The 144179-nt window shown below is 39.2% G+C and overlaps 2 protein-coding genes across 4 annotated transcripts; both read left to right on the top strand.

The window, feature by feature from the left end:
• Positions 1-219: 219 nt before the first annotated feature.
• On the top strand, positions 220-70865 carry ODAD2 (outer dynein arm docking complex subunit 2). 3 transcript variants are annotated; one of them, XM_062494130.1, is made up of 19 exons: positions 220-443; positions 1604-1761; positions 3132-3327; positions 3890-3996; positions 4440-4576; positions 5600-5713; positions 8515-8732; positions 10143-10277; positions 10472-10613; positions 21898-22044; positions 22321-22530; positions 22692-22916; positions 25136-25246; positions 25759-25913; positions 29263-29505; positions 37000-37114; positions 48160-48348; positions 48932-49153; positions 70752-70865. In XM_062494130.1, the coding sequence occupies exons 1-19, from the start codon at positions 220-222 to the stop codon at positions 70863-70865; spliced, it is 3162 nt and encodes a 1053-aa protein (XP_062350114.1). The 3 variants fall into 3 exon arrangements, with proteins under 3 accessions (XP_062350114.1, XP_062350123.1, XP_062350111.1); XM_062494139.1 differs by having other exon boundaries at positions 8515-8729; positions 10155-10277; XM_062494127.1 differs by having other exon boundaries at positions 8515-8728; positions 10139-10277.
• A 20353-nt stretch (positions 70866-91218) lies between these two features.
• MKX (mohawk homeobox) lies at positions 91219-137673 on the top strand. The gene is made up of 6 exons (XM_062494152.1): positions 91219-91400; positions 93355-93514; positions 101690-101843; positions 103080-103415; positions 137341-137374; positions 137487-137673. Exons 1-6 carry the CDS (start codon positions 91219-91221, stop codon positions 137671-137673), a joined length of 1053 nt encoding a protein of 350 aa, XP_062350136.1.
• Positions 137674-144179: the final 6506 nt, after the last annotated feature.

A 144179-nucleotide genomic window follows, 5' to 3' on the forward strand; every position in this document is an offset into this window, starting at 1 on the left:
CCTGATTTCCCCATTTCTTTAAAATTTGCGAGTTATCTTCATCAAGTCCCCCTTCCCCTCTTGAGGGATTTAAATTAATTAAAAGAATCGCATGTTCCTAGATAGGTTTGTTTCAAATCATGGCAGCCACAGGGTATTTAAGCTTTAGAGAGCTTGGTTTGGTCATTGTGTGACAGGGTCTCGTGTCCCAGGTGGGCTCCGGTGGCGCTGACCGAGACCATGGGAGTGACACTGGCGAGAGCGGCTCAGTGGACTGCTGCTGGCTCTGGAACTGGCACGCTTGAAATCACCCCTTTGAACAAATCCCTTTTAAATCAAATCATTAAGTTTGCAGAGGAGTTCAGCACTAAACATCCTCAGGAAGCAGCATACGTCTTCAGAGAGCCCCTTGAGTGGAAAACGCAGTTGGATTCTTCAGCATTTGGGGAGGGTTATGAGATCAAGTAAGTCTGAATTGCAGAATATTTTGAAATGCAGATGCTGAACTTTGAAGAAATATTGTCCTCATGTAGTAGAAACAAAACTTTAATGTATTTGGGAGGCTGAAACAGGTGGGTGTTTTGTTGATATATACTGAAAATTTTGAGCTAAAATTTGTAGAGTGTAAAAACTCGCTTTTTGAGAGTTTGAGGCAATTCTGTCCTGTTTGTTATGCAGACCTGTTTATCTATACAGCATGCCCTGACTATTCCCAAGAGTTTTACAGCATGTGTCTAACAGTGACTAGCTGTGTCATTTCTCTTGGTGGTATGAGTTCCTCCTGTTTGGTGCGTTGACCTTGGTTGGCTGCCAGGTGTCCAGTGAGATGCTCCCCCTCCTACACTGGATGGGGGAGAAAAATACAATGAAAGTCCATGGGTTGAGATTAGGACAGGGAGAGATCACTCCCTGTCCAGTTACTGTCATCAGCAAACAGGACTCGAGTCACAGAAGTTCATTTAATCTACTGCCAATCAAATGTCAGAGTAGGATAATGAGAAATAAGATAAATCTTAAAATCTTCTACCTTCCTCCCACACCTACCTCTTCCCAAGCTCAACTTCCATCCTGATTTTCTCTACTTCCTTTCCCCAAGTGGAACAAGGGGACAGGGAATGAAGGTTGAGGGCAGTTCATTACATGTTTTTCTCTGTCGTTTCTTCCTCCTCACACTCTTTTTCTCCATCATGGGATCCCTCCCACTGAACAGTCCTTTACAATCTTCTCTATGTGAGTGCTACCCAAAGGCTGAAGGTCTTCACAACCTGCTCCAGTTGTCCCTTCCATGGTGTGCAGTCCATCAGGAACAGGCTGCTCCAGTGTGAGTGTCCCTCAGGGTCCCAAGTCCTGCCAGCAAACCTGTTCCAGCATGGTCTCCTTTCTCTGTAGGTCCGTGGATCCTTCCAGGAGCCTGCTCCAGTGAGGGCTTCCCATGCAGTCACAGTCTCCCTTGGCCTGTCTACCTGCTGATGTGCTGTAAAAAAATTTGTTTACCTTGGAAGTTTTCTGAAACATTGTTTAAAGAAATTGTTAATCACACATTACCATGTAATGCTTGAATAACATTCAAGAGCCTTCTCAATTAAAGTTCTTGTTTTAAAAATATATAATTCCATTTTTCTAGTGAAGCAACTGTTCAGTCTGAAGCCAAAGATAAAGATGGCCAGCCATTGCTTATCCTCTCAGCATCAACTCTCAGAGTTCGCAGTTTTGACCAGCTGTCCCGTTTGCTACAAGTTGCTATGGGAAAAAAGTTAAAGGAAGCACAGGCATGCCTTGAAGGTTTCCTTTCTTTGTTTTTTCATCTCTTCTCTTTCTTAAGAATTATATGTCTTCTTCAGTTCATGTTTATGAAATGTCCAGGAAGGAAGGTATGCCTTCATTTTAAGTATATGACGTGTTAATTCATGAAGGTGGTGAAAAGTGCTGATCCCAGAACATAATGGAGTTGCTATTTTTTCTTTTATTTACACAGAAATTAATAAGCCAGAAATTTGGAATAAAGTTAAAATAAACTGTTGAAACTTATATACAAATTCATATATGCTGAGTAATATCCCAGCTATTGCAACAGACAATAGGCTTAAGTTTTGGAAGGAAAAAATAATGTTTTATTTGAGGTTAATAATAAGCTTACCTATGTATGTAGTTTAATACTTCTTTAAAGCCCTACATCCTTTAAAGATAGCCAAAGAAAAAATAGTATGCTTAATGATATTCTTACCTGTACAAGGTTCACTGTGAGCACTTCCAAATTCCTTCTAACAGTGGCTTAAAAATACAGGTGTGAGTACTTCCACTGTGCCATCTTCAAGTCCTAGATTTTCAAACTGACAAGGGTCTTGGTATGCTAAACTGGGTATCTTTCCCCTACCTGGAGGTAGAAGAAATCAGTGATATTCTTTGATAATACTAGTAGAAATTGCATCTGCCTTGGTAAAATATAAATGCTCATATTGGATCAAGTTTCAGAGCCATCTAATCATGGCTCCTCTCCCTGATCAACCGTGAATATTAGGAAAGAATAATATGGACAGTGTATTATGCAGAGCCATTCACAGATGCACAGGACTTCATTTGCAGGAACAGAGCAAAATGGTTTTGTAAAACACATTGATATGCAGTTATGTCACTGTTTACCAAGAAGAACAGCTGGCATAGCTGGGGAAGTAATGGGACCATTGGGAATGCTTCTAGAAAAGCTTAAAGATGTTCTTAACACTAAACCGTATTTCCAAAATGATCAATTTTCCATGAGTTAAGCTCATTGATTTCCTGCTTTGGAATTCAGCCAGATATATTTTTGGATAAGGGGGCTGTTGATAAAGGGAACTATTTAATATTCACCCCTTGGTTGAATGAATCTTAATCTTTGCTTTGAAAAGCAGTTTTTGAAAGAAACTTTTTGTTTGTTAAGAAAAAAACCTTTTCGTTCTTAATGTTTTCATAGTCTTAAGAGTGCATTTAAATTACTGTAGAGTGATATGAAAGAATACATCACACAGTAATGTATCATGAACAGCTGTGCACATTTTAAACTTTTTATTGTAAATTAATAACCTCAAAATCATTGATAATAGAAATAAAAGTTTGTCTTTCCTGATCAATTTAAACAAAGCAGCACATGACACAATTCTGTTTCATGTTTACAGCTAACAGAGATCCTGCAGTGAAAATTCTTGGCCCTGAATATGGGACTGTTGAAGGAGAAGACATGTCCATCTTGCATTTATTTGACAAAGTGAAAAAAGAATCTCATCTTGAAACAGAATTGAAAATGAAAATCATTCTTCTTCTTCATCAGCTGGATTTGCAAGTGCTCAATAGTTCTTTGAAACAGATTTCACAGTAAGTGCATTTCAAATAGAAGCTAAGCATCTCAGTCAGTGCATTTTTTTTTGTTTTATTGTTTAATCAGGTTGGTTTCAACCCACAACATGTGTTTTTGGTGTGACAAAAAACTTTCACTGTTCACTAAGTTAATGAAAAAAATGGGTTTTTTTTCTGAAGTTTTTTTCAATAGGTGTGGGTATGCAAGTGTTTACCCACAAGTGTGGGGGTTTTATTACATATGTTTTGCATTTTATTAGCAAGTAAGTAATAATAATGTTGTTGTACAAACAACAGTCACAGTTAAATATTTTCAAGGAACTATTTACTTCTTCAGGGAGCTGTGTTAAGTATTACATTGACTCTGTTTCATAATTACAAGGACTTTGCATTAGGTATGGAACTAAAATTTTCCTAACTTGTAGATACAATTAAGAAGGTGGAATATAACCCATTTTCATATTTTTTGTTGCTTCTATTAAGACAATGTAAAGGGAAAACATTGTGTAATATTCTCGTCAAATCCCTGAGTACATACTTTTGGTTGAATATATATTGGGCCATTTTCTATTGTTTGCAGAGATGGAAGACTAAATCCAGCTGCTGTAAATAATGAAGTGAATCTTCTTAAGAATTTATCTGGGCAAGGAGAAGATACTGTACTGGAATCACTGGAATATACATCAGGTACAAATCTGATCATATCTCACACTTACATATACCTTTATTAAAGTACTTGAATTCTGTGTGAATTTCAAGAATACATTTGAAGTGTTTATTTCTACCTTAAAGTTATAATGTAAAAAAAAAAAAAGTATTTTCCAATATACAGTGGCATTCCTCAACCTTTACATACAGAAATAATCTCCCAAGTATATTAATATTTTCAATTGAAGTAGAGGAAGAGAAATGAGTCCCTGATACTGAATAGCACTAAGCACAGTTGTAGGTCTTGGTTGGATTGGGCCATGGGTTACAGAGTTTTGGATGATTAATACTTAACAGTATGAATTCTTAAAAGAATTCATTGTTTTTGGAATTTGATTTGCATACATGTAATATTAATCAACAAGCATAACTATTAAAATGTTTTTAAACTGGATACCAACACTGATGCTAATTGATTGCAGATTACATGTTCTCTAATGGATGCCGAGCTCCTCCCTGGAGACAAGTGCATGGAGAAATTTGCTATTTAGCCATCAAACCACACGACACTGATCCTTTGTATATCACTTGCAGCACAGCAGGAGTGTTTTTAAATGGAGTAAGTAATAATAAAGGATACCATTGGGTAATGAATATTTTTATGGGCCAGAATCAAAACTTGGTCATGTTTAGGGTAGTTGTATTAGGGCTGTAAGACCTGCAGAGCTAATGATTTGGTACAGAAGGAAGAGCCGTAGTCATAAATGTATGGTAGTTTTCCTCATATGTTTGAAGTGCTTTTTCTGTGTCTTGTGTTAGGGGTGTATGCTACACTCTTTGCTAGCAGTGTTAGATAACAGTTCTTCACACTTTCCCTATTTAAAGGCACTGTGGGACTTGCCCCTCTAGTGACTCATTGCTCTTGATCTGAGGTGCACTATTATTATGTGGGGCTAGTAGAGCTTGCTTTGGTCTTTTTATAAATGATAAGCAGTTCCTTCTTCTTTCAGCAGCTGCTTTTTAGAAATTACTTCTCTCTTTTCTCCTTCTTTTAATTTTGGCTACCTTCTTCCTCTCAGATACATTTTGTTTAGACCCTTATATGTGTTAAGTGGTGACCAGAGCTCTTACATTCATTTTGAGGAGGGACTGGTGTCCATCAGGCATAACTTCATAAATTGATTTCCTAAGAGTTGAAAAATCCAGGGGAAGTTTGACTTGGCACATTTTTAATGGACGAAGTTCATGAAGCTCAGGAGCTGGGTCACGTTATTTTCTGTGCCTTTTAGACATCTGCCATACTGCACGGGAAGCTCATATTTACTTGATTTTTTGCCATAAGCCATACATTCTTTTCAGTGGAACTACATAGGGTACAATTAACTGATGGGTATTGTCTGCAAAATCCTGTGTAAGATCTTGATCATCTGTTGGAGTCCATGGAGATGATCCAAACATCTTTATGAAGCATATTTGAAGTTTGGTCAACTCTGCTGAGTGTGAGACTTCTTTATCTAATTATTACAGCATGACCTTGGTGCTCTTTTGCACTATTTTATGATGCACATTAAATTACCTGTGTAAAAAAGTGTAACTATTAAAGTATAACTATTAACAATTTAAAATATTTTCTTTTCTTAAGGGTCAGCTAAAGGGTAAAGATATTGACTATGAAAGAAAAAGTGATCTATATAAAGACATTGTCACATTTTTAAGGGAGAGATCACCTAGATTTGTAGAAAATATGGCTAAACAGGTATGCATTTATTGATATTTGGTGTACTTCTTTGTGCAAATGTGCATTGGTAAGAATTACATTGTAAACCTGGCTGAACATTCATATTTTTTTTATCAAAGATAAATATATGATTAAATGAAGAATTTTAAAGACTGGATTTCTTTTTAAAATTACTATTTATTTCAGTTTCTAAAAAATGTTTCTTTTGTAAATAGCAAGTAGTACACCATCTTATGTGTTGTTCTATCATACTTTTTGGTGGGGTTTGATCCAACATGTGAGGTCAGCTTCTAATTTTGCATGAAATATTTTGTCTGTCTTCTGGTCTTGTTCTTTATGGAGCAGTGGAAATGTTAAAGCAGGAAAATGTGGTATCTGTATGGAAAAGGTCAGCTTTTTATTACAATGTTTTTCTGTGATGAAAACCACTTAAATTTTTATTTTCATTTTTTGTAAACCAAACATAAATAATTGCCCAACTTTTTTATGAGAACTGCCTGATTTAAATATCAGAGCTGAGAGTTAAGTATCCAGCTTACATACTTTCTCTCGCTTCAGACACTGTAAAATGCAAGTGATTTGGCTTTTTTTAGAGTTCTATACTAGCTAGAATCACACAGTACCAATAAAATTTTAGTTGTTTCATTGTTCCTGATAGAACTGGGTTTTTTTTATGTTTCTAGTGTGGTTTTAACAGATAGCTTGGTGGTAGAATTCCTTACAAGCCAAAACCTGTCAAGAGTTTCATTGTGGTTATTTATATGCAGTTTTAATTATTGCAAGTAAGAAGTAACTAACAGCAAAATATCCTTATTGTTTAGTTCTGATTTCCTGGGATATAGGGCTGATATTTTTTTGACATAGATATTTGACAATTGTGAAAGAACAGAGCATTCCAAGTCATACACATAAATACAGTAGCTTATATTAACAGTACTGGAATTAGATTTGTGAGTTGTTCTGTTTGAAAAGGTATTAAGTTCAAAATGTTATTTATCTCATAGACAAGTATTTTTTTAATGTTATACCTACATATTGGTTTACACTTCATAAATAGGACAATATATGAATGTTTTTAGACATTGGTTTAATTTATTTTCAGTGATTAGGCTTCATTCAATTACCATGAAAGGTAAAATATGGTAACATTTCACCATTTTTTCAGATCTAATCCTAAATGTAAATATAGAATAATGTTACTATTGATAATAACTTGCCTTTATTTACTAGTTTTCTGCCCTTATGAATATATTGTAACTTTTAAAGTTACATTTAATAAGTTACATGTATTATAAAAGAGCAAATGAACAGAATTTTTCCTGTTTTCCTTCAATTTTCATGTAAATCATTATTCCCTGGCTGTGTAAATAGGTTTATGCAGAAGAGTATACATTATGCCTTTTAAATGGTTTAGGAATGTCATATAATCTTGCCTTTCTGAAGCACTGGTTCAGTAGATTCTGCTTCTTACAACTAGAATTTAAACAAGTTCATACTGTAGAGCTGCAGAGCCTTTGAACCTGAGGGAAAATCTCTGCTCTAGAACTATGAAATGCAGAGAAAAGCTATATTTCCAAGTTTGCCTAAATGAAGTAAAATATGAGTGAAAATAGTTTTGATTTGTTTTCTGAGGAGAGGAGGTATATTGCAACACATATATTGCAATACCAATTAACTTTTATATTATCTGCCTAGCCTTGTTTAAGCTAACACTCAGAATTGCTGTGTTTGCATATAGTGCTGTAGCAAACATACTTTTAAAAGTATGCTTAACTGATCAAGCTACAGCACCAATTCCCCTGTGATTTATCTAGATTATCATGTGCTAAATTGTCTTGTCTAGAGTACATTTTCAGAATGAGAGCCTTAGCATGAGTTGGTTTGGAATTAGACACTTGAGTTGGCAAGGCTTCAACAGCCGATTCTCATCAGGGACTGGTTGAAAACAGACCCTGCTGTGACAGTCTCCTTAAAACTGCTGTGAATCAGACACACAAAGGAATGCCTTCACCTATCTGCTACTGGCAGCTGCAATAACAATAATAATAATAATAATAAGTAACGATCGTATGTTGGCTTTCCTGTAAAAATTGAATGTGTTCCAATAGAGAATAAGAGTTGACAACAGTCCTTTCTGTTCTGTATATTATTGATCAGCCATGGTACTAGACACTGACAGCTGAAGGACTGGTAGGTGCCACTCAGCTCCATTTGTGTATGTGACTTGTTCAACAGTGTTTTGTCCTGAGAGATAGAAGATGAAAAAAATTAAAGGGAATGTGTTTATATTAATTCTAAACTATATCAAATTAAATTACTTGGAACTGAGGTCTAGCCGTTTATGAGTGCCTATTTTCAGTTTTATGTTCATTACTCTTTTTTTTGTGGGATTTTTTTGTAAATCCTTTGTGCAGGGAAGTAGTTTTTGTGTAAATGATCCATTGAAAACAGGATGGCTGACTTTGCAATTCTAAATCTTAAAATTAATTTGGACTTAGGTTCTATGAAAGTTCTTGTTTCACAGATTTTTGACGTATTAGAAATCAAACAACACCAAATATTCAGGAATGTTCTGGAAGTTTCAAGTTTATCAGCTTGATTTACTTAAAAAACTTCAATTTGCATATGATAACTGCTGCTTTCCAAATTAATGTTTTGTTCTTTTAAAGACAATATAATTTTGTGCTTAGAATTTAATTCTACCTTTAATGCCTACAGTTTTTAAGCACAGACTCCTAGAATTATGCTTATAACTTACTGTTTTGCTATTCATTATTCATATAGCAATGTGAGTGACAAACCGTGTCTCTTTTTATTAGGAATACAGATTTTTTAAAGAACCAGCACACAAGAAAAATTATCAGCATGTGGAAGGTGTTGAGATTTCTGGCCAATTGCAGAACTTTCATGATTTTACAGAAAACAGGAGAAAAGGAAAAGTATGTGGGAAAGGGAAAAGTTCTTCAGCGGGACCTCCTGGTGAGAGGTCAAAACCGTGTATGAAGTGGAAGAGCAGTGGGCTTTCTGCTCCCCAAAGATAAGTAGTTATCTTTAAAACTAAATTTGCCTATAGATCTCTCTAAACTGTGCTAATGATAGGCTTTCCATTATTGTCTTAGGTTAGGAGGAATAAAACAAAGCTTACTACATGTTAATTTCTAAAGAGAGAGATTGGACTACCAAAGAGAGTTCTCAAGTTTTTACTGTCATGGGACAACTTTGATGTTGTTAGGTCATTTCCACAGCAAGGCAGGGAAGGAACTTGCAATCATCTGCAGTACTGGTTATCCAGGACTGTGATATCATATTTTTGGTGTAAAATGCCTTTTAAAGCAAGACTGATTAGAAAACCTGATCGAAACCACACTTTTTGAGGGAGGTAAAAGAGGTCCAGGATAGAAAATTAGAATGACTCTTATTACTGCCACTTTGTAATGATTTTGTATTATATGAGCTACTTCTCTAAGTCTGCTTAGCAATGATATTCACCGATGAGATTATCTCAAAGTTTAAACACCCAAAATAGAGTATACATATATTGGATATTGTTGAATTTTTCTTCTGAGATCAGAACTCTCTTTTGAATTCATGTTTCCTGATTTTGTGTTAGTGGAGGAAGAAGAATATCTGCAGAAAAGCTTTTCAATGTCATCCTACAAAAAATAGTATCTTTCTCAAGTCTGCCAATTTAACAAGTTGCAAGAAGCATTTTAAGAGATTTTGGATGTAACCTATGGTTATCAGTTAAAAAGAAATTAGCTTTCCAGAACAAGAGCTAACTTTTTTCCACAGTAATTGTTAAAGTCTTGATGTCGTGAAATTGACTGCAATCATAAGTTACCTCTTTTTTTTTCTTCTGACTGTGATACAGTGACCAGCTCAGGCTCAAAAAGACATTTTGCTTTCACAACATTGTCATTTGGGGACAAAAAAAGCAGCAGAGATTGTGGTCAGTTAGAACTAGGAGCTCTTTTGGAATATGAGGAAAGTAATATATATTGTATTCAGCATGATTACAGCTGTGGAACCTCTCAGTGTGTGGAAGAACTAGGCAGACCAAAACTGCCTGGAAATAAGATGACTAGAGGAGAAGAAGAAAGATGCAGAAACTCATGTGTGGGAATGGTAAATAGGGTAAATGGTGTCTGTTCTAGGACAAAAATAAAGGGCATCAAATGAAAATGAGCCAGTGAGATCAGTTCAGAACAAAGGGAGAGATGTCTTCATACACCACATAGCTAAGCAGTCACATTCTTTGCCAGAACATAAATTCATTTGATCGTTTGAGTTCAAAAAGAAGCCAGAGACATTCATTGAACTCTTCATCCATCCAAAACTGTTAATGCATGGACAGTCAGGAATTCTCTGCATCACAGTATGCTGAAGAATATTCTGGAAAATCTAATTTCTGTGGTTTTTTTGGTTTTTTTATTTTTTTTTTTAATAAACTCAAATCCAGTATTGACAATGCTCCAAAAAAGGACTCTGAAGAAAAAGGAAAAAGTAGTACTGTACCTCTGACTACAAAAAAGAAAGCCAGTGGCAAATCTAAAACGGTTAAAATTCAGGAAGCTTCAAAATGGTATGGGTGACTTATTTTTTCCTCCCTCATTTTTTAATATTCCCTATCTGCAATAATTATCATTATACTTACCATTTGGTAATGTCAGTTGTATTTTTCTAGTTATTAGGCGGTGTTGTCATACCTGTTTGAAATATGCTTGTCCATATTACTGTTTATAATTACTTGAAATTAGTGATTCTGTTTATTTTTAGTAAAGCATCAAGCAGCCTTGAAGATGTTGGTGAAAGTTCCTCAGAGACTGATGAAGATGAACAGCCTGTACGTCGTCAGGAAGGAAACACTGATTTGTCAGCTGAATACTGGGGAATTCAGAAACTTGCAAAATATGTAAAAGTAAGCATTGATAAATTGTTTAAAATATAAAAAAGCTACATTTGAGGAGACCAGACCAGTTCGTTATCCTTTCCACTTTCATTATACTTTACTATACCCCTGCGGTGTAGCATTTTCAAATCCTGGAACTGTGGACTTTCCTATCACGCACTTTCTTTTTAATCTGCTATTTTTGGCTTATATAGCCCTTTAGATTAAACCATCTGTTCAGTGTTATTTAAAACGTAAGATGGCATAATCTCTTTATTAATTATTGGGTTTCTGTTTTGCTTTTTGTATGGAACTTTCCAAGAGATTTCTTTATGTGGATAATAACTTTCAAGAGTTTTTATTAAAACTGAATAGTTGCCTAAAGTCTTTCATCAACTGTGATTAATGCATGTCTGAAATAATTCTAACATGGTCTTGTGTCTGGATAGATGCTTTAGTGGACAAGAAAATGTATGATAAACAGGCATCTTCTAAAACAAACCAAAAAACATTTTTACACAGACTTGTTGAAAATCTTTTGGAACCTATAAATATAGATAGTTAGAATTCTGAATATGTCTGAAACAGATCAGAAACCAAACAGCCCTTTACTATTCTGGAAAACTCTAATTACGTTTTTCCCTCAGGAGAAGTTCCTTTACAAGTTTGTACTGGAATTTATGTTCTGTTAAGTTGCTAATAAAAGCACTGGCTTGTTTATTTTTTTGAGTGCAACTACAGAGTATGCACATCCGACAGATAAAATGATGGTGCTGGCTTTCAGTGCAGCAGAAAGAGCAGGTCATATGAGGAGCAGCTGAGGGAGCTGGGCTTGTTTAGCCCGGAGAAAAGGAGACCCGGGGGTGATCTTATCACTCCTTCCAACTGCTTGAAAGGAGGTTGTAGCCAGCTGGGGGTCAGCCTCTTCTCCAGAGTTGGGACAAGAGGACATGGCCTCAAGATATGCCAGGGGAGGTTCAGGCTGGACATCCAGAAGAATTTCTCACTGAAAGGAAGGTTAAGCATTGGAATGGGCTGCCCAGGGAAGTGGTGGAGTCACCATCCTTGGAAGTATTCAAGAAATGACTGGATGTGGCCCTTGGTACTGTGGTTTAGTTGACGTGGTGGTGCTTAGTCAAAGATTGGACTCGATGCTGAAGATCTTTTCCAACCTTTATGGTTGCAAGATTCTACAGTTAAATACTTGTGAGGAATAAGCAAAGTTTTGGCTCCTCACAATCCTTGTAACTATTGTGGAAGAGTATCTCAGTCTTTTAAAATGCCTTCAGAGTACTCACACTGCTTGTTTTCGGTTCATGTCTGTGGGGCCTTGCTAGTGGACCTGGCAAAGAGACACAGACAAACATGGATAATACAAGCCTGTCCACATTTATCTTTTCTAGGTTGGACCTCTGTATTTTTGTCATTTTTGGCTATGGTAAAATCATCCTTTGCAAATGTTACTTTGAGCATGTAACTTGCTCAGCTATTCCTAATGCTGAACACAGCACGTACATATTTTGCATTATAGAATTCTTCCTCCTTGTATGTAATTACAGTTCAAGAGGTTGTTTTCAAACCTTTCAGTTTGCTAATAGCTTGTTTCTGTCTGTATTATGAAGCAACTCTTTGTACTTTTCTGAGAGCTCAGAGAAACAACCATGTTACTTTTTAGTAAACACCCAAGGTCATCCTGGAGAAGATACTTGAAATTCATTACTGTTGATGAATTCCCACTAATCTTTTAATTGGCCCATTTATGTACCACCCTCTTTACTGACAAGGCTCTTCTGTCCTGGTTACTTAATTCTCAGACTCCCTTTCCTCTCTGGATCCTTCATGTAGTCATGTTTAGATTTTAGTACTGAACCTAAATCAGTATTGAAATTCAAATTTACATTTGCATAAAACTATTCTGAAAGAAGAGTGAGAATGACAAACCGGAAAGTATGTTTTTCATGCACCTCTGTTTTAGAAATTGACTATATTTTGTTCCAGCTGTGAACAAACAAAATTACATAATGGTTTAGAACTAGGAAATGACAGGGCAGCATTTTTAATCAGATAGTGAGTACCCACTAAGTTTACAATATAAAATTCAATAATACAAAAAAGTTTTGTTGTGAAAATTCAAATGTATACTACTTTATGTATTCATGCACACCTGAGTCTTCCAATCATTCTTTAAGTTAGATGTAAATTAAAATAAGTATTTGAAGATATACTTAAAATAGTTCTGTATTCATTCTTAGCTGCATAAAGCAAGAACTCCTTAGTGTGAGATAAAGCTGAAAAGAGATGCCTCAGTGCCATACCACAGACAGTGGTTGAAATGTTTTATTGATGGAGTGCTACTTTAGCTTGCACATGGTATTCATTTTAATTCAAGTACAAATACTGCATTTCTGGCCAGACTTGCGAGATTTTTTGGCATTGTTGTTGTTCATGTAGGCAAGTGTTCATGACACATGCAACATAAAAGAAAATAAATTTGTGATTGTGTTATTTAAGTATCTACAAGCATATTTATAATAAGCATGAATTTCAAAGGACTTGTGTTGTTTGCCCATCTGAAAAAATTAATAAAATTCCTTAAATAATAGTTGATTGAGATACCAAGAAAATACAGTAATTTGTAGATGCAATGATTCTTTGAATGTCTGCTTAATTCAATGTGAATTATCCTTCAGCAAGACTCTATAAAAAGATCCATTTGCAAACAAAAAGCTCCCATAAAACCTGAAGGATACCTAGTTTTTATATAATGTTAGATTGTCATTAAATGTTAAAAAGAGAGTTGTTGTTTGTATAAAGCAAACTTGAAAGATCTGTGAGTTGTGCCTGTAGGCTTTGTACTTGTATTCCTTTTCATGGAGAGAAAATTCCAGTGCTGGGGAAATTCCCTTGTGACTTTTTGCCCTTCTCCACTCCTTTTCCTTTCTGGGAAAGTGTGTCCCTGTTGGAATTGTTCCGCTGGGAAGCAGCTGCTTCTGTGGTCTGGCTCCTTGTCCTACCTTCCAGTTTCCCTGAGCTGAGAAGCCGGAGATGGAGCTTGTGTGTTCCTGCCATGCCTCCCCATTGACTTAATGAGCAGCAAAATGGATCAGTGAGCTTGGTGATGGCCTTGTGTTAGGCATCCTTTGGGGCCTGAGTAGATAAAATGGGAATGAGGTGCTCTGTTGATGTTTATAACAGTGAGACTCACCCAGCCTACTTCAGATTTGGCATTATTAAATTGGTACTTCTGAAGGATTGCATTTCTGGAGGAGGGACTACATTTTACATCTGAAAAATTGTAGTAGGATGAAGGAGTCATCTTTTTCAATTTTCCTTTTACTAGAAAAAGGGAACATCAGGTAGAAATGCAGAATCTTCGAGGCAGATCTGGGGCTGTTCACTGGGAAAAAAAGAAAAAAAAAAAGAAAAAATGTGGTGAGAGCTGGGCTTTGTGCTGCCCACAGTTGATCACTGACTATTGGCAGTTTTATGATAAGACTGAGATGTTGATAGGTGAATTGGGCTGGTGACTGTGCCAGGAATAATGCCAACATCCAGAATAAATATTTAATCCCTTCAGTCCTTGTGCTGTTTGAATTTGGTTCCCTGTAAGGGTGTGATTTAGATGTACACCTATGCCAGGATGAGGATGAATAGAGTTCTGAAGGACCATGTCAGTTTCAGAATTCATCCTTCAGCTTCTTCTGTGGAAAATCATTCCACTGGCTATATTTCAGAATTATGCTAGTGAAACCAGTCAAATCTCACACTTCATGTAATATATCCTTTAATTTCATATCTGCTTGGAATTACTCCAGTGCTAAAGACCTCATTCCCAGAACAGTGTTGTGTGTCTTTTCTACTTTGGAATTCTAGATGGGCAAATCTGCTGTCTTGCCCCAGCTGCTTGTGCCCTGTGCCAGGCCCAGGAGCTGGAGAAAGGCAGTGGCATGCACAGGAGCCAGGGAGGATGTTCCCTAAGTGTGGCCTTGAACAAATGTGTCCATGTGCAAATGAGAGTTGTGTGGTTTAGCAGCTGATGTGTACAGCAGCTCTAAGAACCAGTCATAAATTTATGGCACTTGTGAAGACATTGATGTGGCTTGTAGTTTTTTCTCAAAATTTACATTCAATAGAGGACAGACAGTATTTTTGAACTGCATAATGGAAAACTATAGCTTTCTTAAGTTATAATGGAATGGTATTGGAAACATTCCATATTATTAAGATTGCACTGGTGCTCATTATAAAAATTAAAATCAGTTTCATGAGCCATGTATTAAGAAACCAATTTCATTTTGGGATTAGCAGAAAAGTAATTCTATTTTATTCCAATGTGCAGGACCTCAGAAAAAGACATGAACATCCTACCCTAAGGAATGAAATGAGTCTTCAAATACAAATTATTTAAAGTGAAAAGTCTAAAATCTCTGTTGTTTATGGATGTTCCTGTAGTCTTGAAATCTGGCCCTATATGCATGATGGATACAAATGCTAGGATCTAATAGCAGGAGTAAAATTTCCTAATCTTGCTCCTGTCTTCCAGTATTAGCCAAGATTTTATTTTAAAATTCAGAAAAGAATGTGATTACTGGGGGTAAAAAGGAAATAAAAATATGTGAAAAATTCAATTTATCGTTAAGAGATGTATTTTCTAACAATCTAGATAGTGCTGATCATGAAACAGAAATATTTTTATGATAACTTCACTAGGTAGGAAATATTTGGCAAATGGTGAACTCTCAAATTATTATTATTATTATAATTGGCAACTTTGAAACACTGGAATAGCTCCCTCTTCAAAATACCATACAATCATTCTTCATCCCAAGAGACATATAAAATTCATAACAACCGGCTGAATTTTGACCATTAACACCAATACCATCTCTGATGAATTTCTGTGTAGTGAAGGTTTAATTAATGTTCACAGGGTCACACATTCCTTAGAATTTCATAGATGATGAGATGAAAGACAATCTAGAAACCAAGAAAAAATAAGTAAATGCAATTCATTAAAAAAGGGGAAATAAGAAATGGTAGATGAAAAGTAAAGGACTGAGGAAAAGAATGTAAAATACATTATTTTAACTCTCTTTCTGCAGGGTTGTATTCTATGATGAAAGCAGGTAATGAAATTAATGAGCTATAATTTTTACACCATAACTGTAATACCTCTAAAATAGTAGTAAATTGCCACAGTTGTCTCAATCTGACTTCAGATTTTATATTCATGAAGTAGATAATCAAATTGTTATGTTTCCTAAATAATTAGGATGTGATTGTGTCTGAAGGGTAGCAAGAGTTTTAAGCAGTGAGAACAATGTTCTGCATTGTTTTTAAGTGTTCCACATTGATCTAGGCTCAATTTAAGCACAGCTCACTCTACACACTGTTAATTCCAGAGGCACGCCTGTGCTTCAGCCATGTCTTCACCCATATTTGTTTTTCCTGTGCTCTCACTAAGTCTCATTTCTAAGTTTGTTTTATTTCTCCAGAGAACACCTGTCTCTTAGTTTTTCATAAACTATTGCTATAATTTTGTTTTCCTTGCAAGTTTTTTTTTTTTTTTGTGTAGTTTCAAATGACACTGCCTCTTCTGTCTGTTCAGTGCTTATAAAGCTTCACCAGTCTGCAGGCTCTCCAGCAGTCTGCAGAGGCAATGGTCCTTCCTAGTTCAACCTCATTAACTTTTCTTCTCAGATTCACATCCCTGGTTCCCTAAATTAGTTGGATACATAAAATTAAAATGGCTGTAATAGCATTAAGGCTTTTATCCTCTTTCTGAGCCAATTACTGGAAAAAATCAGAATTGCAGAGGCAGGTCTGACACTATCACACAAGGTCAGTAGCACATCTCTGTTAGGGACAGCAAATGTTTCATCTCCAAGTCTATTGTCAGGGTTTACAATGTTAAATTATTGTTAACAGTAGTGCTGTTTGTGTGGCATTTTTTCTTTGTTAAATTTAATCCTAGACTCTTTTCCCTTTCTCATTCAATCCTATTTGCTTCTAATTTCTACATGTTCTTTTTAAAACACATACATGCTTTATTTTCCTCAGATGAATTGTCCTTACCAAATTGTCCAGATGCATCTGGACAAGAAATAACACTCCTAAACTGAAAGTCTCACAGCGGAGTAGAAGATAAACTTGCACTGCTAAGATATTATATATTGTCTTGGCCAGGTTTTCTGTGGTTTTGGGGTCACCATTTCACTTCTTTCCAAGTTTGAGGTTTAAGAAGTTACTAGGAAAATATTCTATTGTTCCCAGTCCAAAGAAGTAAAAGTTCATATGTTTGCACATGAACTGTTAGACTCTTACCTCCTCTATAGCAGAATCCAATTTCTATGAATCAGAAAAGGAAAGCTAACAGGATTGGGTACATGCCTTGGAAGAGTTTTCAAGCGGGAATCAATGCTTGCCTAACAAAACCTCAGAAAATAATAGACAATCTTTTGTTTGAAAATTCATTTCTTTTCAATTTCAGAAAAAATATGGCAATTTAAACTCACTGTATCTGGGTCATGACATATATGTCACTTCTGCCACTGTGTAGGGTCAGGGTCAAGGTATTAATCTGCAGCTAAAACAGTGCAGCTTGTGTGCATTGTTGTAGTCCAGTGTGAATGTTTTGAAACGTTGTGATGCCTGTGATTTTCCACTGGCTTTACTTACATTAATCTGTATGGTTTACATACTGCCAGGCTGGAGCTAAAGAATGCCAGAAGATTCAGGAAGTGGGTCAGGGAATTATTCCATAACTCAGTTATACTTGTCTATAACTCATGTCTTAACAAGTTGCAGCTTGTATGTTTTATAAACTAAGATGAAAAATTGTTACTAGTATTTAAACCATGACAAAACTCTGAGTGTTTAGAGATTCACTAGTATAGAAAAATTGCCTTGCTGAAGCATATTATGTATTTTATACTGCAATACTCAGTCTTTCATTAAGCTATATCAAAATTTATTTAGAAGTTAAAGTATTTTCTAGCAGAAAATTACAAAATTTTCTCTGTGACATAAGAAAGTAAAGTTAAACAGAAAATAAAAGCGTCTCAAACCTTTAAGAATTCTGTTCACATTTCACTTTTTTTTTTGATTTCTTGTTTTGTAAAAATAACAGTGTTGCTTTGGGTTGGGATTCCAATTAAACAGTTTTTTTTCCTAGGAGGTTTTTTTTTTTGTTCTATTAATGATTTTTAATTTTAAAAATCTGGTATAACAATAATTTGACCTTTTTTGGGCTATCACATCATGCTGTTTTGTTTGTTCAGTATTTTAAAAAAATATATTGACTTGGTATGTTTGGTCTTAATTTTGTCAAGTGTATTGTAATTGCCATTCAGATTATATATACCCATAATCAAAACTGGGGTATTATACAGAAGAATGAAAAAACTGCCCACAAATGGCAATTTTTTTCCTGTTACTCAGGCAAAATAAATTTCAGCCATTGGTCTAAACATTAAAATCTTTGACATTGCCATCACTCATGTTCACTCTAAATCATAAACCAAATTAAATAAATTAAGAAAACACCCTTCAAATAGGTACTGTATTTATAGAGATACTTGTGAGCCAAAAACGGTATAACTTTAATTGTACTTAATTTTGCTTTCTCTTGGGAAACTGAAATGCACTGCAACTTGATTGTAATGTTTATGTGTTTTCATTGATATATTTTCATTTTGCTACAAATTGGGCAACACATTTGGAATAATATTCTTTATAACCCTGTTTATACTTTTATTACTTGTACTCTTATAAATGCCTTTAGTTTTCAGTTGAAAGGGCTGGCTCTAGAGTAAATTTTGTGTCTTTCTTTCCTAGCCTGCTGAACTGACATCATCAGTTCAAAAATGAAAGCTTTGTATTGATTAGGAATTATTTAATTGGAATTGGACATGTGCTATTGAAACTTAAGCCTGCATATTTCATTATCTATTATCTGTATCTATGATCATATTATCTATTATGCATTAATTTATGGGGAAGAAAATAAGTAAATATCAAAAACATTTATTGTTTAAGAAATTTCGTGGTAGTAAATAACAGAAAACAGGACAAGAGCACAATGTAGGAAGTCATTGACTCCATCTACTTGCCTCCAAAACAACACCACTTCTTTGTCTTCTGGACAAATACTTCTCTACCTTTTCTTTCCTGTCATGGAGATTTCATGACTACTTTAAGCAATGTATTCAAGAAATCAAATATTCTTACTATTAAAGTTGGTTTTGCTGAGTCTTTTTTTTTTTTAACCAAGCGTAGATCAGCCCTGCTGCTGTTAAACCCCATTATTTCTTGTCTGGACCTGGAGAACAGATGACTGGCATTGAAAGTGTTCTTTAAACTACCTTCCTATTGTCTTCTTCAGAATAAACAGTTCCAGTTCCTTCAAGTTTTCTATGAAGATCGTAATTTTGAGATACTTTGGCATCCTCTGGTATTTATCAACTTTCTCAGTACCTTTTTTGAAGTGGAATACCTAGAATGAATGTAGTACTTAAATTTGAGCACTTCCAAACCAAAGCAGGAGGATTTCTCGTATCTTACAGGTTACAAATCTGGTTATAAGTCTCTCTGTAAAGTTTGCTTTTTCTGTTTGGCAATGCTGTGATATTGGTAGATAGTATCAGTGTTGTGTTCTGTTGCTAACAGCAGATTTCTTCCTACAGTTCTGCAAGCTAATCATGGCATTGAACCATGCTGGTCCCTCAGCACCATAGAGCAGTCCATTGAGCTCATCTAGTATGAAAACATCTAAGTTGTCTAAGTACTTACTGACTAGTTATGTCCTTAGCATAGCCTGTGTGTTCACTAGGCTGTCAGAGACATTAAGTAACCATTAGCAAGATATAGTAAAGATGAATGCATTAAAAAGACCCCTTAATGCTTTTGCTTTCTTGGTTCCATTTGTTGAAAACTTGCCGTTGACTAACAGGGTTTTTCCTCTCAATTATTACAGAAGTCAAAGGGGTGGTTTGAACTTGTGTGTTCTTGGTAACTGTACTTTGGGTTGAGTCTGTATTTGCTTGTGTTTTTCTTTTATTTTCTTTCTTTTTTAATCTTGGCAGTAGTTTTGTATTTCTCAGTTGTTCTCACTTGTGAGCTTCAGTATTGTAACAGACGTTACACATTCAGTGTAAGAAGATGTTTTACTGATAGTGTAACAGTGATACTGGCTTATTTTCATGGATATATGTGTTATGCCAATATATAAGAAGAAAGGCACATTTTTAAATAAGTCTGTGTTTAATTTCAAACCTTAAAATTGACTGCTGATCTGCCAGTAGAGTCTATTTTGCTTCCAACATATCAGATTTCAAATGGTATAACAACATGATGCAGATTTTATGTCAGCTTAATGGAGAGGTAACTATTTCCATGCATGTTAAAATCTATGCTGTAACTACTACAAGACTTACTGTAATGATAACTTCAAGAAACAAAAAATAATTGTTGAAACCATCAGCAGTATTTCTTATTTTGTAGAACTGATGCTTCAGCACATATGAAAAATATTTTATTGCGGTTTTACATTAAAAACACTTAAAAGTGGTGTGTTCATTTTTGAAACTGAAAAAATAAAATGCATATATATATATTATATATGGTTGTAATTTTTATTCAGTATAAGCAAATTAAAAGTTGTTTATTTTTTAAAAACCTGGTCCATATTAAATATGCCAACCATTATACATGTAAGGTAAAGGAATTATGGATTACTATGTTATGTATAAATGCAGTTTCACTGTAGGAGATGCAGTTCTCAGGAGGAGAGACATCACTTTTCAGGTTAGCAATATCCTTCTAACAGTTATGTAAAATAATAAAATGACAAGTTTTCTTTTAAAACACCTGCTGCAAGTTTTTATGAGAAAAAGTGAAGTAAACATCAAAGTCTAATCTATGTTAAATGGCCACAAATTTCATAAAATGATAGCTGTTAGTTCTTCTGAGCTGCAGAATATTCTCTGTAGCAGTTCTGTAATCATATTGTAGGGATTTTTAAAAAAAATAATTTAGAGTTTTATATATGTGGATAAACTGATTTCTATAGGAAAATGTTTGAGAAATTGTCACATTATTTTATACTGTAGGACATGAAGTAGATGAAAATATGCTATTAAAGCAAGACACATTTCATTCTCCTGAAGTCAAGGTGATAAAGATGATTACTAAAGATAATTTTTAAAAATTGTGGGCATCTTCCTCTAGGACACTATGTTACACATGTTTAAAAACTACCTTTACATTAACCACTTTTGTGGGGAAATTCTGTGGTATCTGTTACAAGAAATTTAGGGAAAAATTATGAAGCACTGTGAATATATACTTCATTGATTAGCAGAAGTGTTTTGTCTGATGTAAACTACTGGTCTGAAACTTTATGAAGTAGTTCTCTCACATTCTTTTTGGATGTATTTCCTGACTTATGATTCTTTACTACATTTATAACTTGAAGAGCATGTTAAATTTGACTTCCTTTTGTACTGTATTCTTCTTACTGTTTCTGTTCACAGCTAAGAAATATGCTTCAAAAGTTCTGGTTTTGTTAGAACTACCTGTTTTATATTAGCAAATGCTACTCAGTTTTGTAATATTCTGTGTTTTATTATGATGTCCACAATTTAACAGAACACTTTCCTCTGAGAAGGGTTGACCAAAAATCCTTTACAGATTCAAAACTCTCATTTAAAAGAGGTGGGTTTGGGCAGCACAGTTCAGATCAGGATGGGAGCCAAAACTTTCCTGGAATGCAGGGGGTGGATGCTGTAGTTTGATTTAGTAGGTACTCTAAGTTGTAACTTCCATGTTAGTACCAGCTGGCAATGTTCACTCCAGCTTCTGTTGCAGCTACAGCTCAGCTCTCCTAATTTCCATGCAGATCAGTTCATCCCTGATTTTACTGACAGTTAACCTATAGTATAGGTTTAAAAGAATCCACTTGCATATGGTTTAACTTTCTGTGTTGTGTTCTTTGAGTTTTTTCCTTCCCTTAAGTCTAGTTGCAGGGACTGAAATAGAGCTTATAATTTAGAAAAAACATTCAATCTGGTATATTCACAGCAAGCCATGTTAGTCATTTTCCACCTGAGCTATTCACTCATTTGAATATTTGTGCCATTTACAGACCTTATCAGTAATTCCATTTCTTACTATGCTTGTGTTATTGAACACCATAGAATCAAAACAGTCTTAACATGTTTCTTCTTTAGTAGTAGTTTTATTAGCGTGACTAGAAGTGATTGAGTTTTATATTAAATGTGCTTTACTTCTTTGTTAATTATTTGCTTTATTTTAGGGAGGCGATCCAACAGCTACTGTAATTGCACTGTGTTCAATTAGAGATTTCAATCTGTCTCAAGAAACATGTCAGCTGGCCATCAAAGACACTGGATGTCTTGAAGTGTTAATTAATTTACTTGATACAGAAGAAATTAAATGTCAGGTAATGAGCTTTGTCAAATAGAGAAATTAATATGCCTTTTATATTAGAATATCTTTTCGAGTCTCAAAGTTAGAGTGTAAAGAAAATTGATTTCTCATTTCTGTGTATTCTTTTTTTCTTCAGATTTTTTAGAAAGACATCTGTGTCTTTGACTTTCAGTTTCCTTCTTTTCTGCTGATTAAATATAAAGAGAAAAAAATAACCCATCATTTAAAATAATATTATCGTTTTTGTATACCTAAATAATATTTAATTTCTATTGTTCCCATTATTTAGGCTGGTTCATTAAAAATCCTGAAGGAAATTAGTCAAAATGTATTGATCAGACATGCAATTGCAGATCTTGGAGGCTTGGAGATCATGGTGAAAATACTGGACTCTCCAGATACCAATCTAAAATGTTTGGCAGCTGAAACAATTGCCAATGTTGCTAGATTTAAACGAGCACGAAAGACAGTAAGGCAACATGGAGGAATCAAGAAATTGGTAAGCAAACGTCAAAATTTGTATCATGGTCATATGCATATTTTTGTTCAAAAAATACATCGTGTGTTGTAAATGTGATTAATTGTAGTGTGTACCTTAGTTAGAAAGCAGCATGGTACTGAAGTTTCCTGCAGATATTAAAAATTGGTATTTTTTTTTAGGTTGAGCTATTGGACTGTATTTCAGTGGGATCATCATACCAAGCCAAAGACACTGAAACAGCACGCTGTGGAGCTTTGGCACTGTGGAGCTGCAGCAAAAGCACCAAAAACAAGAAAGCAATCCGTAGAGCTGGTGGCATCCCATTACTAGCTAGATGGCTCAAATGTTCACACACAGACATCTTAATCCCAGTAGTGGGGACACTACAAGAATGTGCCTCAGAGGTGAGTAAACACGAATAGCTAAGTTATTTCTAAGCATTAAAGGAATTTGCCAGTAAAAGGAAAAATTGCATTTGACAGTCCCTTAAATCAGATCAGTTTTCCCATCAGGAAGTAGATGTTTTATGTAATCAAAGTGGTTTTGAGAAGGACACAACTTGAATTGAAGTAAAAGCCACATATTTTTTTTTATTTGAAAGGCTAGGAGTAATACATAAAAGAAAAAAAATGTAGAAAATAAAGCCTTAATGAGTTTATTTTTTTCATCATACTTTACAAATTTGGCAACCTAAGGTGCTGTGTTCTGGTTAATCAATGCATTTAAATTGTATAAAACTAACCTGCAGGTTTGGCCAAGAAGGCAGTGCATGCAGAGTGGTTTACAGTGTCCTTGTACATTGGATCTGATCCGTTGCAAATAGAAGAAAGGAATATATGTGATTTTTCTACAGATTTATGTGGCAAATTTTGCAACTTTGAGTATATTCAGTTTTTAAATTTGAATACAATTATTTTTTACCATGGCTATGTAAGGGATTACACTAGTGGGACAGTTCTGTTTAATATCTTTATGAATGACCTGGTTGAGGGGATAGAGGGCAACCTCAAGAGGCTCAGTGTTTGCAGACACACCAAGGGTGGGAGTGTCAATTTATTGGAGGGCAGGAAGGCTCTGCAGAGGGGTCTTCTGAACAGGCTGGTCCTGGGTGCCAAGGCCAGTGGTGCAAGGTTCAGCAAAGCCAAGTGCCAGGTCCTGCACTGGGTCATGGCAATCCCTGCAGTGCTACAGGCTGGGGAAGGAGAGGCTGGAAAACTGCATGGTAGAAAATGGCCTGGAGGGCTAAACATGAGCCAGCATGTGCCCAGGTAGACAAAAAGGCCAATGGCATCCTGGCCTGTGTCAGCAGTAGTGTGGCCAGCAGGACCAAGGCAGTGATCATCCCCCTGTGCTAGGTGCTGCACAAATCCTGTGTTCAGTTCTGGGTCCCTCAATTCAGGAAGAACATTGAGGTGCTGGAGTGTGTCCAGAGAAGGGCAGTGAAGTTGGGGAAGGGTCTGGAGCACAGGGTTGGTGAGAAGCAGCTGAAGGAGCTGGGGTGTTTAGCCTGGAGAGAAGGAGACTCAGAGGGGACCTGATCACTTGCTCCAGCTACCTGAAAGAAAAGTTGGAGCCAGGTGGGGTTGTTCTCTTCTCCCAGGTAACAAGCAATAGGATCAGAGGAAATTGCCTCAGGTTGAATCAGGGGAGGTTTAGATTGAATATTAGGAAAAATTTCTTCCCCAAAAACAGTTGTCAAGCACTGGAAGAGACTGCCCAGGGGAATGGTTGAGTCACCATCCCTGGAGTTAAAAGATGTGCAGATGTGGCACTTAGAGATGCAGTTTAGTGGTGGACTTGGCAGCGTTGGGTGTTGGTTGGACTCAATGATCTTAGAGGTATTTTCCAACCTAAATTATTCTATTTGTTTATGATTCTGTATCTTCATTTGAACTTGAGCTGTATTGCATTTCAGATAAAAAATATACATAATTTGTCTTGGTGCATTTGAGGCCCAGAAGACCTAATTTTTCAAGAGATTTTACATTATTAGACACCGTCTGTTAAAAATTAGCTTCTTGAATTGCACAAATTAATGCATGTTCCATGAGACACAAGGCTGGCGTGTTTTAGTTTCAGTAAGTATATATTGAGAAGGTGTCATTTTTGAGGGTTTCTTGTATGTCCTAACTTGGAAGGAACACTAAATGCATTTCTTACACAGATGTTTCCCCCACTTAAAAATGATCCCCTGTTAGAATGCCTGTAGGTTAAAATTTGGATGAAAATATCACTAAAAACGTTAATTCTAAGAACATGGTTTTCTAACCAGTGAAGGGGTACTTCTTGATCCCATTCTGAAGCATCTTTTGCTTTCTTGGGTCTGAGCAGGGAGTCTGGACACCTTTCAGAATATTCTATATTCTGTGTAAGCCAAGTGGCTAAGCCAAGATAGGCAGTGGAGTACCTTATTTTACCAGTGATTTGAAGAGCACTACAGAGAACGTCAGTATTTGCTTACCTCTGAGATCACCAGTAGCATTTTCAAGGCAATGATGACTGGTGCTTCCATAAAGTACAAGGCTTCTCAATATCGAACCCTATACTTTTAGCATTGTATTATTGTTGTGACCTATTGACTGTTAATATGCTGGATTTAAAAGATGCAGTTTATCTTTTTTAGCCAAGTTACAGACTTGCGATAAGGACAGAAGGCATGATTGAGAACCTAGTGAAAAATCTGAGCAGTGAGCACGAGGAGCTCCAGATGCATTGTGCAAGTGCCATATTTAAGGTAATTGTTACTATAATCAGTAGATCAAAACAGGATTAGTCCTTTGTTTTCATGTCACTGTCAGTTTTAAATTTTCTTAATTTCACTATTTCTCAAATAGAGAAAAATTACAGAAATGTTGTTAATATTTCAGCTGCATATTTAGTATTATTATTAGGTTCCTACTTGCTCTTCTTGTGTGCAAGCATTAAGTTGTGCAGGTAACCAGTGGAGAGAGGTGAGGCATACTGTGCAGAGAGCTGCTTTGTTTTTTTTATTTGTTTGCCCCTAAAGTGGACAGTGTGACAGTATGAGCACTGCTGCACATACAGGAACAGTTTACTGTCAAACTCTCTTAGTGAGTTGTTAGCATCTTCAGATACTTGAATACAATATTTATGTTTTCTTCTCTATTAGCTTTTGCTAGTTACAATATAGCACAGCTAGCTTTTGAAGACATAATGTTACACATTTTTACATAATATATATTTTTATTTATATGTATATATATATATATTTTTTTTTTTTTACAGTGTGCAGAAGATGAAGAAACACGTGACCTGGTTAGAAAACACGAAGGTCTACAACCACTATCTGATCTTCTTGGTAACAGTGAAAACAAACAACTCTTGGCAGCTGTGACAGGAGCAATCTGGAAATGTGCAATCAGTACAGAAAATGTGTTAAAGTAACAATTTAATTTTATAAGCATTTATTACATTATCATGTTTTGAATTTACAAGCCTCTATTGTTTTCAAAACTGCTGTGTCATGATTCTTCAAAATCAGTCTTTATAATCATTTGGGCTTTCAACTTAGGCTTTATAGCGCTTAAAAAATTGGCACCTAACCTCATCAGGGTAGAGTGGAGACAGTGTTAAATTCCTAGAATCTTAACAGTCAATGGAGACAAGTGGTGCCTCTGGCTATAGGACACTGAATCAGGAGGTGTACTAGCTCACACTTGACTCGTGGCCATATCTGATCTCCCCCCTCCTGTCTGTAACTTACAAGTCAGAATCACTGCTTTATGGTAGAAAGAGTACTTAGTACACTTGACTTTAATGTTTACAAGATAGACAGAGACCAAATTATCTCATTGTAGGTTAGATATCTAATGCATATTAAAAATATACAGGAGTCAAGGATAATTAGCCTAGATGCCTCTCTTCTTGAATACAGAAGGGACTCAGAAAAGTAGCTTAGTCTGGAGGCCCAGCTTCTAAATGAGTGGAATTAACTGATGAGAGTTCTACTGTGGGTGCCAGCAATCTTTCAGTATCAGGGTTCTGAGTAATTACCTGAAAACATGACAATAGGAGTTGTCACTCTTCACCTTCCATGGAGCAGCTTAATGATTGAGAACACTTTACCCTCTCATCTAAAAGAAATATAACAAATTTGTGCACCTTACCTAAAAAAAGGGAAGCTGGCTCCACTACATATGTGCTAGGTTTCCTGCTGGAACTATGCTGCTCTGTACGTAGAGCATGTAGAAAGGTTAGAAGGTGTACTAGTAAGAGGTAACATCTTCCTGCTGATCTAATTTAGTGTACCTTGCTGGATAAGCACATATGATAAATAAAGACTGGGTAAAAATTAGGACAATATCCAGGTTTTGCATTCTGACTTTTTACTGTCCTAAATAAATTCCCTACAGACCTATGGTCTTTACATCCTCTACTGCTGTCCTACTGCTTTTTTTGCACTCTCAATTGCACAGTAACCTAACTTTCCTTATGGATGTATCCTTCTTTTCTGAAGGGTTTGTGCAGAGGTATCCTGATTCTGGATCAGTCAGTGATGAGACAGACTGAATGGCTCTCTCTGTACTAGTAAATTAAAACAGGGCCAAACCTTTCAGGTTTCAGGCACTGTGTTAGGATTATCCATGCTGTTTAACTGCCAGCACAGTCCCTTACACAGTTTGCCAGCAAATGCTCTCCCAGACAATGCCCAGACACTCCTTAGGAACGGTGCAGGCAGCAGACTGTTCCCATTAGGCAGAATGGGTGAGGCCACCCTGCATTGTGAGGATAAGAGATTTTGGCCATATGGATGCTGTGTTGTGCTTCTTGTCCTCAGGGCTCGAGAATGAGCCCTAGCCTGTTTTATTTGTTAGTATAGCTGTAGCCAATAATTCTGTCCAACTGCAAACAGATTTTTGTTGGGCTACTCACGTATCTTTGGCAAGTGCTTGGTGCTCCACAAAGGTTACTAGCCCAGCACAGCTCCAGCTGAATTCATGTGTTATGTAGTGCTGAGTCTGAAGCAGTAAACCCTATCCAAACTCAAGATGGGAGGGCACTAAAGAAAAAGGAGTGAGGATAATATGAAAACACCTAAGTAGATCTGGAGGGATGAGCCTGAGTCTGGCATGAAGCTAGAACTAACAAACCCTGCTGGCTCCTGCAGGGGCACTTAATTATCTCTGAAGTGCTCCGGCGTATTTCCTGTAGCTGGAGTTCAGAGCTGAGATGTGCTGACTCAGCTGGGGCTGGTGCGGGTCCTGTGCCCGTTTAGCTGCGGGTGCAGCTGGCGTGGGAGCAGCCGTACTGCTGCTGGACACAAGGTGGCCCGAGCCAACAGCTCTGTCAGAGAGAGCAGCCTGCAGAGCCAGCTCACATCGCTCCATCTGTGAAGCACTAAATGCCAGCAAAAATCAGTTTTGTTCTGTTGGTTTGTTTTTTTTTTTTAATTATTTGCTTACTTTATTGCTCTTTTTTTCATGTTGATGTTTACTCTTGAGAAATAATTGTAGGGATACTTCCAAATTACAGTGAACAAAGAAAGGAAAATTTCTCTTTAGGCAAAAGTTTGGATGATGAAAAAAAATTTTCTCATTTCTCAGTTGCTTTAATTATTATGCTGATAACACATCTTGGAAAGATTAATTTTTATTGAAACATCTGCATAAAAATCTCAGAAATATGAATATTTTTTGTATAAATAAAAAGCTACATGGTCAACTGATTCCTGGAAAATACTTTTTATAGCTCAAGTAGACATTCAAGTAGACAGAAGCTAGGGCCTGGGTGGAAAGCACAAATGAGAACTCAGTCCTCTCAGAGAAAATGTCTCTGATAATTAGATTATATTAGGTTAGATCTAGCTTGGTATACCACATGGAACTGTCAAGGTGTATCAGAAAATGTATAAAAGGAAGATGCAATATTTGTTAAGAATCCCCCAAGTTTAAAAAAAAAAACAAAAATCCCACAAAAAAACCCAAAATAAAACAACACCAAAACGCCTTAAAAGATGATTCCAGCACCAAGGAAAAAATCCTCTTCTGAAAGATGACCTTTTGAGGTTTAGCACACATCTCTTTGTAAGATAGGACCTTGAAGATTTTAAAAACCAGACTTTTGATTCTCAGTATCAAAAGTTATATGAAGAATGAGGAAAGTATTAATAGAGCAGTCAAGTCAAATTTCTGTGAATTTATTTCTTAAATACAAGTTTGAATCTAACAAGTGTACTAGATGGAAATGTACTAGAACTGTGGTTCTGACCTCAGGAAAATGCAGTATATTTGGCCTGAGCTAAGTATAGAACTGAACAGGGTAAACTCTCTAAAGGTTCATATTTAGTGAAGAAAAAGGGAAATCCTTTGGTTCAGAGAGGTGGAGGTGGGTCTGGTACAATACTACTGTATCTATTGTTAACATAGCTGGGAAAAGTGCTGGAAGTAAGGACAGCACAGTAATTGCCAGTCTTCTGGTTTGTTTTCAGCTGTTTGTAGGAGTTGCATCCACATGTCAAGTTTAAAAAACCCCTCACACTACTCAGGAGGTTCTTAGGCAGCTAAATAGTAGAAATGTAGCTAGAAGGGTAGAATAAGGAATTAGGCTGTATGTCACAGTTAGAGTAAGTGATTGAAATGGTTTACCTGTATTGGGATTTCTTCAGCACGATGATTTATGTACAGAAATTAGAACTTGTACTTCGATTGTAATAATATTTTAATGATAAAATTAAGCTTATAATGGTAACATACTGGAAATAACAACTTTGAATTTATTGCTGTCATTTAGATTTCAGGAATATAAAACCGTAGAAACTTTGGTAACACTGCTTACTGATCAGCCTGAAGAGGTTCTTATAAATGTCATTGGAGCACTGGGAGAATGTTGCCAAGAGCAAGAAAATCGAGGCACTATCCGCAGATGTGGTGGAATCGCACCTATAGTGAAGTTACTGACTGCAACTAATCAGGCCCTGCTTGTGAATGTCAACAAAGCAGTGGGAGGTTGTGCAATGGAACCTGAAAATATGTTGTAAGTTATTAATACTCGTGGCATTTTAAATATTGAAAAACGGTTCTGTTATTCTGATGCAAATGCAGCCAAATCTAATCTGATGTAAGATATTTTTTACTTCTTGCTTTTACCAGAGCTCTGTGGGTTAGTTAAGTCCTACTGTAAACTTGCTATAGATAAAAAAATTATTAAGGAAATATATAGAAGGTAAAACTTTTGCATTTTGAGAAAAATCAAATAAACCTTTTGTAAATTGGTTTTTGTTAAAGTTGAAATTCAAAGTTAAAAAAACATTTTAAAGTGCTGCATGATAGGTCCATGTTTTGCCCTCTCTTTTTACTTCTGTTCGCATCATTAAAAATAACCTAAATTAGAGAAAGTTGTTCTAAAAGGAAACATACACATTTGCTGTCATTAAAATAAACTGTGTAGTAGAGTATTACTTGTATTGTATATCTCTTTTGTCCTCCATCATTCCTTTTGTGAACTCAGACAGTTTTTGGACCCTTTTCTCCCCTCATACACCTTTGCAAGATCAAAGAAAGAGGCAGTCTTTAGTTTTGTGATGTAGATATGTACAAATTAGGAAGATGGTTGAGTTTTATGATGAAACATTTCAGTTAAATGCTGAGGTTGGCATTTGCTGTGCTTACTGTTCTCTTACAAGGATATTTACTTCGAGATTCTCAGCATATTTCCCTCCTTATACATAAGGGAGGTCAGAAAGAGAGTTTTATTAAGCTCCTCCTGTTCTGATTTGCGTAATTCACTTGATATTCATATAGCAGTGCAGGGAATTCTTTTCCTGAATAAGGCTTTTGTTCTCATGCTTTGGCTGTCACCCAGTGGCAAAAGGCTGGATGGTACACAACTGTAAACATGGGTTGTGTGAGCAGTTAGCCATGCAGCATTAAAGTATGAATAAATGAAATAATTTTAATGACATTTCTCACTCAAAATCAGCCTTCAGCATAATATATTAACCTGAGAGAATTAGCATTGCAAATACTGAGAAACTTAAATGCCAATAAATATAAATTGATATTTATAAAACCTCAGACATACTCCAGTATTCAGAACTGTCACTTTAGAATCCAGTATAGACAGCTTCATACTGGAATGTGTTCAGTATAAGCATAAAAAAATACAAGGTGCTGCTAAAATTGTGATAGAACAAAGTCTGTCTTGTCTTCAAGAAGAAAGTACAGGTTTGGGGCAAAATTTATATTATAAAGTTTGTAAAGAGTGAACAGAGGAATCAAATGTGGAATTTGGTTCATGTAAAACATTCTCTGTTGAAGTTCTCAACTTTAGAAGTGTTTCTAAAAGTATTTCAAAACATTAGCAAGTAAACAAGATCTCAAATAAGTGTCAATATACTTCTTGCTAATACATAAACATTATACAAATATTGTTATTAGTATGACTGTGCCATGTACCTGATGTATTGTGCTAGCTATGCTTGTTGTAGTAGAAGAGATAATGCTGCTGTATTTTTCCCAAAGTATGATTCATTCAAGTGTGAATAAATTGGATAGTAATTCAGCAAAATGTTTAAACATAATGCTTAGTTAAAACATTGACAGCAGTGTAACTGCTCATATGTTTAAATTATTTCCTTGATTGAGTGATCTGCCTCTCACAAGGCACTTACAAGCAACTTCCCCCGACCCCACCCCTGACCCCCACCTCCCCCACTAAAAAAAAAAAAAAAAAAAAAAAAAAAAAAAAAAAAAAAAAAAAAGTATGTGCATTCATCTCCCTTCTCCTCCTCTCAGACCAGTAGAGTAGAAGTTGAAATTGTGTCTCCTCATCCTAAGTGCTCTACTTCTGGGGAAGAATACCAAAGACCAAAGACAAGAAGTAAACACACATACACAGTCTGTAGAATGACTCTTTCGTTTACAAAACTGGGGCCTAAAACAATAAATAGCCTTGTTAGAAGTTACTGTGGAGGTCAGTCTCTTTCTGTAAATATTTCCTGAAGTTCTTGACCAAGAAGACATATCTTAAAAAGGGTGTGGAAATGTGCCAGATTACCTTCTAGAAAGAAGCCAAGCACAGCCACTTGCAGCTCGTAAGCATTTACAGGTGATGAGAATTTTATATTGCATCAGGTTGATACTTAGGTGTTTATGGTCTTTCAGATTCATGTAGCTGGATCCCTATTACATTTCTTATCTCATAATAACTTATTTCTCAGAATGGTTTGACACGTTCTAGGTAATCAGTTTTTCTCTGCTGCCTATTCCTACCAAATTTGGCTGGCAGGTCTTGAGGCTTGGGGGGGTTTTGTCATGTGGTACAGACAGGCTCTGTTTACAGTGTAACTTTTTTAGTTTGGCACTATAGAAACTCTGAAAATTATGATGATTTTCCTGGATTCTTCTATCATTGATTTTCATATGTAGAAAAATTTAAGCCTTCATAAGAATTGAGAATTTTCAGATATATTCTTGCATTTCATTAGCTGGAAGTGTGTTTAACAAAGTGTGCCTTAGAGACTAAATATTCAGTTCAGCAGTTTTCTACTTTGGATGTGCTTATCCTTGCAGCAGTAGGTATGTGAAGAGTGAGCAAGAGTGGAACTCATATAATTTCTGTAATTGACTCGGATCTATAATGAAGAGGTTGTGATTAATGTAAGAAATAACACATCATTATGGACTAGAAAAAGCTGAGAATGTTCTATGAAGCAGGGCAGTTAAATTCTGAGGGAAATACTGTGTGATTATAAGAGACTAACAGATAGGCGTAGGTGAATCTACGTCTTCTATATGTCTGTTCTGTCTTTTATTTCTGCCATGTTTTCTGGTTGACACTGTGACTCTTACAGCTACTGAATGGAAGGTACACACACTAGTGTTACTTTTCTGCACCAATCCTTTACTTCAGGGCAACTTGAAGCAATTATGTGATTCTTGCTGACTCTGTTGAGCTATTTAAAATAAAGAAAACAGCAGCCAGCTTCTCTCACAGCCAAAAATAAGTTGACTTATCTAAAAAAACCCAACATAATTATGTGACTGACCTTCCTTACTCTTGTGTAGACAGCATGAAGCTGTTCTCCATACTTGGTACTGTACTACCACTGAGAGAGATCTTGCTGTATATTTTTTTATGTATAGTTATCTTTTTGAGGAACTTTTCATAAGTTATTAGCTTTCTTTAACTAAAAACAAAGGTTAGTGCATATCCTTTAACTGACACTAGATTTTCATTTACTCTTTCCATTTGAAAATCCATAGACTGCATCGCTGGCATTCGAAACCAAGGGCTTAGAATCTTATAAACTAAAATGTACAATTATTTTAGCCAAGCAGATGGAGTTTGAGTCATTGGTATATAATACTATTTATCAAAGCAGTCAGCAGCAACTAGTGAAAGTTTTAAGAAAAATGCTGAATTGTGGTTTAAAAAAAGATGAGATTACATTCTGACAGAATTAAACCCTATAATCTTACCGGTGAGCACAATACAGAGTCAGTATAACTTTGTTTATTTACATTTGTATTTGTGGTCTAAATTGGCAGGCAATTAAACTGAAGTTCTCAAAGTTCTGGTAAGTAACATGTTTGTAGAGAAAGATGATAGATATGACAAACAGATGTCTAGGCTGTATGTATGCATGTGTATTTAAGCAATTCATGTTGACATTTCTACTGGAAATGTTCAGTATTAAATTTTAACTTGAAAGAGAAGTACTATTTCAGATTAACAGCTTTTCTAATTTCAGATATATTTTAAAAAGTAAAGTAAATTTCTAGAATTGTAAGCTACATCTTGCTCATGATGTTCAATGATATAATGATAATGGGATTCTTAAATAATGTGAAAAGTCTTCATTTGGCAACTTTGGCCTGGGAACAGAGAAGAAAAGTAATTTTAAAAATTATCTCAAGTTGACCAATCTGCACTGATCAAATACCAATTCAATCTAACCTAAAAATTGCAATAATCTCTGAATGGGTTTAATTGCATTAAAGTTATTTCTCCATATATGACCATACATATGTTCTGTGTTGGAAGAAGGAACATATTTTGGTCCTACACCTTGAAGCTGCCTTTTGGTAGGAGTGATGATACCTAATAACATATCCCTTCACCTCTGCTCTAATCATGTCTGGCCAGCACAGGAGCACATGACAGGAGTGCCCCTTCAGCCAGTTCCAACAGCCATTGCAATTTCTTTTGGTTATTTCAAGGAGCAGAATACACCTATCTAAATTACATCAGTGATCAAACAAGATCAGTCTGTGACAGAGAGCTTTGAATTAGAAGAGGTGGCCCAGTTCTACTGTGAGATGCCTTGGCTATACTAAGGAATAGAGGCACAGCAGTTCAGAACCTGGGCTCTTGCTTTTGAACTCAATGTATTCATGCATTGCTGTGTATTTACAGTGAAGGACCAAGTGGCTTATAATAAAGATAACATTTCTACTTTGAGTGAGTTTCATGCCTGTTAAGAGTTTGACTATTACTAGTGCCCTGTACACTAAGTACATTACATACATACATACACTAGCAGATCAGCTGCTCTATAAAGCTGTTAAATATTTGAATATTAAAGTATTAAATATTAAGACTTTTATATCAGCTAAATATTGTATTATTTCAGTTTTTATGAGATTCCATTCAGCTTTCAAAGAAAATGCTTAGCACTTTTATTTTAAAACCTGTCTTTTAACAATCTCATGAGTGGTTGTTTGCTCCAGATTTCCGTAGTAGTTTAATGTTATCGACAGAATATCAGCAAATTATTATAAAATAAATTAGTTAAGGGTCTGTAGACATGGTAAATAATGTGCTAACTATGGATGAATACAGAATTGAATGCCAATAAAAGTAAATTTTATGTTATATTTGCTTGCATTTATTGTGGTGAGAAGCTTTATTACTTCATCCTGCTAATAATATACATTGTTGGAAGAAAATTAGATACAAAAACTATATTAAAAGCAAATAATAATGTTGTTTAACATTATGCCATGAAAGCTAAAACTTTCAAGATTACAGGTCTATTTTCCTCTCTTTTTTTTTTCCTGAAGAAAACTAAATGTGTATTTTTTGTCAGCTTCAAAAATGCATTTTTTACATAGGAAGGAAGTTAATGTCTAAGCACTTTTATAGAGGAAACATTTTTCAGGACCATTTATTTTAGTGTTCCCTTTGCTGTAAAGGCAAATTCACTCATTCAGAACCCATTTTCTTCATCTGCTGGATTGTATAGTGAAAACATAGGAAGATTAAAAAAATTGAACTATTCAGCAGTGCTTTCTAGATTAGCAAATGTATGTTCTCAGCAAGATGAAAATAAGGTTTGTTCTTGTATGGTGATTACACAATGATAATTCTCCCAGAGTGAGAATTTAAGAGCATCATTCCTGTACATAGAAGTCTTTTTATTTGTGTTAATCTAGTGTAACTGCAATTAATCAGTGATGAACAGTGTGATTTGGAGATGCTATTGTTTTGTTTCTACTGATTCCTAGTTGAATTTTATTCATGATGAATGGTCAGAGAACTATGCGTTCACATATTCTGAGCTGGCTTCCATTGATCTAAGACAACTGGTCTTTCCAGTCTTTAAGAAATGGGCAAAACTCTTCTTCAGAAAATTAATGATAGAGGGAGGCTAGTTTACCTTGAAACACTGTAGACCAGAAAACTGAAAAGAAAATGTAAGTAAACTTCAAATTGAAAAGGAAGCTTTAAGAAAAATGGAAAAGAAAGATAAATCATCTTAGAGGTTGTTTTTATTTTAGTGTAGTGGAAAAATCTGAGTTCAGTGTTTGGCTTCTATCTCTTGATTTTTATATACTTGTTGGAGCTGGGTCATTAATATTTAGTCCCTCTTGGGAGGAAGTACCTCATGTTGGTAAATGATCAGTACTCTGTTTGACTAGAGGAAAGATTCATGGGTTCTTTTTAATTAATTCCAATATAGGAAAAAATTCCTTGTACTTTCTGAAATTATGGGAGAGTAATGTTAAATTTGCTTAAAAGTGTTTGGGGTTTGGAGGGACTTAAAAGTTTGTTTTGAAGCTTTTACTTAAGTCATCACTACTGTATGAACATATATGTGTAATTGTACAGTTTGTGCTCCTACAGTTTTATTTTGTTGTGTTAAGACTTCTCAATTTGTCCTTTGAATGATGGTTTTCTTGCAATTGATTTGGAGTTGAGTGTGTAAAATAAGCTATACTGAAGCTGGAAGATCTTAAAAAACTTTAAGGTTTTTTAGCTTAACCATAGCTTTGTTCAAAAAGTATTATTTTGAAAACTATAGTCATTTAAACAGTTTGCATAAAAATGTTATGAATAAAGTCCTTACTTATTTTAGACAGATTTCATGTCATTATTTATTTTTTCTGCTTCAAATGATGCTAGAATTACATGCAAAATTCATTTCATACTTAGTTTTAAAATTTCCTGGCAAAGCCTATGTAGTGAACACAAATGAGATGCTTTATCTGCTGTTTTTAAGCTCTCTTAAAAATGTATTCGAATTCTCTTGCATTTACAATTAAAGATATAAACACATTATATGCGATTTAATTTTTTTACTTTTGAGGTTAGACAATGAAGGTGTGCTTGCTTTTCTTCAGCTTCTGCTCATCTGCTTTGAGTTTAACTCAGTTTCTGGAAAAAAGGCACGTTGGTAAAGGCTATTAAGTTTTGTCTGACCTTCCTTTCCCTTTAGGGTATTTGCTAGAATCTAATGTGAAGTTATGGTCCCCAAGCCTGATCAATATGTAAACATAACACAGATGGTGTAGAGATGCTTCTGATGATAATTCATTTCTCAGCTAGTCATGAAGATACTTTGATTATAGTATGTTTAAGTAGTTATAACATAGTGCTCAGTGTTGGTCTTGTAAGGAAGGAGCATATGGGAAACAAGTTACACGTTATTCATGCCCAACAAAGGATGCTCTGTGGTGTGACCATTTTAATTTCTAATGCTTGATTAGAAACATAGTATTTTAAAATATGTCATAGAGCAAGGTAAATACATTAAGCATAGACTGAATAAAAAGTTAAGTACATAGTTTTGGGCATAAATATTTGTTTTGGAAAGTATTTGTTACTATATGAAAGAGGCCAGTATGCTCACATTCAGATTTCACTTTGGATGCAGATCGTTAAAAAGTCACATGCTTGTTTTCACGTTTATGAGTTCTGGTTATAATGTAGCTTACTTTATCTACTATAAGCACTCTGAATGACAGTGCTGGAAAAAATAAACAACATTAATGAGATTTAGTTAGAAAACATTCTGTCTTTGCATCATTTATTTGCACCCATCTGTTGTAGTGGGCACTGTTTGTTGAGTATGTTGATGGCGATTAGCTGACAATAAAGCACAAGTACTTGCATAAAGCAAAACAGTATGTCAGAATCATGCTAGTGTTTCTTAGAGCAGTGTTCCAAACAAACTGATGTAATTTGAGAGTCAACATTGTCTACTCCATAATTAATATTCCCTTTTTTGGTCTGTTTCTGCAATAGGATAATTGACAGTCTAGATGGAGTTCGCTTGCTATGGTCATTGTTGAAAAATCCTAACCCAGATGTTCAAGCAAGTGCAGCTTGGGCTCTTTGTCCTTGTGTTGAAAATGCTAAGGTAAGAAAGTACTTAAAGTAACAGTTATATTATAAATATACTCACAAATAAGTTTTATATTTGGATAATTTCCAGCAATACTGTGCTGTTTGCTACTTACACTCTCATTATTTTATTCTGTTAACTATTTAAAAACATATGTATTTACTTTTCAAAAGTGGATACTCCTCCATCTAGCACCCATTATATAATGTGTTTTGCCTTTACGGTCTTTTCTGTTATTAACAAATATATTTTAGTAACTTATCAGGACCTAAGCTTACTGTTCCCAAATAAAGCATGATGAAAATCTGACAATGCTGAAAACAGAAAGCTTCTACTTATAGGCTATGAATAGCACAGGTAGTTCTAGTTGTTCTGCACTGTGAGGTACTTCAGCTGTGCTCTCAAGAGACCATAATTTGGTTTCAGAGCATATTTTAGACTCTGTGCCAATGTAATCTTCAGGTTTTCTGCTCAGACTGCCAACAAAAAGTGCCAGTTGTGAATAGTGGTGGTTGTGCAGGTCAGTTGAGTACAGAAGACTGAGCTATTCATTTATTTCAAGTCAGTTTCCAAATAGAGATAAAATAGTGAGGATAAGCTGCAAGTCATCTCTCTGAATTCTTAGCACTAACATAGTAAAATAAATGGGCATGGGTTTATTTCCCATTAGAAGTTTCCTAGAGTACTAACTTAATACCTTAATCCTTCTACAGTACTAGCTTCCATTTCTGATTTACCTCTATATTTAATGCAACATTTGCATCTTTTCTGTACTATACAAAAACTATATATCCTTCTACACAGAATTGGAGATCCTGACTACGTAAAGAATAGTAATTCCTTCAAAGTGCTACATATCTGTAGCATCCTTTGCAGGCAGTTTCCTGTTTGCAATTGAGCACTGTGTGGCTGCTATTAATTTATGTAGATGATTTGATGATACAGATATATGAATATAGAGATACATTGATATATAATGAGAAAATTTGGTGTTTTTTGTAACTCAAGCAATGCTTTTTTTATTTCTTCCCAATGATTTCTACAATGGCAGCTTGCTTGTCATTTTTCACACATGCTGGTTATTCTGAATTATCTTTTAATCTTTTTTTTCTAAATGTGCACTCTAGTGTAGTAAAGTTTTTTGGTGCCTAATGGTGCAGTCTAAAGATATCTCTTCTGTATAGGCAGGAATATACCTGCCTCTCTTGAACAATATTGCTATAACTGAATGTTAAAACGCTGCTTGATCTCAGTACTGATGTAATACTTCCCATGTGTAAGAGTCTGCAACTTGAAGTGCCAGAGTAGAACTGCACATTGCTAGAACTTCCACTAAAAGCATTTTTGCAGAAACCAAGGGAATAGAGGACAAATACTGAAATTATGCATTACATGGATTTTTTTCTTCATTTTTTCCCTGGGGTGTTTGATGAGTGCAAGCTATGTACACCCTCAGTGTAGCTATTCTCCTTTCATCTCTCTTGGCTGCCTGCCCTAATGCTAATCTGTGATCCCACAAAGAGTTCTTTGTGTGACACTGAGGCCAAGTGGCTCACTGAAACAAAGCTACCAATAATACCCTTTCCGCTGACACTGAATGGAATGAAATATGTATAAAACAGCAACTACAGCCACACTGAGGAAGTGCAGCAACTATTTCTATCTAAAGAGAATTTGGTTGGGTTTTTTTGTTTGAAGTTAATATTATTCAACAGTTTACATGATCTTCCAAGAAGCAGTTTGGTTTATGCAGTGCATGATTCAAAAGCAGTAATAAGTACATGACTTTAAAGGGTTATGTGTGTTCCGGCCTTTCTAAGCCTGTACTGTGTTTCAAATAGCTCTGAGAATGGAATTGGTTTTCTGTTTGTGTTCTTTTGTGGAGGTTGTTGTAGTTCTCTTCTGTGTTGTGGACGCTCAGAGATGAAATTGAACTTGTTAGTAGTATCATAAACAAATTTTGATGACAATGTAATGCAGCATCCTTTTTTCTGCACAGATATTTTCATTTTACAACCAACTTAAAGGTTATTAAAAATCTTAGAAGCTAATCAAAAGTTCTGATTGGGCTGTTATTTTATAGTATGTGATTACATGTTTCTCTTTCATGGTTACTCTCACTATAATCTGTTTAAGAATACTTCCCATAGAATTTTATCAGTATGATGTAGCTAAATGATACTGTTTGTTACAAAGGAATTAAAGGAATTATCTTAATAGAAGCAGTTTCTTATTCATTAGTTCCTTCCAAAAGGAAAAGTAAGTACTGCAGGCACATTGCTAGTAGCAAAGTGTAAGTGCACTGTCCAAGAAACACAAATTATTATGAAAAATGAATAAGAGAAGTCTACTCAACTCTGTTGATGTTGGAACAGCAATATTTGGTTATGATGCTTCTTTGAAAAACAGTACTTGTAATGTTCTCCCAGTATACATCAGCCCAAACATAAACATTTGGAGAAATTCTACAAAGATGTAATTTGGGCTATTATAAAAATCACCCAAATGCATTTTGCCAATAAGAGGAACATTGCCAGCTTGAGTCTGTATGAAAATTCTTATTTCCTCAAAGAGGAACTTTCTACCAGAATCTTTAAATAAATTAAAAGAGAAAAAAAAAGTGGGAGAAGAGTTCTAGAGGTTATTTTCTGTTCTCATATTTAGTAGAGTTTTGGGGTGCAAACATTAAAATGCAAATGGTAGTGCCAGGCATTGTGGGTTTTTGTCCTATGTGCCTGCATATCAACTTCCAGCATTTAGTTTTAGATTTTTTATGACTACAACTGTGAGGCTTTGTTAAAGAACATTGTTAAGCCATCTATGTGTAGAGTTGTCCTGGTTTTAGCTAGGGTGGAGTTAATTATTTCTCAGTAGCTGTTACAGTGCTGTGTTTTGTCTGTCAAAATAATTTAAGTAAAGAGTCAGAGATTGGTAGTTTGAACGACAAGAGAGAGAAAGTTACTCTGTTTTCTTAGAATTTGCTTGTGGAATGACATCTCACCCTTTTCTAATAAATGATGGTTTCAGGTCTACAGGAGACTATCAGGGGATGATGAAAGATGATGAGACATCGAAAGTTGTCTGTGTATTTCTTTCATAAAGGGAAAGAGAATGTCCATGCTGAAACAAAAAATTCCCAAACCAAAACTAAAACCAGGTTTAGGAGGGAAGGGTCACAAAATGGGTATGTGTGAAGGTCTGTTAGTCTTCAGTCCTGCAACAGTATTATATAATGTGGAAGTGAGGAAGTGAGGAAGTTTGTAGCCAACCACAGCCTGGAGTTAACCTATGGGTAGAAAATATGTTGCTGATGACCTATTCTTACATCGATTTTGCTTGTTATGGGAAGTTTAACATAACCATATGTACAAAACCACAGAGAGCATTTCTTTTCTAAGAATAACAAAGAAATGTAGTTGAAGTTGGAAATTCTTCTAATATTTCAAAAATAGTAAAACCATTTGCTGTTTTAAATACATTAGGATCCTTTGATTGCATATTTTACAAATTTAAAGCTATAGTGTGTAAAGATAATTGTGCTCCATACTGCACACTGTTGTTCCTTTGTTTTATAGTTTCAAAATTTTAGTTAAGTACTACCAATGCATTTTTGTTTATGTACCATTGTTGGGTTAAGCCTAAAATGTCAAAATTCCCTTCTTGTGTATGTACAGCTTTTCCAGGTTCTTTATTCTCCTTTCTGTGCTTCTTGCACTTTTACACAGAAACCTTGGTTCAAATTCAGTGCTCTTATTACTCTCTTTACATTTTTCTATTTGTTTTCTCTAGACATTATAATTTTTTACTTCTGTCATACCTACTTCTCTATATTTGTTCTCATTTTATGCAGTTTTTACTCCCTGGTATCTGGATTTAGTTCTTCCAAATTTTTAAGCAATTTTTGGTAGCCAAGCATCAAAAGCATACCATAAGAGGAACAAGAAGGAATTTTTTGCTTTCCTCTGAATTCTTTCAGAGAGGCAGAGTGCTCAGAGATTTCGGAAGCCCAGGAATCCCGACCTGGCTTGGTAAATCCATAAGTGACTGCCCTGCTTGCAGGGTGTGTACAGAACGAGCTCATCCAATGACTCTTGACACAGGCTGCCCAGTTTAGTGAACTGACTCTCAGGAGTTATTTGGGACTCCTACAGACATGTTGGAGATCCTGAATGGACTGATATTAATTGCCCTGTGGTCTTTAGGGTCCACAAATACAGGAGTCCTGTTTCTGTAAAATGCATAACGTGGAAGCTGGGAAGCCAAGGGTGCAGCCTGTATCTCCCTCGCACAGGAGCCTTGGGCCCTAAGTTCCATGCAATGCAGCTGCCTGAGAGCTTGGAGACCACAAGAAGCCAAGAAGCTCAGGAGCTCCTGGAGGCCTGGATTTCCAGCTGTTTGGCAGGCCATTAGGCAAGAAGTCAAGGATTCTATGAAAACTAGAAGCCAAGGAGCCTGGCAGGCTACTCACCAGCCATCTGGCTGACAAGAGAAAAGATGAAGAGACATGCTGGTTATTTAACCTGCCTTTCTGCCTGGTTTGTGTCAAAACTTTTCAGGAAGTCGTTGTATTCTTATGGAAGGTTTTGGTTCCATTCCATTAGCATTTTCTTTAGCATACTGTTCCACTGGAAAATATTTGACCAGCTTTTCTTGTAGCTTGGTTTATTAACAGCTACACATGCTAGTCAACAGCTTGTTGTGTAGCTTCTTTACCTTTAAATCTGACTCACTAATAGGATTTTAAAAGTCTAGAAAAGGTTTAAACCCATCCTTCTCTGATTTTTTTTTTCCTCTCTTCTATGATTTTCTATTTTATCCGTGTCACTCTTTTCCTGTCTTTACTCTCTCATTTGCCACTGGGACTTCCATAGGTCTTAAACCAAGAAAAGAGCATGGAGATAATAGTTTCATTTGCTACCTAATATATACCAGAAGATTTCAACCAATCATTTTATCTAATAATGAAACTTTTAATTGAAGTAAAACGTATGTTATACTTCATGCTGCATGTTCAGATTGTTGGTGATCTGTAATGGTGAGTGGTACAACATTATATGATTGCCTTCTTATATCCCACTCTATTTCTGGATCCATGCCAGACATGCAAAGACAAACAATAACTATTTTAGCAACTTCTTAGTCTGTGTTGTCACTGCATTGATTGTTTCACTAGAGCATCCTCAAAACATTCTAATATTGCTGTCTGTGCTTCTACAATATTAAATTATATATTAGTGATTATCTCATAAACATATTAATGATTACAAGAAGTTTGCTTAGACATGTTTGAATTCGATTCAATCAAAAAACAATTGAAATCATGTTTTTCCAGTTATTCGATATTGTTTCTCATATATACATTACTTAAATGCTCCTCAAAATAATCTAAAGTAATAGAGACAACTGCGACATCAAAGGACTTTGATATTCATTGTTTCACTGCTTATGTAAAAAAAAAAAAAAAAAGAAAAGGGGGTGGATTTTGGCAATTACCCTGCACTGAACACTTCAGGTATGGTCTGGCAGACTGAAAAGTGAGGAAAACAACAGGCAGAAGGACTACTAAAAGTTGCATTAGTGACTGATTAGTGGTAGACTTTTTCCCTACTGACATTTTTAGAGAACCTGCATTGCATGCCTTCTTGGGCTGTATGCTTGGATAATTGACTTCTCTTTGGTTCCTTGAAACTGTCAAGAGCAATACAATTGCCAAGTGCACAGTGGTCAAATCCCTGAAGAGAGAGGAAATTCTGAAGAGGAATTCTGCTCTTACAGGCTATAGAGTAGTATTGGTACCATGTCAAAGCAACTCTCCTTTGTTGCTTTGGCTTTAGTTGCTTCTTTGAGGTAAAGAGGACAGGAACATCCATGTTCATTATCTGCTGTTGTTTTCCCAATATCTTGCATTTTCCCAGCGCATTGCATTTTCAAGCACATTTTCTCATTGCATTTTCTTACAAAAGAAAAGTTGTAGATGTAGGGAAGTAGTTTCATCTTACAAATGCTTCTTCATCTGTTCTGCTGTGGTGAAAGCCTCCATAACTGTATAGACAGGAATAAAATGATCCTTAAAAATATAAAGTAATTTGATCAATATTACCACTGAGTTACTTAATATGAGCAATTAATAGAAACTTCCTTATATAAATTTTGTTTTCCATTTTCACTGAGTAGCTGTATATAGAAACTTCTTTGCATTTCTTTATTTTGAACTTTAAATTGGTTTGTACCAATGAGAAGTTATTCAGCTAGGAATAGCAAATGAAAGGAAAAGCTTCCTTTATTAAAGAAAAGGTGTTTTAAAGATGACTCTTGATAACTAAAGTTGGTTTGCCCAGCCATACCATCACTTTTGTGGGCAGAAGTGATTCAATTTGACAAATTAGCTTTGACTCCTTAAACTTATTAAGATGTCTTGAGAGTGAAATATTACTTTTCTTTAGAGGATAAATTTTATCTTTCAAGTGGAGTATATTTTAAAGATAAACACAATGTATTCTTGTAATAGCATGTTTAGTTTTAAATCTTTCAAATAAAGAAAACAGTTTTCATTTTGGAAGAAATAAGAAAGGAATTGCATTATGAAAGAATTCAGTAGTTCTTCTACGAGACCTGTATGTCTCTACTAAAGACTGATGAACTTTATTTATTTAATGAAAATAAACACAAAAAACATAGCATATCGTGATGAGAAAATTCAAAAATTCCAAATGTTTTCCTTGTATAAATAACACAAAGACCAAGTCCTACAAATACCTTAATAGTTTCTGTTCTTAATTAGAAAAACTGCAAAGCTGGACTGTCTCACAGTATTTTTGCTCTTGGTTGAAGCCAATATAGAAGTAAGTGAAAAGGGAAGGTTAACTGCATCATGTTAATAGTCATGCAGGCCAGCAAGATGCAAATATGGAATAAACAGTAGGCAGATGAGGCTTTTATTAACACAGCAGGTAACTTTTCTGGCCTCAGCATCCGTGCCAGTTAGGTGTGTTTTTACTGCTTGAACTTGCAAACTCATTCCCCTGAATCCAATTTTAAAATAGTATTTCTCATCCTTTCTGAGGATAAAAACTTCCACTACTTAGAAGATGTGGTCACATGAAGTCATGAAAGAGTCTGTTACTTGAACCATAATTTAACAATTCATGTTTTTTTCATGTGTCGCCTCAGGTTAAATGTTGCATTAAAAAGTATAATGATGAAGATATAAAATTAAGGTATCTCCTGCTAATACAATAAAGCCTTCTTCCCCCTTTCTGTTTGGTTTGTTTTGTTTTGTTTTTCTTTTTTTCACCTTTTTATGACTTCTTTAGATGTCTTTGCATTTGGCCTCTTACTTTGTTCAGCTCAGGAAATATTATTGTTAAAACAGGTGCATTCAGCCTGTAGTTACCACATGCATGCAGACATATACAATAAAACCATGTGGTTTATTGCTTGTTAGTGATTTTATCTATGTTTTTCTCTATGAAGACAGTTTCTAGGCTTTATTCTTTTTTTTTCCTTGCCTACTTCTATCTGAATAGCCTTGTTAGGACAAGCAAGAAATAAAATTTTGTCACAATAGGTAAGGGAGTGGGATATGTGGAATACAATGTAGTACAGATAAATATGAAAGCTTAACACAAACCAGTAGCCAGAAATCACAAACACTTTGAGTTGCTTGACAAAGGAAGTTTTTTGTCAATTAATTTAGAAGGTGGAATTAAAAGATTGCATTTTTTCTAATTGAAACAGAAAGTAAAGAAGTATTTCCAAAGACATGTTATATATTATTTTTTATCTTACGTTAATTAAAAAAGTAAAAATGAAAATGCCTGAGAGTATTTGAAAACTAATATCACAGAAGTTACTTTACACAATGACCAGTATCTGATCACTGATACAAAGAACGTAGATTCAGAAGAATTCAGTCATAGTCTCTGCAATCACAGGCACAACTCCATATAAATTCTTTTTGAAATATTGAGGTATGGTAATTGGATATAATAAATACACATATTTCAGTTTAAAAAAAGAAACCTAGAAATGTACTGTACAAAGCAAGTGTGTGGTTTTGCTTAAATTATACAAAACCCATCATGTTTGTTGTTTAAATTTCTCTGAAAAAAAAAAGAAATCTTGTACATAACAGAATGAATTTTAAAGGTCTCGTTTTGGTCCTTCTTTCCACTCATTGTTCTTCAAATTTCTTGCTGTTTTGCTTTCCTCTTTGTCTTGAACAGACACCAGACTACACCCACAATCACATTTGGGAAACTTCCCTGACATGTGGTTTCTGCAGTTTCCCTCTGCTTTTCATCACTGGTAGAAAGTTCTGTCCTTGTATTTGCTTGGTTTTGCAGATAATTATTGAAACTCTTTTCTTTTTCTTACTGCAGAATTGTTTATATGTTATTTCATTACTTCAGTGGGATATACTTTATTCCAAAATGTGGAAAATATAAGCTTGTCAGGAGAGAAATTCAACAAATAGGATTATAATCTCCTGAAAAGAAAATATATACAGGTAGAAAAATATAAAATATTGGTATTGGTTCATTAAGATGCTATAAAGGCTACCTTACCTCTTCATGGAATATCTTTCAAAAGCAGGAATAATAATATGTAGATATCTGAACCATGCAGAAACACGGAATCATGTTCAGGGCCCTTTCAAATCTTAGACCTTGAACTGTAGCATTTACTGTTGAACAGAAGCCTTTCTCATCTTGTGCATATATTTATGCACTAGGTAATGCTGTAATGACCTTCAAAGATTGGAAGTAAATATAAAATATTTCATTTTCTTTTCTCCTCCCATGTCTGGTAATTTAGCTTCTAGCCCTTGAGTACATATAGATAAGAATTTTGTATGTAGAAGGCTTTCTCAGTAACCCATTACATATCGCCTTGGGTCTAATTTTAAAATTTCAAGACAAACATGGAAACTGATATGAAGCAACAGTGTTTTTATTCAGGTGATTTATCTGTAGATGCATGACATTGTGGTATGCATACACTAGCAATTACAACATACAAGCAATTAGAGAAGGACATTTATGCTGGTGTATCCATGGGAAACCCTCTGTAAGCCCCCCTGCTTCTACATGCAGCCCACATGGTAATAGAGTGGCAAAGCACTGCCCTTCCTTCTCCTTCTTAACTAATTTTCTGAGCCACAAACCTGTGTTGTCCTTCTGCATTTAGATTCTATTTTAATTTCTGTACTGACCTCTGCTATGTGTTCATTTTGGGGAGTTTTAGGACTTCTGCATGAAGTTTGCTCTTGGTTGCTGCTGTTTTTCCACATGCTGTGGCTTCCATTTTTCATCCTTCCACAGTCTGGCTTTAACCATTCCCTTCCACTCTCAAGATTTGTTCTGCCTGTGGCAAAAATGTTTCATTCCCAGTGGACCTACCCACCACTTTTGCTTTCTGTGAGAAGGAAACACAGCTAAGAGTTCTGTTTGACATTTAGACCCAGAAAAAAAAAAGATGGAACTTCAGCATCTCATGAAATCTTCATTTACCAAGTCCATGATTTGATGGATTTGCTCAGCAAAGCTAACACAATACAGTTGGACCCTACTCTGTTCATAAATCAGCCCCCCAAAAGAAATAAATATAATCAAAACCATGCTTAGCCTTCAGGGTCACTCCCTAGCCCTGGGAAAGTTCAGACAATCCATATTTGCTCTTACATGAAGTCCGAAGGGTTTCAGGAGAGTGGTTAGTATTTTTTATTCAAAATTCTCCTATTGACCTGTTGAAAGAAACAAATAAAAGTAATTCCACTTGCAGACCTTTCTTTCCATCCCTGCACCTTTATCACTGCTGAGGAGCACAAGCTGAAATTTATCCTGTGAAGTTACTGCCAGCCATTTGACCACTTGACTCTCATTCCAGTGTAATAGTTTGACACCAGATCATCCAATGCCACCTTCAGATGTGCCACTGTAACATCACTTCAGGAAGTCTGTGCTCAGAAAATTTCTAAATCAGAGAGAATATTTTCATATTGAACAACCCTTAATGGATTTTTTTTTCTTTGAATTTGCCTAATATGTACATTTTTTGAGAGCCACTGCAATCCTGCTCCAAGGACTTCCAGCTTCTCAGCTGTACACTGTTTAAAAACAATTCTGATTCCTGATAACGTGCCACCCACTAGTTTTCATTTCATGATCCCAGTTGTTCTTCAAGAGAGATCCTGGTGTGCCCTTCCCACTCTACTCAAGGTTCTGTACATCTATATCACACTGCTCCTTCTTTTTCATTTATTACCTTGAGTGTTCTAGTTGGTTAGTGATTCCTTCTACAGAACAGTTCCCTACCACTGGTTATTCTTGTTGTCTTTCTCTAAACCTTTTTTAATGTTACGATAACTTTTTGAAGATGGTAAAAATGGACCAGATCTGCCCACTGTATTCAAGAGCAAGGCACATTGTTTTCCATTTCATTTTTATGGGCAAACTTTGACATTTTTCCAGGGTAGTTTTTGTGTCCTTTATTCACATTTTACATTGATTTTTTGTACTCTGAGGTTCACTATGGTTCTCCCACAGTTGCTGTTATGACTTGTGTAATTTTCCCTCTTAACTATTCCTGAATACTCACTGACATTGATACAAGAAAATAGTATTGTCATTCCTTTGTCTTAGCTGTCAGACGAAATGTAGGAAACAGGAGACACTTGGAGAGTCTAACAGGAGTGTCTGTTGCTGTGTTAGATGCCCTAAGGTGTGCAAGGCACCCATCTGGCCACTCTGATACTACTGATAAGTGAGACTTGCATCCTTATAAAGTGGCAGCTTGAGACTTTTATATCCTGTGGTATGAAAAATGATAGATACCTTTATTTAGGCATTGAATTTCTGCCTGTATGGTGGTATGTAAAACAGTCTCATGCATCAATCAGAAGAGCTCCAAGTTCCAAATTAGCCATATTTCTTGGTGAAGGCAATAGAGCAATTGCTGCAGTTTTGAATGAATATATCATGCCAATCTCTTTTTTAAACATTTGAGTATAAATACTGATTGAATATTTAAAAGCTATGTTTCTTTTGATTCTCATTTAGAATTCTGGGGAAATGGTTCGATCATTTGTTGGTGGCTTGGAACTGATAGTCAATTTGCTAAAATCAAAGGATAAAGAAGTTTTAACAAGTGTGTGTGCAGCCATTGCAAATATAGCTAAAGATGAAGAAAACTTAGCAGTTATGACGGATCATGGAGTTGTCCCTCTCTTGTCCAGGCTAGCAAACACAGTAAGTAATATTTAGACATATCATGCAAAGCATCAGAATATCTTACATCAGACTGCATTATGCTCATCTAAAAGGTTATGACAAGAGCAGTAGATTTTGCAGCAGTTACAAGGAAGAGCTGTGGAATCATTCCTCTATGGGACATATATTGGACATCAAAACAGTCTGTGTCTGCTACTAAAATTGGTTTGGAAGATGAGCTTCATTTTAATGGTTACTGTTGCAGAATATTGCTTTTGAGAGGTGCAGCTGCTGTATGAAAAAAGCCCAAAGGGTTGAGAAAACAATAAATCTGAACATGCAGAAAAATCTCACTGATGGGGCTATATTTTACATTGTAATGCTATCTTATCTAATTTCCAGTCAGTCTAAAAGTACCTTTGAAATAATATAAAAATTCACAGCACTTGCTATAAAAAGAACAAGAGACTTTAATAGCTTTATGCCTTACAGCTCTCTCCAGTTTTAATTGTACTGCAATTAAATTGGGATGCCTTAAAGATGTGTGGGAATACAAATCTGCTTTCTGATGAATTTTTGTGTGTGTGTTGACTTTAATTTGTTATGTTTTTCCCTTCTTCAGAACAATAACAAGTTAAGACGTCACTTAGCAGAGGCCATTGCCCACTGTTGTATGTGGGGCAGCAATAGAGTTGCCTTTGGAGAGACCAAGGCTGTAGCTCCTTTAGCACGATACTTGAAGGCAAAGGATCCATTAGTTCATAGAGCAACTGCTCTGGCTTTATATCAACTTTCAGAGGACCCAAACAACTGTGTCATCATGCATGAAAATGGAGTGGTGAAGGTGAGGTGGAAGCTTTTTCTTACTTGGGGTTCGAACTATTGAAGACGTTTGGCATGGTCAAAAAAAGAGATCTGTAATTTGAAATAGTTCTTGAATACTGCTGTGTACCTCAAATTTTCTAAACTTTATGCTAGAAATGTTTGGTTAATTAGTGAATTACAGGATTTTGGTGCCAAAAATATTACAGCTAGGTGGGTTTTGGGAGTGCAAGTATGATGTGGACATTAATCTTTAGAGTACTTTGAACTAGGCCGATGGTCACGTGACATTAGCATTTTGTCATTCTCAAATGATATTTGCTAAAGAAGTTGGGTTATCTTAATGGATGGTTGCCTAATATGTCAGTAAGTCACCTTGACACTGATTCTAACTGGATTTGGGGACAAATTTAGATAGAGTATTATAAAGGCGTAGTTTATCTGGAGCTGTTTTGGTGAATTCTGCATTTACTTACAAAATCCTTATTTTAGGAGTTAAGCATAATCAATCACATTCTGAAAAGATCTTATCCTAGAACAAAATTTTCTTTCAAAAAGATTTTTTTAGCAAAGTTTTGTCTCACTAGGTGAAGGTAGAAGAGTTATTCCTTTGGCACAGGAGGGATGATCATTATGGCTTTAGTGATTGAGATAGTAGGAGTTCTCAATTTTCACAAATTCCCTGAAAGATTCACTGTATGCAGACCTTTCATTTTACATGTTCTTCAAGTGAATGTATTTACAGTAAGAGTTGACTTATAATGCAGTGTTATTTTAATCTTGATTTTATTCCTGCATTTATGATAGCGTACTTCATTGTAAGCAGTTCCAATTCTGGCATAGTTAATGGTCCTGAATTATCATACATTTATTTGTATGGCTTTAAAGGATCCACTGGTCAAAAATACTTAAATATTCAGTTTAAAGGCCAGTACTTCTACTTACTCAAATCGAAGATACCCTTTCAGCACTGGAGAGTAACACCTTCCTATCACAGTTGCATTATATTGGCTGTACAGCACAGAGGAATATGTCCTGTACTACAGTATTAGCACTTGTTCATTTTTAAATCTTACTTCTCTCTCTGTTCAACTGGGACAATCCATTTTCTGACCTCCTCTCATCTATTTTCTTTCATTTTATTATGAAGATTTCAGGTTATATGAGTTGTAGCACACTGATTCTGCTGATGCACTTAGAATAATTCCACCTTACTCTAGGTTCACATTTATTTTTCAATCCTAATTAAAGTGTTTGGACTAATAAAAAACATTAATTTGTGCTTCCAGATAAATAGGGATGTACAGAAAAATATAACAGGCATATAATGTTTTTTTTTATTATTCACAATATTCTGGATTTTCCAGATGTGCTAGTCCAAGTGCTGTTCTGTGTTGCCAGAGCTGAGCCGATTGTGAAGCAAATCAACACATGCACCATGACAGCTTAGGGCACAGATGACCATTCCACCACCACTTGAGAGCTTGACTCCCTTGCTGGCCCTGTTGGAATTGCCATAAAGAAGCAATAACTGGAGTTTTGGAAAGGCTAGAGATGCATTCCCAGATGGCAAAGAGAGTGGGTGGAGATTTAATTGCATGAATGCAGGAGTTAGTCCAGGGCTGAGTCTTGCCTGGCCTGTTCAGTTGGTCTGTCCAGCACGGGCGAGGCAGTAGTTGCAGCACTCTGTCCATGGCATTGGATGTCTTTGCTCAGTGCTTCACAGTAATGACAGAATGCCTGGGTGTTTTCCTTCTTCTAGCCTCTGCAGTGAATAGTTGACTGAAAGCATACTTTGTACTTATATAGAGGTTGTTATGTACAGGTTATTCCAGGACCAATCATATTTTTTCTAGGAAACTTGTTTGGATTTTTTAAATTTTTTTTTTAATCTTTTACCAGATATCTGGTGTTTCAGTGTTTCAGATCCTGCATAGTTGGATTAATGTCACAGCCTCTATAGTTGAGATTAGGTTGCAATACATGCCTAATCCCAGGTGTTCTTCAGCACATGTTCATGTGCTGTGTTCACATACAAGGAATGTGTGATGCTTCAGGGAAACATTTAACCTGTGTGAATGATACAGTTGCTGAGTGCTTTAACTGTTGGTTAGAGACTTTCTCAAAGCATTAGACTTTCTGACCATTCTCTATTCAATGTGTGTATGGATTTATTTGTCCAGGAAACCAGTAATAAAATTATAAACAGAAAATAATTTCAATCAGATTGTTGTATTTCACATTTTGCTACTGCTTCAAACATTATTTGTGAATCACAAAACATCAGTTGTGAGAGAACCAGTGTTGGAAGTTTTCACCTATTTGTAACTGCACCCAAAATACATTCCGTTTTCTCAAGTGAGTCTATATGACAAAAATCTTGGGAAGTCACTGGTGTATGTCAGCTGCTTTGTGAAATTCTGAGGAGACAAACGGGGATTTTGGAGGATGCTTAGAAAGGTAGTTGATGAAGTTTTGCTTTTATGTTCAGTTCCACGATCAATGTTCTTATGGCTGGGAATGGAACAATGGTTATGACCTGTGATGAATAAATACTTTCTTTCTACCAAACACCAGGACATATTTCCTCTTTCTCAAGTAAAAATTCATGGCTGTGCTGGAAAATAGATTTGCATCTTCAAAGATCCATGTCTTTGCATGTTCTGAGACATTTTCAATGTCCCACACTATGTCGGACACTAGACAGAAGGAGAAATTGATAGACATCAGAGTAAGGAATAGGTATCAGTTTGAATTCAAAATTGGAGATAGTCAACCTCAAACCAAGGGAGAAGAAAAATCCAGTGAGGGTTTGGCAGTTTACAGCTGAGATAAGCAGGAATATCAGTCAACATTCTTTACACCTGGAGTCTGTCACCATTATAGGGAAGAGAAATTAGATAATTTACAGACAGCTGAAAGCAGCACCAAGCCATCACCACATTGTTCATGGAAACAGCAGAATATTTCCCTTAGAGCTATTGCAAAGGAACAAAGATGTCCTCCTATATTTGCCTGCTGCTGAAACCTTAGAACAATCAAGTTCATTCATGAAAAATATGCGTAACTGTGAGCTAAAGAGTACAGGTTTGTTATAAGGGATGCCCTTGTAAGATGAATTGTAAAAAGACTGGGGAGAAAATGGGAGACTGAGAAAGTGCAGTTACTTCAGTAGTGAAAAGATGACTGTAAACATGTTTTAAAGGAAGAAGTCATCAGAAGATGCTACAAGATATTTAAATCATTATCCTACAGACCATTCAAGATAATACAATGCTACTCTGTGCTACAGTCACTCTTTTTCTTGGTTATGTTGGCAAGCTGTAGATTTGGATTGTTTCTGAAGGGAGTTAGTGAGGATGGTGGTGTGATAGGACAGGCACTCATGCAATTGCTCATATTATACCTTCTAAAAGGCTTCAGATATTAAAAAAATCAAAGTAGATACTAGTGAAAACCATGTAGCTGATTATTCCTGGTCATTCTTCCTTTGTAAATGAAGGAAGATGAAAGATAATCTCCTATGGAGTTAATTTCTGCTATCATGGAAGCTAATTTCTGATCTGTAAGTGATATAAAGGATTTGGTTTTGTGGATGGTGGTGATGATGATGATGATGATGATGACTGTGTAAAGAATGTAAATTATGAGGCTAATGAGACTCTGAGGAGTCTCTGAGGAGGTTATTAAAGTAAGTAAGTAAACGAAAAAAGTAAGAACAAGAGAAAATAAATAACAAAAGTCAGGCTGTAGAAGAACAAAATCAAATTAGTAAATCATCTTAACTGTAAATGTTTACACTGTGCACAAGCCAAACTGAAATAGTCATCCCAATTCATATAATAGTCAAGGAAGAGGAATAGCTTTATTACTGTTTCATCTCTTTTAATTTGGACATTTATGCAAAGATAAGGCACCTTGGTTTCTCTTGGTAATATTTTCTGGTCTTCTTTGGCTGTAATGACAGTGCAGGTTCAAAGGTCAGATCTGCACATCTATGCTGTAGGTATCTATGTTTAATGGTGTGAATCCCACCCAAGGCGCTTGAGGACTTTTTAAAAACTGAGTATACAGTCCATTTCATTATTAGATAAGAATGACAGAATTCTGAATAATAGTGCAATGAGAAAGAGCTATTAAAAATACTAATATTTCTTTTCCTAGAAGAATACAAATGAGTTGAATTTATATGCTATGATGGTGATGAAACTCAATCCGCCCAGCCATAACTGAAGCACACTTTGAGTATGATCTAATAATGCCATATGTTTTAAATTAGTGGATCTAACTAACTTGAATCCAAGGATTTTGAAAGAGATCTTTGGAGTATTAAGGATGGATTCCTTTCGTCTAACTTTGGCCACTTTTAGGTATGGAGTTTAAAGTAGTCTAAACTAAGACACCTTCTGCAGGCAATGGAAAGAGAAAGACACCTGCAGACTTATCCTAGCTGAAAATAGATGCCCAAGATATCTGCAAGAAGTAGACTCATGAAAGTGCCTAATTTTCTCCACTGGATGTAGAAAGGACCTAGGTGACTAGCTCAGACTAAACAGCTAGCTTTCAGACAGCTGAATTTAAATTAATATCCTCCTGGATGTTGATTTTCAACAAGCTTGTGGTACAGGGGAAGTTGAAGAGCTGCAAAAGAGGTAATATGCCAGTATTTTAAAAGCCCAAATAAGATTATAGTCTGGTAAACTGGACACTATTCTCACATTGCATAGTTGTAGGTCCACACATTATAATACTGGAAGGATCATTTTAATGACCGAGTCTGACTAGCCTTGCTCATGCGAACCAGAGACATTGCTTCATTTTTTTCTGTTTGGAATAGAGTATATCTTTTAGAAAAACACTGACTCTTTACTTAAAAAATTCCAGCAATGGAAAATCCACCAGAGACATCATAACTTGTTCCAGTAGTTAAATACCTTCCCCATAAAAACATTTGCACCTTATTTGTAGCCTAAGGTTTGTCTGGCTTTATCTTTTGCAATTACATGTATTTTGTTTTTGCTTGGTAAGCTGACAAGCCCTACATAACTTCTGTTCTCATATACATTCCTACTGAAAAAAATGAAATTGCTTGTCTCATTATAATATTTGTAATTAGCTAGGCAAGTGTAATCACTGATGGATTTTCTATCTTTTTAATTCTTTAATTATATTTGTGTGTCAGTTCAGAATTTTTTATTTTTGGACTTCCTTTTTGGACTGAATTGCAACATACTTCAGAACAAACTTCAGTATTCCAGTAATACCTGTCTGTATGAATTCTTAAATCAGGTAAAATAACTTCCCTGTTTGAACATCCGAGATTTTCACTATTCTGTTTGGCTACAGTATTGCCCTCAATGTTCATATTTGGCCAATTTTCTACTTTGATTTTCATGTCTTTTTGGAAATAGATCCCCAGGTTAAACCTTTGCATGCTTTAATTTTGGCTTTCATGTGCAGGAGTAAAAATCACCAGTGAATTTAGACCTTGTGAAAAAAGCTGATTTTTTAAGGTGATTAAATCAGATTTTAATTTTTGTTAAAACACTTAATAAATGTCAGATGACTTAGCTCTCATTTTTGTAAGAGTAATTCACAATTCAAAAGCAGCCACAAAATGTGTTCAAGCATTTTATCGTTTTAGAAAGGAAAATATTCAAGAGTCCAGCACAGTGACTCTTCTTGTAATGCCTTTAAAACAAAATACTGTCTTTCCACAGTAGAGGATTGCAGCTTTGTCAGAGATAAGATTCATTAGAAAACTGAAGGAGTTTACTGGCTGAGGAAGTGGTAAACACTTTTGAATTAGAGTGACATGAGTGTATTAAGGTCTGTGAAAAGGATACCAGTGTCTTTCATTGTAAAGGGTGAAGCTAAAAAATGCCTGTTCTGCCTGCCAATGAAATTCTACCTTTACAGGTGCCCAATCAGATGGTATATAAATGTTCTAAAACATTTAAGGAGAACTTCCCACTGATGTGATTTCCAGTACCTCATACGAGGATCCCTTGATGTTTTGACTTAAATTTCTGCTTGAATTCTGAACTGATTAGCTAAGAAATTGTAAAGTTATTAATTTTTTTATTTATGTATTTTTTCTGTGTACTGTGATGATGCTTAAAGGCATTAATCACAGATAAGAGGTTCACTTTGCTGGGGAGCGATGTGTACCTGCATGAGAAGAAGATGACTACAGAAAACTTTCAATTTAGATGTAACACACAGCAAGGTGGAGGTGAACAGATAGGACTGAAGTGCTAGAAAAATTACGTAAAATATTTGTATGTTCATATTTGATAGTGTAAGCAAACCAGGATACACTTTTTTTGTTTCTAATTCATAGCTGCAACTCAGTCATCTTAAGTAAAATGTAAATAACAAATACTGACTGTAAGTTTTTTGTAAAAATCTAGAACTACTGGAGAGTAGCCAGTCACCCAGGCTTTAAGACACTTGCACCATATGGGAACCATAGCTGGTGCTGTTAGCAGGTTTTTGCATGTGTGTGCCTGTGCTGAAGACTGTATGAAATCAAAGTAAATTAGTCTCTCTTGAGATTTGCGTTGTTCTGAGCAGTTTTTATTTTCCAAATTCATTTGAAGATATTTTTCTGTGCTGCACTATGAAAAAGTCGATTTTCTCCAGTTCTTGTTCCATTGTACATACAGGACTACTTATTTTTGGGCTAGAGGAATCATTAACCTAATGATTAAGGTACCTGCCTGAAATGCAGATGGTCAGAGATTTCATTCACATCCTGATATTTTTCAGGGTATTTTTATCCAACCTAGCTGTGCATAGAACTGATCTTTACCTGTACTTTGTGGTCTGGTTTATGCTATTATTTGCCTAACATGGAAGTGCTCTCTGTTTTCTTATATTACAAAGTACTAACAGAGACCTTCTGGAATATCAGTTATGGTAGCTTATAAGAATGTCACCATGAATGCTGAAAAATTTCAACTGCTTGGTGCAATAAAGTGGACAAAGAAGACGCTCAGGCCTTACAGATGAGACTTGATTTGTATAATCATACCTTTTAATTTTTTTTTTTAGTTAGTCTTTTCATCAGCCTCAAGAGGTGCATGGAAGGGGAGGTGGGGAGAGGGTGGATGTGTTCAGCTTGGGTTTGTTGGTTGGTTGATTTTGGTTTATTTGGCAAAGAAGGCATAACAGCTATAATGTATCTTCTGAATCGTGTGTGGAGTTAATAGGAGGTCTTTGTGCTTTTTGAGTTGAATTCTTAGAGGCAGAAAGACTCTTCTATTCCCTTGTAATATTCCAAGATATAAAACCAGTTTGTTAAACCACAGTTTCTGAAAGTTATTGTGAAATGTAGATTTCATATTTGGAAGGTTTTCTATGACTGTGTTAAAAAATACAGCTTCTGTAATTTATTGTGCAGAACTTCCAGAAAACTGGTCATTGTTTACTAAAGTCATAAATCCCTACAAGAAATTTTGGCTAACCATTTTATGTTCAAAGACTTTCATAAGGCTATCTTTGTGAAATAAATTAATGTGAGTTACAAAACATGGAAGACAATTACTAGTAATTTCTACTGAAAACATTCTCAAACCAACTTTTTATCACATACTGTATTTATCTGGAGTATAGAAAATGAAATGCAAAAGCACTGTCACCCACTTCTTTAGGAGTATTTGGCAACAGGTTTGATTGTTTTCTTGTGGGGGCCTTTGGTGACAACATTAAACACATAATATGGAGTTTTACATTATAAAGCAAGGTTTAATGTATCTTCATAAATTAATTCAAAATATTTGATGTGATATCTATACAATAGTACTATTGGGGTATAATAGTATGCATTTGCAATTTACATATTTATGTTGTAATTTTAAGTTTAGAAAAACCCCCTTTGTATCTGTAATGGTTTGCTCTGTTCAGGCTCCACAGTTCAGGCTGGAGATACGGCACATCTGGCACAAACTCCAGGCTGATGCCTGTTGCTTTTTATAACAATTGTTACAGTTCATGGACATTAAGAAAGAGGGCACTAGATTCCAAAATTTCTCCATGTCTGTTGTCTACAGAAAATATGCCAAATCCCTTCACCCACAAATGTATTGATCCCATCACATTTAAATTTTGGATATAAGAGATTCCATAAACCAAGTCACATACTAGCATGTTCTATTCCATTTCAGAAGGATTACTGTAAATTGACAGTGTTACACTAGTTTCCATTGTGTTAGCAGCTGCCAGGTTGCTTTAAACATTTTGCTTACAGTTTCAGCTCCAGAAAGCAGGAGCCAGTAGTCAATCTACCTTCCTTATAAGCAAGATGTCACTATTCATAAAGTAAGGCTACTTCTATGTAAAACATTTTGCTTTTGCACCATTGACAAAGGTAGTGAAGTTTTGTTTTGGTATAGATTAAGCCTCAGACTTTAGATTACTTTTTTCAAAATTTCACATTACTGAAGTTTATGATATGTAGCAAGTGTTCTGTTAAAATCTGGCTGATTGTGGATGGGAAAAAACAGCAGCCTGAGGGAGATCAGCTTATTTTTGCCCAAACTCTGTGCTTCAGGAGATCTCTAATTTTGTAACATTTGGATAACAAACCTAGAGGCTGGCATAAAGCTCCTCTTGGCACATTTTAAACATCTTTTACTCTTGTAAAAAGAAGCTTGTCCCACTAAGCTGTACGTTTGTTGGAGCTGTTTAACAGTAGCTGTGCCCTGCAGCTCTTTTAGTCATAAATGAGCCATTTCAAATAAGGGCAATTGGAGCCAACTGTGCAGAAGGAATCATTAAAAAAAATTTAAATAGACATTTTTGAAGCTTAAAAATGCACAAACAAAGTATGTTAAATCAAAATATATGCTGCTCCTTTTAATGGAAAAAATTGCTACTGGCTAAGTCTGCCAGCTTCAATAGGTGTGCCAAAAAGCCAAGGAATCTGGCAGAATCTGCAGATAGCAGTTCCATCTTTCATCTATATTTCTTTTCTGTATTTATCTTGCTTTAGAAAATGCAGAGAATGTCTTTTCCTTCTGACTTGGCGCTATTTCCAAACCACAGAAATACACAGAGCAGCTTCTTGCAATTGTTTAGCTCCCTGCACCAGTCTTATCCTTGTGACTGTGTGAATCATTTATTTCTAATTTGGCAATAATTAGAAAGAAGAGCATTAAAATATTTTTGTGTTTATGGAATAGTATCTTAGATGAACTGTCAGATATAAAGTTAGTTTTCTTAATTAAGAGACACTGGCTTTAATGTGTAAGGACAGAATGCCAGGTAATTATTTTTGACATTCAGCTGATCAAAAATAGTTTCCTTGTATGTAAGGAGCTATTCAAAGAATCTGAACATAAGAAATACCAAGAATAAAGTTCTTCCTGTAGAATCAATCACTCAGTTCAGTTTGGCTTCAAGCCCTACTCATTGTAATCTCTCTTATGTTGCCATTGCGAAGAGCACTGTCTGTTATCCTTTAAGTGATAGGGCACAACTTGCTGATATCACTTTCAAGGTGAAGATGCTAAGGAAAAGCCCATTTGCAGTGTGGGGATTATGGGATGGGCTCTAGTGTTAATGTTCCTGGTCAGTGTTCTGTACTTTGGCATCAAATCTGAAGACCTGACAAGGCTGCCAGGCAGCACAAGCCTGATGAGAATACTGTCCTGACTTGAATAAGGGCAGGGACAGGATATGAATTGCTGACACAACTATTCTACAATGCTGATGCATTTTACAATCAATTACATGTGAAAGCTAAAATGTGTCTTCTCCTGGACTATAAGTGAAAGTTTATATGATTTCATTTTATTAAAAATGTGATTTTAATTAATTTTGCTTTTATCTCCAAGCGTAATTATTGGCTGTATTTATTAGCTGCCAGTCAGTGCAGAATTTCTTGCCGTGGTTTATGATACTCTTGATCTCTGGAAGCTTTGAATAAATAAATGTAATGTTAAAGTGAGAGAATATTAGCCAGTAACACTTTTTAATTACTAAAAAGTCTGATACACTGCAAATTACATGTTACCTTTGGATTTAGGGAAACTGTAAAGCTAAATAGAAGGTGCCTTTAGGCAGATTCTAGTCTGCTCGTTGCATTTGTGTTGAAGGTATAGGTAAGAATAAAAAAAAAATTTCCGTGCCATAGGACTGAGAAAACTGTGACTCATAAAGATGCTTCCATACTGCTATACAAGTTCCAAATGACAGCTCCAAATACTAGGATAAAATACATAGTTAAGGCTCTGTGGAAATGGAAAAAAAGTTTAAAATATCAAGGTTTTTAGAACACCTAAAATCAAAACTGCCCCTCTGAAGGTCCTGTCCTTCACCAGTTCTTGTCTACTGTCTACCCTGACCACAGGTGTGTGGGATGAATACAGGTTTATTTGCTGTTTGTATCTCTTTCATTGAATCTGTGCAATCTGCACAAATACAACATTCATTAGACTGGATTATCTCCCTCTCAGAATTTCAGAGAGACATAATTGCTGGACTTCAGAGATATTATAGGCAAAGGGAGTGTGTGTATATATCCAAAAAAGGTGTGTCATACCTGGGCACTGGATTTGCTGAACATTCATGGTATAGAGAATATTTTATCTTTTGCTTCTCAAAGCATTTTGTCTTTCCATCAGTTGATTACTCCATTGGTGTGCAATAATCCTGTTGCTGTTTGGAAGGGTGGAATTGACCATGCTTGGATTTTAAGAAAGCATTGAGCAGCATTCTTCACCAAAAAACTGTTAAAGAAGTTAAAATCATATGTGATGAGAAGGCAGAGTCCTAGAGAGGATAAATAACTGTTTAAAACTCAGAAATCAACGTGTAGGAATTAAGATGAAGTTTTGGAGCCAGACGATCTTGTAATTTAGTATTTCATAAATGATAATGGGAAGGGTGGTAAATGGTGAGGTTGCAAATGCTGATAATACAGTTCTCCATGATAAGTGCAGATAGAGACAATTGCAAACTGCAGTTCACAGTGCAGAACCATAGAGATCAAATCTCCTGTGCAAATATGTCACAGCTCAGCGCAACACTTTCTACTTTCATGGATTTATTACACTGAACAACTTTGCACACTGCACATGCAGCAGGTGCAGATGCACTGCCAGCACCTATTGGTTAGAACTGAAAAGATGTCCAAATGTTTGGGTGAGGCAATAAAGTCCTTGCAAACAATTTGGACAGAAAAATTTTCAATGTAAGGTACAGTTAGGGACACCATGAAGCCTTGACTTTGCTTCTGATTCATCAGGCTGTTTCTGTTAATCTTTCTGCTCTTGGTCTCATAATCCAAGAGTCCTCATAAAATTTGCAGTTATATGTAGGTGTTACTTATCCTTAAATTTTTGTTGACATCCTGGAGTGTGGGGGGAGAAACTGGTAGTCTGTTTAATTCTTCTGCATCAGAAATGCATATGAGGGAATTGTATTTTGAGAAACCACTCTTTCACAAAATTTACAATATTCTGCGTAAAATACTTCTGTTCAGAGAAGGATGTTACGTTCCTTAATTGCCATCATGAATCAAGCCCATGATGCACTGTTTAAATGAAAAAGTGGCATGTTTGAATGGGGAGCTGATGAAGTAGGGAGTACATTCCCTGTGTGGGAGTAGTACTTAAATCATCTTCCACATACTGTTTTTATTAGGTGGCAGAATGCCTCATACATACTCACCCAAGAATGCCCAACGTGTGGTCAATAATATTATTTTGCTTGCAGTAGTGTTGTGAAATAATGTCTTGTGTAGCTGATTGGCTCCAACCATTTCATCCTACTTGAGAGACAAAGTAGCCACCACACCAGTTTTAAATCATGGTTCTTTCTACCTTTTGCAATTGCATTCAGGTAGAAAGTTCACATGATTTCTTTTTTCCTGTGTTAAAGCACAAAGTTGCATGGTTTTAGAAAATTAATTTTCACATCTTCCCCCGCATGCTTTAACCAGCTTTAGCAGAGCTTTTATGCATGTGGTACAACCTCCACTTGCCCTCCACTTGCACAACTATAACTTTCTTTTTATAGAACTAAAAAAGCTGAAGCAAATGAATAAGCCAAAAACATTTCCAAAACCTGAAGCTTGGAATTGAAGTTGACAAGTTAATAAAAAAAAATAAATAAATTGAGGAACAGGTTTTTGTTCTAATGAGAGAAAAGTTTTAACTGTTATTAATGAATTTTTCATTCCCTATTTCATAGTTATATCTTTAGAGAGGGAAGGAAGCAGATCAAGGTCTCCAGTATTTCTGACATATAAAGGTCAGACAGGTATTATTGCTTGCTTGTTTGCATACAACACAGTATTTTTAAAGTCTCTGATCTCACAAAGCTTCCAAAAGCCAGCAGCTATTCAAGCACTTTGTGGCCAGAGTCCTTGAGTGGCTTTGGAGAGACATTCTGCCTATTCTTGAAAAAATATCTAACTGCCCTCTAAAGAACTGTATGCAAATACAAATACTTTGGTTGAATATGGCCTGATTGGAGTGCTAATTCAAGCAACTCCTGTTGTTTCCATCACCAAAAAACCAAAGCATTTATCTGTCACAATTTATCTGTACCTGGTAATGTTATTCCTCAACACAGACTTTTTAAATGTACACAAATTTCCAGCACTTGTAAATATATTTTAAGACAGCTAACCAAATTGTTCATAAAGAAATTTGTGTTTATTATAGGTAAGAAGATGACTCCTTATTATAAAATAATTTCTTTTTCTCTAATAACAAAAGAAGCAGTTTGAGAATCTTGAGAAGTAAATGGTATCTAACATGTAATTTTCTGATATCATACATTTAGACTTGCTAATATGAATGAACATCTGGACTGTATGCGTACCCTTGCCCACAGCCACAGATCTTTCCTTGCTTCATCACATTCAGTTTCATATTTGTATGAATAGAGCTGATCTGTGTTCATACCATCTATACATTTATTTACCCTGTGTTCTAATTGAATATTTTCTAGTATATTTACTAGTCTAAAATCAGATTATAAGTCGAACAGTACCACTTATTTTCAGTTTATGTAAATGTATGCACTGTTGCCACCCCCACATCCTAAACCATAAGACTATAGAACAGTTTTCTTGTGTGCCACAGAAAAAAAAAACAAACAAAAAAAACCCCCAAAACAAACAAAAAATAACCTTTAAAATATACTGGCTACTTATTTCAAATAAATGTTATTGTACAAATTCACAGGGAGAACCTCCTGCTTTTATCCCCAGACTTTGACTTGTAAGGTTTACTAGCCCAAGCACCTCGCTGATTTTGATCATAGTGATCATATGTAGGAAGAGAGACTGACCCTTAGAGCATGGGACCTAAAGCTATATTAACTTTAGGGATCAAAATCACTACTTGCAATTGAATACAGAAGAGAGTTTGGAGTCAGTTCATGCATACCAGTAGATCGAACATACTTTTAAAATACTAGTGCAGTCTGATTATGTTCTCAGATCCCTATTCACAGGATAAGATGCACTTGAGAGAAACATTGCAAAATCTGTTAGAAGTTTGGAAACTCTAGTGTCCCTTTACTGCAGTTCAGTGTTGTCTTCAAAGACATAATAGAGTGCATTTCAGGAATATCAGAAAAACCAAAAGGAAAAGAACACATCATGTTTTCAGGACATCTCTGAGAATTCGGGCAGAACCCTTCAGAATATTATGGTTAATGGACAGCTGAAACATCATTTTTTCCCTCTGACTTGCTGCTGATAGTTTATTTGCAACTGCCCTTGATTAACTTTCATATACTCTTCATATGATTGCTAGAGATAGACAAAATTATAGTGTTCGTATCTATCCATAGTAATGTTAAAATTTTGAAATAAAACTGAATTAGCAATTCTTTCTCAATTTCCTGTACTACCTCCTCAATATTGTTTGAGAAGGAAAGGAAAGGTAAAAGTCATGCTCTTCCAAAATGAAAAGGATAGCAAAGAGTGAAAAAGCAGGTAAGTAAGGAAAAGGAGCAGGAAACACAAAAAAGAAAGGTTGATCAGGCTTGCAATGGTATAAAGGAAGGGCAGTCCTCAACATGTTAGTTACTGAGACAAAGTAAATTATGAAAGGAAAGGGATATCTGTGACATAAGTTTACAGTTTTGAATGTTCATTCCATATAATAAGTAAGCAGACTCATAATTTATTCTGAATGAAATTAATTTCCATTGAAATGAAAAAAAAAATTTTGAGGTGTCATTCTGTTCTAATTACTAAAAAAGTTCTTTATTCTTTCTATGCAAATAAAAGCCTTTTATATGTTAATCTTCTTATGAAAACTACTATGAAATAAAAATAAAGTACAGAAAGTGGTTCGGATTAAAATATGCTGTGAAACACTGGGCGTCATCACTTTTGGATTATCAAATATGCCTACTGTTTTTTATGGGATGAATTTTATATCCTGTAGGACTGATGATTGAATTCTTTCTTAATATTGCACCAAACATCTTACAGCTGAATGTAGATTCAAGCTGTCTGTCTTCAAGGTTTCCAATTAGTTCCATACAATCATTCATTTTAAACAAAGATTAGAATTAATTTTGATTACTAGTTTTATTTAGCTACTTCACCTCTGCATGATATTTTTATAGGTAGTTAGATTTACACCTGAAATAGTTGTCAATATTCCTCTGAAATCCTGTAAGTAGCGAATTGAAATGGGAAAACCTTTAAACTTAGAATATTTTAAAGTGGTCTGCAAGTTTGCAGTTTTTAAACTATTCTGCATTTCACCATTTGAAATTTTGTTATTTTCTCCTTGTCACTGATATTGACAGTTCTCTGCCTATGTATTGTGTCTTTGCAGAGAAGGAGGGCTTCTTTCTCTAAATAACTGTATAAGAAAAAGACAGTAAAACAGATGAGGGGAAGAGAGAGCTGTATAGCTGTACAGTAGAGTATATGAATATTTTGATGCTATATAAACATTTGCAAGTATGTGTGTATGTACTGTATTATAATTCCCTTTCGGCATATATAGGTTGTATGTCTCCAAAGTAATGCAGTGCAACATTTAACCCTATTGGAGAATATGACAACTGTATTCTTATTTTGTATGTTATTATTGTGTAGTCAAGAGATTTCTTTTCAAGAGTGCTGCTCCCATTCAGATGTAGAATAAATATGGTCCTTGTCACAGATGCCTTTCAGTTTAGTTGTGACAAAGGAGGGGACTAAACAAAATAGACAAAAATGGGCAGACAGCAGGTAGGAAAAATAGAAAAATGAAGCTGTACACAGAAGGATTTTAAACTTCAGATCTATCATGGTGTAAAATCAGTTGTAGCTTGCTGAAACTGCTTATCCTAATGAAATAGTAAACATCACATGGTAAAGTACCACTAATCATATGTTCAGAATACTTCGCTGGCTCTATCACCTACTCCTCATTTCCCCACATTTCCTGGCATTTTGTGAGATTCATCTTGGCAACAGTCATTCTGTGCCAGGTGGTCACATAAGAAAAATTACTTGCCAAGGACAAATTGCCTGTCTTACGTCCTGAGACAGTTGAAATTATTTAAGTGCACAAAAAACTGCTGACAAGTTTGTTCTCATCCTAACTTGGGGTCCTGCACCTCTTTGCAGGAAGTCCACAGGTTTTCCAGCTCCTGTACTCTTTCTGAGGGAGGATGGGAAACATGAGAAAGAAGAGACAGTTCCTGGCCAGCCTGCTGGCTCCCACTGTGTTTAGGTGTACCTTAGCCCAAGCTGCATCCTTTGGACCTCCAGATACTCCCCAGCCATTCTTGAGTGGCTTTTTCCATTTCCAAAAGTTGCCATTTTCCTGACAGAATGGAGATGTGCTTCATGGAAGGGAAAAAAGACAGAAATAGGACAAGAAAGGAAAAGAAACCAGATGTAATCTTCCCAGAATTTCTCCCACCCTAGCCAGAGAGCTTCAGTTTCACCTCTTTACGTTCAGAATGAGTGAAGTAGGCTGCACCAGGGGCTGCTCTGACTTTAGTCCCAGGGAGGAGACATCCTGTGCAAGGGGGAATCAGCACAGTGAGTGTCAGCCCTGCCCATTTTTTGTCTTCACTCGAATTTCTTAGTACTGTATTTTTTACAGCTGCTAGCTCAGAGTGTTCCCTGGTGCATGAGACTGTAGTTTGAAATCTGTTCTCTTCGTGGCACCTGAGGAAAAAAAAAAACCTAACAAAACACTTCAGAACTTACATGAGCATCTTCTTCTTAAGAGTCTGGGTATGGTACATGTTGTCATATCCTTTTGTTCAGCTGAAAATGAAAATCAGGAAATTGGCCTAAATTTTAGTTTAGAAACAGTGACTTAGCTTAACCTTCATTATGCTTTGATTGTGGAGTATGTTTTATTATTTATAATTTAATTTTATGAGAAGTATTTTCATAGGAATATGTGTAACGTAACACTCAAACTAGGTGCTTTAATATTTTCCAGTGTGCACTATGGTGTTGAAAGTTAGAAAATGCTGGCTGGATCTAGACTGATACTTTCTTGGATAAGCTTCTACCATATGCTTTTATTTAAAGTATTTTTTTTCTTTTAGGTTAGATTTATAAAAAACATGTGAAAAATGTCTTTAAAAAAATGTTACACAATTAGAAACTCACAGTGCTAGAAATTTAGCATCCTTCAGGAAATGTCACATGTAAAAGAAGCCAGATACTAAATCTGAATTTAAAAAAAAAAAGCAAGTCCTACCACCAACTGAAAATGCTATGTCAATCTACAAGATGTTGTACTGAAGTCTGTGTGTCTTTAGTTCCAAGAATTTTAAGCTCTATGTGAACTCTGACTAGCTTCCCAGTATAGATATGAATCTTGTTGGAGGACTTTGTCCGTATTTCATTCTGATTAGAAAAATTTAAATGAAATTTGTTTTACACAATGGAAAACCTAAAGAAGCTAAGACAAAAAGGGCATTAAGTATTTTTTTATATGGTTAGTCTTTATTCATAATTTTCTTTCATGTTCACAGGACTCTGGGGTATTGAATAGGCTGATCTTTTATCTTGTTTTGTGTGAGCAGGGGAGCCTCTTTTCAACAGCCTTGTTCTACACTTTCCATTGTTTTAGAAAACTTGTTATGGACACATCACATGAATAATCCCTTATTTAAAGATTATTCCATGCAAAGGTCCATACTTCCTGCAAACATACCCTATGCTTCCTGCTTTCCCCTTCTGAGTCTGGAAGCTGCAGTGACTGTGGCTGAAGGAAAGTGAGTAATTCTAAGTTATTGAAACCAGTACATGGAGACCATCTGAGATCTTTTCAGATGTAGAGTTTGTTGGTACAATACTTACCTCTACTTTTTCTGCTTTTAAATCCCCTTGGGCTACTTCTTTTGCAGAAGTGAGAAATTCTAGAAAAACATCACTGTTTACAGTGATACAGGCTAGAGATAAACATGCTGAGGTTTTGTAGAAGCCAAGCAGAACATTAGCCAGCAATGTGTCCTGACAGCAAAGAAATCACAACTCTGGACTTACAGCAGGAGCACAGCCAGTAGGTTGGGGGAAGTGATTATTCCCTTTAGTACACATTAGATCACACCTAGAATTCTTCACTCAGCTTTGGTCTTCAGTGTAGGGAAGATATGTACGGATAAACCATAATAGGTTCAGCAGAGGACCACTGGGATGGACAGAACCTGAAGCACAGCATATCTGCTGTGAGGAGACACTAAGGAAACTGGGCTTTTTCAGCCTGGAGCAGAGAGAGCTTTAAGTGAACTCAGTAGCAGCCTTGCAATTCCTACAGGGAGTTCAGTCAAAAAGATGGAGCTGGGCTTTTCCCAGCAATGCATGGCAAGAGGGTGAGAAACAGTGAGCATAAACTAAATCAAAAGTAACTGAGCACAGGGAAAACCTTTTTCTCCATCAGGCCAGTCAAATATTGCAATAGGTTGCCAAAGATGTGCCATCTCTATTCTTGCAGTTTTTCAAGATCAGACTTAAAAACTCTGGGCAACCTGTCTGAGCCTTGTATCTGACTTTGCTTTGAGCATGACACTAGGCTAGGCACCTCCTGAGAGCCCCTCCATTCTGGATTACTCCATGACTGTGTTGTCATAATAAAGTATCACAATTTTGGGGTAGTAATAGCAAAATCTTAATTGTTCTGGATGTTTAAATGATTTGGCTGTGCATTGCTTTTGGAATCCAGAAATGCTACATATGCCCTGTACATTCTCCCAACAGCTTGTATTTGTGCTTATTTGCTGGTATAACGTGCAAACTGTGCAAAGATATTGGACTCTAGCCTTAGAATATAGATACCTGCCAACAGAAAATGAAGCTACATGGTGCTGCAAATGCTTTCTCTGTCTATGGAAAATACCTTTTATGTGCCAGAAAGAAGCATTTATACCACATGCTTTTTTTACTGCTTCTCACATCTGTTAACATTTACATGTGTCAGAAAACAATACCTGAATGGTAAAGGGAAGGGATACATGAAGTTCAAGGGTATTAAATCAAGAAAAATGGCATGTCATATTGTGCTAGTACATTGGAATAAAAGAAAAGGAAAAAGGAAAAAGATTTCTTGGACTTGTCAAATATACCTAATATGTGGGTGTAGTTTGTATATACTATCTATGAATGCATTTCCATACCTGAATTGAATGACCCCAATTGTCAGTAAATGGAGCTGAACTCATGAAAGGGACAAGGAGTGATAATCAGGAGGTGAAAGAATTATAAATGTCTTGGTTTATTAAAAAAAATTATTTTTTTACTTCATTTAAGGCAGGATTTATATCAAAATCTTCAAAGTTGGATTACTAAATACAGAATTACCTACTTCTATTGAAATATTTTGCATTTTTTATAATTTTCTCTTCAGCTGTCTTTTTGTTAGTACAAAAGGAGTAGTTTAACTGACAAATGTTGCTGTATATCCACAGTCCTTAGAGGCAGCTACTGTATTGGGCAGTGTTTCCAAGAATAGCCCTTTGAAGTCTCACTGTGAAAATCCTGAGACACAGTGTAGTAGATTTTGTATGACGTGGCAGTTCTTGCGGATGTTACCACTGGCAAGTGATTTAGAAGAGCAGCAAATCAGAGAGAAACTGATCCATGATCCCCTGAACACAGAAGGAAAAAAAACAGTATTTGATACCTTTGTAAAAATTGGTGTTTGCATTGGTTGCATATGTACCTCTAGTTCTTTAGGTATCTATTTGGGTCCTTTTTACCAGTTTCATGCAGGATTCTGTTCTTTGATGCCTCACCCTGATTTCCAAAATGCACCTGCAATAAAGAACACAGACCCTCCCCTACAGCTATTGTCATTGCTTAATATTGAGTTCTCAGTGGAAAGTGACAGAAAAATACCTATTCTCCCATGTCTTTTGAGCCTAGAAAGAAGTGATGGCTAAAATAAGAGATAATTAACCTTGAATTGAGTCCTACCTAAAGTGTAGTCATAATAAAGACAAAGGTCAATTTTTTTGTTTTTTTCCTATGTTCCTACTAGATAATGTATCTCCAAAACATTATTTTTGATTAACATCTGCTCTTCGACATGGATACAAGTCTATCTGAAATTATGGGCATTCCACACTCACTACACTGAAAAAGCCTTGCATTAGGTCTGTGAAGATGCAATAAATAATCACATAAGGCATATGGTTTCCTTGTCCCCAAGTTTAAAACCTAGAGCTTTACCAAAACCACCATATGAATGGCACATACATGCTTTTTTGGGGTTCAAGTCAGGGATATGAAGGATCTATAGCAGTTCTCTTCTGTTAGTTGCACAAGAAAGTTGAGAGGCTCCCAGAGAATCACTTGGTAATATAAGCTGATGAGAAATCAGCTCTTGACAAATGGCAAAGAACGATCTTCATCCAGCAGTATTTCTGAAGAAAAGAAGTTAAGCATTTGATAAGCTTGCATTCTGGTCTTTGTGCTTTGTAAAGCTGCTTTGTCACTACAGATAAACCTGTGGTCTCCTTGGTCTTATGTCCACTTGAAATCAATGGTGAACCTTGCATTGACTTCTCTGATTGCTGACCCTGGCCCAGGTTTTGCACACTAATGAAGTTTAGAAACATAAACCTTTCTCATATAATTTCTTCTCATGTCATTTTAACTCTGGCCTATCCTTTCAGAAGGGTTCATATTTTAAGAGTTATACCTAGCTACTTGTACCTAGATATCTGATTACAGTAATGGAAATTTTAAGAAGAATTGCTAGAAAAAATTATCATCGATGCTTAATTGACATAATACTGTTTCTGACATAATTCAAGCCTATCACAGACAATCTTATATGTTGCATCTAGGGGTCAAAGGGTGAAAGGTGACTGGAAAGATGCTTGTTTTGTACATTTGGCTAACACAAATACTTCCTCAAGTACAAAATGCTTTGATCAGTCTAAGTAAATGCCATATGTGTGCAGCTGTGGCCCATGCCTCACGACTGCTGGAAGGTTAGGAAAAGGTAGCATATGAATTTGATGTCTGCATTCAATTTATGCTTTTATATTTAGCAGTTCATAATTTTGTGTAATATTTTAGCTGTATGAAAAATATGCACCAGAGTTGAGTGATAACAGATTTCTCTGTGGTTTAACTCAACATTGTTTGGGTGAATACAGATTCCTAAGTATTGCAGACTGAAAATACAGGTTTTAATTAGAGCTGTCTGAGCTTCAAAATACCTGAACGCACATTAAGCCTGGCAAAATTTCAGAAATCTGGGGGTTGCATGGAGTTGATTTAAGCTAAGAAAGACTCTTCTCCTTTCCAGCTATATTGCATTTGAAGTTGCATCACTGACTTGCAACACACTGAAGTGAGATCCAAACCCATTATTAATGGTTTTCTGATATGTAAAATGTTTTATCACCAAGGCCTGTCTTGTCTCATACTCATGTTAAACAGTACCTTACTCCCAGGGAATTTCCACTGAAAATTCTGAATTACTTCCAGGATAAAGGATCTACTACACATGACTGAAAAGCTGAATTAACTCCAAAAGTTTGGTGCCTTTCTTGAGCTTTTGTTTTTCACTTTTGCATGCAAATGTTAAAGACTAATATGCCCAGATCTATATCTCTCAAGATATTTAACATGAGGACTTTGCTGTGACAATAAAGAAACCTACTGCAGTCAATGGGACACAGGGACCCATTACATTAATTCAGTTTCATGATCAAAACCAGAGGGGAAAAAAAAAAGCATGGATTTGTTTATTAAAAATATTGAGCATGTACAATTATACTGGTATACTTTGGGGGGGAATTGTGACTCACATGACTCGCATAAAGCATGTGCAATTTCTCCTTACAACAACAAAAATACAAGTCACAACCAATAGACAGACATAGTGCAATAAATAAGAAATGCAGAAAATAAGACATTAAAATATAAATTCACAGGTACAAATATGATAAAATATAATGCATTGGACTTTTATGTGGATGTTAATAGATATATGCATACAAAAGTATACATGTAGTAGATACGTGCATATGTATAATGCAGTGTTGTTAATATGATTTTAAGTATTTTATTTATCAGATGTGTGGGTTAATTCATGCAGTTGTTCTAGATATGATTTGAACGTTATTGAAACAGGACACTGATTTGTTTTTTTTCTCCCCTGTGTTTTTGCTAGCTCCTACTGGCCATGGTAGGCTCTACAGATGATGCTCTGCAGGAGGCAGCAGCTGGTTGCATAGCAAACATTCGCAGATTGGCTCTGGCAACAGAAAAAGCAAAATACGGCTGATGCTTCAGCAGCTTGTACCAACACACTTGTTTTGCAATTCAGTTACATTTAAATACACAATTACTCCTTCTAGCATCTGTATTTCACAGAAGAGCTCATCTATCTGAAGATCATTTAATAAAAACAAATCTGTGGAAACTTACATTTGATTTTACGCAACTGGTTTGTCACCTCTAGATTTGGTAAAACACTCATACCTAATTTTGTGTCTTTTAGCATTACATCCATCAAAAGACCATCAGTTAAGATATGTCGAAGACATTTTCTACAATTGATATGCTTTTATTTTAATTCATTGCAAATATACATGTTTTTGCCCTTATCTGTGACGTTACAATAAATTTTGCTTCTCTGTGTGTGTGGTTATGCAGCAATTTATGAATGTCTTGAATAATTCCCAGATTTATAATCTTGTCCAGTCATCCTCTCATTATGCTTTTGCATGTTTGATCACTTGTGAGTCACAGGAGAGCAGAAAATGCAGATATATGAATCTCACATCTGGCATTATATAAAGACTGCAAACAGCTGTAGCAATAGACATCACTCCAAATTTCCCATTTCTATCAACATCAAACAAAATAGTGCCTAATTTTATAAGTAGCTGGTGAAATGTGTTTTAATTAACACGTTTAACTCAGCTCTAAATAAAGAGTCAGATATTAGATTTACATTTGCACATTATCGTTTTGTGTTTTTTAATTTTTAAACTGAAGACAACATTGTAGTGATGTAGCTACTTTTTTTTCTGTATAAAATTATGTTCAGAATTGCAGCTGCTTTCAAAAATGCAGAGAAATTATTATTGCTGTTATAAATTATACGCCCACTGTACGTACCATGCTAAAGAAATAATGCTAGGACATTTCTTTGAGACCATTATATCTTAATTACGAACACGGTCTGCTGACAAAAATGAAAAAAAAGCAAATATTTAAATTACTTGCATTTGTCAAGGACTCACTTCTGAATTATGTTTTTACTTCCCTCAATAATTAACTATTTTCTTAGTTTGGAAGCATTTTGTAATTTCATTATTTTCCTCCAATTAGCATGACTTCTCAAGGCAACTAATTTTCTTGCTGACAGAAGCTTCTGAATAAGACATAATGCCAGTCCACCTTTTTGTCAGTGTTTTCTCTGAAACAGACATGAAGACTTACGTAAAATTTCATTTTGGAAGACTTGCATAATTCTGAAAAGGGAGAATTACACTGAGCCCTTAGGGAAGGTGTAGAGGCTATTTTAAAGGAAGCCAGCTATGGACAGATGCTGACAGTGTGGAAATCAAAATGCCAGTCCAAATAGTATTTTTTGATCAGTGCAAACACCAACGTAGTCACAGGGTTCATCACAAGCTCCATCAGCATCCAGTGACCACATAAATGCTATTTTAGGTGTTTTTGAGCTCTGCCCTACAGGCCTGCTATGTTATTTTGAATAAACTTATCTATATTATTATACTGATGTCACAGATGTAGTAGCATCATATGCTTCATTGATATGCCCAAAAATACTTCTAAAATAAATGCTAATTGCCAAATTCATTTGAAAGAGAAGAGGCTTGATTTTATTTTTGTCTTTTCTGTGAGTGAAGCTGTGGGTACAAATAGTTTATCACAGTCTCACTTATGAATAACACGTAAAATGGTAGCTTATTTTTCTAACTGCTGAAGGGAAAAAACTCCCTGAAAATAACTCGTGTCCTTAGCATGACCTTTCAAGGCATACTTGACTGTTTAGCGTGTATTTCAAATGGAATAAGTTCTAAAGCAAGCTTAATTTTATGATACAGGTGTCAGGGCAATAAATGTCATGTTTCTGACAATGAAATGGCCTCAGTTTGCCATTCTCACTCACACTGGTAGCCCTTATGCCTCCAAGTAGTTAATCTGAAACCTTTGTTTTAAGACCTCAGACAGTTAATCCCAGACTTAAGATAACTTACTTGTGCTGTTTTCTTTTCCTTTACCATGCCTGCAGTTTTAAAGTTCTGTACAGGGAGAATTGCTGAAATTGATACAGATCACCACACAGGCAAAGAACTAGTATTAGAAAAATATATCTTTTTTTTGGCCAAAACCAGTGGGTTCCATGTAATTAATATAAAGAGATTTAGTTGTTGGAAAATGAGTAAATGAATGTGATCCCTGGCCCCTGTGAGCAGTGCAGTACAGCGTGTACATTTGAAAAACTTCCACTTTGTCCACAGATCTGTACTGAGTTTCGCAGCGCTGCAGCCCTCTGAAAAGGGATCCTGACAAAGCTGGGTCCCCCATGCTGCTCACACAGCCCTCCAGCCCTCCTGGCAGTGCCCACCAGCCTATTCAAGCCCTGGCACCCACCCAAGGCACTGCCACCACCCAGGCCCAGCATTCCCACTGTGCGTAACCAGGCACCAGCCAGCTCCCACTCCCTGGCTCCCGTGCTTGGAAGGGAAATGCCTTCACTCCTTGCTCTTTCCACCAGCTGCTGCTTGTCCATATAAACCTGTAGCCTCTTAGGAAATATGGTTATACTGTATATGAGGCTCGGTATTATGTTCAACTCAGAGCAATTTGATGTACAGGTTATTTTAGTTATAAAAATGTAGTGATTCAGAAGGGGGAGTCAGGCTTTGTCCTGTTCATTTGCTGTCATCTGCTCAGTCTGCTCCCTCCAATGTTTTTTCTATGTGGTTCCTATAGTTTCACAGTTTTGTCATACATTCTTTTTTCCAGTTTATTTACATTGATGGTACCATTAGCAGGGAGTATCCATCACTTTTCACAGTTTCAGGAGCCAGCTCCCAGCTCTGCAGAGAGCCATGCTCCAACTGCCAGTCACAAGGCCAGGTCGGCTCTTCAGTGGCTGCTCATTGTCAGCTTTGTTCCTCAATTACACTAAAATGTCAAAAAACACAGAGTCCAAGTAAGAAAAGTTATCACAAGAAAGTGTTGTTTTGAGCACAGAAATACTAGAGTTGATGAGAAAAAAGCAAGAGAAGAAATCTTTCACCTTTATGCAATTATTTCTGGAACCTTATAGGTCCACCACATCTTTCAGTCTACACATTTGTCAGCAGCAAGATAGCTTTTCTTCTACAACTCCACGACTTTATGATTTATTGCTTGGTGACAGATAACCATTATCAATAATTTAATTGTCCCAGGATGTTCAAACTGCACATTTGAATCTGGGATTTATGTTCATTTCCTTTTAGTGTTCATGCTAATGACAAGTGCATGTGCTCTGACACACGATATTGTCTCCAAGTTGTAAGAGAAATATAAACTTCACGGCCTGGGTGCAAGGAATCTGTGATATATTAGGGGCTTTGTTATTCTGCTCCATCACCAAAACTTTCCTTTGGAAATTAAATGAGCTTGAGACTCACAGGGCTGTCTCAAGATTTGGCTCAGTAATATGCTTTAGGCTAACTGATCACTTTGTGTGAAAGCGTGGTACCTCTTTCATTCTATGTTTCCTAAAATGAGTTGAGTGAGCTGCTTGTGCTGGGGTCAGATGTGAATCATCCCAGGAGGCTGAACTAAATAATATGTTAGTTTAAGAATTTCATCTCATAATAAATTAAATGGTTGTTCCTTGCACATTTCCACCAAAATAATCTTTGTTTTATACATGACAGTAGGATGATTGCGATGGAAACATGTAATGTGTTTCTTCAGCAGTGGAATTCAAATTTCCATGCAGGCTGTTTTGCAGAGCTTATTTCTGGAGTCAGAAGCTGACTGCTCCCCAGTTGTAAATTGTGGTTTGCCTCTTCTTTAGCCACTTAAGATTTGCAACACACTGCTCAGGATTCAGAGTAACAGAAGGAGGCTGTGCTGCATCTTGGCCATGATTTAATTCAGACAACCTAATTGTGGACTGTTCAGTGACCTGGCACAGGTACAGGACCAACATATTTCAGCCATAGCCATTGCAGTGGTAAGTTACATTGCACCCTTTCTAAAGTAATTAATTTTGCCACTTACTGTTCTCTCCCTCACTTAAACAGTGATGTTCCACAGTGTTTAATATCTTGCTGCTTTGGCTATTGAAAACAGCCAAAAGTCACCCATTTTCATGAACCTTTTCCCTGAGTGCACTTTTCATTGTAACTTGTGTTTTGCTTAGTTATCAGTTCAGTAATACAGCTTTCTGGGTAGTTTTTCCATGGACGACATCACCATGGCTTGTATTTATCCTCTTGACTTGTTTTCGTGTTATCTGCCAGACACCTTTCAGTTGGCAAGTTCCTTTCTCTTTTCCAGTTGTTGTCATTGGCAAGTTACGTGTTCTTATCCTGGTTTGCATAGAGCACAGGACCCTTCAGTTGCTTAATCTTTTACAACTGAAGTCAATTCTACTTTAAACATAAATGTGTTCCTTCTGAAAGGCTCATCAGTGCATAAAAGGAAGTGTTGACTTTGGCTTCTGTACAATATGATGTGACCTAATCTGCCACTTCTGTAGTTCTGCAGTGACACAAAGCCATCTTCATTAATTTCACATGTTTTCTTCCATCATTTCAGAATCCTGACACAGTGACAAGGTAATACTTGGCCAGTCAAAACCTTTGCCTCTTGTTACTTTGACTGTGTATTGGAAAAGGACCATAAGAATGACATTGTACTAATGCTGAACCATGAAACAAGAGGTTGTAAACCAGTAGTTTTCAGTCAAGTCCCCATTGCACCAGGATCCTGAATGGCTTTAAAGCTGCTCCATTCTTCATTAGGTGAGAAATGGCTGAGAAACTTTTGGGGATCTAGACTGCTCCTTGCAAGTGGTATTGGTGGTAAGTTTTTGTCCAGCCACATTGTGTCACATCCCACTTCTGGAAGGGCTTGGTGAAGGCAAGAAAGCAAAGCTCAGCACCTGTGCTCCAGTGGGTGCATCTGGCAGCAGAGTTTTCCTTCAAAGGCTGAGCCTTGAACTGTACCTTCTAACATCCAGATTAAATAGCTAGGGATTTGTGTCCTGCTTCTGGAAAGAGAAGGAAAAAAAGAGGCTTTAATAAAAATGGTAATTAAAAAATACAGATGCAGATAAAATTAAAAACATATGATATGGAGTTGAAATGATTTAGTGCTGAAAAATGTTGGTTGATTCAGTAGTAGTTAAACTTCCAAATAACTTGTCTTGAACAAGCAAATAGTTATAATTCTTTGGCTATGTGTATTTTTTTTTTTAAAAAGTGAACACAGATCATGTTGCTGGTTCCCTCTACCACTAACTGGTAAAGGCTGCACTATAAAATTAGTGCAGTAAACCACTCGTCTTTCCAGTTGCTGCATTCTCTGCCCCAGTTGACAGCCTTTTGGGGCCTCCTTGGCTTCTCAGCAGAAAGCACCAAGTGCAGTTCTGTTGCTCTAATGAAAACATAACAACAACGTCTGGGAAGCCATAGAATGATGCAATAACCGTACAGCTCTACTTCCTTTAATGTGATGAAGCTTGCATATTTGCCTGGCTCCAGAGTTTTACTCCTGCCAGTATTGTACTGTAAAGAGACTTGGCAGAACACGTTCAAAGGCTGTTCGTGGTTTTTCACTCAGCACTAAACCTTCCAATGACGGAAGGGTGGGGGAACACATATTGGGACAAACAGACACTCAAAAAATCAAAAAGAAAGAGGAGAAGGAGGCTGGTGGTAGATGGTCAGAAGTTATGTAAACCTTGATTATGGGACTGGGGTTGATTAAGGCTGAGCTGAGACCCACTGGAGGACAACATCATATATTGATGTTGTGGGTCTTTTTTGCCCACTTTCCTGGGGGTGATCAGCCCAAAAGAAAAAAGAGGTCCTAATGTCCAAAGAGAAGAGATCAGCATTGCTTCATTCTCATAACCAAAGTTGTGCTGTCCTTGGTAACTGGTCAGTCACCATGGGTGCAGTAGTCAGAGGCTCTAGGATTGTCCTTTTTGGTCCTGTGTTTGCTCAGTATAGGGAAAATCTCTGTCCCCATGGCTGCCAGTCTTGCTCGACAGACCTTCATTGAACTCATTTGTGGCTGACTCTTTTTTTAACGGTACCATTTGGAAAGCAGACTACCTAGTCCTTACCCCTGCATGAGGTTAGACAGGAAAACATTCAAAGTGAAGTTGGAGCAACTCTTGGAGAGAACTATTCCATATGCACTTGCAGATGAGGGGCAAAATATGTTCAGAAACAGAAGTTATGGTCAGATTGATGCCTCCTTCCAACCCGTTCCACAACTGTCTGTGGTGGGGTGTCATGTAAAAGGAAAAATATTTGGAAAAGCGGACATCTGTGGGCCAGCCTTGGTATGCTTCCCAGAATGTAATGACTAGGTGAATGTTTTTCAGCGCAGCAACTACGGAATATAGGTGACTGCCAAGCACTGGATCTGATGTGGCGTGAAGAGGTACAAAACAAAGAGGAGTGATTTGTCTGGAGAGAGTCAGGTTTAATTATTTCCAAATTCTGCATTAAAAAAAAGCACTACAAAACAAAGAAGTATGATTTGTCTGAAGAAACTGAGGCCTAATTATTTCCAAACTCGCATTAAAAAAAAAAAAAAGCAACAACCCAAAGCAGAACTCTTTCCAGTCCCCTCAAGTTGCTTTTCAGATTTTTGCATATCTTTAAGATACTTCCATTGTGTGGACATGCTCCTTTCACCAGTCTTGGGGCTCTACAAGTATGGCTTCAGACTCCCTACTGTGGACATTTCTACATCAACAGTTCTGAGATCTATGTTATGACTTTAGTTCCACTGGCAATTACTGATATCTAATTATCACTTTATCTGTTCTGACCTTTGTAGGAATGTGTAATAGAAACCACTTCAACTTTTTCTAGGACTGCATTTGAATCATGTGTCTCCTCTCCTACAAGACTGCCACATCCACACCCACAATCCCAAAAGAGCTGAAATATATTTCAGTTTTAAGGGGAAAATACTGTGCACTCTACCATGTATATTCTTGCTCTGGGAGATGAAATAGGCAGGCTCGACTGTCCCACAGCACCCTCAGAAACTGCAAGACTCAATGGACAACCATTACAACTAGGACAAAACACAACTGTGATGCTGGCACCTCACAAAGTACTGGCCAAAATGCTAAACTCCACAAGCACTTCAGGGGATGTGATGAGTCTTTTGTCAGCCTTGAGTTTAAGTCCTGAGAGGCTGAGATCAAGCACAGATCTTCTCTGTGAGGTCTCCCAGTACCAGCAGCCCCAATGGAGGTGTTAGCACCCTGCAGCACTGAGCAGGGGCTGATAGGCAGCCTGGGCTCAGGGCTTCCACCGTGCATCTGGCAGGGTGCGCACTGGATGCAGAGGCTTATATTTTCATAGCAAATCTAAGTGGCAGTTTAGAAAAGCTGACCCAGCCAAAGAAAACCTTGGAAAACCCTGCAGAATGAATCCATAAAACTGTCTAAGAATTTAATCCAATGAGAAAGTTAGAATTGTCAGAAGTCCATGAGATTTACATTTCTAAATTAAACAGGCCAAAGAAGTACCAAGATTGTGCTTCTGTAATCAACTAGTAGCAATGTTACAAAGTTGTAAGGATGTGGAGGGAATTCAGTTACAAACTGTGGCTGCCACCTGCAGGGTTTCATTCAAGAAAGTCTGTGGAAAAATAGGTGAAGTCTCACCTTGCTGAGACAGGTAACATTTTACCTTGGCCAGTAGCAAGTGTGATTTGGGTAGGTATGTCTTGAATAACTGCAAACAAAATGATGGCAAAACAGCTTCATGACAGCCAAAGGGAGGCTGCAGGCTACCCCTGGAGAGCTAGCTCCTGTTGGCTGAGGATGTGCTGCAAACCCAGCCTGCTGTGGCAGGAACACTGCCCTGGGCAGCCTGGGTGATAAGTAACTGCATATAAATTCCAGACATGGTTTGTAGGATATCACTCCTGCCCAAGGATAGTCTGAGGGCAGGAATGGAGGAGTCATTTTCAGTGATTTCCACTCGTTGAGCTGATGTGCAGGCACCCAGTGTGCTCCAGCCCTGGGAGCACCAGGGCTGCACAACTGCACTCAGGTTCTTTGCCTCTCACCTGGCTCTTTGCTGCAAGCCCCAGAGAGAGCAGATGCACCTTCAGCTGCAGGGGAGGTGCTGGTCAGTCACATCACTGTATGGAAGAAAGTGAGGTGGGAAGAAAGGTTTTCTTAAGGAAGGACTTTAGCAAGAAGCAAGGAAGGATGATTTAGTTTCTTAGCCTGATAAACACAGATTTTGGGATCCTGCACAATGGAATGGCAAGGCTGCCGGGATCCAAAGCCAGGCCCTCATTTGGGAAATCATTCTGGCTGACAAGGGACATGAATCGATGCTGCATCTACTCAGAAAATGGATATGTGGCCTATACTACTCTCATGCTGCTCCCTTTTCCATAAATACACAAAAGTACATGGCTCTCTGCTATGAGAAGAGAGCTTCAGAAAGTTTTAAAGAATTTTTTTTTTCTAGTGGGGATCCCATCATGATCTGTGAGCCAAATGCCCAATGCTGTTACAGCGTTAACTGAATTCTATGGGGATGCATCTCAGCAGGGCATCCCTCCAGCTTGTCCAGAACCTGCTTCAGTGAGACCTTGAGTTTGACAGCCCTGACAAGCTGCTGAGAAGGAAAAGGACTTGAAGAATGAATATGTGCACAGGCTGTCCTGCCTCCAGCGCAGACTGTTTCCTTCTGTCTCAGTCTGATAACCACAAAGTCTCCCAAAACCTTCTCAGATGGCTGCTGACCAGCAGATCCCAACAGAAGCAGGGTAAAAGAAAGCTAACAAAAGGCTTTGGTATCTCTCTGAGCAGTTTCAGTCTCTGGTAGATTAGTAATGCAAACAAACGAAAGCGTCTTGGAACTAGCCAGGGACTTTTGGCAAACCCCTGTGTTTGTGCCTGCTACCTTCACTGGAGACAATTGACATGACTGTGTCCTTTCCAGGCATTTCGAGCATTTCTATATTATCAGCTGTCTGGTCCAGAGCTGCAGAGTCCATCCAAGGGAGGACTGAGGTATGAGGACTGCTTGAAGCAGCTCCATGAGTAAAAGCCTTAAAAAGCTGGATCTTTTGTGTAAGAAATCATATTCCTTGGACAGTTTGAAAATGTTCATTGCAAACTATCTAGTGCTGCTGCCGGACAGAATTACCTTAACTGAGACTTTATGGCTCAATCCCTGGAGAGTCTCCCACATAAACACAGGCACAAATCAAAGTGCCTTTTTTTTTTTTGAAAGACAGCACTCCAAGTGGGCCCAGGCATACTAGTTGCAGGAGACTGGCTGTGACAACATAGAAAAAGATCTCAGAATTGAGTTCTCTGAACTACAGGAGGCCCAGTGGGTGTCATCCTCAAAGGCTTCTTCGATAAAAGCAGTAGTGTGTCACTTGTGCACTGTAGAAACCCATCTGTTCCTTCCCAGATATCTGCATCCCAACCCATGGAGGTAGACATTACAGGCCACCGAAGGAGAAACAAATGTTGCAAAAGAAATCAATTTCAATTCAAATATTATGTAGCCAGGTGTTTTTAGTCCTGTTATTGTCCCTAGAAAAGTGAGCAGCAAAATCCTCTTCTGGGATTTGGCCGCTCCTGAAGTGCACCCTTGATTTGAGATTTTATGATTCATAATTCCAGGGCTGCAAACTCTGTACTATATTCTGTAAATGGCCTGACAGCTCTTGGCTCATCAGGCAGGTGTTTTCATGCTCTGATTCACCCATCTGCAGTAAGACACTAATATCTCAGCTGTCCTTGGGGACATTATCAGCAAAAAACAAGAGGTCTCCTCTCTGTTACAGCAGTGACTTGACCCTCTCCAGCCAGGACGTGACAGGGTGACAGCTCTCTTAAAGACACCTAGTGTTTGAGCCAACCACCTGGTGGCATGTGGTGATGCAAAGTTTGCAGTTAGTGAACAGTTCCATTCTGGGCTTTCACTGCTGCCCTAGGCTGTCCAAAATGCTGTTCACTTTCCCTCTGCTTAGAGATTACTTCATTACTTCCTCAACAATGGCAGCAAGGTGTCCCTGCAGGTGCTGCACGGATGAGCAGCTCACCACATCCCTTCAATCCTTTTCTTACTGAATCAGCGAAGAGAAAACACAGGCAAGTAATGGATTCACCAGTCTATTAGACCAGGCTGGGATATGCCTGCTGGAGAAAGTGAAGTCCAAGGGGCTTAGCTGACCTCCCCTGTGCCCTGGGAAGCACCCACGCTCACACATCTGGAAAATCTTGCTCTGCAGAGAGATTTATAACCTCACCTGATGCCCACAACCCCAGAGAGGGTGGAGCGCCCCTCTCCGGGAGAGCAGAACCTGCCTTGTGGCAGAGCACATGTTGAGCCCATGGCTCTGAAAGGGCAGGAGCAGCTCAGGGCAGCTCTGCAAGCACTGCCTGGGTTCTGCCAGGATTGGGCAGATGCAGCACCAGGATCTGCCCCATCCCTGCCAAGGCTGTCAGCCCAGTGCACATCCCACACTGGAGGAAGCCACAGGAGGAAGCTACATCTCTGCCTTGTGCTTGCACTCACTCCCAGCGTTTCCCCTTGGCAGCTGAAGCAGTTACCTTTATGCTGCTTTGCTACTTGGTGGAAGGACTGTGAGGTGACCAGCACTGGAGTCCCCTGACAGCTTTGAAGGAAACAATTTAATTATGCAACCTTGAAACTGAATCTGTCCTTATCCTTGAGGTACATCCCCACTGATGGCAGTTGCAGTCTTTCCTTGGCATCCTAGGGCACCTTCTGTCCCAGTCCTGCAGAGACTTACTGGAGGCTTAGTATTACACCAATGAGAAATTCTTGCAAAGTCAATGGCATAGCCAGTGGGATAGCCAACATTTATGTGTACAGTCAAATATGCAATTTAGGTCTGAACATTTTGTCATATCCTTGGCCTGTGTTTAAAAAGAAAGAGAAAAAACATGAAAACCCACAAATCACATTTAAGTGAGCAGAATGATTGATTAAGAAAAAACACTGATGGATTTTTGAAGTACTGAAAGGGTTGAAATAGTGTGAATAGAATGAAAATTGACACAAATTTTTACCACAATGCAAAAGGAACTTGAACTATTCTAATAAGAGTTTGCTTTAATGTTCGTGCATGTCTTCGCATCCTGCTTTTGGCAATGGCCAGAAAAGAACTACTGAAATACTGTGAGAAAAGCTGTTCTTGTGTTATTTCTGGCCCTGTTGTAATGCATGAAATCAGGACATCTCATGAGAGAGACTGATATTCAAGATTTTTGGTCTATTTTTTAGATAAAAAAGTCTGGATATATATCTAAATTTCTGAGTTTAGTCATGGCTAGATCTCAAAGCAACAAGTAAAGTATCTGTGAGGTCACAAGTCAAATAGTTACAATCCAGAAGAAAGTATAATAGTTATATTCAAGTAACTAGGAGGAAAAAAACATGTGAAGCCAATATACACTTGCCAAGCTAAGGTGGATGTCTCCTCATTCTCAAAATAACCCTTAATGCCATTGGGGAATTTCTGGAGTTTATTCAAAGGGTGGACAGGGGTTATGATTAAACCTAAAGTGCTTGGAGACACAGTGACTGTCATAGACATGGTTCTGTGCATGTGTGTGGCTCTAATCTGTCTAAAAATCATTTTTGATAAACACCTTTGGGACCCAAAGAAATGAGCGCTCTATGAGCTATATGTTTTCTGGTGCCCCTGCCAACTCTGAATAAATACACTGTGTGTGTAGCCAAGGTCTTGGAGAATTATTTCCTGAAAACTACTTACTTTAGAACCAGAAGGAATTAATGAAGATGTGCCAGCTATTTCCTTTGCTGGCTTGCATGCCTCAGACTCACCAATAATAAATAGTAACAGTGTGTACATGAGTTATGCTGCTACACCTCATGTTTTGCACCCTGCAGAATCCATCTATTCTGTACACAAGCAGGAAAGCACAGACAGAGTACAAGTTTGTTGCCTCTCCTCGGGTATACACATTTGAGGCTTGCACTAGCAAAGCCAAATTGCATCTTGACTCTCTGGCTTTAGCCTCTGCTAAAATAGCACTTGTGTATTTTACAGCTATTTACAGAGGTTTAACCTCAGTTCTGCTAAAAAGGAGATAATACAGCTATCGGCACTGGTTAAATAGATTAATATGATTGGTCTGACTTTTTGATCTGCTTGAGCAAACACTTTTATTATTTCTGGACAACTTTCAGAAAACTTCTAAATCATTAGAGATTTATAAATTATCAATTATGTAAGATCTAGAGCAGCTAGGAAAATGTTTTTGTATGACTACAAGCAATGAGAAAGGAGATTTTCAAACTCAGGCCAAAAACATTAATTGCAAGCCATCTTTAGAAGAATCTTCCCGCAACCTTATTTTATCTTTAGATTTTCTCAGGCTTCCTTTGCGGGAAACCAACTCCCCACTATGTGACTCCCAAGCAGAGCCAGAGAGAGCAGGATCCTGTGTCCCAGAGGAAGCTCTCCCCAGGCAGCTCCGGGTGCCTGACTCCACACAGTCTTTATAGAAACTGGCACTAACTTTGGGGTTTTCCTTCAAGACACAAAATCCCCTCAATCACATCCGTGTTGCCAAGGCAACGCACTCCAGCTCTCCCTGTCCTCTCCAGGACCTGATATCTACCAGAAGAGCTTCTAGACAGAAAATCATCAAAACCCTGACTCAACCACACGAGGTTTAACGCCGTGCAAGCAGCCAAGAGGCTGAGGATAATTCAGAGGTTTATGCAATAACTGGAGGACCATCAAACTGAAGCATGTTATGACTACTTCTCTCTGTTTAATATCCTAAAAGTCAGCCTGAATCTTGCATCCTCTCTGTCTTGTGTCCGGAAAATGCCTCAGATTTGGGGTTGAAAGTGAATATGCTTTGGGCTGACGTGTTGGGAGCTGCTACCCCGTGCAGAGCTCTGTCAGTACAAAGGAAAGAGGAAACGTTTCTACTGGTATTATTAACATGTCAGTAGCAGTGATAGATTCCAACTGAGATCAAGCCCTCTTGTATTAGCAGTGTGCCAAAAGCAGAGTAGGAAGCAGAGAAAAGGGAGGAAGCGTTATTATTCCTGTGTTACAGCTGCAGAAGAGAAGCATGGGGATTGTGAAATCCTCGAGGTCACACAAAACCGTGTGCAGCTCAAGCAGAGAAGGGAGTCAGACCCTCACAGCTGCCCCCTCCATCCCCTCAGCCCACGCATTTCTCCCTGCCTTGATGGTCTGGTTGACATTTTTGGATATTTCGGCTGGTGGAGGAAGTCCCTGGGGATGGGTCCCAGGCAGACCCACATCAATCAGAGTGTCCTTGCACATTACTGCACTACCTTTGCTCTCACACACGTGCACATCCTCTTCTCTTCCTGTCCAAAAAAAAATAGATGTTTGAGCAAAAATTCATCATGGTTTGAACCATTCTGCAGATAATTTCAAGTTAGGGATAGACCTCTATATGTCCTATACTGAAGAATATTGGTGGCAAAACTACCTGACTTTTTTCTCTCCAGTGGAGCTAGATGAGAGAACAGGCATAAAAAGTAGGGAATTCAATGGCACAGCATGGAGTGTTTATTTTTTGCACAGGTGGCTGAAGAAAAATTACATTTATAATTATTATTGTTATCAACTGTTCATCTTAACTTTTCTGAGCAGTGATTTCTGCAATGTGACTTGCACCGTCAATGTTAAATCCACACAAACCCACATTTGTTTTCCAAATGTACAACAGACATCACCCATCTGAGATACTACATCAAATGGAACTGAGTCACTCCCTGGCCAGTGCAGACACCAAAGACATGATTTTGCTCTGAGAATATTAAGTATCGAATTTAAAGCTTAGTTAAATGAATAAAATATATAAAACTTACCAAAATTACTAATTTTGATTATATTAATACATTACATGTAATTAAGAACATTAACCTCTTTGAGGATGTTTGAACAGCTGTGGGTTTTTCTTTACAGATAAAAGAGCTGCTGTATGTATTTAAGGCTTGAGTCTCTGGCTTTGTATTCCTTGGGATTAAAGCAAAAGGCTTTAGCTGAGGGGTGATGGTACAGACTGGAGCAACCCACCCTGCTTGGCTCCACAGAGGGCACAAAAATGAAGAAACTAGGCAGGCCACAAGTGCCATGAGTGGATTCTCCAATAGGGCACACACAGACCCCACCTGGATCCTAAGCACAAAATGGAGAGGAGCTCACACACATAAATGAAGCTAAATAACCAAGAGGCCTGATCTCAAGACAGTGACTGTCCCAGGCCAAACTGCAGAGCTTTTACTGCTGACCACATTTCCTACTAACTAACACTGCATTACACACCATTTCCATTCCCAGGGAAACAATCTGGCCCCCCTCTGGAGCCCTTTTGCTCTGGTGGCTGGTCACAGAGCCCCAGATGAGTCTGAGCTATGGGATGCTGGGAAAACAAATCTCCTGCAAACACCATGGCCCTCCTCCTCCCCGTGCCCACTGCACATAGAAGTTGATGCATAGCAGAGGCCTTATGGAAGGAGTTTTGTTTTATATGGCCCAAGGGGATGGAAACCTGAAAAATGCAATAAAAAATGGAGGTGGAGCAGAGAAGTGAGAAAAAATAAAGACCTTGAGCACAAGCTGGGAGATGGTTTTTCTGACTCTTTGGGGATGTGTTCAGATGGACATAGAAATAACTGAGATCTTTGTTTGGAGACTTTTTTGTTTTGTTCATTAATTACTAAGACAAAGCACATATGTAGAAAAAAACTGGGTCTTCCATGCTTCCAGATAAAGCAACAGCTATATGTTGGGGGTTTCCAGGTCTGCAGTTTGTCTAGGGCTTTTTGCTGCCACTAGCCCCAGTTTGACAGTGTTATCAGGGAGGCCACCCATAGGACCCCATGCTTCCTAAAAGAAACAGAGGCCAGCTGCAGCTTTGGAAGAGGCACCTGCCCCCTCCTTATGTTTGCAGGATCAGCTCCTGAACTTCAGAGTGGTCTCAGCCCCACCACATCTGACAGCTATGATTAAAGTCATGCTCAGAGCTTCTTGGTTAACCTCTTCCTGCAGCTGAAGCACCCTGGCCACTTCCCCTTGCAATATTGTATGTTGTAGCACAAGTCCACTCTACAAACCAGCCCATGCCCTCAACCTACTCTTTTCCAAACACAAATAGTATGCAAAACTCCCTAATTTGTGGAAGGCAAGAACTGAATCTTCACACCAGATCATCTCCTGCATTTGTAAGGATTAGTTTTTGTATTGTGTTTTTTGGCTTTCTTATCAGATGATATCTGGTACACCTTTCTGCAGCATTCAGCAGCCTGCAGACAGCAGACCAGCTCTCTTGGTGGACACCTTTCCCAGGTGTACACAGTAAGGAAATACCTGAGTTGTGCTGCATGTTACACTGGAGCTACAGTCTATAATTTTTTCTCAGTCCAGTCTTACTTTATTTGGAATTGAAACCAGGGTTTGATTAATGATCACATCAGCCAGGTTTCAGAACACCCTCTTGACAACATCCCCATTTCACCTTTGCACTGTTGTTGCCTTCCTTGCTCACAGAGGTCCCCACAGTCTTTGGCCCTGCAGTTTGACAATATTACCTGTTGCAGCACCAGCACTAAAACTGCTTTAGGGATGATCACAGATGACATTGATGTGTTTCCTACCTGCATACATCATTCCAACACACTTTCTTAGCAGTTTGTCCAAACCAAATATCCATAAAGAAAAGAAATAACCCCACATATTGTCTTTCAAGTGCTCCTTCAGTCTTGTTGGGAAACCTTCCAAAGCTCATTTCTCCACATTTTTGCATGCAAAAATCAGGTGGTGACTTCAGAACCTATCTTTGCTTTCTAGTGGCCCAACATAATTGCCTCTCCTCTCAGATGTTTTATGCCCAGTATGATGACCTCACTGACCTCAAGGATGGAGCACTGACAGCTTCCTTGCTCTAAGACAGTGGCTATTCTAGGCATTGGTCCAGCAAAATCTTCAAAAGACATAGTTCTTCCTTTCTTAGGACTCTACTTAACAAAACTCCACATTGCAAGATTTAACTTCATCCCTATGTTATCTTATTCCAGTGACCTGTGAGCTACTAGACTGAGCACAAAGAGCCCATTCTAAAGCTACTCTGCCATCTCTGGCTCCTCACAGAAGCAGACCAAACCCCTTTTAGCCAACTTGGCTAAGCAGGTTCATCCTTGTCTATATGTGCCTCAGGACTTCGCTCAGCAGTGATCCAGCTGCTGTGAGGGATGGCAGCAGATCTCTGCAGCTGCTTTATCTGTGAGTGTGGCTATTTTGTAGTTTAGATAACACACCATTTGGCATAATCCTAAACAATTTCTTACCTACACAACTTCAGGCCTTTCAACATTCATAGCCATAGTTATTTAACCACCCAACCTGCCATGACACAGAGAGTGCCAGGGACATGAGGAAATTCTTTGAATTTCAAACATATATGTTTATCATGAAGGAATCTGCAGCTGGAGGGAGGAGCTCTGAGAATGCAACACCAATGAAATGTTTGCTGATAGCATATAAAAAGTAACCAGAATATCGGACAAAAGCAACATTTTGCTGGAAGTGGACACCAGAAACAAGGACTGTATTTAGGAGCATAGATGGAACCCTACTGAACTGGTTTTGGATTTTCCCCTGACCATGGCTGGAAAAAGAGGAAGCAGCCAGAGCAGTGCTCGCAGCCAGCCCCAGTGGTGCCATCTGAGCTCTGCGTCTGCCCACCCCAGGCAGCAGGGATGGGCCTGCAGCCTCTCCAAGGGCTGAGGAGCTCCATCATTTGTAGCCTCAGGAGAAGATTCTCCTCTCGCTTGACAGTACAGTTGATTTTTTCCTTGCTCCTCCAGTGAGACACATTAGGACCCAAAGCACCACTTTTAGGCTCTTTCTGCATGATACCCCTTGGATATGTGCCTTGCTACCCCTTTTTGGCATGCCAGCCTGGACTACCAGCTGTCTGGAGCTGGCACACAAGCATAGGCCAATAGAGGAGTGTGACAAAGAATGGGAAGGAGTTTTTTTCAGCTTCAGCCTGGCAGGTACCTGAAGTCCTGCTGTGGCCCAGGCTCCTGTCCCACTGTGGGATGCAGGGGAGCCACAGTGCTTCCATCAGCCAGTGCTGCATCCTCAGGGGAGCCAGCTGCAGGCTGCAGTATGGGACCAGCAACCATTGACTTCTTTTTCCGTGCATGGAAGGGTAAGTAACCTTAATTAAAAACATGAAGCCCACAGTTTGTATCACATTCACGATGTTAAACAAGCTCTGGAAATAGAAACACTGTTTTCATTTAAGCTTTCCAACTGTGATCTATGTAATAAAATATGGAGGGGGCGGGCGTGTGTGAGATTTACATGTGATGATTTGGGAGATCTCACTGCTTCAGAGGCTTGTGAGGCGCCGCAGTGCCAACTGCTCCTGCCACTGCCTCACCACATTTCATAATGCCTGCCCCACACACACTTTTGTTTTTTTCCAGAACTGCTTTCCAAGTGGTGATTTCTGCCCTCAGCTCTTGCTGCCGTGACTTATTCTGGGTGTGCTTGTGGGATCTGCCAGGCCCTCAGCAACCTGCTGCCCTGGCTGCCCGTGCCCTGCCCAGCTCTGGACAGGCAGGCAGGTGAGCAGTGCACATTTCCACTGCTCCTGGGGACCACGCATGTTCTTGAGGACATCCACATACACTGCAAATGCAGTGGTACTCCAAGCCCGTGCCCAAACAGCACCATCTTCAGTAGACACAGTAGACACAGAGAAGGAATATGTTTGCCTTTGCATATCCTCCTGAGCCACCACACAGGGAATGAGCATCCATTGCAGATGGTGGACAGGCAGAGGGAAGGCTCTTCTGAGGGTACTTGCTTAGTAGCCTTCCAGTACATGGATTGCTCCATCTCCAGAGGCTGCCTCAGCCTGCAGAACCCACAGAAACATTTCATGCCCCATCGACACCTCCCCTCAGGCTCTAGGGACCAGAACCTGCACCTGCCCTAGCAGAGGGGCTCAACCCTACCATGCTAGAGGGATTTGGAGAGGGGAGTGGGATGACAACAGAGCAAACAATTGTCTGAGACTGTAAACGACTGGGATCACCTTCCCGCAGGAGCTTGGTTTTGGTCAAGCCTGTCACTTTCTAAGACTCTTTTTGCTGTGGCATGATTATAACAGCACTACCCATGTCATAAGCAGTTCATCTGGGCATGGCAAGGATCAGAGCTGCATAGTTTGCAGGAAGCTCCTAATCAGCATATTAGCCCAGTCTAACCGGAGGCATTTGTCCCACACTGCTCCCCTATGCCAGCTTCTCCTCCAGCTGTTCCGGAATGCTCTGGCCATGTCATGTCCTGAGGGGCAGCTTTACCAGGGCTTTGCCCAAAGGTCTTTGGAAGTGCAGGATACGCAGCCTGCATGGGAGCACTCCGTAAATAAGCTGTGGTTATTTACATTTTTCTACCTTCTGTTTTCTCGGCAGGAGACTGGCGGCAAATTGTAAATGTCTTTTCCTCCCACTCTGGTGACAGGAATTTTTCTCCTTGGACATTGGGGTGTCTTCGGTGCACTTCCACAACCTCTCCCCCTGCTTCCCGTCAGCAAATGGAGAAATTCCAGCCGGATGGGTGAATCGCGACGCCAAGCTGCCCTTCTTCCAGGAACCCTTTCCCCCATGCGTGTGGCGGTGTGACGTCTCGGAGAGCGGCTGTGACGTCACGCACCCGTGACGCGGGGTGCGGGAATGGGGGTGAGCCCCTGGAAGGGCCCCAAGGCGGCTGAGCCCTGGGAGGCGGCGGGCGGGGGTCCTCGGACCGCAGCATGTTGTCCCCTCCGTCCCCGCCGCTCCAGCGCCAAGCCAGCGGAGAAACACGTACCCGCCGCGGTGGCCTCTGCAGCCCAGGAAAACGGGAAGGAGCGAGGCCAGGGTGATGGTGGGAGGCGGGGGCATTCAGATGGTAGCGTTACGCAGACTCGGGTTCTTTGGGGTCACGCTTGCGGGGCAAGTACGGGGACGGAAAGGTGCCGTGGAGAGCGTGGAGTCGCGGCTGGTGCCCGCACGAGGGATCCTCGCCGCGCACGTCCCGCCGGGCCCGCAGGCGCAGACGGCTGCTCCCGCTCACCCGCGGCGGTCAAACAACGTCTGAATTACATCCTTGTAAATATTGACCGTGGCCATCTTCTTCGTCTCTGCGCACAGAGAAACCAAAGCGTTGCGCCCGGCGAGGCCGGGCTGCTGCTCCGTGGGGCTGCGGTGGCGCAGGGGGTGCCGAGCGGCGGGGCCGGGGGGGACAGGGGCACATCCGTGGGAGCGATAGACATCGCCGGCGACTGAGCATTCGTGCCTCTGCGGGAGCGCGCCGGCCGCGCCGAGGATGCTAAAGGCAGCGGGCTGCCTCCCGGCTTGGAGTGCGAACTAATTTACAACCCTTGGGCAGGGGATAGGAGGGGGCACGCGACACACAAGAGAAGATGGGGAAGCGTGGTGGAAGATGGTTCCTGGCATGGTATCATTAAACACCGATGTTAATGGGTGACACGGGGCTGTGGCTGCTTCTCGTGCCCCCGACGGGGGTCTCCCGCCGTCAGCGTGACATCAGCCGGTGTCCTCAGCCGCCTTCCCCGGGAAGCTCCCCCCTACACACGGTGAACTGCCCAGCCGTGCACTGCCGTACCCTCAGATGCCCCCGGCCGGACTCCCACGCAGAGCCCCTCGACTCCGCTCTGCCCTGGCTGGGGCTGCTGGGGTCCCCTGGCCAGCGGTGACCCCCCCGGGGACGGGGAGCGGCAGTCCCGACAGTTTGAGTGGCTGTGCGGCGGCTGTGCCTCCGGGCGCCGGCTCTGCGCATTTGGTGGTCGTTAAAAACAATTTGTTTCCCTCCCCGTTTGGGGAGGGGGAAGGGGAAAATCATTCCGGGGGAGGGGAAGGGAGGGGAGGGAAAGGAAAAGGGGGGAAAAAAGGAGTGAGAGAGAGAGAGAGCGAGCAAGCGAGACAGAAACACCAAAGCCGACAGAAAACCCGCGCTCCGAACTATTGCGACACGGAGCGAGGAGCGCGGCGGAGGCTGGCGGCTTTGAGGTGCGAGTGCGAGCGGGCCGGGCCGTGGGAGCGGGCCGGGCCGAGGAAGCGGACCGGGGTTGGGTGGGGGGGCCGTGAGAGCGGGCCGGGCCGTGGGAGGGGCGGGCTGCCTCCCCTCCCGTGGGTGGGCAGGCGGCGCCCGGTGCCTCCGCGCTGCCCCCCCGCCGGTCGCGCCGGGCGGGTCTCGGCGGTTCGGCGCGGCTGCCCGGTGACCGCTGCCGCCTCCCCGCAGCGCACAGCGAGCCCCCGCACTTCGGAGCCGGCGTCCAGCACGACGGCGGCCCCCAGCCCCCCACCATGAACACCATCGTCTTCAGCAAGCTCAGCGGCCAGGTGCTTTTCGAAGAGGACGCCAAGGAGAGGGAGCGGACCGGCCGGCCCTACGTGGGGGTGGTGGAGGGCCCACACCACGCCGAGGTGCTGCTTCCCGACAGCCCGTCCATCAAGGAGAGCCTCAGCCTGCGCAACCGGCGGACGGGGTATGCCGTGCGCTCGTCTCCGTGCCGCGCACCGGCTTCGGGGGCGGCCCTGCCTGCGCTGCCGGCGCTCCCGGCCGCCGCGTCGCCGATTTGGGGTTGCGAGATGGGTTTCTAACTGGGTCTGTGCCCGCGGCCCCCGGTTCGTATTCTCTGGGATTCTCATTCCTCTGCTACGGTGGGAAATTCCCGCATAGGTGATGCAGGGGCGTCCGATCGAGCTGGAATGTACCAGACAGAACGCTCCTGTCTTGCTGTGCTTGACCTCCCCGTCTGCCTCCGAACAAAAACAAACCGGGAGCACCGGGGCTCCATCGGATTGTTCGGGCGCTTCATGCGATTAAAGTCTCCAAAACGGAGGCGCCGGGCGGGACGGGAGAGACCGGGATAGCAGGGCGGCGGCGCGGCCGACCCCGCCGGCAGTGCCGTGGCTGCGGGGCTGAGGCGGGCGGGCACGGCGCGGCCCCGGCACTTGTTCCGCCGTCCCCGCGGGTTCGCAGAGCGCCGAGCGAGCGAGCGAGCGGGCGGGAAGGAGCTGCGTTGTCAGTGCGTTCCCAGGGATGGGGTTTAGAACTAGCGCGATGCCAGTCAGGCACTGGGTAACGTGATATTAGGATCGGGTTTGTTGAAACAGCAGCTGAGGCTAAGCCGCCCGAAGCCGGTTTTTTGGGGGAGGCCGGGAGGGGGGGCTTTTTTGGTTTGTTATTTTTTTGGGGTTAGGGGTTTTTAATGATGCTGGAACAGGTGAAATAGAAGGTGATGAGAGGACGTGCGAGCTCTGGCGTGTTGACAGCCGTAGCTCGGAGGGTTGAACTGCCGAGCGCTGACCAGACATTTCGGGTCAGTGTTACAAAGTAAAGATCGAGGAGCACGGTCCGGAGGCTGCTAAACTGAGGAGTCCCGGGGAGCTGCTTGTACGGACGAATTCCCAGCTTAGCGATTGCATCAGCTGGCAGTTTTAGCGGCGGTGCTGGGGAGGACGCAGGTGCGTGTCACCGGAGCGTTGTGGCTCCGGCCGCTGCGGAGCGGGGCAGCCGGGGAGCCCCGGGCAGGCAGCGCCCGGCCCGGCCCCGTGGCGCCCCCTGCCGCCGCCGCCGGCACCCAGCCCGCCTCGGGGCTTTCCTCAGGATTCCTCCGATTTTGTTATTTTGCTCACTCACTTTTTATTGTAGGCCATTATTTACAAAGGGACTTTTTTTTTTTCCTTTTTTTTACGGGACCCGGGTTTTGTTCTCCCGGTACACGCTGCTTCCCTCGGCAGGTGCGCGGCTTTGCAGGCTGCCTCGCGTCGCTGCCGGCGGCGTTGGGAGCGGCACGCCGGCTCCTCCAGGAGCACCGCCGGCTCCGAGGGGGAAAATGATCCAGGAGCTGCTCGGTGCCGCGGGTATCTCTTGAGTATCAGCGGTAAATGAACCCGGGCGGGGGAATCGGGCTGGGCTGGCCCCCGGGCAGCCCGCACCGCAGCTGCGGGATGCGAGGCCGGCCGGGCGAGGTGCGGCCTGGCCGCGCTGGAAAGCCCCTCTGTAGACAGACCGGCCACACGCCCGTCAGGTGCCGAGCACCGAAAACATCGGGACACTCGCACCGGCGAAACCCTGGCCCCGCTGAAATCCCCGCGGGCCCGCCGCCCCAGCCCGCAGCATTACCGCGGCCGCTCCCCAGCTCCGAGTCCGGCCGCCCAGACCCTCCACGGGGAGCTCGGGGACTCGGCGGCATCACCTTCTCTTGAGCAGTCGTTCCGGCCGAGGGTTGCGGCTGTACAAAGTCCCCGAGCTCCCCGCGAGGTCGGGGCTCGGATGCTCCGGGCAGGGCGCACCTCGGGGCTGGGCACCCCCCGAGCAGCTCCCCCTCCGACGGGGCGCATCTACCGCACCAGCACAGGGGAGCCCGGGGCCGGGCGGGGAGCGGGCAGGTGTCCGTCCCCCGTCCGGTCCTCAGCGCCCCTTCTCCGGCGCAGGGCGCGGCAGAGCGGCGGCAAGGTGCGGCACAAGCGGCAGGCGCTGCAGGACATGGCGCGGCCGCTCAAGCAGTGGCTCTACAAGCACCGCGACAACCCATACCCCACCAAGACGGAGAAGATTCTGCTGGCCCTCGGCTCCCAGATGACCCTGGTGCAGGTAAGGAAGGGAACCCCACCTCCAAAAGCCGCTCTGAGGCATTACACGGACGGGAGGGATGGTGACAGCATCTGCCAAAGCTCCTCTGTGAGCTGAGCAAAGGACAGTGCTGGGTATCGGGGAGCATCAGTGCAGCCAGCAAGACCTGGGGTCCTGTACACATCCTTCTTCCACTCTAGCCCGGGCTTCCCCGCCCCAGCAGGGCTCTGTCTCAAACAAGAATTACCACATCTGAGCTATGGTGGCTGGAGAAGTGCTAAAGACAATCAGCAAAAAGTGTGTGCTTGCCCTCCTGGGAATAGATGCCCTCATCCTTTCACCTCATTCATAAATACAATGAAAATATTTTTGCTTAGTCTTTAGAAATTCTCAAGTAAAAAATACCAGTCATGGGAGAATTCAGCACAGAATAGGAATTGTTGAGGAAATTGCAGGGAGCTGCTCTTCCCTTTTGAAAAGGGGGATAGGATGGAAACTGTTCTATTGCTCTGATAATAATTGTCATCACCTGTTGCACAGACATCACATTACCGTACACACTGTGTGCAGGGGCTCAGCACACATAGTCTTTCAGGAATAACCCCTAATATAATTAGCCATGGGGAGTAATTGTTTTGCTCTCAGGTAATTCTCCCCTGAAGTGACTGGCAGTTGTCTTTCTGTAAGAGGCATAAATTTGGCTGCAAATATTTATAAATCTCACTTCTTTGTTCTCTTTGCCATCTGGCACTCTACTGAAGTATGTGATTAAATGCTATCGGTTGCCGAGTGATGCTATCTAAGGTCTGGATGCTGTAAAGATTTATGCATTGTGAATAATCTAATTTCCTTACTGCAAGCTACTGCTAGGTGCGTAAAATGAAACCCATGTGTTTGCAGGATTGGGTCCTCATCACTCTGCCTAACACATCATGTGTCATTTTGCAAAGGACACAAAGAGATCAAAGTAACCTGAAGTATTAGAAAAAAGCAGGTGGTAATTTAGCTTTATTATTTTGAGTACCCTTTCAGAAAAATCTGTGCTATGAACTTCAATTCTAGTAATGGCAAAATGGGAAATTTTTGCTCTTCAATACCTCACTATGAAGCTATTGCTCTATGAAAAACACTACAGCTTTGACAAAAATAATATTAATGTCGCAGAAAATGCCAGTTATAACTGGAAGATATAGTTAAAACAACTTCTCTTGCTTTTAAAAAATATACGTGAAAGGCTTAAACTATGTTTACATACAATCCCTTCAATGGCACAATTCAATAGGACTATTTTATTGGACTATGGTTCTTAGAATATCCCTGTATTTTTACATGAGATTTAAAACATACATCCAGAATTAGTGTTGGGACATTTTCACATTAATGACATCTTGAGGAGTTCTGCTGTTCTTTTAAAAATGCCTCAGAATGAACAGAGAAGGGGAAAAAACATGGTCGATTTTTGCAGCATTTCTCTCGTGGTAGCTTTGATAAATCCTGATGGGGATAAGATGTGTTAGCCTTTATAAAAGCATCAAGTGAGCCATGGCCACTTCTCCACAGAGTTTTATCATCTACATAAGGTGTAGAATAAAATTAAAAAGAATTAGGGAAGGCTGCGTTTACCTCGGTTATACTCCTGTGACTCCAGTGGGTTTACACTGAAGCTGAATTTGACCAGGTTTGTTCTATGAACTGTAATATTTGAAAGAACTGTGCAAACAGGCACAGCTATCTTCATTTACAGAAGCACAACATCAAAGAGAAATCCCAGGTGTTTTTTCCATCGTTTTTGTGCAATGCTCTTTTAATCCAGGAATTTGATAGCATCTGTATCAGATGTAAATACATGTCTGGCACCCACAGTAACTCCTGAGCCACAAAGAACTAAACAACACACACCCTACACCTACTTTTTGGATGCTCAAAAAGAACAAGATTGTAATTTAGCTTAAAAATTTTGTTCTCTGAGAGTGAGAGAGAACATGCCAGGGTGTGATCTCAGTCACACTGGGTACATCTGAAGTAGCTTTCCTGAAGGCTGTGTTTTTCAGACAAGTGGTATAACCAAAAGCAGGGTTGGGGCTGGGTTGTGGTGTCTGTTGGAAAGCTTTGCTTCTGTCCCAGGAGGGGCACTTTGCAAAAGCATCAACCAGGGTTGCCTATAAATTGTTTTTCTAATCTAGTAATATTGCTGGACATTATTGGAGAATAAGGAATAGGTGTATGTTTCCTCTGGGTTAAATGCCTTCACGTTTGCTGACCTCTCTCATATTTCCTACACTGTTTACATTTCTCAGTGCTGTCCAGTGGTGTTTGCTCCCACAGCTTTCCACTCTGGTGGAGGCTGTTGTCTGCTGAGAGCTGATTCTTCTTCCCAGCATCCCTCATGTGCTGACACCTTGTTGTCACAAGCCATAGGAAAGGCAAAAGATACTGTTGAATATCCCTTTGAGTTTCGGACAAAATGCCATATAAGGAATGAATGGTTGGGGGGGGTTTTGTTTTTCACCTGATTGATGACCTCGGAAAAGGTCTTCAGCAGCTGCCTGGAAGATGATGGTGGTCACAGTAATATTGATAATACAGATGTAACTCTCCTCCCTTTCTCTTTCATATAAGGAACCTTATTCCAGTATGTACCATCTACCCAAAGGAGATTTTTTCAGGACCATGGCATAGATAAAACCAATTCTTCTGTGAGACAAAGAGGTGAACATCCAGCCCTGATTTTTACTTTTGTCCTTAGGACAAACTAATGACATGCAGATAGTAATAAACTTTATTAGTAGTATCTGCATGTCAAATCTTCTTCAACTTTGTTTTCGTTAGCTTTGTTATCACCCAGTTGGCTGATTTTGAATTAATTTGTTCTACTTTACTAATACTTTGGCCTACCCCACTGTTTTGGATACAGTGGGACAGTGAGAGGAATATTGCAGATGCATGTCCAACTGCACTGCTGAGAAAAGTCAAACTCTTTCAAGGAGGTAGGATTTTGCAGGAATCATAAATCACCTTGTTTCTTAAGTAGTAGTAGCAAAACCTGGGGCAAATTCTGGGCTGACTTCCTCCTGTGCAGGCCAACAAGGTCTTTGGGAGTCCTCAAGGCAAATGTTATTGCAGATTTCAGTCCAACAGTCCAAAGTTTTCTACTTCCACAACTGCCAAAGCAGGAAACCAAAAAAGCAATATAGTTTGAAAAGGCATTTTATATTTTATTCCAATTAGATTCCAATTCAGAATCCAATAACTTGTCCTATTAATATGCTACATTTTCATTTGTATTATTACCACAGTGCTTGATTTATTTAATTTTAAATTTTGGTTTAGATGTTCTTGTGAAATAAAAAAGAAAAATGGCTGTATATTCCTTCCAGAAAGAAATATGAATGTGTGTATTGTTGGAAAGGAGGTTTCTTCAATACAAGGATTTGTGTATCAGTCATGTGCTGCTATGGATTTAATAGTATTCAGATTTATAAAGGCATATCTGGATTACTGGAGGAGGAGAATTGCTTGATGTCTGTTCCCTTTCTGAAAGTTTGGCCACTCTTAAGCACTGAAGCAGAACAAATTACAATAAAATTGAAGATGTGTCTTCAGAAGTAAAGCCAGAGGGTCAATATTTCATGATGCTGATATAAGTACCTGATGCTTTTAGAGAACAACTGAACTGCTATAAAAAAATGAATGCTGGAAAGAACATCTATTATGATTCCCCTTGGGTTTTGTCTTTTAACTTCTCAAAGAACTACAGGATTGTTACTTTATAAGAATAGTGAGTTTCATCATGTGTTTTTTCAAGATACTTCTTGGGAGGTTTATGTGACAAAGATTTTCCCACTGGCTTTTATCTAAATAGCTTTTTGTTGTTTTTTTAATTATTTTTGGAGATCACAGTAGCACAGCTTGGGACCATGGGAAAGGTTGGATTTTTTGGCAGCTCTGGTTGTTTCCTTTTGTGATGGCTTAGGTAAGTGTGGTGCAAACTGGCACTTTTTGTGAGTGGGACCTACACTGGTAGACAGACAGTTTTTAAAGACCACTTGGACAGGCAGTGTAACAATTGGGGCTGGTTGAAATGAGTGGCAGAACTGCTGTTGTCTTTAAAGAAGACAGGTGGTGGCTGGTGGTCAGGGTGAGCGTGCTGGCTGGTACAGCCTGTGGCCATGCAGCCTGTTCCAGTTCACACACCTGGAGATTGTCCAAGACTGAAGAATGAGAGTGGTGTGGAATCTCATGATGTCTTAGAAATCAGGATTTTCCAGCAACATGCACCAGTGCCCCAAAACTTGAAAGCACCTAGAGAGTACCACATCATAGATTAAACCTAAAAAATCTCTTAAATGGATTTGACTAACTTTCCTTTCTTCCAAGGCTTTAATGGGCCTTGTTGTAATTGCAATTGGGATAAGAGTTTCTAGAGTGAGTTTGCTGCTAGTGCTTTAGCAAAGGGTTTCTGTTCTAAAAGCTGACTTGAGGTTCTTTCAGAATCGTAGAGTTATTTAGGTTGGAAAAGACTTTTGTAATCATTGAGTCCAACCATTAACCCAACACTGCTAAGTCCACAGCTAAACCATGTCCCTAAGCACCCCATCTACATTTCTTTTAAATACTTCCAGGGACAGTGACTCAAGCATGGTAACTTTCACTGGGCAGCCTGTTCCAATGCCTGGCAATCCTTTCTGTAAAGAAAATTTTCCTGATATTCAATGTAAACCTCCCCTGATTCAATTTGAAGCTATTTTCTCTTGTCCTATTGCTTGTCATTTCTGAGGATGGACTGAGCCCCCACCTACAACCTCCTTTCTGCTAGTTCTAAAGAGCAGTAAGGTCTTCCCTGAGCCTCCTTTTCTCCAGGCTAAGTTCCCTCAGCTCCCTCAGCTGCTCCTCGTCAGACCTGTGCTCCAGACCTTTCCCCAGCTCCATGGTTCTTCCCTGGACTCTATCCAGCACCTCAGTGCTCTTCCTGAATTGAGGGGCCCAGAAATGGATACAGCACTCAAGTTGCAGACTCACCAGTGAGTGCTAAGCACAGGTGTACAATCACTGTTGTGGTCCTGCTGGCCACATGTTATGGTCCGGTTCTTAAAATTATTAGGAGCACCTCTGCTTGAATTAAGATGCAAACCAGACCCTATGCCAAAGAATTCCACTCTCTGACACCACACTGTTGCTGAGGCAAACCAGGATGCCATTGGCCTTCTTGGCCACCTGGACACTTGCTAGCTCATGTTCAGCTGTTGTCAACCAGCACTCTCTGATCCTTTTCCAGCAGGCATCTTTCCATCCACTTCCCCCAGCCTGTAGCACTGCCGGGGTTGTTGTGGCCCAGGGGCAGGCACTTGGCCTTGTTGAGCCTTGTACCACCGGCCTTGGCCCATGGATCCAGCCTGTCCAGATCCCTTGTGGAGCCTTCCTGCCCTCCAGCAGATCAACACTCCCACCCAATTTGGTGTCTCTGCAAATTGACTGAGGGTGCCCTCAATCCCCTTGTCCAGATTAATGATAAAGCCATTAAACAGAACTGGCTCCCAGTCCCAAGCCCTGAGGAACACCACTGGTGACCAGTGACCAGCTGGATGTAGCAGCATTCACCAACACTGTCTGGGCCTGGCCACCCTAACTATTTTACCCAGCAAAGAGCACACCCATCCAAGCCATGAGCAGCTAGTTTCTGCAGGAGATGCTGTGGGAAATGGTGTCAGTGATTTTACTGATGTCCAGGTAGACACATCTGCAGCCTTTCCCTTGTCTGCTAAGTGGAGCACGCCGTCATAGATGAAGATCATATTGGTCAAGAAGAACCTGCCTTTCACAAATCCTTGCTGGCTGGGCCTGATCCCCTGATTGTTTTATATGTGCTGTGTGGTGGCACTTAAAATCATCTGCTCCATAAAGAGTGCAATATATTTATCTCATTATGAAATAACGGTCCAATACTACTATTCCCTTCTCTCATAGCAGAAGACTTAAAATATGATTCATCTTTTTATATTGATATGTAGAAAACAGTGATGGCATGGGAAGAATGAGCCCAAAAATAAACCAAGAGTACCATGCAGAAATCTTGCCTGCTAAATTTAATTGCTTTTATGTATGAATCACACTAATACTACCCTATCTTTTCTGTAAATGGCACTTCACTGATAAAAAATTTCAGTATGTAATAAAATGAAGCATAACGAAATCTTTCTTGTGAGAGATAGGAAAGCTGTCAGTTTGGTAAAATGCTGCAGCAACTGCAATCCTGTTGATTGGGACCCTGGATTGATTCATCTCTACTGTTGATTTCAGAATTTTGAGTTGATTTGATATTGTTGATTTCTCTACTTGTTTTCAGAATTACACTGTCATGGAGCAGGTGACTGCTGCTTCAGCTGAGCAGTCTGGAGTGACTTTGTTAACAGCATTAGAAAGTGCGTGGATTCCAGCCTTCCTATCTTGTTTACTGTAAAAATACTGTGTAAATATGATGATTACAAGCAAGTAGCCTCAGAAGAGAATGAAAACTACTTACTCTGCCAGCTACAGTTTTGGTTTTCTAACCTGTCATAGTAAACTACATGGCTTGTAAAGTTATGTGTTTGCCATCTGAGCACTGATCCAGGGCTCACTGTATTTTCAGTGAGAACAGTGGAACCCTGTTTCATGTAAACGTGATTTTAAGTAAAACCAAAGTGACAGGCATAAGGCACCACTGCTAAGTGCTAGCTGGGACTCGGAATTGAAGCTTTGCTTTTTCTTTAGGCATATAGTATTTATTTTTCTCATAATCACTTTAGAAGGGATTATCGATCCAGAATAACTAGGTACTCCTGTAACCTTAGTAAAACAGACAGATGACAAAACCAGGGCCAAAATCCACCACTAAGGGCTACAGTTTAGTTCTCTATTAGATGGGGTATCACGTATTGATAAAAAAATGTATGAACTTGCATTGCAGATTGATGTAAATTAAATGGTGTGCTCGTTCCCAGGTCAGAATATGATGACAGTGGTCTGGCTTCCTCTGTGTGTGTGGTCACAACACAAAAGATGTGAGCAGGGCTGTAGGCTGCTGACATTCTTTACATTCTCCTTTGTAAGTGATGCTACTCTGTCTCCTTGCAGAGGTTGTGCCAAAATGCACTTATTCCTGCCAGGGTGAAATAGTACTTTTAACACCTTATTTATCATTAAACAAATATGTTTAGAATGTAGGTCTCTTGCCTCTGCTCTTGCTCATAGAAAAGATAGAGTTGTCAGTATTTTCTATTTTCTATCTTTTTGAGTTGCAATAGAATCAAGGCCAGCATTTTCTCATGTGTGCTTTCATGCAGTCACTGCAAGTAAATGCGTCCCATTTGGAAGTTTAATTAGCACTTCTGGCACTGAAGGGTAGACTGTGCCTTTCTGCTCATTCAGTGCCCAAAACACTGTGAAATATTTGTGTTTGACCTGACTTTGTGTTGAGCCTGTATGCTAGAGGGGTACTAACATGTATTCATCTTACTATGTCAGACTCTAGAAAATGCTCTGCATTTGGGAAGGAAGACAAACCAGACTATTATTTAGTAGTCACCTTGTGAGGAATTGTATCTTTACTATTTTCTAGGCTGTCCACAACAAAAAGAGTTTGCAAAATCTGCTGCTCTGTAGAGCAAATGGTTGATTTATGCAGTGAGTCAAAGTATGTTTTACTCTGTGTAAGACTTTCCTGATGCCCATGGCTTGTCAGACTAAGAGTTCTGTTAAAGTACAACAGAGAATTTGGGCTTTTATATATATACATTTGGAATGTCTCCTTCTGTTCAGTAGCCTTGTTGTAGTCTATATAAATATCAAAGGAAATTATTGAATATTAGATATTAATTTAATTTAGGAAGTTGGTAATATATTGAAGGTTCATATTGAAAGTTCAGGGGTTTATCTTTAATTTTTAAAAAAAGAATATTAATATAAAACTAGTATTTGGGACACCTTAATTGAAACCTTGTGATAATATGGCTTAGCTAACACTTGGGAAGGGTGGGAAACCTGTATTTGCCTTCCTGTATGAGATTCCTGCTCTGCTCAGTGGTAATTTCGTGGACTTCTGTTCATATTTCTCTTGTTTGTTGTATCCTTGAAGCATACAGAAACTACTTGAGGGCTCTATGAATTTGTTTATTTGTGTAATTTTCAAGGGAAACTAATACACATGTTTGTGTGCAGGTATCAAACTGGTTTGCCAATGCAAGACGCCGCCTGAAGAACACTGTCAGGCAACCAGACCTTAGCTGGGCTTTACGAATAAAGCTGTACAACAAATATGTTCAGGGAAATGCTGAGCGACTCAGCGTGAGCAGCGATGACTCATGCTCTGAAGGTTTGTTGGTGCTCTTTTTTTCATTTTAAACAGACTAAAATATATTTAGAAGGTGTTAGATACCCTAATTAGCTCTAATTTTTAATCACAAATACCCTCAGTGGATCTGTCTTTATTTTAGGTTTTTTTTTTTTTTTTGGTGAATTAAGGTGCCTTTTTTGGTTCCCAACTACTACACAGCCTTTCAAAGCAGGATTATATAAGTTGTTCAAGGCAGCAATCTGGCTGCATGTTATTATATTTCATTGTTGCTAGAAAGATAATTGTTAGTTCATGACATTCCACAAGCCTATTTCTTTAATCTGCATTAAAGGAAAAAAAATTGATTATATTTGTTGCTATAAAGAAGTGAGAAATCACTTAACTGTTACTTTCCTGCATGGAAGGGCTATAGCAATTTACATCATTAAAGGGAGAATCTGATTAGGGGGCCATATTAGATGGTAAACTGAATATTGCTGTTATTTATTTAATGTATTATGCTAGCAGCTGTTTTCCATAAAGGATGCAATTTTTTTACTCAAATTAACAAATACAGGACTTTTTAAAAAGTACCCTGTGTTTTTAGTAGAACTATTGTATTAATTCTGTCTATGAGTACTTTTTTTAGACAGCTTTGACATGGAGATACAATGACAGGAACAAATCCTACAGAACATTGTCAGAAATGTATGTGATTTTTTAGAAGAGTATGTCTGAATTTGTACTCAATTTCAAATATCTGTGTTCCAATTTCAGTCTGTACTCACATTGCTTGAAAAATGTGGTAATGTACTCACATTTCTACTCACTTCCCTTGAAAAGATTGCTTGCAGAACAATGAAGAGTACAGTTTAAGCAAATGCACATAAATACACACACTGTGGTATTTAGGCAAACCAAATTGCGAGTTATGGTAGCAAGAATTCAGCCTATTCACACAGCTTTTTAATGCTTATCATTGAGTTAGGGCACTTTTCATTTTTTTTTTTCTATCTATATTGTGCTACTAGTGAACAAATTGGACTCTCAGACTGTTTTCTGTAGCTAATTAATTTTGAATAGCTGGAACATCTGAATATCATGGGAACATCTATGAGCAATATGTGAACAGAAGAAAATGAAAATCAGTGTCTAATGCTGAAGTTACTGTCTAGTTTTAGTTATATTTATCACAATTCAAAACACATAGAGAAAGCCTCATGTTAAATATTAAATACTCAGCGTATTACTGTATCTTTGTTCTTTTGTTTTCAGATGGAGAAAATCCTCCGAGAAATCATATGAATGAAGGGGGATATAACAAACCAGTTCATCACACTGTGATTAAAACTGAAAGTTCAGTAATAAAAACAGGAGTGAGACCAGAAGCAAGTGCCAATGAGGATTATGTGTCACCCCCCAAATACAAAAGCAGTTTACTGAATCGTTATCTAAATGACTCGTTGAGACATGTCATGGCTACTAATGCAGCTATGATGGAAAAAACAAGGCAAAGGAATCATTCTGGTTCATTTAGTTCCAATGAATTTGAGGAAGAACTGGTGTCTCCATCATCATCAGAGACAGAAGGCAATTTTGTCTATCGGACAGGTAAGGGATATGTTTCCTCATGATTTCTATTACAGACATCTTCAGTAGACACCAGCTCCTGGAATAAGTGTCACCTAATTGTGCCTTTTATGAGACTGGGTGACTCCAGTCCATCCTCTCATAAGACAGTGGATAATTCCTGTCCATCTTCTTGCATGAGAGTAGATTACTCCTGTCCATCCTTTCACATTAGAGTGGATAAATCCTGCCCACCCTTTCATTCTCTGGAGGAGAAGAAACCTGCAGTATTACAGTTGAGTGCTCTTATTGGCCACTAATGAAGCTGGTTTGCTTTTCAAACAGGGCAGTGGGGATAATTTTTGAAATGACACTTACAGGCCACTTTTTGTCAGCACTAAGATGAGCTTAAGGAAGGAGAAACCTCTTGCACGTTCTATTACAATAAGGGAGGACTAGAGGAGGGCTGAAGTTCTCTATGGCCACAGGGAGGAGGAGGGCTTTGAAATTTCAAGGTGGCTGCTTGTGACACTTACATGAGTTATATTCCCTTCAGTGGAGTGCATGTGAGCACCTTTCCCTGTTGTACAGCACCTTTTCAGTCCTCAGAGTGCCTTGTCCAGTATGTAACCCTTTGGTGCTTGTGCATCTCTTAGGAATACAGGCGTTAGTGTAGATTATTTTCTACATCACTCTCCAGAGTGAAGGAGCTACAGACTTGGCCATTAAATACCATGTCTTACTATTTTTGAAGGGTTACACACAGTTTATTATTTTAATTTTATCATTAAGAACATACAAGCATGATGTAATGTCATCCATCTTGTTACCAGTCAGAGTAAGGCACGTGGGACTGCCTGGTTCATGCCAGTAAATTGCTGTAAATCAGGGCAAGATCAGGGCTTGCTCAAGTCCCTGTGAGGCAGGGAATGCTGGAAGGCTCCTATTGTGAAACTTCTGTATTTCGTTGGGACATGAGGTACAAAAATATCATTTTGAAAAAATGAAGTTTTGCATCCCAGTCTCTGAAGGTCTCCACCAGAGTTTCAGGGTTTCAGCTCATTGCAGTAGCCCCTTGTGTTGTTCTGGGCCTTTCTTGGCAGATTATTCTGCCAGGGACCACCCTGAGGGCAGCATCACTTCAGAGATGGATATTGCTGAAAAGTACTGGAGGATTTTGGAGTAAAGTTAATACAGGTTTATACTTTGTACTTGGTTCCCTTTAGTTTCCTTGGCAGACATGTTCAGGTGCCTTTGCAACCTCTCAAGTTTGCAGCCTTTGCTCTCTCTTTTCTGCCGTGTTTCATGTGGGGTTTTCGTCCATGTGGAGGGACCACAAGGCTGAGCTCTGTTGGTAGGGATTAGGAAGATGCTTGTGTGTGCAGGTTGTCAGGAAGGACCAAAGAATGAGTGGGGGCCCTGTGGAGAAATGGGATCTCCTGGGGAGAGAGTAGTGCATGCTCGATTAATAAGTTTCAAAATAAACTCTCTCTGTTCATTTATTTTTTTTTCTGAACATACCAAATGCATTTGGTCTGCATTACAAGTATATTGTCTGCCAAGTTTTATTTTTAAGTGAAAGTTACTCAAGAACAGATGCAGAAGTTCAGATATGTAAACTTCTGTTTTTCTGTACTTCATACCATAACCTAAAAATGGATACATGACTTTTTAAAATTTATAATAAATTTGCTACTGGGTTAAGTTCTTCTTGACAAATTTCAAGCTGCACTGAACAATATGGTCATTAATGTGAAGGCTGATTGAGGCGCACTGTAACTGTGTAAATTCACCAGCTGTGCCGGAGTGACTAAAAACTAGTATATTTGTCCTTAAAGTTTGTAAGTGACATTCCTGGAACTCCTCTTGAAACTGTATTTAAACCAGTTCCTAAATATCTTCCTTAACAGTTTCACATTTTTTGAGAACAGACCAGCAGCTCTTAGAATATAGTTTTATTCTTTTTGCACTTCAAAAGCAGAAAAGCAGTATATAGAAAGAAAAAAATGATCATATATATACACATGATACACATATCATATATGTATATACATTATTTTTTGCTATATAGTTGCTCTATATGTGTGAACATTCAGAAAATATAGGTACAAATGGGCTTTTTCAGTTAAAAGATTACAGTCCATTAATGATTTTCTGATTAAGTTATACGTGCAGGAATTAAGCTTTTCATAAAGAAAGCAGATGTTCTCAACTTGTTGTCCATTTATGAAACTTACCTTCAAATAGGTGAAATTTTCCATGATTTTTAGGTAGGGAGAGATACATAAGGATGACTTACAGTTAAAATGTTTTTTCTTTGTAATTTGAATACCTGAATTGACAGTTCTTACTTAGGTACTGTACCAGACCTGTATCAGTGTTTTCAAAAATAGCTGTAATATATTTTGGTTAAGTAAATAACAGGGTATGGCTGACTTTACCACTCTTACCCTCCTGGCAAGTGTATTTTTAAGTGAGATATCACCACTTACAAGGAGCTCCCTGCTGCAACTTTTTCTAGAGCAAAACAGCTAATTTTTAACAGAAAGGATCCTTTGCAGGATCATCAAGCCGCTACTAGATGTTTTAACTTACAAAGACATTTTAAGCAGTATTTTAAAAAGCACAGAGTGAAAACAGATTGATGTTTTATTTTTGAGAAATGGTAGGCAAGGTCGTTGTGCCTGTAAGGACAGGCAGTCACTGGAGTTTAAACAAATTCTTTATTGTGCTTCCCTGGAAAAGTAACTTTTTGTAGCAGATGATGAGTAAGAGAGTTTACTCTCCCTGTCTGGTTGTGATTAGGGGCTGGACTCTGATTTCAGGTCCATCAGTGTGTCTGGAGCTGCTCTCTTTGCCCAGCGCCCGGGGTCAGTGAGGCCACGTGTGTCTCAACAGCCTGTGCCAAATTAACAGCGCACGACTGCAGTGTCCAATAACAAAAACAAGAAATTGCAGTTTAAAGTTTATAAGGAAAACGGGTTGTAGAGGTTCCCATTTCAGTCATTAACATGCTTATAAACACGGGACCATATGCTGCTCCAGCTTCATGCAACTGGGAAATCCCAAATAAAGATCAAGGACAGGCTGTATAACTCACTGTCAGCAGGGCAGCCTCGTTTTATACTTCCATGCAATTACCCTGAGCTCACGGGAAGCAGCTTCAGGGCTGGAGCAGCAAACCCCAAGTGGGAGCCTGGCAGGTGCAGTGGCCACACCGGGAAACCAAGGGAGCTGCTGCAGGTGGACAGTGCAGGCAGAACAGGGAATCCAGGGAAGAGCAGCTCTCTCGGGTATGTCACAAGCTTCTGTAAGTCTTTTTGTCCTAAGCTGATATTCTTATGCCTATTAACAGTGCATGCACAAGTGTGTGTGTTCACTTAAAGCAGAAAATTTCAGTTCAGATCAGTCCTGGTGTAGGTATGTGAAAAACAAGGTTCGCTTTCCTGATAGATTTTAAAGGGTTTAATGAAAGGCAATAAGAGACAAACAATAAAGCAAAAGGTTGTAAGAGCCGGGTGCTTGGCATTCAGCCAAGAGCACACCTGCTGTTTTGGAGACACCCCTAAAATTTGGTAGCCTGTTGCATATTCATAGACCTATCATACATTTTCAAACTTTTCTGCAAACTATTTTCCATATTCCCAGAACTGTTTTACGTGGCCACTCTTTGAGTCCAACTTTTTAGAGCATGTGTTTTTCTTGGCTGTGGTTTTAATTTATTTTGCTTATTAGTCTTAATTTGGGCTGTGGTTTTCAATATCTACAGACAGTTGGTGCTGGTAACTGGTATATCAGTAGCAGATGTCTTCACTGGGTATTATTTAACTAAGCAGGTAGTTCACTTACTACAAATACACTTTATCAGCCTATGTTACTCCTAAATAAAACTATACCTTAAAAACCATTTTAACACCACACATATAGTATCCACCCTAATATTTGTGAAAAGCCAATACCATAACATGTATTTTAACAGATATAATTCATAAGTATAGATAATTGGTCAAATATGCATCTTAAACTGATGAGTGAAAGGCTTGGTTCAGTGTTTTTGTTTAGTTAAAAAGCCATGTTGGAGAACTGATTTTCCCTAACTTCTTGGCATGCAGTCACTCACAGCGGGTTCTCTGTGTGACAGGAGTAAATGAAACCAGACTTGTCTACCTGTATTTGTTATACAAATGCAAACAGAAATAACAGTCTTGACTGCAACAAGCACGCTAGAAATCTACAAGGAAAAGATCTAATGCTTGTCATGAAGCTGAATATAAATCTAAAGAGGCAATGTCAATCTTCAGTTCACGGATCACTAAAATGCTGACTTTTCTGAAATCATGCTGCAGTGCTCCCTGAGTATCCTATTGTAGGTCACCTACAGAAACAAAATGTTCTGCATTGTTGTAGCACAAGGAAATGAAAAATTCCCAGCTTTCTGGGATATTGTTGTCTAGTGGAGGAAAGCAAAAATTTAAACAAGAGAAAGAGACATGAAATGGCAGGACAGGGAGACCTTCTTCTGTAGGCAAGTTTTTCATTGATTTCCTTTTATATGTTACTTAGCACAGTAGAAAAGCCAGAACAAATAAAAACAGTGAGGAAACTCAAGACTTGCAGGCCTGGAAAAGAGGGAAAAAGGGTGGTTTTAAACAAGCGCTTGAATGACTGGCTGATTTTTGAAGATGTTTGATCTCTATTTTTAGACATTTATACTCAGGAGTGTGCTCTGTTTCTGATGTTTTCATTACTACTGACTTTTTCTTTCCTCTCGCCTTCCTTTCTTTCTTTCCTTTGGATCCTGCAAAGTTGGTGATTTATAAAGCATGATCCTGGATCATTTATTGCAGCACACTGAGCACCTCTGATGAGACCCTCGGCACTCTGCAGGATCAGGCCCACATTCCTACAGAGCACTTAAATGTAAGGCTGTAGCTATGCACATAGGTGCTATAGAGAGACACAAACTGTAGAACAGTGCTGTGATTTTGTGTGGTCCTTGCCAACTTTTCCTCGCAATTTAGCATTTTTAGAAATTAACATGTAATTTAAAAATAAGTCATAAAATTTGAAAGCATAATATGAACACAATGGAACCTGTTTCCAGAAACAACTCAAGGGACCCACAAAAACTGCTTACAGCAGTGACTTTTGCAAGTTGGATCTACATGGTGCTGGAGACCTTGGGGATACTTTGAAATAAATAGTAACCTGGGAGACCTGAAGGAGGTCTTTTTTGCAGATTCTAAAGTCATCCAGAAGTGAAATGTAAAAGGTGAATGTCAAGTACAGAATTAAATGCACACAGCAGCATAACTGAAATTTGAAGGTTACACAGTTAATATCGTATTTCTGCAGGAATTTTATTATTACATTACCTGATTCATCAACTAAAATAGCATGGAATTGAGAATTGAGGAGAAGATTGTGTTTAATTTACTGCTCTGATTTTTTTTTTCCTAAAGAAAGAATAAAAGGAAATGGCTTTACTACATGGGAAGCGTCAGGTTTAATACAGCAGATGTGATAGCCCAATCCTGAGAACTTTAAAGGTACCAACCATTCCCTGCTAGTTTGGTTCACTTTTTGCATTTCTTTCAGTTCAAACACCAAAGATCAAATAAGGTGGTTTTGTAGTTCTCTTTAGTTTCTTGCTTTCTCAGTACCTGACTTGCAAGGCGGAATGGGTCAGAATTTTCTCCACATGACCCCAAAAAACAGTGCTTCATCAAAACTAAATCTTTTTTTGTGGGAAGGTAGCAGTTCCAACCTCTCTCAGGTAGGAGAATGGAGGAAGAAAGCCCTGGGTGGGCTGGGAACAACAACAGCTGGGGGCAGAGCTGTGTCCCAAAAACCTGGCACCCAGGGACTGCCAGCCAGAAAGGAAGAACTTTGCCTGGAGCCAGCCCTGCTGAGAAGGGAAGCAGCACTCCCAGCAGTGCAGTTTTCCTGTGCTGCTTCAATCCACTCCATCCTTTTATTGGAAAAGAGACCATTTGTTTTCTTATAGGTGCTGGTTGCAAAAAGTGCATTCTTGTTTTATCTGTTTGTTTTCAGATGCAAAAAGCTATGAATGTTTAAGGCTTTTATTTTCCCATTTAAAGCCAAAATATTAAAGATTCCAGAGATCTGCCTCTATGCAGATAAGATGTTTTTCAAGTAGCAGCATATTTTTGTCTGTTCTATAATTCAGGTATAATTGCTGTGGAGACCCCACAGAGCAGAGGGGGACTGTGGGCATTCTGTTTTTGCTTCTGTTGATGTCACTGGCAATTTTTCCACATTCTTCAGTAAAAACTGTCTTGAGCCAGTTTTTTGGCTGCTGAAGATTTTCTCCAAATCAGCTTGCTTCAGAGCAGCACGTGTCAGGACTCCTGACAGCTTTATCATTCTAGAGAATGAGATGTTCTTGCATGAATGATTTGAAATGGAAAAGATTACAACACTTGACTGAAAAATCAGAGAAGACACCCAAAAAAATCAGGGCACCAGCCGTGTTTCCATGGCCACAGGTTGTCGCTGCCTGTGCTGGTGCAGAAAGCCCGCCGTTGTTTCTCCAAGACCATTAAAATTTTTCCAATGCAAATATTCACAGCAGCGGCCAAAAAGCATCAGACCCCTGTGCTTGCCCAAGAGCTCTCTCAGACACAGTAAAAATATGTGGTACTGTCACCAATCTCTAACAACTATATATCTTAATATTCCTCTTTAGAGTCCATCAATGCTCCAGGCCTCAGCAAGGTCTGTTCTCTGGCAAGCCTTAGGCTTCCCACATTTAATGAAAGTGTTTTCAAAGAGAAAAAAATATTTATCCCCATTTTCCCATTGTTCCAAATGTCTTCAGAGTTATGCTTGGTTTTAAAACCTGGGGCCAGCCAAAATCTGAATGTTTCAGGAAATTATGTGCATGGAAAAGCACATAGTCATAAATCAGACTGTTTTCCAGTTTTAGCTCTAGACTGCATGGTTAGTAATGAATATAATAGGGAAATTAGTTAGAAAATTAGCAGTTAATTTAAGGATATTTAAAGGGTGTGTGAAACTACAGCTTGGGAAAACTCATTTAGTGAAATGGATGTGATTCCTTCTCCCCTTCCACTGCCTGAGCAGGATTTTCCCCAGTAGCCAAATTTGTGTGCAGATGTCTTGCAGCAGAAACATCAGGCTCGTGTGCTGCCTTGCCATGGCTTCTGCCCTGATTCAGGGGTCCCTCAGCCTTGCAAACATTGCAAAAAGAGCTATCTGCAACCGTTGCTGCAAAAAGAAACACTGCTCAGAGAGGAGGGCAGAGTGGGGCACTGGGGAGATGAGGAGATGAGGTAAATGAGCCATGTACCAGCTCAAGCAGAGCAGCAGCCCTGGTGCAAGAACCAGAGCAGGGCAGCACCAGGCAGGAGCAGTGGTTTGCATCCCATGGGATGTCCCCTCACACTGCCCTGGTGTGTGTGCAGAGGGGCCCTGGCACTGTGGCTGTCCCCCAGCATGCTTCTGAAGGCACAAAGGAGTATCTGCTCTGTCCCTTACCCAGGAAACCCAGCAGCAAAATGTGAGTATCAGCTGTTTGTGCCGAAGGGGAGATGTAGGCCAATGCATATGGCATGATTTTGTATGTGGGACAGCGAAAAAGAGGAACAAAACACAAAGAGGTGTGTGCTGTCACCTCATCAGAAGGGGCTAAGAAACCCCACACAACTTTATATATCAGTGGTGGGGAAGCACTTTTGAGCAGACAAAGCCATGGCTGGAGGAAAGATCACTGGGTTGAGAGCAAGACTTGTGCTATCTCCAGCACTGAAATGTGCCTGTTCTGCTCCTCAGGGCTCTTGTGGGACTGCAGGTGACTGCTCCTGCACCAAGACATCTGCCCATGGCACTTGCATGAAGAAAGAGAAATTACAGGGACAAACCCCTTCTTTATTGCTCAGTGGATCACCTTTGCATATGAAATCTATAATCTTCATTGCAAGTAACCACTGCCTTGGATGATTCTTACTAACATACTAATCTGTGTGCAGTGCAAGAAAGTGTGACCAGGAGGGGACAGGGTGCAGACAAGGCAGGCACAGACGAGATGGGGTAGTAGCAGAAGGGAAAAAAGGGCTGGACTTTTCACATTCTGGCTAAGCAGTAAACTTAAAGGAATGACAAGCCCATAAAAGTTTCACTTCTTTCTGGAAAAACATCTGAATTGAAACTTCACACCTGGCATGAGTTTTCTGCATGTTCCAGCCTCCTTCCACCGCTGCTGGGGAGAAATAACGCGACGCTGGGTAACTCCTGGTAGATTCTGCTTGTAGTGCAGACTGTCCCTTGTGCAGTGTTACATTGCTGCTGTTCATGTTGCTGTAGTTAAGGTTGTACCTGTATTTCCATTAGAACCCTTTTAATCTGCAAATTTATGACCCAGCTGTAAAAATTCAATCCAGACTGAAACTTGGCATGAACAGTGTTCACTCTCCCATCTGTGGAAGGGATTTAAGCAGGTACATCCCAGTAACAACCATCTGAGTTAGGCTTGTAAATTTGGAGCATGATGACTGGTGAAAAAAAACCTATGAGTTTCTCAGTAGTTTTGGAGTCTGAAATATTTTATGCCGGTGGTGAAACTAGTGAAGAGCAGCTTGTTTGTATTCAGTCATATAGCTGTAAATAAAGAAAATGGTTTGGGTCTTTCTGTGTTTGCTTACGTGCACAAACACATCCATTTTGCTTACCACGGCAAGATTTTGGTATGAGTGGCAAATACTTGAAACTCTCCAGGCTTGTGCACCAAAGTAGTGTTTGATGATTCTCAAATAGGTTAAAAAAATTTATTCATGCTGGTGCAAATGATAGAACTTATGTATTGATTGCAATAGAAAAAAAATAAGGAAATAAGAAGAGTGGATTGTTTTCTTTTGGGTGAGATTTTTTTTTATTCTTCTAAACTACTGTAAAAACTTGTACAGTATTGAACTGCCAAATTAGTTTTATTCACCATTACCTCTCCCATTTTAATTTTATTTTCTAAAAATCTACACATTGAATGTGCTTGACCAGATAAACTAGTGATCTTATCTGATCCAGCAAATCCTATTTCCTTTTGCAGGTTTGTGGTTTTTAAAAGTAATTCTGTAATTTGAAGAAAAACCCCTCTCCTTTATGTGTTTAACTGAATTTTTTAGGTCATTTGTCCATAATGTGAATACCAGAAACATAATGATGAAAACAGTTTAGTGAGACCAGACTTCTGATATTCCATGTGTACTCACAGAGAAAATTTTGGGAGGGTTTTGCCACAATTTGAGAAGTGGACTGAAGGGATATCTGCATGGAATAATGCTGGGCTGTGGGTGAGTTTGTACATGCAATTCAGAAAATGTCAGGAACCTGTAGATACTGTTTGTGAATGAGAGTTTTGTCGGCTTGAAGGAGAAAGGGAAGCGCTTTTAAATCACCTGTTCTGCAAAATCTTGTCTAATGTTTGTCTGTAGAGTTCAATTTCTAATTATCCAGAAAGCTAGAGGTGGATTCAGTGATATTGAACCCACTTCACTGCAGACTTTAAAATTTGGGTATTTTAAGAGATAAAGAGGCAGATGTGAAAATTACCAGTGATTACTAGAGACCTGTTAAGGTCTTTTAATCTTTACAGCATTAAGTTGGCATCAAATCACCACTTTAGATCTGCTAAAGGAGAAATATGTCCTAACAGTAAAAGCATGCAAAAGGCTTGTATAAATGAGATTTATGTGAGCTACAAAAAAAAAAAAAAGACTAGGAGTTTAAAGCAGGAAAGAGATTTGGAGAGGTAAACTGCATTGTAGAAAATAGGGAAAAGTGAAAAAACAATTCAGACAGAAAGAGTTCAGATAAATATTTGAAACTGGAACAGCTGAAAAGAAACACAAAAATAGGTAAAGCAAAATTCCAATAAGCCACGAAATCTGTTTTCCTTAGTTTTTTTACAGTGGCCTTGAAACCTGATGTCAGAGACTCTATCTCTGTTCTTTCAGTGGTGGCCAGAAATTGAGGTTGTGATGGCCAGAAATTGAGGTTATGATGACCAGATCATTTGGTATGGCACTGACATTTCAAGTTAAAAGGGATCGCCAAGACTCTCAGTTATGACACTAAAATATACCACTATTCCCAGAGCCAATTTTCAGTCCCTCCCTCATGCCTCCACATTGATTTAGGCAACAGATGCACAAAAGGAAAGCAACATTCAAAATAATCCCCTAGCTGAGGCTGGGGGAAGGCTAGCTAGCGGGCTGTAGCCAAAATTCCTTAAATGTTACAATGTTTTACATTTCTAAATGTAAAAACTTTCTTTCCAATGTGAGGTACCAGCCAAATGTCTTAGTTACGGTATCTCAGAGTGAAAACTGGCACATGGCCTTGTGGTCATTTGTGGGTATTGACAGATTTACACCCTCGAAGATCAAGTTAAACATTGTCGGTTTCTCCATCTCCCCTTACTTTGTCAGAGGTTTTTTTTCTCTCTGTTACTATTTGTCAACTTAAATCCAGTTTGCTGGAAAAATGAAGGCTCTTCACGACCTGGCTCTTCAGGAGCAAATTGCCTCAAATTCTTTCTGCTAGCCAAGGTATTTTGTAATGCATTGCAAAACAGCAGCAGGATTGCACTCCTTGCACTAGATGTACTTTGTGGGCTAGACACTGCGGGCAGTTTTAATGAGGTCTTGGTGTGCTGGAGAATTCGTATCAGCCCTTGACTTCTGGGAGACTTTTATCGCAGGTCCCTGTTTGTCTAATTGCTCTTTCTACCCCAAGGAGCAGGATCTGGCTTTGTCCCATGCACAGCCTGGACTGGTGACTGCTCAGGGAGCAGGTTCTGGAGTTGGCGTGCAAATCCTGTGGTCTGCTCCTGACTATTTATGGCAGCTTCACACTGTGGTGGTGGATGGTCTATTACACAGGAACCCTAAAATTCATTGTCCTGCTTTTCTCCCTCTCATGCTGTTCAGCTGGCTTAGCTGTTGATTTCTGCATCAAATTAATTTCCCTGGGATCGTCTTCAAATAGGAGCTTCCACCAGAAGACAACAGCCTTTGTTCCTTTATCAGGGAAAGATCTGGGTGTCTGCAGCAGTGTTTGTGCCAGCAGCATCAGAGAGAGCTATGTGCAGCCTGTGAAACTTATGTCAGCTGGGGGAGCAGGGATGCTGGGTGAAGCCTGGAGCCCTTCTCTACCTGCAATATCATAAGTACAGTAGTTCTGGGTTTCCCACTTGTTGAATGTTGTAATGCTGGATGTTTAGTGACACTTTTTGAAGTGAAGAGAAACCAAAAAAGCTGCTATATACATACACACAGACGCACATGTATTTCCTTAGTGCTCTATTACGATGGTGATATCTGTGGAATTCAAGCACGTTCTTTTGCTGTTCGCTGTGCAGAAGTTTACCATGGTAGTGAATCTTGAAAAGACAGAGGAAAAGAGGCACCCAACTGTATTGTTTACAATGACATATCTTGCTTTCAAATCCCGTACCTCACTGAGTGGCTTACTCCATATTGGCCCTGCAAAGCTGAAAATCCTGTTCACAGAAGTCAGCAGAGAAGACAAGGCTGACCTAGAGATATTGATCCCAGTAAGCCTTTGTTTCATGCAAAGCCTTATTTTTACTGTCTAAACCAATGAGAAGAAATGTTTGTTTAAACATTTAAATGAATAAAAATGGCAGGTGTCTTTATAAGCCTGTTTTCCTTATAGTATTTTGTCCCAGCCTTTCTGCTGCTGTTTTCACTCCTTGTCTAATGAGATTGTGAGTGATAATTTCTCCTTGCTACAAGTGCACATAAGAAGTAGTGTTTATTACATTTGCTGTGAAGCTATACAGAGAAAATGTCTTTCTTTAATATTTCTCATTCTTCTCTACCTCATTCAACTGACAGATCCTTGATTCTCTTCCCTCTTATTTCAGAAGGGGCTGATAATTATATATATACCCAACTTAAAGGGCCTTTATCTCCACCTGATAATTGAGGCACAGACACTCAGATGTTTTAAAACCAATCCTTTGGAAGTGCTTGGAAGTGCAAAAATCTGATTTGCCAGGATCTGGTATGGGTTTTGAGTGTTTTGACCCCAAACCATGCTACATGATTTGACACACAATGTTCATGTGTTTGCAGAGCTTTCCAGACTTCATTTTGTGAACTCCTTCTGCTTTCAGTGGGATCTTTGCCCACAGATCAAAGACTGTGAGCCTTGGAGAATGTAAGTGCTCATATTTGGGTACTCCTCATCCTTCATTCCTTGCACAAAGTAGGAAAAATAAAGGCTGTATTCAGTGCTGTGGTACTGCTGCATTTGCTGAGGTTTGGGGAGCTCTGACACCTCTCCGTGGGCTTTATGGCTGCTCAGAAACACCCCTTCCCTGTTCAGAGAAGTGGCAGCACTCAGCCTGATGCGAACTCACCAAAGCTCTCTCCTGCCTCATGGCTGTGTCATCTTTCCATCACGTCTGGACAGCCTCCAGACAGTGGCTCCACGCTCCCCACAGGACCAAAAATCCTTTTACAGAAGGTATGGGAGATGGGTCTTCTGAGGTAAACTCCCCATGAGCTGCTGGCTCCTGCCCACCCTTGTGTGTGGGGAGCCCATGTCCCACCGTGCAACACCTCCAGACCATGGCACAGCCGGGAACAGGAGATCTCAGCAAAACCAGGTCTAGGTGAGCTGGCCAAAGGGTGAGACACGAGTGGTGGAGCAAGGTGTGTGAAGGAGGTAGTAGGGAGAGATGGTTTGTCCTGCCCCTCAGGGTGTGAGGGACATGGGTGCAGTGGGTTATCCCAGGGCTCACCTTCATCTTGGTGAGCACTTCTTCATACAAGGATTTTGCTCCCTTGGTCCCTGCATATCTTTACAGCTGGAATATGAGTTTAGGCAAATCAGATGCCCTGACTTCACAAATACAGGGTAACTGTCTGGAGAGGAAAGGAGGGAGAAAATCAACAAAGGCCTTTGATATATTATATGTCATCCGTACGTGACACTCCAAGACCTTCAAATGCTTAAACTAAAAACCTAAATATAATTTAGTTAGTAAAAATATAACTTAGTTATAATAAAATGATAATAGTGGAACTTGGCAACTGAGCAGCTAATAAATACTACACTTTTGAAATGTGCCTGGGATCCAAGTACATACTCTTTTTCTGTGTAGTTAAAGCATGTGGCAGGACATGCTAGACCAAGATTTTCTCTTTATCTTTCCAGTGGAAAACTAAAGTTCTTTGTTTAAGTGAAGCCCATTGGGAATTTTTCTTAAGTAAAACAAGGAGCTAAAGAATTCCATTCCCTTTTGCCAACTTTTTTTCCTCCTTCAAGCCAAATTATCGATTAATGGGGCATTAAATAACAAATACTGCCTAGTTAGAATCATACACTTTTTTACTTAGGCTCTTTCAATACTTTCTTATTGGTGCTTCAAACACAGCTGAATTAGAAGATGAGATATTTTATTGGGAAAATACTACCCTTTCTAAACGTTTTTGACCTTATAAAAATAAAGGTCAGTAACCTGAAAGTCATAGCATTTGCATACTTACCCCTATTTTTGATTTTTTAAATTAAAAAAAAAAAGTACTCCTTTAAGTTCTTCCTGAGATTCATTCTTTGCCTTCCTCATTAGCTGTCTCCATTTCGGTACCCTATCGTTTTGCCAGCAGAGCAGCCAAGTGAATGCTTGACCATATTTTTGTCTGGCTCTAGTGAAACCATGATCTGACAATAGAATACTTTTCTCTGGGTTTTCCTTCTTCCCCCGGGGAACCATACTTCAAGGGCAACCTGCTTGTCCAGCATATGAACATGTGGAAAATCCACTGCTATGCACTAATGATTTTCAGATGGGCAATTGTTGCTGAAAATCATCCCAAGAGCAGCAGCTTCTCCATTGTAGCACCTAACCACTGTGGGATCACATTGCTTGTAGCTGCTCTGGAATAAACCCTTTGCATTTATGTACAGGGTGGAGACTTTTGCTGCATCACACATACGTGGTGACAAAATTTAGGGGAAAAGGAGGTACAAGTTACAGTTGTGGTTATTTTTTGGCCATTGTAACATGGATCAAAATCTGACAGTTATTTTAGATTGAAAGTATAAATGTAGGAAAAAGTTGAGCTCTGCCAAAGATTCACAACAGCAAGGCAGAAGCACCCTAAATATTGTCCACAAATTTATAGCTTTAAAACTTGCATTTTAAATATTTGCAAGAAGACTTGTCACACTCAGGGAGAGAGAAAAATGAATTTTAAACTTTAAATATCTTCTATTACTGTTCTTAGAATATGCATTCTTTTTAAACAACTTTCACTTTTAATTTGTAATTAAAGCCAAAGTTTTATTTTAATTTTAAAAGCTTGTCCTTGGACTGAAACAACATGGAACATTTTTAAACATTGATCCAAGCTGCTGTAGATACATTTTATATAAACCACAGTGCCTGCAGTTGGATTCCTTGCTTTGCCAGATCGGCTATGAACTGTAAGTGTGGCAGTAATGACTGTGGAGTCCTGGATGCTTCACTCACAGTGAAGGGTTGTTTTTCTGGAGTTGTTCCTCCCTTTGGGCCCTCTTCATGAATGACTTAATCTCTGTCTGTGATCAAATGTCGTGCAAGTTACTGTGCACAGAAAAATCAAGGAATGCTTCTCTTTCCTGCATTCCTTACATGGAATTACTGTGCCTGCCCAGCAAGCAGTTGGAGAGTGGTAAGGGTGGGAAGCAAGCAGCAACAAAAACACACAGAAAAAACCACCAGAAGCAATATAAAAAGAGCGAGACAAAGAAAACAGAAAATTTTGTAAGATCTGGTGCGCAAGTTGGTTTGAGCCATGCACAAGACAACTCCAGCTTGTCCAGGCAGCACCAGCTGGTGGGGAAACTGGGCTTTCAACTGGGAAGTGTTACAGGGGCAATTTATTCACCATGAAAAGCAAGAGTGTTCCCCAGTATTTTGTCTGTAGTGTTGGCTATAAGGATGATTTCTAATGCATGTTTCTGTTAGCTTGTTTTGCCTTGAAAAGCAGACATTACTGTTTTGATGGGCAGATCTCAAGTTCAGAGAGAGAATGCTTCTTAGTCTTTTTATCCTCTTGATCTAATTGCTTGTGTGGTAATCCTGTCCTTTCACAGGATGTTACACCACTTTAACTGAAGCCAAAAAGTAAGACTTTCATTACTAGTGATATTGATTACACAATGCATGCCATGCAAGGATTTTTTCTTGTGATGCTTTGGTATTTTGTTAGAGATCCAGCAGAATGCTGGGGTGGTGTTATCTCCATATTTATACAGGTCTCTTCCTTACTTTTAAAGTTTCAACGAGGTTTCACTTCAGTTACATTCTGTTCTCAGTTAAGAGTGAAGAAAGGACTTACATTATCAGAGTTGTTTTTCTCATCATCAACAGCCTGCAGCCACTGCATGAAATTGTGTCTGTGTCTCCTTGCCCTAGTGTGAGGACAGATTGCTATAGCAGGACTCCCATGCCAAAGAGTCACTGGTGGCAAATGGGAAATAATTTGACTCAGGTGCTGAACTTCTCCAGCTGTTGATGGGAGTTACACTTGTTTGTCCAGGACAGTGACTGGAATAATCGTTTAGCTCATTTTGAGACATTTTCCATCCTACTGACAATGGACTTAAAAGATGTAACTCTCTTTTCAGGTAGGTCATGGCTGGAGTATCATTCTAGCTCTAGGAGGGAAAAGATAGAAGAAAGGATAGGGAATGAAGGGAAAAAGAAAAAGTCAGAGCCAGGAAATAAATACAGGTAGGAAAATAAAGAGCACAAAGTTTTGGAAGATTGTAAAGAGAAGATAGTGCTGGGACAGGACACAGAAAGGGGAGTGCAAGATTAAGGACAAGAACAACAATGAAAAGGAAAGAAAATGGATCAAAGGGATGAAGGCAAGAAGATAAAATACTGAGGAAGCAGGTATGGAAATAATGGTAAGAATCTGGAGTGTAACAGGGGAGGGTTCTAGAATAAATTAGAGAAGTGTAGGAGATAGTAGCATTTTTAACAGTCCAGATTCAGAAGTTTGATATTTTGCTTTTCAACATGTTTGAGAAATGAGGGTATATAAGCATTCAAGATACTGCCACCCTTCTTGGAACGAGCCTTTGAGTCCAGTTGTGGTGTCTTGGCCTTTTTTTCCATGTTACAGGCTAAGAGCAAATACACTTCCAGAAAAGGGTATGACCTTGCTTAGGATACAAAGCAAATTAGTCCAAGCTGTTACTCCACAATTTAAGGCAAAAACACAGCTTAGTCTGGGACTGGGAAATCCTCCAGTGCTGGTGGCAGTGGTGGTAGTGATGTCTGTTTGTGTGAGGTGTGTGATTATTAATTTCCCAGTCTCAGTGCATCTGCGATCCCTGACTAAGCTGGACACAAAAGTATAGAATGCTTCCTATGCTTTGGCTTAATCACACCCAATCCAGACTTTGGCGGATTCCACCAAGACCTGTTTTCAAAACTGTAAGTAGTTTTCAGGCTACTGTGAGAAAAATTGGCCAAGTGTGGAGGCTTCCTTGGCCCAATGTTCCTGAAAGCTTTAACTTCTTTTAGGTCTGCTCCTTTCTGTAAATTTTTCAAATCAGATATTCTCTTTGAAAAATTTTCAAGTCATCATCTGTAAGTTACAGAGAGAAATCTTCTTAACCTAATGCATAGTTGGCTGGGGGCTGTGTCTTTGTTCTCCTCCAGGATGAGCATCTGTCAGTAGAGTAGAAAGGACATCACCTGGGATGGACTGGTTGTTTGAGCCTGTATGTCAAAACATGCATTCTTATACAGTTCATGGTATATATGAACCTGAAATATGTCATGCCAGATCTGATAATTACACATAAAATTTTCAAGTTCAACAAAAGGTTTTGTTTCTTTTTCCCCCATAATTTTTTAAAGAAACAGAATTTATCTGAATTAAAAATATGATTGGTGATGGTGAGTGGGTGGTTCTGTTTACCCTGCCACATTATATAGTACCACTTTTACTCCTTGTTTGGATAGCAGTCACAAGACCCAGATATCAAGCTGTGAAAGTATTTTTCTTGCAGCAGCCTTTCTTTTTTTGGCAGGCAGTGGCTTTGGAGATGCCTCACATTTTGTCATGTGATTGGATTGCTGATGAGGTTTCTGTGTTGCCTCATTTTCCTGGATTCCATCTGAATTAACTCTTCTTTGGGTCACAGTCATTAGCACACTTCTGAATGAGTGGGGCTTTGCATCATAGTGTAATGAACACTAATACTTAAGCTCTCTAAGGAAACGCCCTGTAAAGAAGGAATTTGCTGTATTTGTTCCACGTGACAGAAATCTGTTTTCTGTACCTCCAGCTGTCCACACTGAAAACACATTCCCTCTTCACCGTAATATTCCTTCATGAAGCAAGGGAAAATGAGGGGAAATAACTTGTACGTAATTGTTCCATCTAAAAATATTCAGCGTAGTCTTGTAAACACATAAACTAGTTCTTTGTAAACAAGTCTCTTAATTTTCTTTAAACTGAATATTTAGATGTTATGTTAGAGAAGCTGGGTATATCAAACACATATGGTTCCTATTGCATCAGGGGCTTTCCTAATTTTGCTGTTCTAATTGAAGAGACATTTTTGAAAGCATGTTAACTTTACAGAAACTAATCTGACTCTGTTGGGTCTAGGCTTTATTCCTCTATGCATCACCATGCCCTGCAAACATTTTCCACTTTAAATGTGCAGCAGTAACAATATAACTCATGGACTTTGAATTGCCCTCAGTACTTGCAGTGTGTAATATGGAAACATGGTTTGGGGTAGTTGAGGTCGGGGGACTGACAGGGATTGATTACTTGAAGGTGAGAGAATTAGGAAGAGGTATCAGGGAAGGAATAAAAGTAGGGACTATAATTTATTCATAATTTTTTTGCCTTATTCATGGAGAATTTATAACACAAAATACCCTAGACCAAGCAGTATCGTTAACTGGACAAAATTCCTTTCCACGTCAGAGAAATACTGCAGATGTCCTTTAAAATATAAGCTATTCCATAGATGTCATGAAACAACTATTTCCCTCTGATAGCACAAAATTTCAGTTTGGCATCCAATATGTATTAATTTTCCCTCCTACAAATAATAGACAGAGGACTATTAAGTTTACATTTGAGGTGGGTGCATTTGAAATAGGAAACACATTTCTATCTCAGGCAGTGCTGTTATGGTTTCTGCTAGTGGGGCCTTCCACTGTAGGTGGATGTTCTGCAGAGAGCTGAGCAATGCCCCTGTGCTTGCAGGTAGTGGTGGAGTGAGGTGTCTTGTAGAGCTGAGTCAAAGCATACAAAATATTTAACAATAAATTGCTTTTTTTTTTTAATCCAATAACATATACAATATAAAGTCCACAAAGGTCATAGAGGTAAATTTATTTATTAAATGGAAATACTTGGATCCAGAAACTATTATGAATCATTTTGGTGTTTTAAGTTCAGGATGCTGGGTAAATTATTCCAAAAATAATGGTAGCCAAATGTCATTCCCTCCAAGCGTTTTGTAATATCTATTTATCTGTGGGCAGATGAGTGCTATGTATAATCAGAGGCAGACTTTTGTCAAATTGAGACTAAGTAAACACAGCTGAACACAAGCAAGTTGGACTACAATTTTTTGAGTTCTGCCAGCACTTTTATGACCTTGAAAATGAATGTTTTTTCAGAGCAATCTGCTTTCAATATGGGAGAATTTTTAGTGTTTCAAATTAACAAGTGTTGATTGAAAATTTGTTCTGTCTAATTTTAATATTTTTGTCCAAAAAAATGAAAAGTGTGTATTTGTCCAAAGGAGGGCATCCTTTCTGCTGCTTGGAAAATAGGGATGTTCTGTGCAGAAGTGTTTCTTGAATGTATCTATGAGAACAAGAACAACAGTTACAGATAAAGCTGAAACTACATCATATAATCAGAGAAAATTTTCTATTGTTTGCTTGAAACATAAATGCTTTTTTTTAATGTTCTGTGCAAGTAAATGTAGAATTCAGGTAGCAGATTTTATGCCATTTCATATTTAGATACTGTTTTCATCATCCTTAAAAACATAGGACTCCTATTTAAAACTTTTGCCCATTTTTCTAAAGCATAGTAGCCTTTTAAACTTTTTATACGGACCCTGTTTTCCTCTGATACCCAAAAAGAAACAAGTCTGATTTTATTGCCAAACAGTACAATTTAAATCTTGGTTTTAACGTGTGTATTTTTGCTTTTACAGTGCCAGTCATTAGAAGAGAGAACATTTTGCTCCCTTGATTTTAAAGGTCACAGCATTTGGAGCTCAGAGAGGCTTTGGAGAGAATTCAAATAGGAGTCCTGATCAAAAATTTGTCTTTCAGTAATTGCAGCAAGTGTCATCCTTTGCCAATATCTGTGTTTCAAGGCACTTCTTTCAAAGAGATTTTTTTTTCCATTTTAAGTGCTGTATAGAAACCAGCTTACATACCAAACTCAGGAGTAGGAAGTGTGCACAGATTGTGGCCAGGGGAAACTTTCCCAAAGTCTTTGTGCTTCATATTCACAAGTCATACTTCCCAATCTGCCTCTTTGGGGAGAAGCAATTTCCAATTTCTACTCAGTTCTTACAGAACAAGGGTTTAATGACAGCAGCTGAACATGCACAGCACCTTGTATTTGATGGGTTGCTACAGTGTGACTTTGGCCTTGCAAGCTAAGTGCCATCCCACCAGGTAGTCTCAGATGTTTTTGGAAAGAATTCTTCTTGCTTCAGTTTTCTCTTCCCTATCATAGCAGAGAAAGAAAAACTGGGGTCTAGTTGGAAATGGGGAGGAAGTGGAAAAAGACAGATGTGATAAAAGACAACACAACTGAGAAGCAATTTCAATTGAGAATTGCAATCAGTGGATATGGCTAAACATTCATGTATTTCATTCTCTCTACTGAAATGCAGATTTCCAAATAAAGCAGAGGGTGCTGCTCCCAGATCCATCTGAGCAATGTGGCATCTTAACGTTATCCAAAATAATATGGAAAAGTCCTTGATGCCAGGTTTTTAGACACTTTGTTGTTCTGGGCAGCTCCTCCTTGGAGTCTAAGGGGTCTACAGATATTCACAGTGTCAGTGTCCTGGTGTGTATTCTGCAATCTCTGCTTCACCACAAAGGCTAATGAGTTTTACAAAAACAAAAATAAAGGAATAGGACAGGTGCCACCTAAGCCCCCAAAGTGGGCTTCTGGGTGTTTGAGGGGTGCAAGGCAAATACTAATTGCAAAGCTTAGGACCATTCAGGCAGAACTCACCCTGTGTTATAACAGCTTGAGGTAGCCAGCAGTGTTTGAGGTGTGAGAGGAAGGGAGAGTGTAGCTGCAGATGGGTCTGTGGATGGTTAGCAGTCTTCAGGTTGCTTTGAGCAGCTCTCAGGGTGCTCCTACCTGAGACAGTAGTTGCCTAGGAAGTGCTATCCAGAGAGAATTTTTAAAAGATCTGCTGAAGCTGGAGTTGTAGCTGGGGCTGATGGTGTTTGCCAGGACTGGCCAAGACCTGCCTATGAGCTGGGTGAGCCACTCCCAGTGGTGCTCAGAGGGGCTGGTTTTGCCAACACCTTACTAGTTTGTTTGTCTGAAGTAACATGTTGGTGCCACCCAGGTGGGCTGGCTTTTTGTGCATTCTGATGAATCTGTACTGTCAAATACAGCACTTGCTGGTGGTGCAGGGTCTGCTTGCCCACTGTTGGAAAAGGACAGTGGGCAGGAATTCAGGCAGTGTCCACACATGGGATTTGCTGTGTCTGCTTTGCAGGGCCTTTGCAGAGCCCCATAAATTTCACAGACTGTGATGTATAGGCAATTTTTATATGGGAAAGCTTTGGCTCACGGGCAAAAATAAAAAGTTCTTGCAAAATGAAAGAAAAAGCCTTTGTTGTTATGAAAGTGGAAACAGAAGTACTGCTAATAATAGCAGCAAGTTAATTAAAAAACATGAAACGGTTCACAGAGCTTAAAGAGTTTGTGTTGTAGCTGCCTGGCTTGCATGTCTGCTGAGAGTCCTCCTCTTATCCTCTATCCAAAAGCTTAAAACCTCGAGTTGAACTGTGTTGGAGGGATCAAAGGATCTCACTTTCTTTCACCATAGTTATTACCACAGAAATATAAATGTTCTTTATGTCTGGAGCCGTAGCTTTGTGTCTTGTTGTTTTTCTCTATAGAAGTGGAAAATCAGGATCTTAACTCTTAAAAGGCAGGTGAGAATGCAAGGCTATCTGTACAAATATATGATTGTTGTTACTCTTAGGAAAACATCTAAGCAGATCAGGGAAGATGCAAAAAATATTCCATAAGTGTGAATTACTCTGAGATAAAGTTAATTTAATTGCTCCATGAATGAAAAGCTCACAGTGATTTTCAACTGTACCTGTGTAAGGAATTGTGTTCTATGAATGTACGTATTTTCTAGATTTTTATTCACATATCTATAGCTCAGTTTCCCATTGCAAACCTTATTGGGTGAAGTGGTTTTTTTTATGGTAACATGAGGAAAGACCAATTATTTATAATGCTAATAAAGCTTCTGAGCTGGTTTTGATCTCTAGAGCTTTCAAATTAATAAAAACTAATATTTTTTGAAGAATGTCAGTTGATTTAACCATAAATACCATACAGCTTTACCATAAATATGTATGTGTGTTTTAAGTCTGATGGGGCAAACTGATGCAGGAGAGAATTCCCTGGTAGAAATCTCCTGGCTTCCAGGAAAACATGTACGAGCTAATGTAAAACAAATACACAGTAAATGTGACATCATCACCTTCTGCAGACTGTCTTAAATATTTTTGAAGCACTTTATGTCTGTGCCAACTGGGTATTTTTAAACAGTGTTCATCCCATTTTTGGGGAAAATGTTACGAGGTCTACTTTAGATAGCATTGTCTTTCATCCTGGAAGCTGATAACCAGCAATTCAGTTAAGTTTTAGAGGAGTCTGTTGGCTTTAACTGCTTTTAGATCACATCCACTGGTCGATGTGTTGGTGCCTTTTTGGGAGAAATATGTTCAATACCTATGGATAGTATATTTTTCCTGTGGTAATAATACACTGTGCATCAATAATTAATAATTTCATTACAAATTGTTATTAATAAATTTATTACTATTTAAATTTACAGTACAAAGGGAATTAATTATTTTTTATCACTCATTGTTTGAAAGATATGTATTATTACTGTCACAATTACTATTACCATTACTTTAGTCCAGTCTCTATTTAGGTACAGCTTCCAGTGGCTAGTGTAGCTTTTTCAGGTGAGAACTGTTTGCAAGATCTCAGAAAATTGGCTTCTTCACTCAGAGAAACAGCCTGAGCACATTGCCCATAGTTCAAAAACTCTCAGTTTGAAAGCAAATCTGTTTGCCTTGAAATACTGTAGCTTAGGGTCCTCCACAGCTCAGCAATTGTGTGTTTGTGAGCTGCTCTTCGTGACATGAGTGGCAAAGGGTTTGAATGAGCCTTGCTGTTGCACAGTGTGTCCTGCAGACAGAGGAGCTGAGCAGAACAGAGCTGCTCTCTGCAGCACCATGGAGTGAGCTTTGCAGAGGCTCTAGAATTCAGGCAATTGTGCTGTACCAAGAGGAGCAGGCAGTACATCAAGGTCAGGATGAACTGGTAAGCCCGGTGTCTCAGCAGCAATCTTTGCTGCCCCACAGGTCCATTATTGTTGCTGTCAGGGTTCAGGCAGTGCTCCCTGACACGTGGATGCTCAGTGCCCTGCTGCGTGGTGCTCATTTACTCAGCCTGCCTCAGTGGAGTGCAGGGAAATCTGAACCCAGTCCCTGTCTTGTTATCAGTTGACAACACTTCCCTGCTGGTTTCTTGAAAATCACTGTCTCCAAAAGCAGCAGTGTGTGTTGAATAACAAACCCCTTCACATTCAGACTCTTCAGGTTTGGGAACAGGGCCAACATTCTTGAAGAATGATTTAGTAGCCAATAAACATCTGCAAGGTCTGTAAGACTGTCAGAAACAGTAACACTGAAAGTAAAGATCATATCAGTAGCAATTCCCCTGTCCTGACAAGACATTCAGTGCAAATATTTGTTCAGTCATCCTCGTTCTCATTCCTGTTATCACAGACGGTTTCATACATTTTGCCAGAGAAGCAATTTCATCTTCTTTCATAAAGCTGTTCACATCCAAGACATTTCCAATGTTAAGTACTGGCCTACTACTGTTTCAGGACCTCCCACATGTGCTCCTTCAGAGTGCAGGAGCCTCATCTGTCTCAGGCTGTGAAGGGCTCTTACAACTTTCAATTAGTGAGCATCTGCAGTGTTAAGGTTTAGCTGCTCCTTGAGGATTCAAGCCCACTGTGGCTGATTTACTGCACTGCACCAATCTCCATGATAGCCCGGAGAGGCTTTGAGCTCTTCTGAGTCTTCCGCAGGGTTACTGGAATTGCACTGCATTAGGACTCAAACCATTTTAAACACAAGATGGTATTTGGAGTATAGAAGGAGGTGTTTCTGCTTCTTCAAAAGCTCTTGGCAAATAGGCACATCTTCCTGAATAACTCTGGGCATGCTGTTCTGTTCCAAGAGCCTTCTGCCTTTCAGTACACTGCCTCTCACTCTCTCAGTGAATACACAGCCCTTCTTGATATGCCTCTCAATTTACTAGAATCTCCGAGGGCCTGTTTAAAAGTTGCCTGGGAATATTTAAGTTTGGGAAGAGATCCTGTAATGGAAATAATAATAGTGCAACTTGTGAACAGAAGCATGGAGACTGCAATAGATTCACAAGGGAAAGCAAAGGAAACAAAACTGAAGAGCTGACTCAAAAATAATGCTATCGAACACTAAAATCACTTTTGTGCAACTGGAGATGAGAATAATCCACAAAGCTCCTCCCCTGAAGCTCGCTCATCAGCTTCTTTCTGCTGATTATTCTGTATAAGGTCAGGGAGGTGTGTGGTACAACTTTTTGTGCATGTTGCAGTCGTTCCTCAGAATGTTGAATAAAGGAGTTCCCATCACATTTCTAGATGAGGAAAGAGATACTTTTCTGACATATGTTACCTAGCCTAGTTTGAAAGATGCCTCAAAACCTATTTTATATCTTCATTGGGTTCTCACTGCTGGTTATGTACCACTGAATCCACAGCATGAGCACAACTGAGCCCCTCTGAGGACAGGATGATTTCATGATGCGCTGTTCAAGGCCACTTGATATGTTCTGTCTGGGTCCTTTCAAAGTTTAATAAGGGTATTTTCATAAGACATCTGTTGGATTTCACAAATGGATAAGTAAGGTACCAAACAATTACAATTTAATGCAAATTTAGATACATAAAACCTTGCGAATGCTTCTTTTTTCATGGCTTTTTATGTATGCAAAGCAACTTTTGTTAACTTCATTTGCACCTGTGAGTGCTCAGCCATGCCCAAGCTGAAAGCCCAGGCTCTCAAGTCAGAGTCTAGAGACCAGGGAATGTACTGTAGCACCTGTGAGAAGGTCAGATAGAATGATTTACTGAGCCCCTCACAAACCTTCAGCACAAGCAGAGAGACTGTCAGTCACTAACATGATGTACTTAATGTGGTAAGTCCACCTGACTCATCTCTCTTCTTGTGTCCTCTCCCTGAAACAGCCTTGGAGCTGCTGTGTCATGGCACCGAGGCTGTGTAGGGAAAGGTGTCACCCACTGCTCCAGGTCCTGCCCTGGCACAACTCCATCATGTGTCTTCAGGAAGTGGTGACCACAGAAAATACCATGTGTGATTGTACTGCTGGATCTCATAGTATATTTAGTGTGAAGGCAGATTACTTAGCCATTCCCATTTTTATGCAATCATAATGTAGAAGCAGATACAGGTAGGTATATATTGAAAATATCTGTATCTCCTTGGAGATATAAACAATCTTTTAAATTTCACATGTAATCCCTGGATTTGCAGGATCTGTTGTGCGGCAGTTGTCTGGGTTACCATGAGGTTCTTTTGCAGCTTACAGTCATTTTTATGGCTGTTTGATGGCTGGAGCCCTGCTGATGAACTTTTCTTACAAGCTGCTTGAATTTGTATGCTTATGATCTCACAGCATAATAAGTTTGGGACTCTACTTAGGTATCTGGGGTTTGGTATTTGCACATGTGTCAGGGGTGGTTTATGTGGATATTAGGAAAAGGCTCTTCACCCAGATGGTGGCTGGGCACTGGAACAGGCTCTCCAGGGAAGCAGTCACAGCACCAAGCCTGCTGAATTTCCAGAAGCATTTGGACAATGCCCTCAGGCTCATGGTGTAATTCTTGGGGCTGTCCTGTGTAGGGACAGGAGTTGGACTTCAGTTATCTTCATGAGTCCAGCTCCAGATATTCTATGATTCTGTGGTAAGTATTGTGCTCATTTCAGTACCCCATGCAGTGGATGGAAGAAGCTCTGTTTAAAGAAACCATATTTTTCAGTAATTTATCTTACAGGCAAGTTAAAGAAACTGTATTTCATCTCTCTGATAGACTTACTCATTCTTTACCCCATGTTCTGGCTAAACACACCATGGAAATCAGTTTTGGCATTCACTGAGAAGTTCCTTCACTGGCCTGAAAATACAACACCTTGTAATTTAAATTGTCTTTGTACAGCATATGCCCTGTCTGAGCCTGCTTGGCTCCCAGGAGCAGGAGCAGGAGAGGAGCTGGCTCCTGCAAGCAGGGCCACAGGAATGGGTGGCACGTTTCTCTAAATTCTGCAAGAAGCTTCTGAAAATATCCTGTGTGCATACATTCATATCATAACATTACACCACATATATAGGGTCTGCTCCCAAACCCACAGCCAACTAGCATAACAAAATCAGATTTTACTGCTGTCGTGTCAGCCTAGGGTTGAAATATGGCTTTGAAACCCTCCCTTTCACCTTGCTTTTTTAATGAAAAACAATCGTGCTGGAGTGTAATAGTGCTTACCCTGGCTGCATTTGACTTTAGCTTTTTATTTTTAAAGCCTTATTTTAGTCTTTAAGAGCTCCCAATTAAAATCTTTAGATCCAGAGTGAAGGACTGAACGTGCCTGCTTGCACAACAGCAACTTCCCTGGGTGGGAGAAGAATAATTTTGTAATAAAAATGAAGAAAGTTGACATAGTGGTAAATTTTCTCCCTTTATATTCCTTACTCTTCTTTTTCCTGGTAAATCTTCATTTGCTGTTTTGTCATTTTCTTTTCTTGTAACATCTCCCACAGTCTTTCCTTTATTTCTTTTTTCTCTTCCTCTTCTCCATTTTCCTCTTTTATTTATTTCACCCTCCCCCTTGCCTGCTGCCTAACATGGGTTTCAATGTTAACCCCTAAAGGTTTGCAACAGAAGGGAGTACCACTTCATCTGATGAGTCAGCACAGCCCATGCTGTAAATCCCTTCCCAAATAACACACACACACACACACACACACACACACACACAAAAGAAGCCTAGATCAGATGCTCCTTTATGCATTGTGAAATGCATGTGGGAGACTATCATCAAGAAATCTGACTACATTGCAGGACTAAATGAGAAACATGCCAATTCAGTGAGAAAAAGGTTATTTCAGTCAGCTTTGCAGCAAACTTGTAAAGAAAATAAAACCATATAGCCATCAGTTTGTTAACAGTTCACCTCAACACTCACAGCTCCCATTATAGACTCTGCTAAGGGCTGGCTAAGAAAACAAGACTCACACAGTGCCCTGAATCTCACCAAGGAGAACACACTGTCGCTGGTCAGGGGAAATCTAGAGTCAGCTGTCATAGCCTGAACAATGAAGTGATTTACACCAGGTTTTTATCTGTTTTGCTAATTAATAAATTCCTACATTCATGTGCATTCTAAGACTGTTTGCACCATGCCTACTATTGTGTGAGGCTTCCAGTGCACTTATTAATGCAAATATTAATATAGACTTGCAAACTCAGTTCTCTTTTATGATTTATAAAATACACCTATCTCAGTGTCTGTGGGCATGTACACTCATTTTATAAAAATCACATGAATTAAAATGTAATTAGATGCCTACTCCCACTGCAGCAAGCTCCAGGCTGCACAACATAAAAAAGTCTTTGGATGCTCAGGTATTCAGGAAAAGACTTGAGTGTTAGCAGTCCTTCACAGTTAAAGCTTATATGTGAAGCCTGATGCAAGAAACAAATTGCAATGAAATATTTTCACAGAAAAGGTTTGGTCTAGGGCATGATAGAAAAGGGATGCTTCTAACACTGGCAAGACCCACCATATAGACCTTAATAAAAGATGTCAGACCAGGGCTATAGCTGTTCCTGAGAAAAAACCCACTGGGTGAATAGGGAAAAATATTCACTCAAGCAGTCACAGTGAACATAAATTGTCATTATGCAGTTTGTTCATCTGAAAGGACCTAACAGCTGATGACAGGTCAGTTGTTATACTTGGTGTCCCTGTGAAGCCAAAGGAGTGAGGTAACAGGGTTGTGGGGGTGACTTCATTACAAGCTGCTCTGTAACCTCCTCCTGGAAGAAAGAGAGAAGCAGTAAAATAAAGTTTTGCTGAAAAGGAGTTTTCTCTAGAGCCTGGGCCCAGAGCTCATTCCTGCAACTTTCTGACAGCTTTCTTCCTCCCACCCAACTAAAGGACATAGTAATAAATCTTTGTCAGCAGAAATCCAGTACACCCCTGAGATCGGACCAGCTGTGATTGGCATCATACACTCTCCCAGGTCACACTGCCATGCTGTGTCTGCAGCCACACACCACCTGAAACTCCAACAGGGACTTTCATTCCTCCACCAAAAGGTTCTGCTGCATGAGTGCTGCCAGCCCCAACCAGATGGTTTCACACAGACCTTCCTAGCCCAGGACCTGCTTTGGGCAGGAGTGGACTCACAAGGGACAACAACAACAAGGGTCCCACGTGGAGGTGGCTTGGGGTCTGCAGGAGATCAGCCACCAGGGCGTTTGGGGGATATTTCTGCAGGAGACTCTGCGGTTTGGAGTCTCTTCCAGCATGAGCTTTCCTGTCTGCACTTCTCCATAATTCATCCTTAATAGGTCTACTGTCCCTGAGGAAACTGGGAGGATGGTGCAAAAGGAAAAGGGTTTTAGGAGTTTCAGTGCTGGGTGGGATGAGTCCTGTCTGGGTGTGGAAAGCCTGTGGTAGTGTGGGTTGCTGTCTGAGCAGTTATCCATGTTTACAAACTCATTTGTCTGTTTACATTAGGCTCAAAATGGGAGAAAGCAAATATAAATATGGGATGGTCAGCTTCTTCTTCCTCCAATTCAAGCTAGAGAAGCTGAGGTTTTCTTGTTTTTCAAAAGATGTCACAGTTTTTGCACCAAGATTAAATGACATTTTTAATAAGAGCAAAAACCCTGGCCTGCTGCTTTGGGCTACAATTTCCCATCCCTTGCATTTCTGAGTAGCCTGGGCTAAGGGATCCCCACGTTCCCTCCCCAGACGTGGGTGAATATTAATGGCGTTTTGTGATTCATGGTTTACTTTAAGATCCTTCAGGGGTAAAGGAGATGTGTCAATGCAGAAGAGCACAAGAGTATTAACTCAAATTAACCTAACTTTTTTCTTGGAGAAACAGAGATCTGAAAGTCTTATGAACCCTGAAATTGTGGTTTGGAAAATACTGGAGTCAAGGTGTGTGTATGTGACCTACAGAAATACTTCATCGCCCCACTAATTTACTCACACATGTAATGTTCCTTTTTCTTTCAGCTGCCCCAGCTTATTTCCTGTTTCTCCTTCTTTTTCCTCTTGCTTGTTTTGAAAATGCTGGTCAACACATGTTAAGCCAGAGTCTCCAAAACCAACAAAACAAAGTTCAGGAGAGGCAGTGAGAGAAACAACGGAATAGTGTTGCCAATTTAAAAATGAAGATAAGTTATACAGGACCTTTTATTGAACCAACAAATGCTTTATAGCGTTCACCATTTGAGGCCAGCAGTTCTTTTTCTTCCCCCTTCTATTTTAAGCTAGAATAGAAGACGTGTAATGCATCAGGAATCTGTACATATTTAAGTAGCTTCAAAAAATATGACGGTCATGTGAGACTGACCTACTGTGTCTTGACTTCTATGTCCATTTTTTCCCCACTACATAATGTTCTGTACCCTTCCCTCCTTGTCTCATTCCCTCATTCACACATTCTTTCCCCTGTTGGTTTCAAGCCATCTTTGCTTTGTCAGTGTTACCTGATAACACAAAGGAGGGTTTAAGGCAGTTGTTGTGGCTCAGCTTGAGCTGGACACCACAGGGAGTGGGGGAGCAGTGTGGAGGCTGCTTGGTGTTATGTAAAGGGTCAGTCTTGCCTTTGCTGTTCCCAGCAGGGCCTCAGGTGTAGTTCATCACCACACATACGTGATACTCTTAGGTTAGAACTCTCAAATCCAAATGATAAAATGTAACTGCAATTAACACTGTTTAGCACATCCCTGAAGTCATCCAAGTGTATAAAAATTATTAGTCTGGATGCAGCGAACAGTAAGTGTCTGAGTTGTTCTGAAATATTTGAATGTTTTGCAAGCTCCATGTCACCAGAGAGCCTTTGTGCATAGTAAATTGAAGGTCTGTGATGCAACTGTGCAGTTTAAGGATGACTTGCCTGCAAGAACACCGGGCTTCATTTTCTATGGCTGGTCCTTTCTGATAGCAGAAGAACAAAGGAAAACTTTTAAAATATAAAATAAATCCTGTAAAATTCAGTTCTTAAATACTTTTGGAATAGCCAAAATATTGCCTAGGCAGTATTTGGACTTTGGACTTCTGAGACTCGTGTCCATCTCTGCTAAAATGGGACAGCAGGCTACCTTGCAAGAGAGTTGTCAGGATCAGCCAGTTAATATTTATGAAGAAATGTCATGGTGAAAAAAAAAAAGATGCCATGTATATCATTAATAATGATGTGTGTCTTGAAAAATACCATGCTGTATCACAAAGCTGGTATTGTCTGGTGTCTACACTTTTGGCACTATGCCCTACAGTAAACTGTATACTGAAAACTCATACTAATGGAAAGGTATACAGAATTCCATTGGTAGGTAATTTATAGTGACTTCCTATTACAAACAAGAGGTAACAAATATCCTGCCTTGCTGGTTTCTTTGGGTGGATGTTGAGAGCAGAATGAGACATTCTTGGCCAGGCAAAAGCTGATTCTCTGGATGTTACAACTGGGAGCAGAATAAAGCACCAGAAAGTGAGGTATAAATGACAACCCCTAATTTTAAATGACTGAGTTTCCATTTTCACAGTATTTAAAACTTTCTGGCTACAAAGCAAATGACCACTGTTTTAAGTGATTTCCAAACCTGCAGCAAAAAGGTATTTCTCATGTTTAATATTAAATAGATTTATTATAGGATCCCAATATATGTTGAAAGGCTATCACCATCCTTTGACAATAAGCATAATCCTTTCTGAGACACTACAAAATACCTTCTGAAGCAGCAGCAGCTTCTTCTGGTTTGAATTACTAAATATGCTATTGAGCACTGCTGTTGTTTGTTTAGGAAAATTATTTGTGCTGGCCAGATGTATGCTGTTAAAATGTATTCATGTCTGTATGAAGTAGGGTAAATGTCATTTTTAACCTATCAAATGAGTCTGGGGAATGGTGTGGAATAAAATAATTTATCAGTGCTGCCTTTCCCAGGAGTCACTTGACACACTGATCTAAGCTTGACAAGTCTGTAGGGGTTTAAATTTGTGTGACAGCTTGCTTTAATCTGGTAAGTGAGAGAGCCTATACACGTTAGTCTCTTTAGGCAGAGACCAGAGGTGCTGCCACTGGAGGTGTGTGAGATTAAAGGTAACCACAGTGCTTGGAGAGAACAGCTCTGGTGCAGCCTTGGTACCTCAAGGCTGGTGAAGTGCTGCTTCTCATGTAGTATAGAGAGGGTCATGAGTGGAGTGCCCATCAGCACTTGTTCTGGGGCAAGTCCTCAGCTGAGTCTATTTGGTGGGATTCAGGATGCTCCATCATTTTTCCATTCCTTTTATCACCATTTCCAGAGAGGTTACCCAACCCCACTGCCATTTCCTTATTGCCTCAGAGATGAAATCTAGGAACATGTTATGTGATAGTCAAGAAAATGAATACTTTCCATTTTCAGAATGCAGTTCTTTGATTATTTTCAATCTCACCAGAATATTGCTTTTACAGTTGAAATATACTTAGCAATTCCCATGCAGAAACATCAAATATCAAAAGCTTCAATTATCAAAATTTTTAATTAGTAGTTGGAGGCAGAGCAGATAGATCACAAAAGATGAAGAAACAGCAACATATTGGGTAAGACAATTTCGTGGTTTTTTTATACATTTGATAATATTTTGTCATCTATGTTCTTTCTCTGGTCAGTGAACTGCCAGACATGACCAGCCTGCATTTCTTCCAGGCTGAGCTAAGACATTAAGGCTGTAGTTATACTGGCAGTGTACTGATGTCTCTATATAAAAACAGGTATGTATCATTGATATACTGAATAGCCAAAGGAGGGATGTGATCCTCCTCCCATCCAGTTCTCAGTATATCCACATGGATGATAATGCTGTCCAAAGGACAGAAGTGTCAGGAAGGGGTCACAGAACAGGATATAGGGATTTGGCTTTGCAGGGTCATTGGGCTGCAGTGTTAAAGAGAACAGATGAATTAACTCCTTGGAGGACATCTCTGTTGTGTATGAATGGAGTCTGAATAAGTGAAGATACAAAGATGCATGACTTAGATGACAGTTTCATGGCATGTGAAGTGAACCCCACTTTTGCCTTGAGTCACATCAAGTTAGTTTGACTGGAAAGATGTCAAGGAAAGCATAAGGAAACTTTTTTGTCTCTCTCACTGTGGTTATCCCCAATCAAAAAAAGATGGTAATACTTATTTCCTTTGCTAAGGGCTGTTCAGACACAAGGGAGCTGCTTGGATGATGTGGTAGTACAAACTGGTATATGCTGTCAGAGGTTTGATATAGCAGAAAAAGATTTTTGGCAAGAAAAAGAGGGCCTGTTCTTTGAAATTATGGATTTTCAACTCTATTGTACTGACATGCTTTGAGAACAGTTATTAGCCAGAGCTTTGCAAATTATCAGTGATGATTTTATTTTAAACCAGTTTTGGTTTCTTTGACATAAATTTTTTGAAAAAAACCATAAAATCCAAACAGAATAATTAAATATGTGTGATTCAGGAAAAATCTTTACCAAAGGAAAAGAATGGGCAACTCTTTCCTCCTGGATTTTATATTTTAGTTTTGCTGCTGCTTTTATATACCAAGGGCAAGATACTTTCTTTTAGACCTGGCTAAACACCAGTAAAAAATATTTGCAAATACTCCTTCAAATAAACGCTGGAATTAGAATGTGTGTCACCATTCACACCTACTTCCCTCAGAAGTTTGTACAGGAAATTTTTTTGTTCATAGGAAATATTTTCCAACAGCAAAAGAAAGTGACGGATGCTTAAGAGAGCTGTATTTATATCCAGGTTTGCTCTGGCAATGATGTTCTCTATTGCTTGCCATTTCCATTTCTATACCTACTGACCTATTTGGTCCTAAACCTTGCCTTGAAAACTGTCTCTAATTAAAAAATAAACAATGAAGCAGGGCTGAAGAATTCTTCACAGCCAAGTACAGTGTGAAGAAGTCACGTGTCACCCAGTACCTTTTTCTGCATCAAACGTTTCTTTTTTCCTTGGTTCCTTGTCCTCTGCATAGGCTGGTCTTCCCCCTCTTGAATCCCATTCAAGCATTGTTCTAGGAGATCTTAAGAGATACTGATTTAAGCCATGCACTTTTGGAACAGAACTTAAGTCTTGGTCACCTCTGAACATTTATTTATAAAGCTGTTTTGCAAAAGGATGGAGACCTGCTGGATGAAACAGTTTGGCAAGCAGCTGATCTCTGAAACTACAGCTGGTCTCCCTGGGCTCTTTAGTGGGACTGTGGTCTCCAGGAGTCACCTCCAGGTACTGAGCAGTGCAGCTGAGCTGAATTATTGGCTGTAGGAGACAATGAGCTATTGGCTCTGGTGTGCAAGGTTGCTCCTAAGGGGAGGGCTACCAAGGGTTATTCCACTGAAAGCTCTGTTTAAAGACAAGATTAACTTTTAATTAATAATCTGATGGAAATCTAGCAGTAAAGTTGATTTGTATTTGGGAATCTGGCCTTGCAAAAGCATAGATTACAAGATTTATGTTGTTTTTAGAGGTTTTTAGGTCTTGTAGCCATTAGTGCTCATGCCATTGCTGCTTCTTTGGTTTGACTTGTTTTCCATAGGTACTGCATTTAGGCATTGGCTTCTTGCTCCTCTATAATGCATTTCTGTGTCAGGATAGCAAACCCACTGAATAAAGCTTTTACATTTCTTCCTGGTAAATATTTCTGGCTTCTCTGGGAGGTGAGGACTTAGTGAATGAACAAATATGACTCTTGATGAGGAAGTGTAGTTTATGCCTGTGATGCAGTTTCATCTCTGAGGGCTGTTAACCAGGTGTGCTTGTTACTTGTGTCCCCCTCAGCTGCCTCTGTGACTGAGGCAGCTCCTGGGCAAGGGGCACATTAAAACCCACACACATCTTGTGTGCATGGGTGAGAGACCTATTTTTAGTGCATACTAGAAGGCATTCACTGAAAGGCAATGAAGCTACTTTTTATTTTTAGCTTTTGCAATTCCTTATGTCCTTGGTATTCAAAACATAAATTTGTTTTGAAGAGCTTCTCTATTACCCTGTAAAATGTAGGTGAACCTTCAAGAACAGCTACAACTTCAGTGTAGCTTTCTCCAGGAAGATGCCTGCACGAAGCTGGTCCTTTATGTGTGTCAAAGCAAAGATTTTATTTTAGATCTGGTATCAATTTTGGAGTAAATCTTGGGTTGTTTTTCAATATGCCTGTTCCCTGAACGTGCTTGTTTTTAAAACTATTAAAATAAAACAGACTCTTTTTTTCCTGTTTTCAGAAAATCTGGAGAATGGACCAAATAAGTGTGAAAGGTGAGTAAGGGTCTTCCCAGTTTTCCAAAACTACTGTTGCTATTACAGTTTTCCTGATAGCATGTGGCTATGTAAGATGTGTGTGTAAATATCTGTTATTGCTTGAATCTAGCGCAGCTAACAGAAAGGGACCCAGCAAAGATGAGACGTACTGGAAGGAGATCAACGCAGCTATGGCCCTAACAAACCTTGCCCAGGGGAAGGATAAACTGCAGGGAACCACCAGCTGCATCATTCAGAAATCATCACATATATCAGAAGTAAAGACTGTTAAAGTGCCATTAGTTCAGCAGTTTTAAGGGACGGGTCCTCTTTCTTTTTCACATCAAATAGACATTTTCCTCACAGGATTGGTTTTCAGCAAAATCAGATTCACAGACAGGAGGAAAATGTGGCAAATAAGTCCCATTTCACGGAATGGTCAGTTAAAAAAATTAAGGTCCCTTCTGACTCAGATGTTTTCATTGTATTAAATGAAATGTTCAACTGCTTCTATAAAAGGCATGTAAATTATAAAAACCCTGTTTTTATCAAAACATTAACTTATTTATGTTAATCAAAGTGCGCATAAGATGTTTGCATTGCTATTACAGTAAGTGCCTTGCTTCGAAAAAATAAGCTATAACGTGGGCATAGCACAACAGTGTTATGCCTCAAAATGACAATGCCATAATGCTTAAACTTTGTATATTATTCCAAGTGGGCTTAAGCAGCCGAGGGCTAAACACATTACTGCTGAAGGCCCTGGAGAGTTGTGCTTATGTGACTTGTACAAATTGACGAGTCTTAATGAAATTGTTACATCATTCTCACTCTCTTTTTTCTAAATCAACAGTGTTATAAAAATTGTACAGTATGTTTTGTCAAAGTGACAATAAGGTTGTTATGCATGTTTCTTACCTGTATATGCAGTATATTAAAATACCAAAATCATTCCTTTGAAAAGTGCAATACTCTAGAACACACAAATTTAGGAAGTAAGTTAATTGTTCAGATTATTTTGAACTTATACATATGCTCTCAGCTGTGTTGCTCATTAAAGATTCTGAGTTGAGAAGGTTTTAGTCAGACTAGTTGTAAATTCAAGTTGAATTTCTATAATTTTAAAGCTTTACTAGTGACTTACTGAAGTTTTGATAGAAGTAAAATTGGTTTCTTCTTGTACAAAACTAAAACTATAGTGCCATTCAGAAATGTTTCCATTGTGGAACTTATTACTTTAATGTGGTTTAAACATTTTTATTTTGTGTGTACTGCATAAATGAGGATAGTTGATTGACATTTCACATTTCAGTAAGAAAAGCTTATAACAAAAACTATCAAAGCCCAAACAGGAATCCCAAAAGGAACTGAAACATTGAAAAATCTCAGCATTTAAGGCAGAAGGGTTTTAAGAAGATACTAAATCATGTATTAAATGTCATGTCTCTAAAATTGACTATGCTATTGAGTGTAATAACTATCATAAAAGCAGGTTTATTTTTAAATTTTATCTGGAGGTGTACAAGTTATTCTTAAGTCATATAACAATAGTCTAATGAGGTTTACAGTGCTTGAATAAACAGGGGCAAAGCCAAAACCAATTTATACAGAATCCATTACAGAAAACTGGAAAAGAGCTGATTGTTGCTAGGATTTGGATTTTCTCCTGTGGGTATCCTGTCAGGTTTTTTCCTACTTATCCCTTTCCTTGCTTCTCTTTATGGTGAGCCACCAATGAAAAAGACAAGACTTTAGTTCTGCTCCTGCTGAGTTTAATGGCAGAACTCCCATGTCAATGGAAGCAGGACTATGCTAATGATGTAACAAACTTGCAAATAGAGGCTGTTTCAGTTGCACTAAAATAGTCAAGACACATTGCAAATATCAGCCTTGGTGTGACTTCTTAGGAAACTTCTTGATGTAACATAACGGTTGTTGGTTTTATTTAGTGTACAATGAAAATTATTTGATATGAAAATATTTTGTACATATATATTTTTACTTTGTTTTCTAAATTGCTGATTTGCATTGACTTAAAGTGCCAAGCAAGAAATGTATGTTGTGACTGTATGAACAGTTGAAGTATGTTTTACTGACTTGCATCATTATGTGTCTAAGATACCATTACATTAATTTTTAATACTTTACTGGATTTTGGCATAATAATGTGAGTTTATAACTAATAGCAGAGAGTTAATACTTCACTTTTGTTCATACTATTATAAGTTATTCTGGTATTAAATATTTTGTGACAATAAATTCATGGTTTTGACAAACTCTTCTGTTAGGAATATTCAGTGTTTTTGTCTGTATAAACAACAACATTTTTCATGTAAAAAGGGTACTTTTGGGGACTCCTCTGAAGTAAAACTGGAGAAGGCAAGCCATTGTATAAACAACTTGTTAATGGTTCTCTTTTCCAATGATCAAAGCACAAGAATGATCTGTAAAACACATTAAGTGGGTTTTAAATTTAAGAAATACTTGGCCTAATTTCTTGTTACTGTTTCCTTTAATTTATTTTTTTTTCTACTGCTGCTTTAGAGTTTTCTGAAAACACAAATTCTGATGAATTATGTGTGTGTCTTTTTTAAATAACGAAAGTCATGATCAGTGCTGAGCCAACAGCTAATGAAAACTCAGTAATTATTTATGATATTGGAAAAACAAACGTTATTACTATTGCTCTTCTTTGTTTCAACATATGTAACCATTTTAGTAAAATAAATAACTGCAAACAACATCTTGCTGGTTTGAATTAAATATTCATTTATCTGTCCTTAGACATTTGCTTTTCTGGTTTCCTGTAATAGTTAGGGTTTCCCTGTACTGGGACACAAGCATGTGATAGGCAAGGACAAAACAGAAAAGTCAGTCTGATCAAGACACCTTTTGGTATGTAGCTGTGAGTAGTTTAGCTCATCCCTCATGAAAATGACTGCAGCAATGTTTTAGTAATGACTGCTAATGGCAACACGGCATGATGCTAATAAATCCTTCACACTGGAGGAGTGCAAGGGGAAGCCATATCTGCTCACTGACCTGAGTCACCGGAGAAAGTCCATCAGGTGGGAAAGACTTTGGTTGTTTAGGTTTTTTGGGAGCACAGGGTACATTTGCCTACATTACGCTGTGTGGATGTTTGGCTGTGGAACCTTGGTGGAGAAGGGGATGCAGTCAGCCCATCCAGAAGCTCAGTGCTCATAGTAAGGAGCCCAGTACAAGTGATCTCAATTTTGTGCTTCAGCAAAGCTACTCCACTTGCATGGAGGGGTGATAGCTAAGATTTGGTGGGCAATCAGCACTTCCAGGTTTTATGTCCTGCAGATCTGTGATAAACATGTACTGCTGCAACACCTCTGGCCATCAAACATGTCAGTGGAGATCTAGATATTCAGCTGATACCTGAGTTCCTGAGGGAGTATGTACAGCCTGACTTTCGCTGTTGGGAATGTGCAAAACAGATTCCCCCCCCCCCATCTTAATGATGCTGAGCTACTTGTACCTACTTTGTACCCGAGTCTGACATGAAGACACCAACTCAATCTGCTCCCACCTACTCTGTCACATCATTTGCCAGAGCTGAGCACCCCAAACTCTTATATACCACTGAGTAAGGGGAGCTTCAATTTTCAGTCCAGTAGTTAGAATACATATATTGGTTCAGGATTGCAGACTCCTCCCCTAGCACCACAAAACTGCTGCAACCACTGAGCTATAGTTCTCACTTTGTAGCCTCATATCCTCCACTGGTGACCTAATGGACAAAATATGTATGCCAGGTGGAGCATTCCACCTGGGAGAGTGAGAGCAAGCTGCAGAACAACACATAGACCATTCTGAGGATGTTTGATAACTTGGTGGCTTAGGTTTTAACATGGAGGATGGCAGAGGATGGCTGCTAGACATGGATATACTCACAAGTGAGTGAAGTAGCCATTGTACTGTGAGCTAGGAGAAGATGGGGGAGGAGGACATTGATAACATACCTGTACTATGGAAGGAAGAATGGATTTAACTTTGGCTGCAGGAAAGGCTGTGTGGGCTTAAACCCGTTTCTTCATGATTTCCTTACTCAGATAGATTTTCATTATGTTTCTTGGCTTTGATGAATTATTTTTTTTATCTACCTAAATTGCCCTTCAGTGGAGATGAGATGTGAGATGCTGTTACAGGAAGCAGCTTTGATTATAAAATAATCATGAGCTTCTGGAATTCGCTATATTTTTAATGCTCATTTTACCCTGTGTGTCATCCCCAGCAATAGGAAACAGTGTAGGAATTGTTCTGCATTAGTCAAAAGGGGATCGGCACCAGGAAAAGGCCTTGGTGGCTGCCCTGGGGGATGCTCTGAAATGCCAGGGAAGTGCCTTCGCTCCCTGATTTGCCCCAGTGAGTGGTGAATGAGGAATCACTGGCATGAGCAGTCACTCAGGGCCAGTCAGGGAGCGTGCCAGTGGAGCACAATTCACCCTGTCTACTAAGGCACTGCCAAGTAGTGGGACTGCAGCCACCAAGCTCGGATCCTCCTTCAGGAATCTTTCCAGAGGCTTTCTGGTTCCATCATGCCTCTGTATCTTTCAGTCTTGCAGAGATCCTGGGCCATATTCCTCACATGGTTTCTAGGGGCTGGAGAAGATGACTTTATCTGCTGGTGAATCCCCTGTGTGGGGTTGAAGATGAATAAATGATGAGTGTTTAGCCATCCAGCTTTCCATAGCTTCAGAAAAGCTTCTATAAATTGAGCTCCACCAGGGCTATGCAAGTCTTAATCATAATTTCTGCATTAGGAAGAGCACAGAGGACCTCAGAGTAGCCCTGGCAGAGCCATGATCCTGGTACTGTCAGCATACAGAACAGCAAAGCTTGCCACTGCTCTTGGCATTCCATCAGATGTCCTCTTGCTGTGTGGCAAAGGGAACGGTGCAGCTGTTTCTATTATGTTTGACTTTCACAGAATCATGGAATAAGTTAAGTTGGAAGGGACCCACAAGGATCAAGTCCAGATCCCATCCCTGCACAGCACCATTCTCAAGAATCACACCATGTGTCCAAAAGCATTGTCCAAACACTTCGTGAACTCTGTTGGACTTCATGCTGTGACCACATAACTGTGTTGTCTTTCAGGTGTTTTTCAATACCTCCCAGAATAATCTCCACAACTTTATCAGGCACTAAAGTGAGACTGACAGGTCTGTAGTTTCTGGGGTCCTCCTTCTTGCTCTTGAAAACAGGGACAGCTCTCCAGATTCTCAGGACTGCTTAAAAATCATCAAGAGAGGTTCTGCAATGACACCAGCCAGCTCTTTGAGGATTCTTGAATGATTCCCATCAGATTCCATAGATTTTTAGGGATCCCACTGGGGAAGAAAACCCTGCATAATTTTGGGGTTGAATGGAAACTGATCATTCCTGCAATTCATTCAAACTGACCATTCAGGGTCCTCCAGCTCAGGGCACTGAGACCCCCTTGGCCCATCATCCATGTTGAAGATGGAGGCAAAGAATGCATTAAATACCTCTGCCGTGTCCATGTCCCTTCCTGTTTGTGAGGTGAACATCTACATCCTATAATGGCTCAAAGTTGTTTTTGCACTGCCTATTAACGTTAATATATTTGCAAAACATTCTTTAGCGTCCCCCACATCTCTGGCCAAATTAAATTATTTTCTCACGCAAACAAGTTTTTCTTGCTGTGAAACTCCATGTTCTGCTATGAAACCTTCAACAGAAGTGTGCTTCCATTCAGTACTTGGTGTGACCACACTTTCTTAAACCTGAGCCTGGTACTTGCAGGAAAGTAGAGCCTGGACTTGGCACAGACTGGGAATACCAGATCCTCCAGTGTTCCACTACCAGCTCTGAAGTCCAGTTGGCACCAATTCAGTGGTCACAGTGACAGCTTTAAGCATGTCAGCCCCCTGTTCTCATTCCTGTGCTACTATGAATGATCTGTGAGACTCTTGGAGAGTTAGAAAGAACCTCAAAGGGTTTCAGGCTCCTAACCTAACAAAGTGAAACACTTCTGAAGGTCTAAGGGCCAAGTCATGTTTCCATGGCCAAGTGCAGGCAGTTGCATGCCTACTTTGAGCCAGCTGGACAGAAATTTGGGTAACCAAGTCTGGCATCAAGCCTGAGCTGCTATACCAAGGTCTGCCAAAGACCATGAACTGGACTTGGTATGGTGTGAATATGTCTGTGCAGTTTTGGGCTCATTGACTGTTCTATGTCTTATTCACAATGTCCACAAATTTCTCTGTGCTTTGGCGCAGTATCCCAAAGAGGACAATAATACATCTTTGTGTGGCTAAGCTGATGTTTGTAGGAGGATGTTGGTAGTTGGAAGCTGCTCTGGTGGCATCCCTGCCCATCCTAATTATGTAGGGCAGGAAAGGGGTGAAGCATGATGCAAAGGGCTGAATTGCTTGAGAACACTGCACTGACACGCTGCAAGGGAGGCGACAGGAATCCAGCCTTGATGCCAGTTCATGTTTTATGACCTGATTTGCAAGTGCCTGGGTGTGCTTGATACTCATTAGCAGCAGAATTGAGACCCAAACCCACAGCTTTCACAGTGCTGAGTTGTGGAGCCACTGTTTAGTTTTGGGCCCCATCTTGAAACTCCTCTTGTTTAACAAGGAGGGAGGCGGTTGGCTAAAATACAAGAACCTTGAGGGGGGAAGAAAATGAAAAGAAAAAAAAAAGAAGTGGAAAAGAGACATGAATGCCTAATGCAACAGAAAAAAAACACCCCAAAACTCCTTAATGTTGCTGTTATGTCAGCTTGGGTTATTGGCAGTGGAAGTGGTTATTGGCAGCGGAA

This window comes from Cinclus cinclus, chromosome 1, assembly GCF_963662255.1.
Source record: "Cinclus cinclus chromosome 1, bCinCin1.1, whole genome shotgun sequence".
NCBI classification, from domain to species: domain Eukaryota; kingdom Metazoa; phylum Chordata; class Aves; order Passeriformes; family Cinclidae; genus Cinclus; species Cinclus cinclus.

Coding starts and splice junctions, on each gene's coding strand:
- ODAD2 (XM_062494130.1), top strand. CDS start 220: ATGGGAGTGACACTGGCGAGAGCGGCTCAGTGGACTGCTGCTGGCTCT. Junction 3,328..3,889: donor TCTTTGAAACAGATTTCACA/GTAAGTGCATTT, acceptor TATTGTTTGCAG/AGATGGAAGACTAAATCCAG. Junction 22,917..25,135: donor TACAAGAATGTGCCTCAGAG/GTGAGTAAACAC, acceptor TATCTTTTTTAG/CCAAGTTACAGACTTGCGAT.
- MKX (XM_062494152.1), top strand. CDS start 91,219: ATGAACACCATCGTCTTCAGCAAGCTCAGCGGCCAGGTGCTTTTCGAA. Junction 91,401..93,354: donor CTGCGCAACCGGCGGACGGG/GTATGCCGTGCG, acceptor TCTCCGGCGCAG/GGCGCGGCAGAGCGGCGGCA. Junction 137,375..137,486: donor GGACCAAATAAGTGTGAAAG/GTGAGTAAGGGT, acceptor GCTTGAATCTAG/CGCAGCTAACAGAAAGGGAC.